Source organism: Schistocerca piceifrons, chromosome X (genome assembly GCF_021461385.2).
Source record: "Schistocerca piceifrons isolate TAMUIC-IGC-003096 chromosome X, iqSchPice1.1, whole genome shotgun sequence".
In the NCBI taxonomy this organism is placed as follows: domain Eukaryota; kingdom Metazoa; phylum Arthropoda; class Insecta; order Orthoptera; family Acrididae; genus Schistocerca; species Schistocerca piceifrons.
In genome coordinates, this window is record NC_060149.1 from 119,651,734 (window position 1) to 119,786,673 (window position 134,940).

The 134,940-nt window shown below is 40.6% G+C and overlaps 1 protein-coding gene across 2 annotated transcripts; it reads left to right on the plus strand.

Annotated features, from left to right (window-relative positions):
- Positions 1-22,842: 22,842 nt before the first annotated feature.
- LOC124721325 (glycylpeptide N-tetradecanoyltransferase 2-like) lies at positions 22,843-120,678 on the plus strand. Of its 2 annotated transcripts, XM_047246236.1 has the most exons (12): positions 22,843-23,275; positions 25,583-25,653; positions 31,237-31,360; positions 56,986-57,100; positions 59,708-59,924; positions 73,782-73,898; positions 75,664-75,834; positions 86,715-86,895; positions 97,431-97,548; positions 99,068-99,213; positions 107,811-107,948; positions 115,708-120,678. In XM_047246236.1, the coding sequence occupies exons 1-12, from the start codon at positions 23,231-23,233 to the stop codon at positions 115,726-115,728; spliced, it is 1,464 nt and encodes a 487-aa protein (XP_047102192.1). In that variant the 5' UTR covers positions 22,843-23,230; the 3' UTR covers positions 115,729-120,678. The 2 variants fall into 2 exon arrangements, with proteins under 2 accessions (XP_047102192.1, XP_047102193.1); XM_047246237.1 differs by lacking the exon at positions 31,237-31,360.
- The last annotated feature ends 14,262 nt before the right edge of the window (positions 120,679-134,940 follow it).

A 134,940-nucleotide genomic window follows, 5' to 3' on the forward strand; every position in this document is an offset into this window, starting at 1 on the left:
TCTGTAATACTATCACAATGTCCATAATTTCAATGAATACAATGGACCTATTTGTCAGCTTCCTGTTTGGGCAAGCATAGCTTGCATTCATTTTCTTCTGGATTTGTCCTACAAAGCATTGTCTATTTTGCTATATATTGGTATTTTAGCCTTAGGTAAAACAAGTGGCGTCATTAGCGGTTGCTACTTATTATCAAGTCATTAGCAGATGATCTGTTTAAAACGAAGAAAGCAGGGAAATACTAAAGCGCTATGAAACAAAATTACGAATAAAACTAACTTCTATGCACAACTATATATACTTGAATATGTTACATTGTAACTCGTCAGCTTAGGAGGCCTGGAGATATGTTGACAATTTAAATATATCTGGTTTCCATCTGACTACATAATAATATAAAGATGCTAACTTTTAAGTCACAGTTACAACTAAAAAAATATTTGCAATGTAAAATTAACTGTGAGAGAGAGTTTTCTCGAAATTTAAACCAGTAAAAATTTACTTAACTAGTGTAGTATGTAGTCTGTCTCTGTAGCTGAGTGTTCACTGCAGCTGCCTGGAACGCAGAGCTTGCGGGTTTGTTTCCCGATACTACCAGGAATTTTTTCTTGGTGACAGGACTGATGAGGAGTGACTCAGCTTCATGAACCCAATTGAGGCGCTACTCGGTCGATTAGTAGAGGTTCCAAGGTCAAGAAACCTGACAACGACCTGGAGAGCCATATGATGCCCACATGCTCCTCCATACCACATCAAAAGACGCATTTGGCAGAGGGTGACAGGCAGCTGGTCGAGGCAATTGCCCATCTAGGCTCGTAACGCCTAACTTTACATTTACCTTACTAGCGCAGATTAATCATTAGTACACTAAAAGCAATATAGATGGCGTCCAACTGCAGATGCGATGCACAAGTAGCAAAATCGTATTTGGCAGTTGCTGGTATACGCTAAGCAGCCAGTGTGAAAGAACTGATAAATCAAGCTACTATAAGAGAAGTGCATGCTGGCAGAAAAAGGAACGCCAACAAAGTAAATAGGCAAGGAAGAGGGAGAAGAGATATTATAACAGAGTAGAAAATAATTTGAAGGAGGTTTTTTACACAAATCTCTTTGTTCATTTAACATGTGATCTTGGTATTTTTTTAAATCAGTAAAAATTTCAAAACTCTTCAAATGTTTGTAAAGGGCATCGTTTAGGAACATGATGACACATACCAACTTGCTAATCGATGCATCCTACATTAGGTCCACATTTCTTTAATTGTGAACCAAATCAGTTTTATCGTTATCTATATCACACTGATTTCTAAAGTAAACACAAAATAAACTGCACATTTGGCCAATGTAAAATTTTGGTCATATGCCACATTTTATCTGATACACACTTTAAAGTGTCCGCTGTAGGTGGTCGAAAAGTAAAGGCCCAGGTATACAATGAACACCATAATTTTCAGTATGATAGGGTCTGCAGCTGCAATGAATTTTCTGAAAGATTTCATGATTATGAAATGTTTCAATGAACACCATGTTTACTTGAAGTAAGAAAACACAAACTTCCTTCCTGGAAACGAGTCTTGAAATTGTCATAAATTAAAAGTTCTTGGTACACTTGGTGCAGAAACAAGGTCCAGAAAGGACCACTTAGAGTCAAAGATCACAATGAGAAAAATTTCTAAGTCCAGTAAAACCAAATTAGAGAGAAACACAGAAATTTGACAAGTCCACAAATTTTCTATGTTAGTCACAGTCAATGACAGGAAAGAATTAACATAAATATAATCCAAAGGCAGAAGGCCTTTAGAACGAAAGCAAACACTGTTTGAAACTGTTATTAACTAGAAATTACACAAAGCGCTATGCTAAAAATGAAATTAAAGTACTGACAGGACAGTCACAGCAGTAACATTCCAGTATGCCAAACGGGGTAGCCGCACGGTCTCAGGCGACCAGTCACGGTTCATGCAGCTACCTCTGTTGGAGGTTGAAGTCCTCCCTCGTGTTTGGATGTGTGTGTTGTCCTTAGCGTAAGTTAGTTTAAGTTAAATTAAGCAGTGTGTAAGCTTAGGGACAGATGACCTCAGTAGTTTGCTCCCTTCAGATCTTACCACAAATTTCCAAAAAAAATTTTCCAGTATGGCGAAAACAGTTTCAGATCTGGGGTATCGCAAGTGAAGACAGTCTTGAATACCTACAAGTCCGTTTGCAGGAACAATGACACAAAGTGACTGGCCCAAGAAGCCCACGTGAAGTGAACTGCCTGCTCAGGTCCCTGATGTCGGCCTAATTACAGTCCCGCTGCCAGGATAGAGTTGGTCTTCCTTTCTGTCAACGACCATCGTAGACAAGATTTCCGTAACTTTGCTGTAATGGGTGTTGCTAGCAAATTATGGGTAGGCCCCTGATACAGCACACCTGACTTTTGAGTATTTATTGCGAACCACTGTTCCTTTGTGCTGTATTTTATCTCGAAGCTGACTGACAGTGCAGAAGATTACGCTCGTTTCATTCTTGTAGAAAGAACGAGCAGTCCTCTTAGATGTTTTTCTAATGTAAATCAGTACAATGGTTTTTTGTGTGTGCTATACTTTTATCATATACACAGCTCATCCACTCTGTTATTAATTTCTTATGCAAGTAACTTAAGTCCTTTACTTAACAACCATTAGTCACTACTACTTGTTTTGATATATCAATCTTTCATTGTTCTCGTCCTGATTTAGAGGTTCACTGCATAATCTGCATGCATTAAATAGCAAAACAGCGCCAGTTGGGCAGACCTATCTAAGGCATTTGACTATGTGAATTTGATAAACTGGAGTTTCACAGCATTGATTGTATAGTTGACAAATGGATAATGTGATATCTAACCAGATGAATGCAAAAAGTTGTGCTTAACGCTACCACTTACATAGTCTGGGAATATTATTTTGACTGGGGAAAATCACATATGTGGATATCCAAGGCTTGATCTTAGTTCTGTTAACATGCATCATATGTGTAACCAATCTTTTGTCTGATATGCAAGAAGTAGAATTATTTCTCTTTGCAGATTGCACTAGTATTGTAATCAGTCCAAGCATACAACACCAACAGGAGTAATCATAAACAATGCCCTTAAAAGTATGATTGACTGGTTTACTGTGAATGGACTTACCTTCAGTTTTAAAAAGACACAATCTACTCAGTTCTGCACATCTAGGTATACTACACCAATGTTAAGTATAATACATGGTGAGAAAATAATAAATATGGCAGAAACTTCAAAATTCTTAGTTGTCCATATTGATGAGAACTTAAACTAGAAAAAGTACATTTTAGAACTCGTAAAACAACATATTTCGGCCGCATTTGCACTTAAGATCATTATAAACCTTTTGGGGAGACATTTTTCATGTTTACAGTCAATAATGTCATATGGAATAATGTTTTGTGGTTATTCATTTTTAAGAAAGAACGTTTTCATTGCTCAAAAGCATACTGTAAGGATAATAGGTGATGCTCTCACCCATTATCATCTTTTAGACATCTGTTAAAGGAGAAGGGCATTATGACTACTGCTTCACAGTATATTTATTCCCTCACAAAGCTGGTGCAAATAATCCACTGCAGTTGAAAAGGAATAATGATCTACATAATTACAACACCAGAAGAAAGAAATTCATTAATTACTCCACATTAAAGCTGTTCTAAGTATGAATAGGGGTGCACAAAGCTATAACTTAAATTTTGGATTACTGAGCGAGGTGACACACTGGTTAGAACACTGGACTCACATTCTGGAGGACGACAGTTCAATCTCGTGTCCGGCCATCCTGATTTAGGTTTTCAATGATTTCCCTAAATCACTCAAGGCAAATGCTGGGTTGGTTCATTTGAAAGGGCACAGCCAACTTCCTTCCCCATCCTTACCTAATCTGATGAGACCAATGACCTTGCTGTTTGATCTCTTCCCCCAAACAACCCAACCCAACCTATAAAATTTTGGGTCACTTACCCAGGGACATAAAATGTCCTAGAGACAACAAAGTAAAATTTGAAAACACACTGAAGAAGTTTCTTTTTCAGAACTCCTTCTATTTTTCAGAAGAATTTCTATGACTGCAATGTGTAAAATGTTGTGGGTAAGAATTACTACCTCATGTCTGTGTATTTAATAATGATAATAACAATAATACAGACTTATAAATGTTCAACATGTAGCCATATTTACAAATTAATTTGAGATGTGAATGTAAAATTACTCATTTCCTGTCACTGAGATGTATCATGTAAATGATCCATGGAACATGAAGTTAACTAACTATGTGTATCATAGACTGGAAATATGCCCACTTGCATTGCAGCAGGTGTATTGGCTTCTGAGTAATGAAAGAATCTGAACAAGTCATCTTGCAGTAGACAGAAAACAAGATAATAAACACAGAAACGAAGAAATTCAGTTTATCTTCAGCCACATTCAAATTCTGTTACGTTCATTTAAAACTTAACATTTTTAAATGCAATCAATAATTTTTCTTATTGTGCCTTGTCAAATTCTTAGATGCTATCAATATGTTACCTTTATGTGCCACTGTTTTCATTAACATTGCTGTCCATCATGTTTGATGTAACATTTTGATGAAATTGTAACACCCCACCCATCACTTATCTGGTTTTAGTATGTGTTCACCCCAGGTAATTGACTAACAGATCAACAGAGAGGGCAAAACTACCACAATGTCAGATAATGCAAAGAAAGTAATAAGGCTCTGTGACTCCTGATTGAACTGCAGTGGTAGTGTTGACATTAATTGATTCAGAATTAATCCCTTTTAATTAAAAAGGGTGCACATTGATGTTATATTCAGCTATTGAACACCAGATGCAAATGTTGAACATAAAATTAATTAAGAAAGTGACTTGGGATTTCAGCTACTTGGTTGAAAACAGATGCAGTCGATTAGCACAGATTTGCTTATAGTGTCAACTTTGTCACACCGTGAAGCAATTATCTGTGTTCCAGCAAGTGACGGTTCAGTCGACGCAGTAATTACACCTTTCTCCTTTCCTGATGTCTGTGTAATGAGACGTTTTACCTCGTCCTCTGAATTTCTTTTTAATGTCTCCACCTCCTCTTTCAACATCTCGTTAGGCCCTATGTCCGGTTGCTCTTGTTGCTTTTCTTCGACACGTTTTATCCGGCTTTGTAGCCTTGATAACATGACCTTTCCTACTTTTGCCGTGCTTTGCGTGGAGTCCCGAGTTTCTCTCGCTATTTTCCTTGCACCTTTCGCAGTTAATTTGGCTTCAATTGCCGTTCGTTTGATGATGGCAATCTCTTTCTCTATTTTGACGCCGAGATTCTTTACCTCCTCTTTTACTTCCCTATGAACTTCTGTGAGCCTAGAGTTCAGCTCTGAATTCGCCTTTTTAATTTCGGCATTAAGGTTGGCGCTCTGCTCTTTCAGCTCCGAATTCGCCTTTTAAATTTCGGCATTAAGGTTGGCGCTCTGCTCTAAGTTCACCGTTTGCATCTGTTGCAACAGGTCAGTAATATTTTTGAGAGTCGACGCATTTAGATCCTCGTTCTTTTGTGGTTGAAAATGCGACTCTTCCCCTCTGTTCTGAGGAACCCTTCGATATCTAGACAAGTACCGTCTCCGCGCCCCCGTCGGATCACTTTTGAATGAATCGTTTGATAATGGTCGGACACCTTTTTGTTCCAACTCACTCTGGCTTCTTAGGCTGGATCTTCCATACTTATGGATTAATTCTGTACTCCCTGCGTCCTCCGAGCCCCCAGTATCACTGCCTGAATCAATGTCCTTGCTATTCAGCGGACTAAACCGGTTGTGAGACCCAATTTCACGAAGTTCCAACTCGCGCTCGTCACGCTCATCGGTAGAGCTTTCCCTACTATCACCCATGTTCCCCAAGTAACAATCTGATTATATTTTGCTGTTTTCTTGGCTTTTCTCCTCGTTATCATTTGCACTTTTATGTTACACGAAAACTCAAAACCCAAGTACCCCTTACACTGAATAATTAGATAACGCAAAACATATATCAGGACACAAATTGATACACTGGGTGTGAGCAGTAACCCGACAAATAGTTCATGAAGCATTCCCCCAAAAGGGCTAGTACCAATGATTTTGTTCTGTGTGCTCAGCATCGGCTGATTACGGCACTGCACATCATAAGTACTCCAACAAATCACAAATACAATGCACAGGCACCTATAAATGTCAATTTGAAAGGACAGCACATGAAGAAGATAATGTAACTTATTGTAACTAATACTACCTGTTTTTCAATTAAAAATGGCTAAGCAATGGATCACGTGGAAAAATTTCCTTTTTCAAGACTACTTCCCAGCAAATCCCGAAGTATCATATCCTGGCATGGGTCAGCCATATGTAACACCCCACCTGTCACTTATCTGGTTTTGGTGTGTGTTCACCCCAGGTAATTGACTAACAGATCAACAGAGAGCGTAAAATTGCCGCAATGTCGGATAACACAAAGGAAGTAATAAGGCCCTGTGACTCCTGATTCAACTGCGGTGGCAGTGTTGACATTAATTGATTCAGAATTGATCCCTTTTAATTAAAAAGGGGTGCACATTGATGTTATATTCAGCTATTGAACAGCAGATGCAAATGTTGAACATAAAATTAATTAAGAAAGTGACTTGGGATTTCAACTACTTGATTGAAGACAGATGCAGTCGATTAGCACAGATTTATTTTAACTCACGATCTTCAGTCACCACATCACATGACTCTCCTAACAGGCAGTGGTAATAAATTGCGTTTGCGTGGAATAAATCACGATAAATCAAAAGTAATTCCTATCGACTGAACCGGGCATAATGCGAAGTGCGAGAAGATTTCTACAATACATGGCCCATGAAACCCTCATGGAAACCTTGCCGACATGATCCAACAAATTAATCAGTGGCCGGAGCGGGCGCAATATCACCGAATTCAGCGTGGCAGCACGGCGTCGTTATGCGGACGTCAGCCGACCTCGTGGTGCTGCAAGGCTGCGCTCATCTATTCACTTCTAGCTACCTTACTCAGTACATAGCTGAATGAAAACTTTCTATCTCCAAGCTCAATCGCTCCGTTTGCTAAATCCTAAACTGCAGAGATGCTCACTCTCTCTCAGGCAAGCTGAGTAAAGAACGCCACGTAAGCACTGTAGTCAAGCTGCGAACAGAAGACCTCTACGGGGACTTTTCCCAGTCCGCTCTTCGCTTCGGTTTCCCCTCCAGCAAAATCACTTACGTCAATTGCAGCGCAAGTCGCGTTAATTATGTGTCGCTTCCCAGCGCCGACCAGTGCCTGCTCTGGGAAGTGAACAAATTCCCACAAAATTTCCCTTCCTCTCAACTTCTGCTATTTAGCTCCTCCCAGGCCACCCATCAAGGTTAGCGTCTGCACAAAACACCAATTTTTCCGGAATTCTGACTCCCAGGAGAGTACTTCAAATTCCTTGGTCCTATGTTCCGATCGGAGGCCGGCGTATTTCATTCTGTCGCTCTTCACCTGATTTACTTCAGACTCTGTGGACAGTGAATTCAGCGTGAAGTTGCTGTAGTCACGAACACGCATCTTTTGGCCTTTGTTGACCGCTCCACCGTAGCTTTGTGTGGCTTACTCGCATGTTTCACTGAAAACGGGACGACAGACATTTATCAACATGTGTACAAGTTCTCCGTCTGCTTCCCAGTACACCAGCATGGTGTCAACCACCCACTCACTATCACTCATCTTAAGGCAGCTGGAGGCCGCGCCCCGTTACCGCTTTCTCAGAGCTTGAGCCGCCCTAAGCTGCCTATTGTCACTTCCCTTCGCCGCTCCCCGGCCGGCCACGGTCAACTCTGTATACTTCCCTCGGATAAAGTAGCCTCCAGTAAATCGACACGTTTCCACGAAGTTTTTCATGTCGTGTGAATTACTTTAAAACCATAACCCGACATTAATTATTCCAATACGTCCATACTATGCCCTCTAGAAGAAGCATTGTGCCTTGTCAGTCATTTTTGTTCAGCCCTACTGTTCGCTCAACGTGAGTTAGGTGATCTTTAATGACTTCATGTAAGGGGCATAGTTCTTTCCATCTTACAAAATCAGGTGGTTTAATGGAACCAGATGGAAATCTACTCAGAGCATACAACATGTCTTTAAGCTGATGGCCATTACCTCCATAGACCTGGACTGTGTTCATGTGGCATAACAAATTTGTTAGTTGTTCTTACGTTTAATATGAGAAATACTGAGCCATCATTCTGTATCTCAATCATAACTGGATTACAATTATTACAAGAGCTGATTCAACAACATTTTTGCACACAAGTAGTTTATCATTTGGCACCCCCTCCCATTCCCTTGTACACTTTCAGCGGTGTCAGTTTTCACTGCTAATTGTGAAATACAGTGTATACAAATCTTGCACCTGGGCGCCCTTGGTGCCACTCACAATAGTGGCCCGAGTGGCCAGTACTGACAGAGATACATCATGTACAGAAAACTTACAGCTGTGGAGCCTCTCACGCCCTCTCAGTTTGGCACCCCAAGCAAGGGCTTTGCATCACTTGAGCCTTAAACCAACCCTGATCATTACTGTAAGACTGTAATCGACACAAAAGTTAAATTGAACACCTCTTTACTTTACTATACATGGTCTTAATAGAAGCAATAAGCCATTGCATTCTTCTGACCTCTGAACTGACTTTTCCACCCAGTTATAGAGTGACCTAAATGGGTCAATACTCATGATGTACCTCAGAATATTCACATTAACAAACACAGTCAGACGTGAAAGAAGTGAAAAATGACAAATAAAAATCCTAGATCAGACCAAGAACTGAACCTGTAAGTCTTTTGATATGTATAGTATCACACTTTTCCACTGAGCCTTGGAGCCATTACTTTTGCATCTGTTAATAATACCATGGCTTTCTACAAAATATCTCATTCTCTTCTGACAGAATGCAGTGGCATGTATTAAACAGACAAGAGGTAAACAATGCTTAGCCACGATAAACTGGAAACAATAGTGAAACTAATAGAAACATTAAACTTTAATAACATTCCTTACATAGATTAAAACTGCAATATTATACATTAGTTTTGGATTAGCACTGCAGTTATTTATGATTCTCAGCAAAATTCATAAGCTGGCACACATAATGCATTATAATCCAGGCAAGGACCAATGTTCTCTGAACAGGCTGTATAAGCAGCCTCTGTAGCTGCAGGAAGCGTGACTACTTGCTACCCCTATAACCACAGCCTGCAGTGAGGCAACTGTGGTCCTTAGGTGAGAAGAACTGAAAGTTGTAATTTCTTTTCTTGTGCTAACAGAAACGTACAGAAAATGACTAATTACAAATATGGAACATACTCTCAAGCTATCTCAACGCCATAAGCAGCCTTAACAGGTTGTAATAACCATCGCATATACATGGCGCTCTTTCAGGAAGGGCAAAAGAAGGCGCTCGCTGTGTAACACACCACTGAGTTGTGAAATCATGAAAATCCCAGCAAGATGGCGCCAGTGTGGATGTGGGACTCTGCGGCATAACATTGCTGCCCACAGTTCCCAGAAGGTGAAGAACGTAATACAACTGGGTAGACCCACAACTGAATTATGCATTATAACAACAATTCTTGAATACAATGCAACTTCACAAAATACACTCTTATGTATTCTCAGTGAATGTGAAGAAAAGCTAAAGCATCATTTAGAACATTTTTATGTCTCTACAGGAGTGTAAAATATAGTACAGAATCACGCTCATTCATAAAATTCGAAAGGAGATAATTGAATTTTGTGTCAGCTATTCTGGGTGAAGCAAATGATGTACACAATTGTTCACAAGTCCGCTCAGCACCTCACTGTGCCACAGTTGTTAGTCAAGGCCATGAAAGCTTTTTAAAATTCATGAGAATGCTACGATTTACGATGGAGCTTGAGTTGCTTATTTCATTGCATTGCAATCAGAGGTGGTAAACATGTCTTCTACTGCAATGTATATTCAGTATTTTGTTTGTTGACTAAATTCACTGCTATCATAAGCTGTGTCAAAGATTGTAAGATTGTTTTTAGTCAACCAAAAGAACGTGGGCTCATGGTGAGGAAGTGAAGAAACGACTGATATGGTTCTACATCTTATTTGGAAAAAAACTCTACATCACAGTAAACTGGTATTACTCTTCAAGAGGATAATACATCCAGATTAGAAGTGTTGCTCGTGTATTTGAAATCATCAGACAAGATGTCAGTTTTAATTTCAGCCTACATACTTCCCCACATATTTTTCCTCTCACTGAAGTCTTATTTCAGTGCAAGCCATTGTCTAACAAAAATGAATTAATTCCGAGATATGTTTAAAACAAAGAGTGCTGGATTTTAAAAAAATGTGGAACCACTTAATTGATGGCCAACATATGGATGAATCAGTAACTAAACATCCTACGCATAATGTTGCAGTCAATTTGAGAGAATCCACAGTAAAAAATTGGACACAGTGATGGAACAGTTACAAGATACATTTAGTAATTAGGACTCTGTGTTACTTATGGAACCTTTGAATGTCCATAGGATCACTATAGTGTTATTCTGAACTTCTATTGTAGTCGCTAAAAGACTGCTATAGATCTTTTTTTCATGTTTATGGTCACAGCTAATGGCTGTGTATATTGTTTATTCATTGAAGTTTTGTCAACAAATCGACTCCAGAGTGCATACTGTGAAACGCTAAAACCTTTTTAACTTGTCTCAACTTCTTTTGTACCCAGTTCCTTACTTGAGATAAGTTTAACAGTTCAAAAAGTTTAACAGTTCTAAAAAGGAAAAAATCTATGTATGTATTTCAAAAACTGAGGAATGGCTTACAAACTTAGTCCTATTAATAATCAAAAAGAATCTTCTGTGGCTGCTGAGTTCTGAATTTTATGTGCCAGTGGTCAACAAATTCGCCAAAAAGGAGAATTAAACTTTATTACATACAAGGGACCTTCATATTTAAAAATGATATTTTATTTTTTTCTAACTACCTATCTTAACAAGAATTTCAGAACAGACCACTGACAGAACATGTTTTATCTTTCCTCTCCATGTTTTGTACATTCTCTATTTTGGCTATCGTTCCTTCCCTCCTTATGGCTATATTTATAACTATAATCAACATATCCTCTTCGTTTATGTTTTTTCACTCTTTGTAGAGCTATTTTCTCTTTCAGTCTTTCATTTACAAGTGTCCTGATTACTTTCATCCTTGCACTATTCTGTTTCTCTTCTTGAATAGCACATTTTATAAAAAAAAATAACTTTTGTCTGAACTCTCCATCTTATCCTCTACTTTAGACTTTCAAACCCTATCACTCCTCTGTTACTTATCACCAATTCCAATAATCAGACCAATACATAAACCATCATGGTCACTATAAAGAAATGGTTTACACTGAAAATTGCATTAATGTCTCTTTCTTAATCATTTTCTTCTTTTCCATAATGGTTCTGTAACTTTCATGCAACACATAAACACTTCCAGAACATTTCTCATTTCTTTTATTTTCTCTTTCATGTCTTATGATAACCAAAATTGCCATTTTTCTGAATCACGTATAGCTATTATATTAACATAAGTCATGGTCTGATATATGTTTGCTCTTTCAAATTATGTTTCCACCTCCAGAAACTCTTGTATTATGTCTTTGCTGCATATTCCATAAAAGTTAGATCTAATGTTGCTTAGTTCATAACTATTCATGATTTAATACAACTGACACACCCTGCAAGTTTTTATGAAGGCATGCTGAAAAGTAATGCCTCCGAATTTTTATGTGAAAATTCTTAACGATTTTAGAATAAAACGTGCACTATTAACATTCCACATCTTTATTCTTCATGTCTGCATATTAATTTCTCAACATAGTTACGCTTGTGATGAACACATTTCTCCTAATGAGAGACCAGTTTTTTTTATATCACCACTGTGGAATGTTTGATTTTGTTGACAGAGCCGCAATATTAACTCTGGTTGCACCACTTCATCATTATCAGAGGGAAGTCCTGATGATATTGAACCCAAAGTGCTGTGCAGTTGCAGATGTTGCAGCACTCGTATGTGGTCTGGTATTGTCATGCTGAAGGAGATGACGCTGCATCTGTGGACGAACTCTTAGAATTTGAAACTTAGTTGCAGCATGCTGTTTCTCACACACTAACAAAATTACGAGGGCGGTTCAGAAAGTAGCCTCCGATTGGTCACAGTGCGGGTTGTGGGGGGAGTAGCGACGCCATCTGTGCGTTCACGCACTCAACAGGTCAGTCGGCATCAAGCCATGGTCGAGTGAACGTCGTACCTGCGCTAGTTTAGTTTTTGTGGCAGTTTGAAATGTGTGCTGCAATAGAAAACCCCGCCAAATGTGAAGTGCGTGCTGTCATAAGGTTTTTTACAGCCAAAGGATATTCTGCAGCAGCTATTCATCGTGAGCTTTGTGCCGTGTACGGACCAAGAGTTATGAGTGAAGGAGTTGTCCGTGAATGGGTACGTTTATTTAAAAGTGGACGAAAAAACGTTCATGATGAAGAGAGGAGTGGTAGACCATCATTGGTGACTGACGAACTCGTTCAGACAGTTGATGCAAAAGTTCGTGAAAATCGACGTTTCTCAATGTCGGAGTTGTCTACTGGTTTTCCACAGATTTCTAAGACTCTCTTGTACGAGATAGTGACAGCAAGATTGGGTTACCGTAAGTTCTGTGCACGATGGGTGCCCAAAATTCTTACCGACCACCACAAAACTCAAAGAATGGCCTCTGCATTAGACTTTCTGTCACGTTATGAGGACGAAGGAGAACCGTTGTTAAACAGAGTCGTGACCGGTGACGAAACCTGGATTAAGTACGTGAACCCTGAGACAAAAGAACAATCAAAGATGTGGGCACATTCAAATTTGCGTACCAAACCAAGAAAAGCCTCGCAAGATTTTTCTGCCAGAAAACTGATGGCAACGGTGTTTTGGGATGACAAAGGGGTGTTGTTGGTTGAATTCATGGAACGTGGTACGACCATTAATCAAGACGTGTACTGTGAAACAATAAAAAAGTTACGATGGGCTATACAGAACAAACGCCGTGGTATGCTGACTTCCGGTATCGTTTTTTTGCACGATAACGCCCGTCCTCACTCTGCTCACAGAACAACGGCCCTTCTTGAGTCCTTCAAGTGGGACGTTATCAACCATCCACCTTACAGCCCAGACCTGGCGCCAAGTGATTATCACCTCTTCATGCATTTGAAGAAATGGCTCGGGTCACAGCGGTTTGATGACGACGAAGAGCTCAAAGATGCGGTCGCAGGCTGGCTCCAGGCACAAGCGGGTGATTTTTATGCAGAAGGAATTTCAAAGCTTGTGAAGAGATACGATAAGTGCCTCAATCGCTATGGAGACTATGTAGAAAAATAGTGCAAAGATGTAGTTGTAAGATGTATATATTAAAATATTTTTATTTAACTTGGTGTATTTTTTTAAATCAACCGGTGGTTACTTTCTGAATGGCCCTCGTACATTACACACTGCCATTCTATATGGCTACACGCTAAGTTTCAGAATACTCTAGTGGCAGAAGGCTACAAATGTGTGGACTTGAAGAATAAATATTGAGAATGATTATCATATTCGTTTTATTTAAAAAGCTTTATGAGTTTTCACATAAAAAGTCGGAGATATTACTTTTCAACATGCCCTCAGATTTGAATTTTGTCGATCAGGAGTCTGTTATCTTTTACGAATGTTACTTTTTGTAATCCCTGGTGACATAACTGTTAGCAGTTGTTGTCAGCCTGTCTTTCATCTGGCAGACAAGTTTAGAAAATCACAACTGTGACACTACTGAGAATGTCTCCTAACAATCCATGGATCTGTACAATGATCTCTCAACAAAGAAAAGTCTTAGCACGACAATTAAAAATACTGAGATCAGAAAATCACATCAAACTAAAATTTTCATTTTTTAGGGGAAGAATGTAGTTGTTTTCAATTTCAATAAACTTCACTAAATTTGTAGCTTCACCCAGCACATCCTCTATCTTTTGGCTCCGTTATTTAATAAAAATCTGTCATTGAGTAATAATATTTACATGGGATAAATCACCATTCACTTGTCTGTAAAAGTCGTAGCTGCCAATCAGCTATCACTAAACCAAATCATCTGCTCTGAAATCACACACATCTGTGCTAAAGGACCACCGTTATCTATGATCCTCAAACCTACTGCTAACTTAAAATTCCAGTTCCATCAGGCATGCCACCACCCTCCACGAGAACCCATCACCGCCCACTTAAATTTCCTAAGTTCTGAGTAACTCGCAAAATACATTGAACACTAAAGTCATTTAACTAGTCAGTACTGTAACAGTGGAAAGACAAGCTTCTTTCTAACCCACAGGCATGATCACTAATTCAGCCCACTCTTCACCCAATAACCATTGCCCATCTAATGGTGTCATTTAACAGGCTCACTCATAACCTAATTTTGCAAAGTACTGAACAAAAAAATGTCTCATAAATTAATGAGAAACCCTGCCATCAAACAAGAAACCTTGCCATCAAGAAGGGCTAGCAAAATATTCAACTTGCATTGATGGCTTTCCTGAGTGGCTCAAAACGTTCGAATTCGGAGAAAAAGTCCCATATAATCATAAGGCTGCCAACAAAGAAAGCAGCTTAGGGCCTGTGTCCTCTATCATTTTTGGATGCATTTCCCACTTTAACACTACAATGTTTTGTACCTACCTCTTCAGATTCAAGATGCCTTTGATTCATAAATACCTTCACAGTTTCCAGTAGAAATTTCGTTAATCTCAGAAATAGTTTGCGATATATCAAGTTTTTTTCTGATTTCTCGAACTATATACAAAAGCACCTATTTTCAGTATTTATAACAAAATATTTGAGGTTTCTTCTGATCATTCTATTTCCATGAGTGCAGTCAACTGTCCCTGATGATGAAAGTGAGTTTCATGTCTTGGATTACGCTGTTGATACAAGCACACCAGACGATAAATAACTTACTTCCAGCAGGCATCACGCTAGTAAAATGTAACTGCCACCTCTAGCCTTGATAATGGCCTCAGTTCAGCTATGTAGAGACTTCACAGGTTTCTTCACCTATGATAAATAAATTCCTGTGTTCGTTATAAATATTTTAGCATGCAGCCACTAATATTAGGAACATAATCCATAGTAATAGGCTTCAGGAACCAAGATCCTGTCGAAGCTAATCCTACATAAAATGCACCTCAAAAGCACAAAAGGCAAAAATATAAAAACAAATAAAATTATTCATGTATGAAGCCCTTGTCTTACTTTAAAAATGACAACACCAGATTCTCTGCTCTGCTTGTTACTGCATATCCTCCAAACTGTTGCTCCTTTAAGATGATAAACACTGGTCACATCAGCTGCCTCTCCATGCACTGCTAGTTTGTTAACATATGCACAGCTCTGACAGACTGCACTGAACTATCAGCCATTCCATAATATTCCAAAGATGCTACAAAGGTCATGGAGAGACATCACACTAATGTTTATCTATGCCAAATCGTTCACAGTTATAGCCTTAACGCCAGCACTATAAGAGATCTCTATGCAGAAGAGTTTACAGGGAGAGATTACCAAATCATGCCACATGCCAAGGACTTGATAGCCATCTTCGTGAAACAGGATCCCTTAGACCAGATCAATGGGAAACTGGTAGACCTTTCAGTGTGTGAACTGTTTATTTTCACAAAGCTGTGTTTCAATCAGTAGAGGACACGCCTAGCACCAGTACATGATCCACAGAGAAAGAACTAAATACCTCCAACTCATGCACAAGATGCAAGTAGCATTGGATACAAGACCTGTCAGCTGATGACTTTCCACAGCAAGTGGAATTCTGCCGATGGTATCTAAACCAAGCTGTAAACAGCCCTGACTTCCAAACATGACTTTTGTTTACTGCTGAGATGGAAAATCTTAAGGCAATGCGTGTATTCCATCATCAACAGGGGTTTACCATAAATGTGTGGGTTAGCATTGTTTGCGACCATCTGATTGGGCTGCATATTCTGTCTAACATCCTCGGTGGAGGAAGTTACTGCAGGTTTTTTCGTAAAGTACTAACAGAAATGTCACAAAATCTCCCATCAGCAGTCATTTAAAAACAAACCTTTTTTAAAATGTACTAGCATGAGTAGGGCTAAAAAAATAATGTTATCATCAATGTTAATACTCGCCATGTATAAATATCCTGTTAACTGACTCGTTCCACATATTTCGATAAAATTACGTTCAAATTATCTATGGAACATGTAACTAACTAACTATCTAACTAATCAGCATACTGTGGTAAAAACACACTGCCATTTACACCATAGAACATTTACACAATGTTCACCCAACTTCACTCCTGTGGATTTCTTTCTGTGGGAGGAGATGATGTGTTTGGTATAATGAGACATTGGTAGATACTCCAAAAGAGCTGATTGCCCATATAGCTAAAAGTGCAGTCATTATTCATGAAACACATGGTTGTTTTCGGTGTGTTAGACAATTATTAGCTTCTTGCCGCCAGTTGTTTATTAATATTAATCGATGACATTTCCAACAACATCTCTGAAACAATATTCATCACACAGCTCTTCGACCACTGTCACTGAACATCACTAATATGGTGCACCTGTGACATTTTTGTCAAGAAAAAGAAGTGTTCCTTTTTATCTCATCTAAAAACTCTAAAATTTCCTGTACACAGCTTTTTTACACCCTGTGTAGTAAATATTTTGATAATACATGGCCTAAGGAGATCTATAAAATATTACAGGCATTGACATTATAATGTACCATAGAGGAGGCAAAATGGTATGTGAAAATTTCCAGATAAACAAAACTAGGATAGTCCTGAGATTTGTGGGGGAGAAAAAACTGTATAATAAGCTAATACGAGAAATCGAATGTAGGTTCTAATTAATCTAGCGTATTGTTTTCGACAATATTCTGAAAACTTCATGGTACCATGTACAAAACAGGTAAGGTTCTGATACAGTGGTGAAATAGTGCTGGAAAAGGTTGAGAAGGAATGAGGGGATTTGTTGGAGTTTAGTACATTCTGAATCAATGTGTTGTTGATGTGGTGGACAGACTGATTAGGGAAAGCCCACCAGATGCAACAGAAAGATAAAATAGTATCTCTAAAAAGTAAATGTTCCTGCAGCAAATAAATCAAAAGTTACATGTTGTGGCACAAAACATACAGGGTGTCCGAAAAGACTTTCCCTGGTTACCTAAATTGATAACTCAGGCTAGAAGTAAGATACAAATATGAAATTGTTTACAACTATCAAAGTTTTTTTCTGTTTTAGGTTCGCAGTACGTAAGTAGTGGATGAGGTGCAGTGCCCAAGAAGCCATGTTAATCAATCAGGAGAAGGCACAGTATGTCCTGTGGTACCATGAGACATGATCACAAACCACAGTGCAGAGACACTTCCAGACAACATTTGGAAGGAATCCACCTATATCAAGAGCATTAAAGCGTGGTATGAGGAGTTCAAGAACACAGGATCGGTAGCTGACCTTCCGAGGTCTGGTCGATCAAGAACCTCAGCAGACAGGGTGGAAGCTGTAAGGCAGTCTTTTCTGTGAAGTCCAAAGAAATCGGTGCGCAGGGCCTCACGTGAATTACAGATGCCAAAAAGTTCTCTCCATGACATTTTACACAAACGTTTTTTGTTTCGTGCATACAAAGTGCAAATCGTTCAGGCCTTGTTGCACAATGACAGTACACGTCGATATGACTTTGCGGTCGAAATGCTATCACGTATTGAGGACGGTGATGGTTATCTCAGACGAATTGCCTTTTCCGACGAAGCGACCTTTTTTGTCGGTGGAGCAGTGAATCGCCATAATGTGCGCATTTGGGGTTCACAACCCCCTGGCGAGGTCATGGAGTGCACCAGAGGCAGTCCAAAGGTGAATGTTTGGTGTGCGCTATTGCACGATCGAATTATCGGGCCATTCTTCTTCGCTGAGGCTATCATCACATCTGCAGTGTATCTGGACATGTTGCAACTGTATGCTGTGCCTCATCTGCTTCAGTATCACCGGTGCACCGCCTCATTGGGGTTTGGACGTCCGTTTTTCTTTAGGGCAGCCTCCAGCCAGCAAACCCACCACAGCCCTCTGCTGCCAGCCATCCTTCACTGAAGCCACTACATCACCTCTGGGCAGCTTCATTTGATCTCGACATTGGGATCTTCGACTCTGTCACCATATCATTTGGTGACAGCAGGAGGAGCGACATTACCTACAGCCACCATCTGTGAATGAAGAAGATTGCTCTACTACTGCAGGGTTGCAGTCTCATCAATATGAATTGGGGAGAGTGCAGTCTTTTCTTTCGTTTACATTTGACTGGAGTATCATGGCAAGCCTGTGAGGCTTTGTCCATATGTGTAATGCTATTTTTGGGCTTGATATGTGGCAGGTAAATGTTGATGATGTTCTGTGGATATGGAAATAAGAATGTTGAGTTTTTCAGTGGGTTTTGTCACGAGCTCATTGCGTAGTAGTATATAAGCTGTTAACCATTAGTAACGATTCAGGAGCTGATATTACATTTATTCATTGCTTCAGCGTATAAACAATAATTATGAGCAGCCAAATAGACAAGAATAGTTATGTTGTATTAAGAAGTAATATGATAGTATTACGGTTAAGTTTCCTCACAATTTGATTTCTTTTTGATGTTTTGCTATATTTATTTAATGAAGTTGTCATTATACCAAAGTCTGAGAATTGTATGGAATGTGTGGTAGTTCACGCTGTTTGGAACAGAAAAATATAGAGCAAGGAGTATGGTTCAGAATGTAAGCATGTGAAGTAGTGGGAAGTGTGGGATTGTAGTACATTTGAGCGTCCTTCTCGTTTGTGCGTGAAATTAAAAAAAAATAATGGTGTCGTGATTAGTATCACAGGAAGAGAAGTTTTTGTTCTCATGGAGGGCTACTTCACAGGAGGTGTTAAAAATTGTAAGAGCTGAAGTGAGTAAGGCACAAGGTAACAACACAGAGCTGTCTGACAGACTGGAAGCACTTCATGATAGGGAGAAGGAAACAGCATCTCGCAGTACTGTAAAATATGTAGAGGAGGTGCAAAGCAGACATGATGACTGGTGGATTGAAAATGGGCCTGAGGACATAAGGAATCGGGAGTTTCATTGGAGAGAATGGAAAAAGAGTATTAGAGGAAGCAGAGAGGACGGAGAAGAAGAAGATAGAAAGAGAGAGAGTCAGGCCTGTGAATAGTTTGCTTGTTCCTGTAATACCTCCAACTACCATTGATGTAGCTGACCCTGTCAATTCAGTATGGGGTAGAGCAAAATTTGATAGCTAGTGGAACAAATTGTTGAGTGGAAGGGTTTAGACAATTAGTAAAGAGAGTGGTTATGTTATGCAAATTCCTGAGAAATTACACACTGCACGGAATAATAGCGTTGTCCAGGTTGGGGAGAGTAACGTAGAAGTACCTGCTCTGATATGTGACTCTGTAGAGTTTGAGGTAGCAGAAATGAGTGTACACTGTACCAAACTGAATAAGTGTGTAGATAGCAACATGCGTGATGCAAGTGCTTGAGTGTTGTTTATAGACCATGGAGCCTGGGCAAGATTCACAGTGAGCTGCATGTGTCGATGATTTTTGCGGCCTGCATAATGTAACTGCAGACAATGTTGTTATCTTAGACACTACGAAAAGTGCACGAGAAGTTGTTGATAGATATATTGCAGATGTTTTGGAAGAAATGGTGAACACTCACAAATTTCGTTAGAAGCAGGTTTAGAGGTGGTGGTGGTGGTTAGTATTTAACGTCCCGTCGACAACGAGGTCATTAGAGACGGAGCGCAAGCTCGGGTTAGGGAAGGATTGGGAAGGAAATCGGCCGTGCCCTTTCAAAGGAACCATCCCGGCATTTGCCTGAAACGATTTAGGGAAATCATGGAAAACCTAAATCAGGATGGCCGAAGATGGGATTGAACCGCCGTCCTCCCGAATGCGAGTCCAGTGTCCTAACCACTGCGCCACCTCGCTCGGTCAGGTTTAGCATATGAAAAGGAAGAGGGGACAAGCTTATAAAGTTTGTGATCGGACCAGCAAGGTGGAGTCTGTTGAGGAGATGTGCAAGAGGATCGAAATGTAACAGTAGCTTGAGTACTGGGCTACAGGGTTGCAGAGCAAGTTGCTGACATCACTGTGAGATGTTTACAATGCAGCCACAGTCTGATATGCATGATGAGTATCAAGCAGGTTGAGGTGGGACAAACCTGAGAGTAAACATTCTGACCGAACATCATACCAACATTCACCTTCAGCGATGTGAAGCTGTTGCCAGTGGAGCTGTCGTAAAGTGCATCTATTGTGTGGGACACACCAGTTCAACTGCATACAAGTATTCTAAGTCTTCATTCGTATGTTTTAGTGCCACTAGGCACCAGGAAGTTGCTCTGGATTAGCAGGGGTACCAGGAAGCCAAGCATTTCTGGAGCAGTTCAGTCTGTGATGAGCACACACTGAAAAAAATAAGTGGTACTACCTGGTGCAGTATAGTGAGTGGTAGTATGGTGATGCATGTGTGAGAATAAGTTTGGAAATATGTTTTCTAAGAAAGCAGAAAGTGAACTGTTGTCACAAGGACGAGGTCCCAAATGATGTTCCAAAACAACATGCTAAGAACCCATCAGATAGACAAAACAGCATAATAGTTTAATTGAGCTAGACCATGTATTGTTAAAGGTGATATGTTAAGGATGAATTATTAAGAAAGAAAAAGTCCTCCAGGCTAATTTCTAGTTTTTAAGTGTGGAGTGGAGAGTTAGAAGTTGTGTGAACATAAACATGACAAGGTGTCTAGTGGTGAAATAGCTTTGAAAAAAGGAGCAGGGTATGGGACCCTTGAGACATGTTGCAAGATTGAGCAACATGAGGAGAGATGCCAAGGTGACAATAGCAGTAGCGACTATATATGTGGCATTGTAGTGTGAGTGTTGATGAGAAATATATTCCCTAGAGCTTAGTAGGACATGGGGCCTCAGAATAAGACATGAGGGCATAGAGAGAGATTTGTTAAGGTCACATGACTAGCAGAAAACGAAGTAAAGGCATGGTGTGACGTGTGATCTAAGAGAAATAATGGACTATTACGTGCAGTAGTAAATATGTAACCCAGCAGCATAAGAGTAAGTCTACTGAGTAAGCTTTGTAGGTTAAATGAGGTTTCTGAACCCTGCAGTGTAATCCAACAGATATTCCTGTAGTGGAATCCAGTTCTGTGATACGACTTTCACAAGTCTTGGGAATCTCTCATGTATATTGGTATAAATTGTGGCCCAGGGGGGTGGGGTGGGGGGGGGGAGAAGGGGGTTGGGTATTCCCTTAGAAGGAGTGGTGTAGCGCCGCTACACTCTTGCGGGAAAAACTGTGGGAGTATAACGGTAAAGCATTTCAGCAGCCACTGGCAGCTGGCAAGTATGAAGTGTTGGCAGTCCATTTTCAGTAACAAGGCTGTTTATTCATTGGGAGACGGGCCAGGCATGGCTCCGCAAAACCTGCCAATACACCAGTAAGATACAGGTCTTGCAGTATAGGCAAGGGGATTTCACCACCAAGAGGCTTCAGTGGTGCTATCAAGAATGTGACCAGAAGTGGCACATTGACATAACAAAGGTGCTGCTATCTAGTATAAACAGCTGTCATTTTGCAGCAGACTCATTCACAAACCAGCAGTACTACTAGGACATGGTGGCTACACCTGACAAGGGCATAACATGAACCTTCCAGCAGCAGTCATGGGTTCAGGCTTTTGTCACTGTATCTGCCTCCTGCACTAAGTCTACCTTCCAGACTTAGTGCCACAATATGGCAAGGCCATCCCAGGCCCACTCCCTCAGCGAGCTGGATCTCTGAAAGCAGTTGCAGTTTACTTTAAAGTCACTTACCAAAAGTAGCTGTAACGAGCACCCACCTCGAACAGTACCCACCTGCTGTTGATATTTTGTAATTAGCTTCTGTGAAAATCACACGTGTGTGAACTGTCACTGCTCCAGGTAAAGAACTACTCACAGGCAGTGAAGAAAAATATGAGTTGCCTTCTAAATAAGACATACAAAGGTTAAAGTTATAGTGCACGTAATTCTGATAATACATAGTGAAATATTCTCTAAAAAGGATCACAGTCAATGGATACGTAGAGATGTATTTTGGCCATTGTCACCTTGCTGAGTCCTGCAAATGGGAGCCTGTATCTACTAATACGTGTGGAGGATGTAGACTCTCAACAATATTTCTGGCTCTAAACAAAATGCATAAAAATAATTAGCGTTTTGTTAATGACAAGTACGAGAGTACTACATATTAAATTGCAACACCTATCCAGATGAAACATTTTCCTGTGGTAAGCCTGAAAAAAATTATTTACTTAACCAGATTTAGTATTCCGGACTATACAGAATAATTTAATTCCTCTGTACTTTGAAAAACAACTTAATAAATGTTTACCACAACAAATACTGATTCGTCAAGAGTAAAAGCAGTGCGTGATATGGATGACATCCAGCAAAAATAAATAAACAAATGCGTTCCTTCTCTATAAATGTAGAATTCGATGAATGTCATGAATGTATATGTGAAATCCGATTTCGAAAATATTGTCGTTTTTTCACAATGGATGAAAAGTTTGTTTGGAATCCTTACTTGCATTCTCTGTGCCTTGGCTTCGTATTTGTTTATATTCTTTGGTTATGGGAAAAAAAGGTATTTGGGAGAGTTGTATGAGGAGGGGAAGGTTGTACATACATACAAAATAACTGTAGTACACTCCGTTCTAAGTTTTAAAAAAATCCCTACTCCCCCCCATGAGTGAAAAAGTTCTGAAGTTGTAGATGGCAAATTCTTGTATAAATATTAAATTTGCACAGACATTCAGGTTATGATACCACTTCCGTTAATAGTTTGCAAATTTCATCCACCGCGCCGTTTTAGAATTAATGCGCCTAAGTTTAACATTTTTACGCCTAAGGTTAAATGAAACGCGCACTATTTATGTACAGAATATTCATCTGAATGCTGCAGTTTGTCTTCCCTCAGAAGTTTATTCCTGACACGTTTTCTGCTCGTTTATAACCACTTGTGTTGGTTATGGATCTTGAAGGCTCTGACAGCTCACAATCTGGAAGAAATAAGGTAAATAACACATTCTGATAGCTGCTTTTCATGTTTAATATAAGTTATGTGTTCTTACCCGTATTCGTTAACAGTCACGAACTTTCAAAACAGCTGTGTTAGAGCAGAAATCTTGACATACTCTCTCCTAGTGTGACACTTCCTTGATGTTAATACATTACGTTTCGAATAAATCCAGTCCACAAATACACAACTGTCGTCGTGATCAAAGTGTATATTAATCCGTAATAGAGCCGGCTCATTGAGAGTAAATGTAGCAGACAGCTTATTGTTTCTTATGATGTAGGTTCGAATAGATAAAGTTCAGTAAATGCTGTTGTTTCTTTAAACTTACTGGAGCCCTGGGATGAAAAAAGAAAACCTACGTCTGTACAAAATTTGAAAGGAATTGTCACAGTTGTAGAAACAAGTGTGACGGTTTTAGAAGGAAGTATTATTTTAACCATGTTGATGGACTGACTATATGTGTAGCACTAGAGAACCGTGCATGTAAGATTTTCGGGTATCGTCATATGTTTTTCAAGTAGCGTAACAGGGTATAAATGGGAGAGACACGCTGTTGGAACTTGTGCACAATTATTTTTTCGCCCAGCAAAAATTTGCAAGTAGTCTCAGAATAAATTGCTTGGCAATGTGGAACGAGATGGTTCATGCAGATTCCTTACAGCACCACAGAGTTTATTATTGCCTACAAAGTTTAGTGTAAAATATGTTATTGTGATTGATAATAGTTGCCATCTGATGAGAATTCATCTCTTATTTCCCCATTTTAAATAAGTTTTCTAAGTAGAAACTAGACAGATTTTAACTATCAGGCTGACATTGAGAATTGTTGTTATTGGAGACAGTTCTATGGTGTTAATCCAGAAGCTAGTTAGTTTTTACAGCTGTTTAACAGTGACAGCTCAATATATATAGAACTTCACCGTGAGAAAGATGATGAAAAAGAAAAGTCACTGTAAAAGCATCAGGAAAACCACACCATGTGGTTAAAAGCCATAAAATAAAAGCCCACTGATGATGATGCAACTGCAGTGAAACATGTTTGTGATAAAAAACAAACTTTTGTTTTGCTAAAGGAGGACCCCTTCAAAAAAGTGTTGTTAAAGCAAACACGGGCTAAAGAGTTTCAAACCTAAGATGATTACTTAGACAATTACCACGTGAAGATTGATTACATATAATTTGCTTTATCACCAGAAACTTCTTGTTAATGTGTAGGTCTTTGCTGATTAGTAATTCATTTATAGTAATATATAGTGGAACATTATCACTGAAATTTAGTTGGTTCCCACGTATTTTTGTTTTTAATTGCTTACTTTGCACTGTTTTTGGTAATACCATTAATCTGTAATTTGTATTTAAAATGTGAAAATTCGTGTGCTAGCTGTGCTCTCCTTAGTTTAGTTATAGTCTGATTATAAATACTGTCGAAAATGTAGTATTTTGATTAAATTTTCCACAATACATACGTAATTCCTCATCCATACAAGCTAATAGTTTCCATGTTAGAACTGAATGAAGCAACTTTATAGCTGGACTCGGGTTAAAGGGTGTGTTATGAATACCTGTGCAACCATCCATATTTAAATTTTTCTTTAATCAGTTCTGCTGCATCCTGGAACTGATACGTTCAGTATTGTAATCATTCGCATCTGTGGTCCTTGCTGAGTTCAGCTAGTCCTCCATTTGTAATGCCCTGTCGATGAGATATTAATGCCTTCTTTACTTATCTTCCCATTTTCCTTTCCAAATAACTTGAGGTAAATGCCAGGATGAATTTTTTGACAGACAAATGATTTCCTGTTCACTTTTTAGCTGATGTTATTCTCCTCTTGTAATGGCATTTATGTTGAGGCATTAAATGCTGACAATACTTTCTTATACATTCATAATTTGTGTTATTAGGTGAAGAAAGGGTTTTGTATCTGCACCACAGCCTAAGGTATAGGTTAGGTTGGAAGGTAACAATTTAGTTGAGAGTTGATCACTAGCGAAGCTAATGTTTTCTGTGCCATATTGAAAAGTGGAAGGGAGTTAAAATAAATAACTTTTGCCTGGAAATGAATATTTTTCTGTTCTATTGAAGTAGGTGATATATTTTACCTAAGTAGTGCTCTCCCCTCCCTTTCACAAAGGACAACAGTTGCAGTGTGACAATTCATGCTTTTCGTTAATTTTTTTTTTTTTTTTTTTTTTTCCTGTTGCTTTAGTGTTCGATAATGGCAGTATGTGTAATTATGTAACTGAAAATTGTAAATTACTGTGTGACAAATTACCATTATAACATATTAATTTTCTTTGCAGCTGACAAACAGTGGCACAGAAAATGACTCGTCAAATAAGGAGATATCAGATAAAGATGTCAGATCAAAGAGGTGAGATTAAAATACTCTTTCAATGCCTTGTTCTGATGACAGACACACACACACACACACACACACACACACACACACACACACACACACACACAATGGAAATCTACCTGTGTGGTGTTTAATGCAATTTAAAAAAAAATCACTTATACTGTACACTATAAAGCTAATTACTAGTTTGTAAAAGAAATGTACACTGAAACAAGCAAGGTTTTCAGATGAATAAGTTGTAACATCCCCTTTCCAGTGAATGGAGGTTGTGGAGTGATTTGTTTTGGTAAGGCGGAAAACCTAGTCATCTATTAGCAATCAAAAATCTGATATCAGTGTTTTAATGTGCCGACTCTCCTTAAATATTAGTTGTGATGACAGGTCAATTAGTAACGTAGCTCGAGGTCTGTGTTTGGTTGGAAAGTGACAATTTGGTTTATTTAAACTGCATACCAATACTGGTTTGCTTATGTTGTAATATAATCATAGCTTTGTGTTTTCAAGAAAGTGAGCATTATGGTGAATTCACTTGTGCACGTAATATAGTAGCCAAACAACATAGAATGACAGTGGTGGTTGTATGCTGCAGATAACACTATGCCTGTTATTTGAACATTCAAGTGTTAGTGTTGTACATACCTATATGTTGCTAACAAGAGTAACCAACATTATATTGACAACTGTAAACAGTTTAGGAATCGTTTTAAAGTTGTGTGGCATGTTAAAAATAGGAAAGGATTAATTTGTTTGCAAAGCAAGTGACATATTTATAATTTAGTTTGTCTTTGCAGATTTGGTGCAGATTCAGACTTTTCTGAGACTACTGTTTACTTATGTCTTCTATAGTTTTTCTCATCTGGGATAAATATGTAAAAATTATTTAATTTCCAAAAGATGCCAATATTAAAAATCACATAAGACAGATTTCCTTGTGGTTTGGTGATGTGGTTGACATTTATGTAGAACACATTTTTTTGGAACAGCTTGCCTGTATAATGTCCACATTTATTAACATTTTCTTCATTGAAAAGGTAGTTAAATAATAAACTAGAAGTAATTTGTCATTGGGGACATTGCTTTTTCTCAGTGTTATTCGGAAAAACTACTGTTTCCTTGCCATGTTATATGTAGTGGTGTCTCAAGACTTTTTGAAGACTTCCTCCCATCATAGTCATCGTTATTATCATTGTAAACTGACTGTTAAAAAAAAAAAAAAAAAAAAAAAAAAACAGCAGCTTAGGAAACAACAACATTCAGGAAATAGTAGCACCTGTAACTAACAGCTCCTGATAACAGGGGAAGTCATCAAATGCTTGAAATACCATTTGAATATAAGGCAAGAAAGCTGAGTGGATTTTATCCATCCTACACCTATGTTAATTTCTTACATTGAATTTCTCTAGCGACTAATTTCTTTGATACATCAGCCCATGAACTTTGTTACACCACCATATAGTGAGTAGGAATCAACAGGTACCCATAATTTATTTTATTTATGGTGATTATTATTATGATTAAGTATGATTCATTATAGTTCATCACATAAAGTTTCTCTTCACTTTTATAATGAGTGTTGTATTCTGTCACTCGTAACTGCTAAAATTCAAGAAATAGGTCCTTTGTCAGTTGTTACCAACAGCACTTCATACCTGTATAAATATATTGAGAGTTATTTGTATGAGGAGCCAGCCACTGATATAAAGGGTGAAATGAATCTGTTGATACCAGTTGTTTGCTTTGACACACGACTTAATGGTAATGTGGCAAGCAACGTCATATACATGCAGAGATATAGCAGAACACTAGCAATCTGTATTTCGCTTCTATTTTATTTTAGTTTTTGGACTGTAGGGTATGGTGATATGTGTAGAGTTGTCAAAGGTGTAGGTTGTGTTGAAGGGTGAATGTTTGGCTGTGAGCTGGCAAAGCCAATGAATGTGATGTCACGAGAACAATTATAATTCTTGTTATGGAATGTACTACACATATATTGGATGGTTGCACATGGCTTATGGTTACCATTTTGTTGACAATATCAGAGTGGTGATTCTTCTGGAAAACCTGGAATTTGCAGGCAATTACATTTTAGCTGGAAAAATCAGGGAAATCTTGGGGAATTTCAGGAATTTCACAAATTATCAGGGAATTTTTTGTTTTTAACTTAGCATTGAAACCGAATTTTATTTTTATAAATCACAAATTTTAATATACTTAAGATTTCTCAAATTGTGTTAATTATAGGAATATTATTCCATGTAAATTATCAACGTTTAAGAACTATGGTATTTGAGTAATTACGACTTGTTTTCATGTTTTATGGAATGCAATATGGTGACTTGGGATCAGTTTCAATTGTTGAGGTTGAGGACTTGTTAAGACTCAAATTTATTTTATTAGGAAATTGTAGTATTTTCAGATGTAGAATCACTTTCTAAACATTTGGGCCTATCGAGAAATATTATTTTACTCCTGAAAGCTTAGGTCCCATGTATCATTACAGTTTAATCTCCCACCTTACTGGTGTTCCCTGACCCGGTATCTTCAGCTTTCTCACACAATTTCCTAGTCCTCAAGGTTTTTGTAAACGTCCGTCAATATCGTCGTATTTTTGTTTTCCACATATACTTCGGTTTCTATGGGGATATTACAGAGTGGACCAAACAGAGGAAGGTAGCTTGTAGTAAAATCTGTAAATACAATTTTTTTGTACTTTTGCTCCATGTGTGAAGTGAGTAATTTCAGGTGTGCATATACATTTTGAATCAGTGAGTTCTCTGATTTGTGTAAGAGAATAACTCAACTCAGTAACATAAGATGTTGTATAAACGAATAAGATTCATTTGGAATTGCAGAAATCATTGGTGGAAACACTTTGTGGATTGTAACTACCCAGTGGCCCATAAGGTGTGCTGCAGTTCTGTTTAATGAAAATTTTGGTAGCTGAAGCTGTGGCCACCATTGATTTCTGGTGGTGGGATAGGGGACACGTGACAATGTTGTAAATATAGAAATAAGCAGGTCCAAAGTATGGAAGTTACATGAAGGGAGAATAAAAAATTGTAGTCAGATGTGGTGAGCTTTACAAAACACTTATAATTATGCAAAAGAAATTAAAAACAGTCAGAGATTCTGTTAGGTTACAAAATACAGTTGTTTGTGGCTTATAGTGAATGACTATTTGTATGACATGTTTTGGTTCTTTAGTTGTTAACATGAATTCCACAAATAATGGTTTTGCAAGACTTGGCTAATCAGTTTATCATTTGGAGCAAGAAGGCACTAAATATTAGTGCCCAACCACCACATACCATGACACCTACAAGGTGATTGATACTTTTCTGCTTTGTTTTCTAATGAGTATGTAAAGCTTGCGGATATTGAGGATCCAAGTTCCTGTCCAGCCATACAGATTAGAGTTTTCCATAGTTTCTCTAAAATTGATTCAGGCAAATAGACGGGATGGTCATTTGTAAATGACTCGGCAGGTATCCTTCCCCATGCTAGTCCAGTCAGGGCATGAACTTCATCTCTGATGACTTTATCACTGACAGAACACAACTCCAGTTGCATGCTCCCCCTCCCCTCCAACCTTCCACAATTTTTTAAACTTATTTTCTGGTACAGTCTGCATTTCAGCAAATAACATTTTCCTGCTGAAAAGATGTACCCAGTTTTTTTGACAGCACTAACTCCAATTCTGAAAATGATTGTTGTTGGGATTGTGTAACATATTTTACCTCACTAGTTTATTTCTGTAATATATTATTAAGATTGGAGTCGCAGCTTGGTGGCATTGGTGCATGATGCTGGTTCAAATTTCTCATTCTGAAACCAGTAGGTTGCAATATGCATGTGAAATGCAGCAGATGGCATTGTATTGATAGTATGTGGAACTGGAGGGCTTTTGATGTGAGTATGATTAATGTGGGAATTGCTAAGTTTTTTTATAAAACAGCTTCTGCTGAAAAGTTTTATGTGAGAAAGCGCCTTCTTAATTGTAAATATTCATTGAAGTTTCATGTGCTGTACTTAAGTAAAATATGGCGACCAGAATGTGTACGATTCATAACTGGAACAACTCAATTTTCTTGACTGAGTTGCCCTTTAGCAGTTGCAAATGTCAGCAGGCAATCTATTAGTGCTGACTGATAAACAAACGTGGCTGGAACACAGCACTGTAAATAGTTTGGATACATAATTAGTCAACAGTTAACCACAATAAGTCTGAACAGTTTTCTGCTTTTCATTTTTACATTGTCAGACAAGAACATATTTGATATATTGTGATCCCATGAAACTCGACTGGCTCTGTTCATCCATGGAATTCAGAGGGCAAGAGGTAGCAGTGCCCAGCTTGACACCCTATTTCGATGATGATAAAAAAAAATTGGTTGAAACAGTTTTACATTTAACACATCAGAAAAGAGTTATTTTGGGTGAGCAAGATAAGTGGAACACCGTGTATGTTATAAACATTTCAGTAAATCAGAATTCAGTGTCATTTATATAAATAAAAATTGTTGAAGTAATGCAGTAGCTCATAAGAGACATGTTAGCCACTTGGGTGTCCTTGTCTACCAAGTTCCCTATATTACCTATCTTGCCATGCCCTGTTTATAGGTCATTTTTGTGCAGTCTAAATCTGATGAACCTTGTGCAAGAAGTTGGATGTTCTCTTTGTTTATTAGCACAACTGCAGACACAATTTTTGATTAGTATGCCTCTCCCTCTATTTGTATATGATGAGAGATTATATTAATAATGAATATTTATGCACAAATTTAATAAAAGATATAATTTATAAAGAATCTCTCTCTCTCTCTCTCTCTCTCTCTCACTCTCTCACTCTCTCTCACACACACACACACACACACACACACACACACACACACAAACAAAATAGAGAGAGAGGGGGGGGGGGATTGCTGTATTCCAAATTGTAGTAAGTGTAGAGCAAGAATTAGAAATTCACTAAAGGCTGTTCATGTATTTACTTCATAGTGTACATTCATAACAGCTGCTGTTCCTGACGAGGGGTAATAAGGACAACAAACGAACAGTGGCTTCTCAGAAGCCAATGCTATAATGATATGATTTAGATCACAAAATAATGTTTGTGTAATGAAAGCAAAAGTGGTCGGATTGTAAACAAATAGTATTTTCAGGTTAAATCACATTGTTTGTTGCTCACAGTCAATTAAAGCATAGTATCACCTTCCATCCTAATGTACATCTCAGACAGAGCAGTCCGTCACCCCAACCAAAATTCTGTATTTCATAAGAAATCAGAAATATGAATATATGGAGTTAGTGAAAGGTTGACTAACAATACAATGTTAGCAGCGTATTAAGAGCTTGTCATTGGCTGTTCCAAAATATCCTGTTATTGCCTACCTCTAAGTTGACATGATAATGCATAACAAACATCCACTCTAAACTGTGCACAAACATTACACAGAAATGCAGATTAGTAAGGTAGAACTGATCTAGTAATACTGTTATGCCTGCACAAACACCACCACTTTTTCACATATGGTAATTGCATGAATTCTACTACATTTTTATCTTGACGTAATATTTTTGCTGCCTGCACAGTGCGAAGAAAAGAAATCGGAGGAAGAAAAATTCCATAATTACTACAGAATCAGAAGCTGATAAAAAGGCGTATGACTCTGCTATAGAAGAAGAAATTCAGGCAGGATGTAATATCTCTCTCCAGGTAATTGTGATGTGATTTGATTTTTGTTTGAAGGTTAACAGAAAGTAAGTTGTGAACTTAGTGAACAGACACCATCATTTACAATTTCCTAGGCACTTAGTAGCAATTTTTGTGCAAAATATACGTTGAAATGACAGTATGTGATACAGAGGAAAATATAAACTGTTAAGTATTTTTTGAAAGCATGTTGTATGTCAGTCCTTTGTTTGTATTTGATGAAGACAAACTGGAAGTGTTCTTAAGGTACGAGTGCTAGAACAACGTGAATCTGAATGGTGGTAAGTGATATTCATAGCTGTGCATGATTCAGGACTCCTGGTTCAGTGTGTTATATTTTCTGAGACTATGACATTCAAGATATCAACCCTATCTTATGAACAGTGCCATGATCCATAACTCTTGAATCATTTAGTTCAAAGTAAATAAAGTTGTCCAAAGCAAATTAGCAAGTCACTCTGGCTAAACTGATATCAAAATTTAATTCAGACACTACCACATATGTATGAAAGGACAGTAAGACACTCATCGGCTACCATTAAGTATGAATAAGTATAAACCCCATCCTAGTGCCTCTTTTAAGACCACAGCAGAGGCGACAGTTTCTGTGAGTTTGAATAGCCACTTTTTGGCTTGCACATGATCTGAAACAAGTAGCTTGATTAGAGTTATAGTGATGGTTTTGCAAGCTAACAGTGAAATGAGAATGTGACCTTCAGTACTTGATGCCATAAATCTTTATTGGCAACAATATACAGGGTGTTACAAAAAGGTACGGCCAAACTTTCAGGAAACATTCCTCACACACAAAGAAAGAAAATATGTTATGTGGACATGTGTCCGAAAACGCTTACTTTCCATGTTAGAGCTCATTTTATTACTTCTCTTCAAATCACATTAATCATGGAATGGAAACACACAGCAACAGAACATACCAGTGTGACTTCAAACACTTTGTTACAGGAAATGTTCAAAATGTCCTCCGTTAGCGAGGATACATGCATCCACCCTCCGTCGCATGGAATCCCTGATGCGCTGATGCAGCCCTGAAGAATGGCGTATTGTATCACAGCCGTCCACAATATGAGCATGAAGAGTCTCTACATTTGGTACCGGGGTTACGTAGACAAGAGCTTTCAAATGCCCGCATAAATGAAAGTCAAGAGGGTGAAGTCAGGAGAGCGTGGAGGCCATGGAATTGGTCCACCTCTACCAATCCATCGGTCACCAAATCTGTTGTTGAGAAGCGTACGAACACTTTGACTGAAATGTGCAGGAGCTCCATCGTGCATGAACCACATGTTGTCGTACTTGTAAAGGCACATGTTCTAGCAGCACAGGTAGAGTATCCCGTATGAAATCATGATAACGTGCTCCATTGAGCGTAGGTGGAAGAACATGAGGCACAATCAAGACATCACCAACAATGCCTGCCCAAACGTTCACAGAAAATCTGTGTTGATGACGTGATTGCACAATTGCGTGCGGATTCTTGTCAGCCCACACATGTTGATTGTGAAAATTTACAATTTGATCATGTTGGAATGAAGCCTCATCCATAAAGAGAACATTTGCACTGAAATGAGGATTGACACATTGTTGGATGAACCATTCGCATACCCGTGGAGGCCAATCAGCTGCTGATAGTGCCTGCACACACTGTACATGGTACGGAAACAACTGGTTCTCCTGTAGCACTCGCCATACAGTGACATGATCAACGTTACCGTGTACAGCAGCAACTTCTCTGACACTGACATTAGGGTTACTATCAACTGCACGAAGAATTGCCTCGTCCATTGCAGGTGTCCTCGTCGTTCTTGGCCTTCCCCATTCGCGAGTCATAGGCTGGAATGTTCCGTGCTCCCTAAGACGCCGATCAATTGCTTCGAACGTCTTCCTGTCGGAACACCTTCGTTCTGGAAATCTGTCTCGATACAAACGTACCGCGCCACGGCTATTGACCCGTGCTAATCCATACATTAAACGGGCATCTGCCAACTCCGCATTTGTAAACATTGCACTGACTGCAAAACCACGTTCTTGATTAACACTAACCTGTTGATGCTACGTACTGATGTGCTTGATGCTAGTACTGTAGAGCAATGAGTCGCATGTCAACACAAGCACCAAAGTCAACATTACCTTCTTTCAATTGGGCCAACTGGCGGTGAATCGAGGAAGTACAGTACATACTGACGAAACTAAAATGAGCTCTAACATGGAAATTAAGCATTTCCGGACACATGCCCACATAACGTGTTTTCTTTATTTGTGTGTGAGGAATGTTTCCTGAGAGTTTGGCCGTACCTTTTTGTAACACCCTGTATAGTTCAGGTTAGTAATAGGATTATGTAACAAGATATTTCATTCACTCACTTCAAAATAATATTAAAATATTTAATATTTTGGTGAGTTTTAAACACTACCTTGGCGGACACCTTTTCTCCGTATCAGCTCAAGCATTTATGAGATGTTGTATGAAGATCTGATCTTACTAGAGATCTTTTACCTCTAAGAGCTGGGATCCTCGTTGGAAATTATATTACTCAATTTTCTCCACATATATTTCTCTCACATATTGTCAACATCACATTGAAGCATTTCAGCCAGCTTGAGCTGAGGAGGGTGGTGGATACACAATATTAGGCACATATGCTGTGACTTACGTCTTGTCAATGCAGAATGATGACTTCCAGTGCTTAAATATCGATGAAGAGTTGCAATGATCTTTGTTTTTTCTCCATGCAAACAAGGCCACATACATGAAATACATTAGCGATGTGTCTATAAAGTTTGATGCACTGCAGATGATCTACAGTCTTATTAAATCAGAAAGCGTATTCACAAATTGCGAATGCAGACCTACCTAAACTATACAATTTACTGGAAACAAGTGAAAATTTGTACCAGACGAGGACTCAAGCCCTGATGTGATTCCCACACAGGCAGGGACTTAACTTAGTCTTCTCATCAGGTTCCCTGGGCTTTGGCAAGAAATACATTTGCGCCATGTCTGTCTTTCACAATGTGTACAAAGTTCGATGCAGTGTTCTTTAGCACATGCATGCTTGAGAAAATTTACCATGCACAACTTAAAAAAATCACAGAAAATATTGAGCTCCTCCCAGCAATTTGTGTTCCATAGGTCCACAGAAATCAGCATGAATCACTTCTCCAAGTTGTGTAGTACATTACTGTCATGACTGAAAACTGCTGTGATGCTGCTTCCCTATAACACGTGCTCTGCGAAATTATTCACCAACGTCCTCAACTTCAGCACCACATTGCTTCAAAAATTGCTGAACAAGGCATTTGATTTGGGACCCAATCATTCGTGAAAAATATGCAGGATCCTTTGATGTAAGATTTACCTCAGGATTATGAGATTGAATTTGTATTGTCACTCTGATGGCTTTAACAATGCCATTGTTTCAGAACTCGCCCTTGTGTTTTGATGAAATAAAGTCTAAACTATTGTTCATAGCATGTGATAACAGAAAGATGGTTTCTTCATCCTTCTGAAGTATACAAAACACTATCCATATGGCATAGCTCCACTCTCCATTGACAAAATCTTCAAAATAAATAGTTCCTTTTCCTAGTGCTTTCATAGTTCAATTACTGCCCATACGTATCTGCAGTGATTTTGCAAACTTAGAAAACAATACGTACCACTCAATTTTCTTAGTCATATGATTCGTTGCTCCACAATTGGTGATCCACAAGTTCTTGTCTAATTCTGTGCTCATTACTTCACCAATCAAAGCCTTGTCAGACAGTTCACTTTCATTTTGGTTACGGATACTTTCTTTTATTTTTTATTTAACAAGTGGAAACATTTTTATAATGTATAAACCCGCCACAACCAAAACATTTAAGCTTCTCTTTGTTGATTTTTTTTTTTTGTGTTCATTTGACAAAGTAACATTCCTGCCAGTAGTGTCTTCCGTATTTCTCGTTTGTTTAATATTTCCTTTGGTACGGAACAGTGTAACTAACTCATCCCATTTCTCCCTCTGATAAGCATGATGATTATAATCAGATGTTAACACATCCATTAAATGTTTTAGTATCTGTTGATCTTCAGATTGTGCCCACCATGACTGTCATAGGCTTTCATGAGTGTCAGGCAGTGTGTCAAGTATTCAAACCATTAGTGATTTATCAGGCTTCACGTTGGGTTGCTGCATGCGAAGTACCAAGTTTTCAAAATGAGCGAGATGTATCACCATGTCATCACTCGTAAACATATGAAAACTGATAAATTATGACCAAGGAGAATGTGGGGCTTGTTTTGTTTTCTGTTCAAACACCCCCCAGGGGGCTCATGGTTCTTTCGTGAGTTCGTGCGTGGTGCACATGGGTTGGTTCAAATGGCTCTGAGCACTATGGGACTTAACATCGGTGGTCATCAGTCCCCTAGAACTTAGAACTACTTAAACCTAACTAACCTAAGGACATCACACACATCCATGCCCGAGGCAGGATTTGAACCTGTGACCGCAGCGGTCACGCGGTTCCAGACTGAAGCGCCTAGAACCGCACGGCCACACTGGCCGGCGGTGCACATGGGGCCCCGAGCTATTGCAGCTCATTTTTCATTCCCTAGCTGCTTTTCCATCTCCCTGTCCCCTCCCTCCCTATCCCCACTCCTTCCTCGTTGCCTCCTCCTTCCCCTCTCTCCGTTCTGCTTTATGTCGACCTGGCTACTCCCGTGATTTCCTGTATTGGTTGCTATTTTGTTCCTTTTTGCCTATTCTTTCACCCTTTTGGTATTTCGGTCCGAGGCTTGACCTCCACTTCAAAATTTCCTGTTTTTAGGGTGAGCCATATGGGGAAGATTTCCCTCCCTAGCATCTACAGTGTGGATTCCTCTCCCCTCTCCCTTCCCGTCTCCATTCCCCACTGTAGCCCCCTTCACCCTGTGAGGTTGCCAGCACGTGTAGCCTGTCCGTGTGGTGGGACTGTTATGTACCCATAGGGCTGAGCCCCCTGACAACACAGGGATCACACTACTGATATGTGAGCTGTTCCCTCCCCGTGTGTGCCAAGGAGTGGTTGCTTGTCTTCTTGGAGCATTGGAACTCCCGGCAATGTCCGACGTGCCAGACGGCCCTTGCTGTGACTAGGTGGTGTCCCTGGTCGGATTGGGTGGTATCAGGGTGGATGCTTGGTGCATGAAGTGTATCAAGCTGCAAAACGCTGGGCATTCTCACATGGCCGTCTCTTCGAATGGTTATTTTATTTTATTTATCGTGTCAGAAGCAAACTAAAAACAATATTAGATACATTACTACATACATACATACATTATGGTTTATAAATTAAACTAGTCAAGAATGAAATAAATGATTGGACACAGATTGTGTTGTCAAACATAAGATAATTTTAATCTATACAGTGGATGCCCAAAAATTTGCAACATCCAGTGCACTTTGTGTAGCGTTTATGAGGTCCTCCATGGTGCACACAGTTGGAGGTAATGTGCATTGTAGTAGATGTCTGATGTCTGCACGGCAGCTGATGTTGATGTCTGCATGGCAGCTCCACAGTCACGTTGGAGAGAGTCCACCTGAAAGCCCCACCTCTCCAGATTACTCTTGGATCTTGTGACAGAAGAACACAGGCGGTTGAGTGATTTCCATGTGGACCATTTCTCCGTGTGGCCTGGGGGAAGAACTTGTTGCGGGATCAGCCACTCCTCCAGATGCTGGCATTGACCTGCCATCTCTTCCTCCGGTGTTGATGTGGAGTGTCAGCGAGTGGTTCTGTACTGTGAAGGAAGCTCTTTCTAGACACAAGTCTTTGCTGTGCCAGTTGGTGGCCATGTAGTGGGTGGGCTTCGGATGTTAATGCCTTCTTCATTTCACTCTGTGCTGCTGTATCTCTTCGGATGTCCGGGGGGGGGGGGGGGGGGTGGCTATGCCGGATAAGCAGTACAGTTTTTCCACAGGTGTGGCTCTTAGACAACCCGTAGTGATACGACATGTCTCATTCAGAGCAACATCAACTTTCTTTGTATGTGTAGATCTGCACCATACTGGGCAAGCGTACTCAGCTGCAGAGTAGCAGAGGGCTAATGCGGATGTGCGCACTGTGTCTGGCTGTGCTCCCCATGTTGTTCCAGTCAGCTTCCTAACCACATTGTTCCTGGCATCCACTTTTTGCTTTGTTTTTAAGCAGTGTTCTTTATATGTAAGAGCACGGTCCAGAGTGACTCCGAGGTATTTTGGAGTCTTGCAGTGTTCTAAAGAGGTTCCTTCCCAATCTATCTGCAAGGTTCTACTATCCTGTCTGTTTTGGAGGTGGAAAGCACAGGTCTGGGTCTTAGAAGGATTTGGTTTCAATTGATTGTCCCTGTAATGGGCAGTTAATTCTTTCAGAGCAAACAAACATGCGAGTAAATAAACGGTCTTTGAATGGTGAAGGATCCTTAAATGCTGTCTCGTATGACCCGGCAGACTTCCCCTGCCTGGCTACACCACGGGAGGAGGGCCAGGCTCGCTGTCTTGGGCTGAAACCTTTTCCCCATTACCTCCTCTGTACTAGGACAGGTGGGGAAACATTCACTGCCACAAAGCCATTGTTTTTTTGTGGAAAATATCGAGGACAAGTTTGGTGAAGTGGAGTCTATTAGTAATCAAAGCTTCTTCTGCCACCCAATCCGCAGCTCTTAGTGCCTGTGATCGTCTTGGCAGACTTCAAGTGTCAATCACTCCTCACCCATCTCTGAGTATGGTCCAGGGAGTCATTTTTCAAGGGGACCTCACCCTGCAAACTGATGAGGAACTCAGTGGAACTGCAACGGCTACTATCGTCACCTACCGGAAATCCAACGTCTTGTCTCCTCTTACTTTGCGTTCTGTCTTATTGTCCAAGAAACACATTTCCGTGACAACCACTCTCTCACTTTGCGTTGTTAACGTGCATTCTGTCACAACTGTGCTGGCCCTGGGATAGCATCTGGTGGGGTCTACACTTTGGTTCTCTTCCATGTCCTTAGTGACTGGATCCCCCTGCATACCACCTTGGAAGTGATAGCGGTTAGAGTGCAAACGACTCCAGCAATCACCATTTCCAATGTGTACCTTCCTCCAGGTAGGCCACTTGCTTATGCTGCACTATCTACCTTAATTCAGCAACTCCCGCCCACATTTCTCCTCCTTGGGGATTTCAATGCCCACCGTCCACTGTGGGGGAGTGTCACATCAACGGGTCGGGGTATCCTAATCGACCAACTTATCGTGGACTTCAATTTGTATCTCCTCGACGATTGTTCACCACCCACTTCAGTGCCGCTTATGGCACCTTCTCTGCTATCGATCTCGCGTTCTGCTCCTTTGCCCTCATGGCCTCCCTACATTGGTCATCCCATGATGAGCTTTGTGACAGTGTCCACTTCCCAGTGACATTATCCAGGCAAACAGGCCCCCATGTTGGGCATTCTGCAGGGCCAATTGGCCTTTATACATGTCTGCTGTCCGCTTTGACACCTCCCTCTCTAATTTCATTGATGTAGTCGTGCAAGGCATCTCTGTCATTCTTCTTCCTGCTGCTGGCACTGCTGTCCCCCTATCCACAGGGTCCCCTTGTCATCGGCCAGTACTGTGGTGGACCAAGGCTGTCACTTTCCAGGACCGCTGACGGGTGCCGCAGCGATTTAAGCGACACCCCTCCTAGACCAACCTCCTCACTTTTAAGCGTCTTCATACTAAGGCTCGTTACATTATCAAGCGGAATAAAAAGGAATGCTTTGAGTGCCATGTTTCCTTTCTGGGGACATATGCCTCTTTATCGCAGGTTTGGTCGAAGGTCTGTAGCGTTCTGGGCCGCCAGCAACAGTCAACTGTCCAGGGTCTGATCATCCAAGGATCTCTGTGCACTGATCCATTGGTCCCTACAGAACACCGTTTGACACACTTTGTGATGGTATCATTGTCCGCTTTCTACCCTCCTGCCCCTACAATGCTCCTTTCACTGAATGGGAATTGGTGCAGGCTCTTAGCTCTTCACGAGACACAGCCACAGGACCAGACTCCATTCACAGTCAGATGATTCAACACTTGGATGTTCCCCAGAGGCAACAGCTCCTCAGGGTCTTCAATCACATCTGGCTCACAGGTGCATTTCTGTCACAATGGCGATACAGTATAGTTATTCCTGTCCTTGAGCCTGGGAAAATCCCAACATTTCTAGACAGCTACCACCCCATTAGCCTTACAAATGTGCTTTATAAACTCCATGAAAGGATGGTCAACTCCAGATTATGTTGAGTACTCGAATCTCGGCGCCTTTTGTCACCATATCAGTGTGGCTTCAGGCAGGGCGATCTCAAACTGACCATTTACTCCGATTGGAATCAGCCATCCGACAGGCTTTTACCCACCGCCGGCACCTTGTCGCAGTGTTCTTTGACCTACATAAGGCGTATGACATGGCTTGGCGCCATTACATTTTAGTTACCCTCCATCACCGGTGTTTCCGTGCTCCCCTTCCGATTTTTATCCGCGACTTTTTGTCTTGCCGGCTCTTCCGGGTTCAAGTAGGCACTTCACTCACCCCCCTTATATTCAGGAGAATGGTATCCCACAGGGTTTTGTGCTAAGTATCATGCTCTTCCTTATTGCCATAAATGGGCTTGTAACCACTGTTGGGCCTCTGGTTACCCCGGCGTTGTGCGTTGACAATTTTTGCATCTGGTGCAGCTCCCACTCAATGGTGTGTGCTGAGTGCCAGCTCCAAGGCGCCATCAGACAGGCCTCTACGTGGGCCACCGCCCAAGGCTTCCAGTTTTCCTCCTGCTGACATGGCTGCCTCACATTCGCCATGTGTGCAGAAGCTTAATGCTATCTGCCTCCTGGCCCACACATCTTGGGGAGCAAACCATTGCACTCTTCATCATCTTTACTGTGCTGTGGTTTTGTCCAAATTCAATTATGGTAGTCAGGTTTATGGCTCAGCAGTGCCTTCCACTTTGAAGCTCCTTGACTCTGTCCATCATTGTGGGGTGCGTCTGGCTATTGGTGCCTTTCGCACTAGTCCTGTTGATAGTCTCCTCACAGAAGCAGGGATTCCCCCCCTACGCATCTGATGGAGCCAACTCATTGTTTCTTATGCAGTTGCCATTCGCCAATTCCCTGACCATCCTGTGCTCTTCGCCATTGGGGGATGTCTCCCTCCTAACACCTGTCCACGGGTGGGATTGCTGGTTGGCATGTGTCTCACTACCCTCTGCTGGGACCTCCATCTTCACTCACTGGACTGCACCCCATGTCTTTCCTCCCATACCCCCCCGCCCCCCTCCCTTGGATGGTGCCTAGACCATGGATAGGACCACTCTCTTCCTGGGTCTTTAGGTCTCTGTTGCTCCTATGGTTTACTGGCATCTTGTATGTGCCATCCTTGGAGAGTTCCAGGGTGCCACTGTCTTTTACATTGGTGGTTCTAAGATTACTGATAAGGTGGGATACACTTTCACATCTCCTACCAGCTTCGAGCACAATTTATTGCCAGGATGGTGTAGTGTATTTACAGCAGAGCTTCCAGCCATTTACAGGGCCCTCCTTTTTGTTTCTCAGGCCTCCCTCCACAGTGTTTTAATTTGTTCAGACTCCATGAGCAGCCTTCAGGCTATATATCGATGCTACTCTCGTCACCCCTTGGTCTCTGCCATCCATGACCTTCTCTCTGCCCTTGAACATGCCACCTGTTCAGTAGTCTTTCTCTGGGTCCCGAGTCATGTGGGAATCCCAGGGAATGAATTGGCTGACCGTTTGGCTAGAGCAGCAGATACTTACCCCCTTTTCCTTTCATGGTTCCAGCTGCGGATATGCGGATCTGTGTCAAGTCTCTCTTTGCCCAACAGTGGAATGCCATCTGGAGTGCTACTGCTCATAGTAATAAATTCCGCACAATCAAGGAGTCTACTGCAGTTTGGGGCACTTCTTTCCGCCTCTCTCAGGAGTCCGCCGTTTTAAGTCATTTACACATTGACCGTACCCGACTCGCCCATTGTTTCCTCCTACGTAACAACCCACCCTCACAGTGTAGTTGTGGTGCCAGACTGACGATATCTCACATATTGGTGGCATGTCCCCTTTTTTCGACACTTTGTGTTAAGTATAGTCTTCCAGCTTCCTTAAATTTAATATTAGCAGACGATCCACAGCTGATTGACCTGGTGGTCCTCAGTTTCCTCCGTGAAAGTGGTTTTTATTTCCAGACATAAGGTTCTCCTTTAGTTCTGGAGCAGGGGCCGTTTGGTTGTGATTAGGACTCTTTTTGCAGTCTCTACGGTCTGTGACCCCACGACTGCTGCCCCCCGCCACCCCCCCCCCCCCCCTTTTCCAGTGTCTAGATTTGGTCTCATCTTTTATGCTTATACTGTGTGTGTTTAACATTTTTAGCTGGCTTTCTTATGTAACCCCCTTTGGAAATCTGGGACTGATGACCTCATCGTTTGGTTCCATACTCTCTCAATTAACCAATCATCAGTCAATCTGTTCAAACACAGCATGTAGCTTGTTCCACATATCTCACGCAACCAACAATGCCATGACTCCTGCATCAACAGTTGTAATGATGATCTACCTGTCTGCATCATCAGCATTGTCCCATGTTTTTAGCACCCACTGGCAAAACTGCTGGTTTTTGCTCATCGCCAATAAACACCTGGCATTTGCCACCTGATGCACGTAATATGTTTCTGCTGAAAATGTCCATATGGTCCAATTTTCAATCCCACACAGTTTCTCAATGCTGTGGAAGTCCATTGTAGCCCTGTAAAACAGTTCAGATTTTCAGCTGCAAAAATTCCATATGAGAACATACTGGACAATTGTTAAAGTACAATACAAACTACGTAAATCATACAATGCACACAAATGCAGTTCTGGAGTCATGAGATGTGCAATAACAGTACCCAATTACTTACTTACAGCATGTTATTTAGGACAACAACAAAAGACATTACATACAGAGAGATGTTTCATAGCAACAAGGTTAATATAAGCATTTCACTTTAGCGTACAGGTGGGCTGATGTGGGAGTTGTGTCTGGTGAGGGGGTAAGGGGGCAGAGGGGGAGGGGGGAGACAGAGAGGGGGGGGGGATCAGAAAGACAGGGTGGGGGTGGGGTGAATAGTTAGTGGGTCAGAGGGAGGCTGCCCGTTTGCTGGCTAGGAATGCAGAATGGTGGGGTGGCAGATGCACAGGCTAAGCATGTAATACACTGGTGTTCAGAGCTAGTGGGGAACTGCACAAAATGAAAGTTATGCAGATACATGAACTGGAAGGGACTAACAGGACAGAGGGAGGGGAAACTGTTGGATACAGAGTGTGATGTCTGCGGGTTAACAGAGGTTGAGGCCAGGAAGATTACAAGAGCAAAGAAGGTACTGCAAGGAGCACAAAATGTTGGATTTAAATGGCTGCTTCCCAACCTGTTCCATCCAGATTTGTCCCTCTACCACTAGCTTTTCTGAACTATGCAGATGGAAGTTACCCTTGCAACACAGCCTTTGCTCTGGTAACATTCCTGGCTTCAATCTCCATTAACCCATTGCCCCCACCCCCAACAATTCTCTATTCCTCTGTCCTAACATCCCTTTCAATTCACATCTCCGCTTCACCTTCATTGTGTGCTGATCCCCACCAGCTCCAGCACATGTGCATCATGTGCCTAGCCTGTGCACCTGCCACCCGTCCCTCCCTGCATTCATAGATAGCAAAGCCAGCTGTCTCTCTCAAATCTGAAGCTGCCCACCCCAAACCCTCATCCTACCTCCCACCTCTCTCCTGCTCTACCCATGCCGCCCGACACAATCCCCATCCCATCAGTCCACTTGCAAAACTGCAATCCCTGCATTGTGCATCCAGCTGGTATGCTGTAGGGGCACAGGCGTACATGCACTTGTATCTTAGCTGGAGAAAGGTTTTACTTACAAAAACTAGTAAGTTTTCCTTCTCTTTTGTGAGTGTTAATTGATGACTCCAGGTTTTTGCTGTTCGGTGAGTGGTCTCTTTTACCTACAAATTATTTACAAAAGTAGTATCTGTTGTGGACTGGCAAGACAGCCAATCCACTATGACAGGAAGCCGAAAGGCACGCGTTTAAGCTCACGCAGGCTGGCGTGAGGTCTGGAACAGGCCAGGGATATGAGACTAGCAAAAATAGTACGTATCTGTTGGAATACTTAACTTTAATCCATAATTGGTGAACATCGCTCTTGACGGTACATGTTTTACAGCATCAATAGTAACTGGTAATGGCGCCTTGCTAGGTCGTAGCAAATGACGTAGCTGAAGGCTATGCTAACTATCGTCTCGGCAAATGAGAGCGTAATTTGTCAGTGAACCATCGCTAGCAAAGTTGGCTCTACAACTGGGGCGAGTGCTAGGAAGACACTCTAGACCTGCCGTGTGGCGGCACTCGGTCTGCAATCACTGATAGTGGCGACACGCGGGTCCGACGTATACTAACGGACCGCAGCCGATTTAAAGGCTACCACCTAGCAAGTATGGTGTCTGGCGGTGACACCACAGTATCCAGAAAGATATGCTGCACAGCAATGCTTTCATGTGGACTAAAGTTGTCTGATGACACTACCATTTTTTTAAGCTTTTTTTGTTTTTAATAGACGCATCAAATTTTACAGAACGGTTTTCTGTAAACGTGAAACTTCACACAGTCGTGTAGTCACTGTAGCAGATTTGTTTTCTCTTCTATTTGGATTACTTCCCAAGTGTCCAAGGCAGTAGTTGTCATCACAAGGCAGCTGGCGTAATATGCGGATCATATGGAGCACCAATGAGAACTGCCATTCCTGGATGAGTGACTACTTATATTAGGCACGTCAGCCAAGCGATACCACCAATTGATGCGGCAATTGCCTCGAGGGCATGGCTTACTTCTGGCATTTGTCTTGTAGCGGCCACTCACAGTGCCATGAGCAGAGCCAGCATCAAGTATGTATCAGTTTTGGACATTTGTGATAACTCCATGTTGCTGTCAGTCGGTTACATCAACACCCCCCCCCCTCCCCCTCTCCAGAGACAGTAGACAGGGGTGGGAGCAGCCCCTATGGTGTGGACTGAGATGAGGGATGGCGGGACAGCAGACAGTATGGGGTCTGGGAGTGGCCCTGGTGAGGCGTAGTCTGGGCCATGCTGCATATCAATGTCTAAAATCCTAGGACTGTCAGGAGCAAGCATGGCTGTGCACAGTGCATCCACTGGAGATGGGGGCTGCCCCTGCTCTAACTGAAATGGAGAAAGGCAGAGATCCCAGGATCCACTCCATTACCTCCGGGGCACCGAGGGCCTGGCCGGGGCAAAGCGGAGCTGATGGCTGGAGAGGCGAAGAGAGGGTGAGACAGCAAGGCATCCATGGCTGGGGACACCAGCTGCGGCTATCGAGGATGTAGCTGGTTGTGGTGGCACAGTCAAAGATGGCCCCAGCAGAGAAATTGTACATCTGGTGACAGAAACACAGGATGTACAATGACTGACTGATTTTGCCCACACCAGGACACTGAGCTGGAGGCAGCGATGGTCTGAGGCAGGGGGGGGGGGGGGGGGCGGAGCTGTGATTCTGGTGGAGACAGCAGTGTAAGGAGAGTCCACAGTGGCTGCTAATGTGGTAATTCAGCATGGCTCTTCTCAACATGGCCCTTTCTAGCAATGGGAGTGGCTTGATAGATGGCAAAAAATAGTGTGAGGGCCTCATCCGTGGAAGTAGTGTGTGCCATGGTCGACACCATCTTCTTGAAAGCCTGCACTGTACATTCTGCCTCCCTGTTTGATTGTGGGTGGAACAGGATAGTGAGCAGCTCTGTGATCCCTTGGAGCTCACAAAAATGGGCGAACAGTATGGTGATCAGCTCTGTGATTCCTTGGAGATCACAAAAACAGGCGAATAGTGTTGATGTAAACTAAGGGTCTCCTGTCAGCCATTTTCTTGGAAAATGGCCCCCATTGTTTGAGAAAATTGTCAACATGAGACCCTCAGTAGCAAAGATGTGAGAGGAGGCCGTAGTGACATTTGCTGATGTAGAGGCAAGTGGGATGTAAGGAAACTTGGAGAAAAAGTCAACCACTATGTAACATTTCCACTGCAAAAAAAGGGCCGGCAAAGTCAATGTGGAGACATTCCCAAAGGTCTGCCATGGGTCAGGGTGGAAAAACTTTGGAGGGGAGCTTGCTGCTGATGGGCACACGTGAACCATTGACTCAGTATCCCTTTTGACAGGCAGCCAATAACATGCTGACAGACCAGCTGCTTTAAACATGAAACACCTCAGTGACCATCATGTAGGAGATCAAGGACCTTGGACTGCAGAGCTGACAGAATAAGGACCTGAGGCCAATCTTGTTCCATTTGAAGGCAGGGGACTCTATCATGGAGAGAGTTGAGGCCAGAGGGTAAAGTATGTCTTCAGGCCACTGTGGGTGGTTGTGAGCAATCCCTGAGGCCAACCATCCTGAATCCACTGTTCAATGGAATGGAGTGTGCGGTTTGTTCATGTCAGCTGTGACAGCTGATGCATCGGGGGAACTCCTGAAGGATCAGTGACAAGTCGGAGGCTATTTGAAAAGTGATGACCTCCTGACCTTCAAACTTGAGATTGCGCCTGCCGGCAGACAATACAGACTGCTGACGTTTGCGTTGTGACTGGAAGGTTTGACGGCGATGTCATAGGTATATACAGACAGAAACAATGCCCAACACTGAAGCCTTTGTGTCGTTTTGTCTAGGAATCCAGGCTGAAAACCAAACAATGTGTGTAATGGCTTGTTGTTTGCCGTCAACTGAAACTACGCACTGTACAGATAGGTATGGAACTTTTCACTGTGTAGACAATAGCGAATGCCTTTTTCTGTATCTGCAAGTAGTTGGAGATGAAAGCAGATTAGTGTTTGGAGCCATGAGGGTCCTGGTGGGAGAACACTGTGTCAACTCCAGGGTGTTAGGCATCAGTGGCAAGGAGAAAGGGCTGTCCTGGCGAGTGCAGGATGAGGCATGGCGTCAATTGCAGAGCCAGCTTTAGTGCATGAAATGCTGCCTCACACACAGGTGACTACACATGAAATGAGCCCCCTATCTTAGTCAGAGCATTGAGTGGGGGGGGGGGGGGGTCGTGAGCTGAGCAACCTGTGGGGTAAAACAATCATAATAGCTAATCAGCTAATCTTCCATAGAAAGGACTGTAGTTCTTCCAGAGTTTGGGGCGGAACATGTTTTCGATTGCCCGCACGTGGTCTTGGTCAGACACATGCCTTGTTTATGGAGGAGGAAACCAAGGTACTCCACAGAGGGCTGGATAAATGTACACTTACTGAGGTTACATTTCAGGCCCTCAGCTGATACGCAAGATAACAAGGAGTGCAAATTCTGAAAGTACTGGGGCACTAACGATTCCAAATGGAAGTCGTTTGTACCTGTACAAGCCAAAGGGCATGTTAAGCACCAGCAGTTCACAGGAATCTGGATGTAACAGCAGCTGTAAATATGCGTCTGACCGATCAGTCTTTGCATAACAGTCTCCATTCTGTTGCCTGGAGAACAGGTCCTCTGGTCATAGAATTTGAAAAGAATCTGTGATAAACTGGTCATTCATAGCCTTAAAATTGCTGCACCATCTGAGAGAGCCATCCAGTTTTTTGACAGTGAAGGGAGGGGTGGGGGGAGGGGTGTGCACTGAGTGGAAGAAAATAAGAAACTGGCATGATCACATTGAGGGTGACCAACATGTCCAATTCTGTCTTCTCCACGCCATGGAGGACATGAGGAAGCAGGTGCACCCATGCAAAACATGGAGCTGAACCTGACTTCAAGTGAAGATGTACCTCGACAGATGCTGCCCAATCCAAACGTGGAGCGAACAATTCTGAAAAGGTAATCAAATCTCTAACGCTTTGGAACATAATAGCCAAAGATACTCAGATATTATTAGAAATGGAAAAACCAAATTCCTTGAAGGCATCTAACCCAGAAATGTATTTCACTGTGCTGGAAGAAACCACAAAAAATGAAAGCATGCAGGGCACATTTTTATGAGACCGCCATCAAAAACACACCCTAAACTGGAATTTCATGACCACTATATGCCGTGACCTCCTCCTGATGTAGATACACTGGAGGAGAGCCCAGCATCACATAGTTAGAACTATTGCTCGAAGAAGATGCACCAATACCCACCTGGAATGGTACTGCCGGACCCATCAGGTGCAGCGGGTTGTGAATACCAGTAGAAACAGGGAAGAATACACTGCCCATGTGCTTGCCAGACAGGGAAGGAGATGCAACCTTCAGAAAGGAACTATGACTGGGAACACTCGATGCGTTGCTAACCAAACAAATTGTTTACTCGGAATGCTGGGTTGTGCCCCAGTTTTCTTGGTGCATTCTTGCAGCGTGTGCACTGCTGGCCGATGTGGCAAAACAAGACTCCCCTCTACAGTCAGCCGCATGTGGCTTCAAAAGCCGTAGTGATCTTGAGAATTTTGTCCAAGAAAGGATCTGCATGGCTCATAGCTTGTGTGCACACTTACCTATCCAGTGCAAACTGAAGAAGAGAATCCTGGATCATGGAATATGCTTAAGATCTTCGACAAGTACTCACCGAGAAATTGAAAGCATGACGACTATAGCCGCAAAGTTCAGTGACCCATTCCATCTAAGATTCTGATGGCAGCTTCCACCACCAATAGAATTCCAATCTCGCACACGCCATCCGAGACTGCCGTCCACACCCCTAATTTGGTGACAAAGTGCAAATACTAGGAAATGACTAAGTATTGGGATTCACTGTAAGTGATAACTTGTGGAGCAAAACTAACACATCTTGAGAGGATCATGACAGAAAAAAGGATTGCTTACAATCGGTGTTGGTTATCTGGTATGCCACAAGATGATGGTTGAGGCATTGTTGTGAATACATGGCTCACTGGTCAACACTGTCCACAAAGGAAGGAAATGGAGGAAAATGTGTGATCATATGGAGCACCAACAAGAACTGTCATTCCCTGCAGAGCACCTGCTTATATCAGGCATGCCAGCCACAGGATTCTGCCAGGTGATACAGCGGTCACCTCAAGGGCATGGCCTCTTTCCAGCGTTTACCTTATGGCAGCCACTCGTAGCTTGCAGCACCATCAGCAGTGTGGGCATAAAGTATGTATTGATTTTGGACAGTTGTGTTTACTCCATCTTGCTGTCTGAGTTGGTTACATCAGAAGTGTCATGGATCATTACGTAAGCAGCTGCGGGCCAGTAGTGACGTGGGTGCCAGCGCATTGTGCAGTAAGGATAGCAGAGTTCAGTGGTAAACAGTGCTAGCCGTGAGGCACGGGGCTGGTGTCACCACACCAGGGCAAGTCTCTTGTTATGGCAACATCACTAGATGCCCGGTTTTAGTGAAAGAAATGGGCACTGGAGACATATAACTAAGTTTGGATTTTAAGAAAGTGATCATTCATCACCTGAAACCAACAGTATCTCCACAATGCCAGAATGATGTCAGACAGCAAGACGACTGGACTCCACCAGCAGCAACAGCGGGTTCGAGACCAGGCTGCACCTGCCATCTGCACTAAATCCTTCACAATACTTGGTGTCTATCCTTCCAATCTGCCACCTGCACCTGCTGACTCCAACTCTTGTGCCGAGTTGCTAGCAGGACCCAGTACCAGAACACCAACTGCCAGCTGATGTCTGTCAGAGGATGGCAGGTTGTACCAAGGCACAGCAGTCTCCTCACACCACTACCGCAGCCGTGTGTGGAGTCGAGGCACTATCTCTCTAGTGAGACGCCATAAGAGCATAATGCGACATGCTGCAGATGTCGACAGCCATGGCCTACAGAGGTTGCTGGCCTCAGCAGCATGAGATGCTGGCTGAGCAGCAGTGCCAGATAGGAGCTGCCACCTGTGCAACAGCCCCAGCCAGTGTCAACAAGAAGGGGCATGCCTGTCTCGCTATGTCATATGTATCAAGATCAGTAAAGCTCTCTTGAATTGTTAAGTGTTTGCCTGAGGCCACAGCTTGTAATCAGCGTTCATTCACCCACATCATGCCCGGCATGCCACACATGGATGTGTTGTTGTGCGATACTATCTTAAAGACTGAACAGCCGTATACGTATCAGGGTGTTCCGACTAGGCCGGCCGGAGTGGCCGAGCGGTTCTAGACGCTACAGTTTGGAACGGCGCGACCGCCACGGTCGCAGGTTCGAATCCTGCCTCAGGCATGGGTGTGTGTGATGTCCTTAGGTTAGTTAGGTTTAAGTAGTTCTAGGTTCTAGGGGACTGATAACCACAGCAGTTAAGTCCCATAGTGCTCAGAGCCATTTGTTCTGACTAGTAATCAGAAACAATGTTTCTTTTCGTTTCTGTTTGTCTTTGCTACTATTTAGCTTGTTGTCAGCAACTCGTGTAGTTTGACGTATATGTAAGGCTGTATCGTGTTGTAGTACTCATTTCATTTCTTCATCTACATCTATGAACTTATTCCACAATCCACTGTACAGTGCATGGCAGAGTGTAGCTTGTACCACTGCTAGTCATTTCCTTTCTTGTTCCACTCACAAATAGAATGAGAGAAAAATGGCTGTCTGTGCCTCCATATGTGCCCTAATTTTTCGTACCTTCACGGTTCTTGTATGAAATTATGTTGGCAGCAGCAGAATCATTCTAGTCACTTTTAAATATGCCGATCCATCCGAGGATTCCCATTAGAGTTCCCCAAGCATCTCTGTAATACTCTCATGTTGTTGTAACCTATCAGTACCAAGTCTAGCAACCCACCTGGGAATTGCTTCAATGTCTTCCTTCAATCTGACCTGGTGTGGATCACAAACACTCGAAAGTAATCAAGGATAAGTTGCACTCCAGTCTTATATATGTTCTCCTTTACAAATGAACCACATCTTCTGAAAATTGTCCATTTACCTTCCTTCTTACAATACTTACACGATTCTTCCATTTCATTTAGCTCTCCAATGTTATGCCTCGCTATTTAATCAGGGAGACTGGGTCATGCAGAACACTATTAGTGCTGTATTCAAACATAAGGGTTTTGTTTTTCCTACTCATCTGCATCAACTTAGGTTTTTCTACATTTAGAGCTAGCTGCCATTCACCTCAGCAACTATTAAATTTGATAAACGTCGTCTTTTATCCTCCTACAATCACTCAATGATGACATCTTCCCATGCACATCATCATCAGCAAACAGCAGTAAATTAATGCTTATCCTGTTCACCAGATCATTTATGTATATAGAAAATAACAGGTGCTCCGTCACTCTTTCCCAGACACTCCAGACGATACCCTTGTCTCTGATGCACTCACTGTCAAGGACAATGTACTGGGTTCTATTAACATAATGGGTTCTGTCAACATACTGGGTTCTGTTACCTAAGAAGTCTGATATATCTGGGAACCTTTTCCATATGCTAGTACTCTTGTTAACAATCTGCAAAGGGACAGCATGTCAAATGCTCTTTGGAAATCTAGGAATGTGGATTCTGCCTGTTGCGCTTCATCCATGGTTGGCGGGATATCATGTGAGAAAAGGGCATGCTCAGTTTCGCATGATTAATGGCTTCTAAAACCATGCTGGTTCATGGACAAGAGCTTTTTTTGTCTTGGGGAAAAGTCAGCTTTCCTTTTCCTCTTTTCTACTGCCATACGAGACTGGTCTACAAGTGACGTGATAGAAGCCTTAGACCTGCTTAGCAATTTTACTTAGGACAAGAATTTTCTTGGGTTCTCAGCAAGAGCTTTTGTTAAGGTATGATGGTAATATTAGTTGTGTGCGTACATCTTTTTACGAGTGCATAAATTTCTACTAATTTGGGCCTGCCATCATTTGTGTGTTCTCTTTTGATCTGAGAGTGCAACAGCCATTGATTCCACAACATTTTCTGAATTTTGCTGTTACCTTTCTTTATTCATGTATTTAACACACACTTCTCAAGAGCACGAGTTGCAGTCTGTTTAAACTTTGTCCATAATACCTCTACATCCATCATACTGGAACTAAGTGGTGTCAGTTCATCATCCAAGTGGGAAGCCAACAACTGCTTATCTGCTCTTGCTAGCAGAATACCCTCCTAGCTTCCTTGATGGCTTTATTAACTTTAGTGACCATCATCACCATGATACCATAACCACTAATCACTGTCTCTATACTGACACCATCGATAAGGTCACACCTGTTTGTAATTACAAGGTCTCAAGTATTTCCAGTGCTCATGGGCTGTTGAGCTAGATGCTCTGGCATGTTTTTGTGAAACATGTTAAAGAGCAGTTCGCAAGACTGTCTTCATCCCTTGCAGTAAATCATTAGACATCCCAGTCTATACTCAGTAAATATAAATCACTGATCTGGGGATTTCCATGCTACTGACTAGACTCCCTTGAACATCTCTAAAACTGTCCCATTGGAATCAGATGGCCAGTGAAAACATCCAACACTTAACTTGATTTCACCTAGACCTGTTATATGCAACCAGATACACTACGTCATCAAAAGTATCTGGACACCTGGCTGAAAATGACTTAAAAGTTCATGGTGCCCGCCGTTGGTAATGCTGGAATTGAATATGATATTGGCCCACCCTTAGCCTCGATGACGGCTTCGACTTTCACAGGTATTCGTTCAATCAGATACTGGAAGGTTTCTTGAGAAATGGCAGCCCATTCTTCACGGAGTGCTGCATCAGGAGAGGTATTGATGTCAGTCGGTGAGGCCTGGCACGAAGTCAGCATCCAAAACATCCCAAAGGTGTTCTGTAGGATTCAGGTCAGGACTCTGCGTAGGCCAGTCCATTACAGGGATGTTATTGTCATGTAACCACTCCGCCACAGGCTGTGCATTATGAACAGGTGCTCGATCATGTTGAAAGATGCCATTGCCATCCTCGAATTGCTCTTCAACAGTGAGAAGCAAGAAGTGCTTAAAACGTCAGTGTAGGCCTGTGCTGTGATAGTGCCACGCAAAACAAGGGGTGAAAGGGATCCCCCCCCCCCCAATGAAAATCACGACTACACCATAACACCATCACCTCCAAATTTTACTGTTGGCACTACACCCATTGGCAGATGACGTTCACCGGGCATTTGCCATACCCACACCCTGCCCTCAGATCGCCACATTGTGTACCGTGATTCATCACTCCACACAACGTTTTTCTACTGCTCCTTAAACCAAGCGAGGCATCGTTTGGCATTTACCGGCATGATGTGTGGCTTATGAACAGGTGCTCGAACATGAAATCAAAGTTTTCTCACCTCCCACCTAACTCTCATAGTACTTGCAATGGATCCTGATGCAGTTTGGTTTTCCTGTGTGGTGGTCTGGATAGATGTCTGCCTATTACTCATTACAGCCCTCTTCAACTGTTGGCAGTCTGTCAGTCAACAGATGAGATCAGCCTGTACCCTTTTGTCCTGTACATGTCCCTTCAGGTTTCCACTTCACTATCACATCAGAAACTTTGGACCTAGGGATGTTTAGGAGTGTGGAAATGTGGAAATCTTGCGTACAGACATATGACACAAGTGACACCCAGTCACCTGGCCATATTCGAAGTACGTGAGTTCCGCGGAGTGCCCCATTCTACTCTCTCACAATGTCTAATGACTACTGAGGTTGCTGATATGTAGTACCTGGCAGTAGGTGGCAGCACAATGCACCTAATGTGAAAAACGTATGTTTTTGGGGGTGTCCGGATACTTTCGATTACATATTTTAACTTCACTGTCACACTCAAATTTGACCTCAACACAGACAATATTTTTGTCAGCTGCCATGTACACTCCCCCCTACTGTAGCATCTAATCTGTCTTTTCGATACATGTTCTGTGGATCACTAAATATCAGAGATTTCTACTTCAGGTTTCAGCCAGCTCTCGATCCCAAGAATAGTTTGAGCATGAGAAATTTCCCGGAGGGCACTAAATTTGGAGACTTTGTTATGAATACTTTGACAGTTTACTAATAAAATTTTAATAGTCGAAGTATCGTTACTCTGAGTGCAGTCTGGTTTCACTATCTGCGTTTCATCTGGCAAGTGTTCACCAGAGTACTTCAAACTACCTCTTAGCGTAAAAAACCACCATGTGCACTCCACAAGTACTCTGCTAGCAAGTAACTGCTTCCTTTGTGTAGTGCACCCCTGACCTATCAAGAAGGGGTCCTACAATTCCGCAATGATAACACAGGTCTAGAAATCTGTAGCCAAGACTGTCACAGAGTCAATGAAAACTTTGGTTGAGACACTGCACTTGGCTCCAAACCAAAGGAGCCGATCAACTGTGGGAACAATGCTGCAAATTTCGAGCTCTGCTTGCACTCAATGTGCGAGACTAACCACCTCTACAAATTGAGAATGGCCTCAGAACCAAAGTGACAGGTGTGGTTGGTGCCAACATCACAACTTGCACTTAACTACACCCTGCACACTCAATAGCAGCAGGTAAGGCCGCCTCCACATCTTGGGTGAGGCCCCTCAGCTGACATACAAAGTGCACATTGGTTTTCTTCCCAGTTCTGAACCCTGTTATGGCCTCCATCACACACCTAGCATTTGAAGCTCCCAATAAATAGCAAATCTCAGCCTCCATGTGCCAGCTCGGACCCTGCAGAAGGAATAGCCACATGTTAACTCACAGGGTGAATAAGTGAGGCCAAATCGCCAGTCTCTAATTATGCCTTCTGCCCTCTGCTCTCTGCCTCGTGTGGTGCAAATGTGTTACCATCTACTACTGTTCCTGCTGCGAGGGCATGCACTGAATTTAAGAAATATACTGCTAAGAAAACATAGTAAAAGCTAAATATGTAACTTGCTGCTTGACAGTTGGGGCCTGACCAAATGTTGTAATTATCACAATTACTATTTTATAAAATAACTGAAATTCTTACCAGTTACGTGTAACTTCAAAAAGAGCACTGTTGATTTCCTTCCCTAATACAAGCTTGAGCTTACTTGTGAGATTTTGGTTGAGGGATGTTCAACCTTTCAATTTTCCTTCCTTTTTTCATTTATTTGTGTTCTTTTTTTTCTAAAAAAAAAAAAAAAAAAAAAAAAAAGTGATATGTAATGTGTGGTTTCTTTTGAATGACACTTCTTCTACATAATGTACATTGCATGTAGATAAGTTTTTAATTCCAGTATAGTTATTAGTGAATACATACACGTCTTGTATACAAGATTTACCTCCTACCGATTATGTTTCACTAATAGAAAGTACTGTCCTTCAGATGTTAAAGTATCTTTTCTGTGCCTGTGGACTAGTGTGCAGTTGAATCCTTGTTAATGAAAAATTTGTATCTAAGTTTTTAATTTGATGTAATAATTGCAGTCTTAGTGTGTGACAATACCTGTCCATAGAAACAGTAACAGGTGACATTGTGAATCAAGAGGCATGATATCTTTTAGTTGTATGACAAGTAGAAAATATTCTAGTGATCAGTGAAGTTTGGTTTGAAATTTCTGTGTAAATGTTGCAATAATCATGACTAATCCGGGATAATTTCACAGTGATGACTGACTGAACTAATTGTAACTCTTCATACCCATAGACTGCAACTCTGTCCTCACTTCTGTACCGTAATGTTAATAAAAACTACCATAGCTGTATTTTGTTATGCGAAAAGTTGTGTCTTTCTATAGAAAATCATCAGATGACGCTGAAAATTCACCAACAATCTCTGTAACTAACTCTCACAGAATTGTCCAATATCGTGACTCAAAAAGTCTACTTATCCCATATAACATGAAAATCTGCACAACCATGATATTGTCACAATTCTGTGAGAATTATTTACAAAGACTGCTGATGAATTTTCATTAGAACAAAACCTGTTAATTTTTATTAACACACGTCAGCTGTAGAGTACAAAATGATAAAGATTGTCTTCTGTACCTTTGTATGTCAGATTGCTGTTACTACTACTACTACTACTACTACTACTACTAATGATGATGATGATGATGATGATGATGATGATGATGATGATACACTGAAGTTCCAAAGAAACTGATACAGGCATGCATATTCAAATACAGAGATGTGTAAACAAGCAGAACATGGTGCTTCAGTCGGCAACTTCTATATAAGACAAGTGTCAGAGTGCACTGTGGATATCAGGAATCCGGTAAAACATCAAATTTCTTACATCGCTCGGCCAGAAAAAGATCCTACAAGAATAGGACGGACTAAAACTGAAGAGAATCGTTCAGTGTGACAGAATTGCAACCCTTCCCCAAATTGCTGCAGATTTCAGTGCTGGGCCATCAACAAGTGTCTGCGTGTGAACCATTCAACGAAACATCAGCGATATGGGCTTTCGGAGCCGAAGGTCCACTTGTGTACCCTTCATGACTGCATGACACAAAGCTTTATGCCTCACCTGAGCCCGTCAACACAGACATTGTACTGTTGATGACTGGTCGGGTGAATTATGGTATTGAGACATCATCATGAATCCATGGACCTTGCATGTCAGGAGGGGACTGTTCAAGCTGATGGAGGCTCTGTAATGGTGTGGAGTGTGTGCAGTTGGAGTCATATGGAACCCCTGATATGTCTAGATACGACTCTGACAGATGACATATACGTAAGCATCCTGTCTGATCACCTGCATCCATTCATGTCCATTGTGCATTCCGTCAGACTTGGGCAATTTCAGCAGGACTATGTGACACCCTACAAGTCCAGAATTGCTCCAGAAAAACTCTTCTAAGTTCAAACACTTCCACTGGCCACCAAACTCCCCATACATGAACATTATTCAGCACATCTGAGATGCCTAGCAATGTGCTGTTCAGACAAGATTTCCACCCCCTCATACTCTTATGGATTTATGGACAGCCCTGCAGGTTTCATGGTGTCAGTTCCCTCCAGCGCTACTTCAGACATGAGTCGAGTCCATGCCAGTTGTGTTGTGGCATTTCTGCGTACTCGTGGGGGCCCTATGTGATATTAGGCAGGTGTACCAGTTTCTATGGTTCTTCAGTGTAATAACAACAATAAAAAACTATAATGCTGAAGTAAAATATTGCTGTAAATAAAAAAAGAAATGTTGTAAACTTTTCTTACAATTGAATATGGCAGATGTTCTGCAATTTTCCCTATCATAGACTGAAATACAGTCCTGGTGGGAATGTTTAAACTGCTAAAAATCTTTGCTGTAAATCAGTGTACAATTTTTAATTCTGTCTTCTACAGTTGTTGGACCCTTATCTAGGTAATTACCCCATTGTATGAAGTGACTGCAGTGATTCCACAGATTTCACCAGATAATTTCGTTTGCAATGTCCTTTCTTACTGGTATTATGGAAATCAGTGACTGTTGTAAGTCCCTTGTCACTGTGGCACTGAGATCCCTTGCACCATTTGCTCCTCAGCACCTATAAAATGTTCGTAGCTCACCTACTTATTAGAGTAGTTTGCAATTGTACTGATAGTCAAAAAGCCTTTGACTATTATTTGTGTATGTAAGAGCGCTTTTAGAGTCATTGTCAGAGTACTTTGACATAATTGTGTTATTTTAAATTTAATAATATAATTTTTTCATGATGCAGTAATTCTGTATTGAATGGATGTGAACTTTTGTAGGATATTCGCAAAGCAATGGAAGTGCTGTCTTTCCAACAAAAGCCAGCTAAAACTACTGAAGAAGCATTACAAAAACAGTATCAGTTTTGGAACACGCAGCCAGTCCCAAAAATGGGTGAGTAGGGCTGATGGTCAGCCATAACTAATTCCCAGAACTTTTAAGCATGAGAACTAAACCCGCACAGTTATTCAGTAGTACATTTTTACAACTTTCAAAGAATTTTTGATAAAATAACTGTTTTTGTATGTGATGCAAGATTTTTTGATTATTAATTTTTGTTATCTCCATTATATTGTGATGTGCCTCAGTTTTGTGGTTGCTGCTGTAAAGTGACCAACAACTGGAACTGATTCTTTAAAAGCAGTCATAAGATGTTAGGCATTGGTCAATAATCAGGCTGCCTGATTCTCAGTACCCCATTCTCTCTCTCTCTCTCTCTCTCTCTCTCTCTCTCTCTCTCTCTCTCTCGCTCGCTCGCTCTGTATGTACTTTTACAAATACAATACTGATAGTGCGCTCACTCTACAAAAGTGCTGCCATTGACCCTTAATTCCATTATTGTACAGTTGTAAATACTCATTGACAAAAAAGACACACAATAAATGAATTATCCAAATGGGGCAGAAATTGGTAGATTTTATCTACATGTACAGACAAGCAAATGATTGAAATGATTGTAATTTCAGAAAAATTGGATGATTTATTCAAGAAAAAGAGCTTCACAAATTGAGTAATTCAGTAACACATTTGTCCTAGTCTGTCCCTTGTGCAAGCAGTTATTTGGCTTGACACTGATTTTAAAAAATGTTGGATGTCATCCAGAGGGATATTGTGCCAAATTCTGTCAAATTGGTGTATTAGATCAGAAATGTCCCAACGTGGTTAGAGGGCTCTGCCTATAGTGCTCCAAATGTGCTCAATAGGGAAGAGATCTAACGACCTTGCTGGCCAAGGTAGGGGTTTGGCAAGTACGAAGACAAGCAGTAGAAACTGTCACCATGTGTAGGCAGGCATTATCTTGCTGAAATGTAATGGCTTGTCATGAAGGCCAACAAAATGCTCTGTAGGATGTACCACTATGATGTAAGGGTGCCCTGAATTACAAACAAAGGGGGCCTGCTGTAGAAAGAAATGCCACCCCAGACCATCACTCCTAGTTGTACGGCTGCATGGCAAGAGGCAGGCAGGTTGGTGTGCCACAGCTGTCCAGGGTGTCACATTGGTAGAATTATCTTCATTGAAGAGTCCCACTTTGAAGTGAGGTGAGACATGGGATACCAACTTGACTTGCCCACCATATGGCCCGACAGACAGAAGTGATGGTGTGGGGTGCCATTTCTTTTCATAGAAGGACCCCTTTGGCTGTCATCAGTGGCACCTTTACAGCATAGTGGTAAATTGCTGATATTCTACACCCCATTTTGTTGCACTTCATGACAAGCCATTCTCTGCTTACATTTCAGGGAAATAATGCCCGTCTGCACAGTCGAGAGCCGGCCAGTGTGGCCGAGCGGTTCTAAGCACTACAGTCTGGAACCACGCGACTGCTACTGTCGCAGGTTTGAATCCTACCTCAGGCATGGATGTGTGTGATGTCCTTAGGTTAGTTAGGTTTAAGTAGTTCTAAGTTCTAGGGGACTGATGACCACAGCAGTTAAGTCCCATAGTGCTCAGAGCCATTTGAACCAGTTTTGCACAGTTGAGAGTTGTTTCTGCTGCTTGTCTTCAGGGTCGCCAAACCCTACTTTGGCCAGCAAGGTTGCCTGATCTCTCCCCAGTTGAGAACATTTGCAGCTTTAAGGGCAGGGCTCCTCCAGCCAGCTCGGGATATTGATGTTCTAACACACTAATTGGCTAGAATTTGGCCCCGTATCACTCAGGACGACATCCAACAACTTTTTCAATCAATGCCAAGCCAAATAACTGCTTGCATAAGTACCAGAGGTGGTCAAATGTGTTATTGATTTATTCAATTTGTGAAGCTCTCTATGTTGAACAAATCATTCAATTTTTCTGAAATTGTAATCATTTGCATGTCTATACATGTATGTCGTATCTACAGATTTCCATCCTCCTCAGATAATTCCTTCATGGTGTGTCTTTTTTATATTTTTAGTGTGTTTTGTTCCCTGTGTGTTGTTGTCTTTTCTCTGCTTCTTTTTGTGTTGTTAATTTCCTCAGTGATGAAATGCATGTCTCTATAGTCCAATGCCCCTACTATTTACATTTTGTCCAGTGATTGGTGTTTCAGTAAAATACTATAACTGCTGTGGCACTTTCTTGATTTATCCATGGGCACCGTACATCAAGCTACATACAAATTTTTGAATGTTATTTTCAACAAAATCAAGGCTGATTCAGTCTGATCTGTAGTATGTGACCTGCTGTTTGAGTACGTCTGAAATCCAATAATGTTTAATGTTGCCCTTGATTATCTATCATCTGAGAGAAGTATTGTTCTAACAAAAGTTTATTTTGAAGTTTCCAAAGCATTTATGATTTCCATAGTGTTCAGATTAACTTGCAGTGTTATAAAAAGAAAATTGTAGTAACCATACCAAAAACACAAACTATATGTGACAAACTTCCATATTTGGTGCTCCGGAAAAGTAAATATATAAAGATGTTTAAGAGGCAAGGAAAAGAGAAGTGTTTTGTAATCCTATTTTTTAAGATTCTGAACAAACTAGGGAATTTATGAACTTTCTATTTCTGTTTCAGATGAAAAAATTACTTGCAATGAGCCAATCGAACCAGATAAAAGTAAATCGGAAATCCGTCAAGTTCCCTATTCCCTTCCAGATGGTTTTAAATGGGATACCCTGAATCTGAATGAACCATTGGTCTTAAAGGAGCTGTATATGCTTCTTAATGAAAACTACGTAGAAGATGATGATTCAATGTTTAGATTTGATTATCCTCCAGAATTTTTGAAATGGTAAGATATGTCTGAATTATCTATTAAATCCCTTTTGGGTTGAAAAGTAATAGCTATTTTCGTGATAGTGTTAGGGGGATGGGGAGAGGGAGAGTTTTGTCATCTTGCTCACCATTCCTCCTCCCACCTCATTGCCCCTGTTGGCAATTCATCATGTAATTTTTCACTGTCAGAAGTGTCTTACATCTCTACGTTTAAATCTCACGTGAGTGCACAGCCTGTAGTTCAGGTCAGTGCATTAGAGTTTGAATATTTATTTCTTGCAAGTAGCTTTTGGGTGAGATTTTCTAGTAAAAAGTAACTGTTGATACATCCATTTTTAGTAGAGAAATTTCAGGCTGTAGTGAGAAGTCTGCAAAGTAGATTTTAGTATTTGTTTACTCTCCTCGTTATATTCTACGCATATTCCAAGCTCAGTAGTGCCACAGTCATGTAATTTACTCTTTTGTGGGGTCTGCTAGTACTTTGTAAGTAAATCTTGACTGCTTTGTATGTTTTGACACTGTATATCAAGTTTTTACACAGTACAATATGGATAGGGACTGTGCTTGTTGTGAATGGATGCAAGCAGAATTGGCTGCTGTCCGTAAACAGCTGGAAGATATGCAACACCTTTGGTGCAGTTCGAATTCCCTGGTGACATTGTTGTCATTGTATCTTCCGGTAAGAAACACCTGACCAGTCGTTCCTCACCTGAGTGTGTTTGGCAGACAGTGGTGCGTTTGGGTGTCACTTGGTGGAAGGTGAAAGAGTGAACAGGCCGCACAGCTGGTTCCTTACACGTTAGCAACAGGTAATAGTTGCTACTCAATGTTGATGAAACTTCTGAGTCAGTATGGGGTGCCTCTCCTGATAGGCAAGTGGCCAATTCTGTTGCCCATTTCGGGAGGGTGATTATGCTGGTTATTAGAAGCTCTAATGCTAGGCAGGTAATGGAGCCACTCAAGGAAATAGCATGCAGAATAGGAAAGAATGCCAGTTTGCAGTCAGTATGTTTGCTGAAGGGGAGGCCTCTTCCGTGACATGGAGGTGGCAACCGGCTGCAAATAGTGGCACATGTCTGCACAAAAGATGCATGGCGCTTGGGATCTGAGACTATCCTCCGATCCTGTTGGCAGATAGCTGGTTTGGTGAAGGCAACTAGCATTGCACACTGAGTGCTGGATAAGCTGTCTGCTTGTAGCATCGTATCCAGGATGAATCTTGGTTGTCTGGTTTCGAGCAGAATGGAAAGTCTAAACCAGAGGCTCAGACAACTCTGTGATGGTATTGGATCTGAATTTCTTGACCTTCAGTCTCAGTTGCAGAATTGTAGAGTTCCTCTTAATAGGTTAGATGTGCACTGTACCTAGGAAGCGACTGCTAGTGTAGCAGAGTACATGTTTTTTTTTAGGTTAAAGAAACACCCCCTTCCCCTTGAGATCAGAGATGAATTGCATACCAAAATCAAAGGTACACCAACCACAGTGTTCTCAGAGAATGCTCGTCCTCTCTGATTGGATATAGAAAAGGTTAATATGATATTAACAAACTGCAGGAGCATCTAACGAAAGGTCCAAGGACTGGTGTCATTTATTGAAGGTTATAATGCCCAAGTAGTGTTAGGAACAGAAAGTTGGTTGAAACCGGAACTGCATAGCAACAAAATCCTGAGTTGAGCTTGGAATATTTATCATAAGGAATAGGTTAGTTGCCAGTGGTGGTGGCATATTTATTCCAGTAAAGAACTCAGTAATATAGTGAGGTTATCAGGGACACTAAATGTGAATTAATTTGGGTGTAGTTAGGAGAGAACTTGCAGAATATAGTTAATAATTTTCCTGATCATACTATTGTAATTGGGGTGACTTCAACTTGCTAGGTATAGATTGAGAGAGTCCTACTATCAAAACTGGTGCCAAAGACAGGGATTTGTGTGACGTCCTTCTGAATGTCTTGCGTAAAAAATACTTTGAGCATATAGTTGGAGAACCAAGACTTTAAGGTAATATCTTAGACAACTTTGCAACACACAGGCCTGAGCTTATTGAATTGGTTAATGTAGAGGAAGGCATCAGTGATCATAAATTCATGATAGCAACTATGACTATAGGTTTTGCAAGGAATGTTAAGAACTGCAGAAAGATATTTTTGCTTAGGAAGAGTGACATAATACAAATTCCAGAGTATATGAGTAGTCAGCATCAAATATTCAGTGATGAGATGAAGATTTGGAGCACAAATGGAGGGGGGATCAAAAGCTTCGTTCAATATGTCAGAGATCGAAAAGACTCAGGGATGGAAAAGACTCACCATGATTTAATAGCTGTGTTAGAAAACTGCTCTGTAAACAGAGCTTTATCTCAAATCCAAGAGGTCAAAACCTAGCTACCAAAAAAGCTGAATTAACAAAAAATGAGCATAAAGGGAGCAATGAGAGAAGCATTCCATGACTTTGAAAATAAAATGTTGTCAACTGATCTGAGTAAAAAGCCAGAGAGATTTTCAACTTATGTAAAACCCATAAGCAGTTCGAAATCATCTTTTCATTCACTCTGAGACCTTGCTGGCATCAAAACAGAAGATGACAGATAAGGCTGGAATACATAATTCGGTCTTCAGATATTGTATCACCGCGGAAGATTTTAACACAGTCTCTCCTTTCAACCATCGTATGAATGTCGAAGTGGCAGATATAAAGATAACCAATTCAGAGTAGAAAAGCAACAATATCCACTTACTAGTGAAAAGGCATCATGACCAGATGAGATACCTATAAACTTATGCAGAACAACTTGCTCCCCTACTAGCAGCAGTTTATTGTAGTTTGCTGTGGCAATATAAGGTACCTAGTGACTGGAAAAAAGCACAGGTCATTCCCATTGTCAAGAAGGGCTGTGGAATGGCTGCATAGAACAAATAGTAGGAAATGCAGATACCAGACTGACATTATTAGGAAGAATCTTAAAGAACTGTAGCTCTTCCATGAAGAAAGCAGCATTCAAGGCTCTTGATTGATCGATTCTTGAGTGTCTTCCATCAGTATGAGATCCTTACCAGGTAGAATTGGTGTGTGTGTGTGTGTGTGTGTGTGTGTGTGTGTGTGTGTGTGTGTGTGAGAGAGAGAGAGAGAGAGAGAGAGAGAGAGAGAGAGAGAGATCCAATGAAGAGTGGAATGTTTGGTCACAGAATCATTTAGTCGGTGAAAGAGCATCACAGAAGTGCTCAACAATACAAGAGAGACATTGTGCATTACAGAGAGGTTTACTATTGAAATTTTGAGAGGGTACTTTCCAGAAAGACTGAGACAACATATTACTTCCTCCCACATACATCTCGCATAATGGACATGACAAGAAAATTAGAGCTGATACAAAGGCCTGCTGACAGCCATTCTTCCCACACTCGGTTTTTGAGTGAAATGTGTTAAGGGGGCATCAGTTAGCGGTGCCAGAAGTACCCTCCGCCAAAAAGCATGAGGAGGCTTGCAGAGTATAATGTTGATGTAGTTAAGTCACTTCAGCTACTTTTCTATGTGAGCCACCAATTCAGGTTGCTTCTGTGTCATGTTGGGAGTTGCATCGTAGGTTATATTGCATATTGTATCATCTCGATGAGAACCACACCTCATTGCCTAATTGTGAAACTTTCACGAATTCTTGGTGCTGTTGCACTGTAGTTTAATAAAAGGACAACTTGAGTTTCTGCAATTTCACTGCAATATTTTGTCAAATTAAAACTGTTTTGCTCTAACAGTATTTCTAAACTGGGAGCTTATGTGTAAATTTTGTAATTTTTGCATGTAAGTAGACCATATTCTGTCACATTCACTATACTCAAACTACTATACTCAAGCTACTTATATTTAGGAAGACTGTATGTCCAAATCTTATATCCAGACTTTTTTGTTCTGTTATTTATAGGTCATTCATAAATTTTGAGATACAAATAACTTAAAAATGGTCAACAACTTTCGTTGTTTGACTAGATGAATAATTTTCTTTCTCAAACACAGTTTCGTACACTTGAAATGTGAGTAACTTGTCATGCTCTTCCTTATGTGATTAAATTTACAAACAGTGCATTCCCAGAAATGAGAAGTAAAAATGTTGATTTTGTTTCTTATGAATTTTAAAAGCAGTAGAGACTGAACTTGAGGAGATATTAATGCTGCAGAAACCAGAAATTTGCTTTATCTCTGTTTTGTATCTTACTGAGTTTTTGCTGAAATTTATTTGTGAGTGTAAAGTAATGCATTGATGGATTTGTGTGGAAACAGCAACATTAGTATGTGAGAAATTATAAATGAGATTATTGTTAAATATTGTATAAGGTGTTACTACTAGAAATCACAGACATTATCTTTATTGTGACTCTCTCTGCAGCTGCAATGAATTTTTAAAATGATTTTGTGAGGCCTTCAGTTGATGTTTTCTTTATTTGATGTACAATTGTACAGTTTTGGTGTTACGCTATTTTCAAGTATCTAAACTGGAAGCATTATGCATTGAGTGCACTAGTATCACTCAGGAATTAAACTTAAGAACAAGTCATATCCCAAGATATACTAGGAGGATTATGGCCTAGCTAGTAGAAGATTCATTGAGGATACATAGTGCTCTATGTGTCTGGAAATATGTTTGTTCATTATTATGGGACCACAATACTTTTTGAGCTTTTGTGTGTGAGTGTGCGCGCGTGCTCGCCATTCAAGATTGTTCTCTGACACATGATTCGTTCTTACATTTAATTCATGAGTGATATAGTAATGAATTCAATGTCTAATGCTTCTGTTTTAGGTATGTGAAAATGGTGTTAGACTGAAATTGTAGAACCCTACATATAAATGAAGAAAAGTTACCTAAAGGCATCACAAAATCATTTGAAAAAAATTTCATACATTGTTTCATTTGGTAATTACTTTCCCTGCAAATTCAAGGGAAAATGTTCCATAGTGGCAAAATTTTGCAAAGTAAGCACATTTGCATCCTATCACTATTGTTCATCTGGGAAATAGTGAACACTTGTTTTACAACTCAAATGTTCTTGAACTATTAAATAGTGTGTGTTTCTTTTTATCCCTCATCCTCTCCATAGTGTTGCTCAGCATGATTCAGCTATGTTCCCATAAGTATTAGCAGTGCTGGAGAATGTGTTGCGTAAGGACTGTTTCTGTTTATGATGTTGTCTTAAAGAAGCAAACTCGGCAATGCTTCACAATTTCTAAATATGTATGGATATACATCATAATCTCCTCCTCCCCCTCTCTCTTTCCATTCCCTCCTTTCCCGTCTGTGTCCATTTCCTCCCCCGTCTCTCTGATCTTGAGCCTTGTTCATTGTTATTGCAAATTCATATTCCATTGTAGTTTTCTAATCATAAGCTGATAGTGAAGGGAGGAAACAAAACAGCACACTGTTGTGTACACAATTTTTGTTTAAAAATACATATAATGAGAGAGAATATATATGGGTAAAAATTTTTTTCTGATGGTTTAAATCCCCTGATATTGTAGTTAAAATTGACTGCAAGAAAGAAAAGAAACTAAACATTTTAACAGTAGAGCACAGCACGACATTTCCTTTTTTTTGAGTTAGTTCTAACAGAAAACCTGCACATTGCTCTTTAGAAATGTATATAGCCTATATTCATTTGAAAGTTTATTAGAATATAATGTCAAAATTTGAAGTAAATGCTGAAGTATGTTTTGAGATTTTTAGTGACAATGTTAAAGAGCCACGTTTCTTGGTATAGTAGTATAGATAATTATTACACAAAATTACTGTCCTCACTGTTTAGCACTTTTTATGTTCCCTATCACCCTTAATAATGATTTCAATAAGAATAGAGCTGTCATAAGTGCTATACCACAGAAACTAATATTAAATGTTTAACACCCGCAATATAAAGGAATCATGTGGTTTTGTTAAATGCATTGGGTAACACATCTCCCTCTTACTGACACACACACACACACACACACACACACACACACACACACACACACACACACACACACAGGTAGCATATCAGCAATGTAGGGAAAGAAAGATTGCAGATTGCTACCTACCGTAAAGAACACAAATTAAGTTGCAGACAGGCACAATTAAAATACTCACAGAAGAATGCTTTTGGCCACAGCCTTTGTAAGCAAAAGAAAGAAAGAAAACCATTCATATGCACAAGCAAGCACACCTCATGCGCACATGACCACCATCTCCAGCAGCTCGGGCTAGGCCTAGCTACTGGAGTTGACAGCTATGTCTGCACAAGGTGTGCTTTCTTGTGTGTATAAAGTGTGTGTGTTTCTCTTTTGCTGATGAAGGCTGTGGCCAAAAGCATTCTGTAAGTGTATTATGCATTCAGCTTTGCAAGAAAATCTGTTTTTGTTACATTTTACATTTCCAATCAAAACAAAACTGGTGCTCTGCAACTGTTAGGGACACAATGTTGGACAGTTTCTGCTCCTCCTTGTTGTGGGCATGGCTTGTCTCTCCGTCAGCATGTTTCTTGCAAATTGTGTCTTAAAGAAGGAAGTGGTCATAAGAACAAACTGACTTAACCACTTCTGCTGTGCTGTTTTGCTAAAATGTTGGACTCTGCATTAGACACAATTAAAAGAGAAGAATGATGGGGTTGAGTGGGGGTATGAAGCATAAAAAATAATTTCTGTGCTGAGAAAATGACTCTTAGAACTGATATACTGTCTTATTTCATCATAGGTGCCCAGGTCAGCCTAACATTCAGTTGAGAAACAGAAGTAGTCTTCTTTCTAGCAGACTAAACAGTTCAGTTGCAGCCTTTGGACCTCATTATCATCAAAGTCTGAAAGGTGAATAGCACTTATGCATTGTTTGGAAAACAGCACAATTATTGTCCCTACAAAGAGTAAATAAGTAAATGAATGTCTTTTATGCTGTGAATTACAATAAATAATATGGAAAGATGTGTCCAGCATTGTCAAAAATAAATTCAAGAAAGGTGTACAATGTAATGATGCTATAGTCAGTTACTAGGACCTGGGAACACACAGCTGAAAAGTGGTTCTGAACGTTTTTAATAACTGAAGGCAAGCCATCACACACATACATTGCAGTGCTTGAGAAGTGGATAGGGACATAAAACACTGAAATCAGTATTTAGTGGGTTATTAAAATTTTGTCTCCCCCCTCCCCCTTCCCCAGCTCCCACCCTAACTCTCTCCTGACTCCCCTCCCCCCGTATATACACATATGGAATGACCAAAACTTCTCATTACATCATAACAATATGTTTAGGAAGTTCTAGGAGAAGAGGTCCAAATTTCGGATGGTGGTCAAACTGTCATATGAAGCAAAAATGTTCATAGAGACATAGGCTTTATTTCAAATAGTTTCCAAAGTGAATATTTATAACCATTATGGAATGGTTTTATATTGTTAGTTTTTGGAGTTACTAATATATATTTGACAGTTCAAAGTAAATTTAAAAAACGTCCATCAACTTTAGTTTATTGTCATACTCTCTGGCAAATGGAAAATGTCATATTTCTTCCCTTAGTGTAGCTTCCATTTCTAAATGAAGCCAACAGTGTTCATTAGGCAACCTAGTAGTTAGTTTCATATCCAACTATCTTCTGTACATTTGTCCAAATCCCAAAATAAGGCTCTGCTTTGATTGTAGATACATTGGTGGCCAGATAATTCATAACTTACGTGAACAGGAGATGCAATGTTGGTGCACACATAAGGTAAAATATGAAGGATTTCCATCATGATAGAGGAACATTCTGTGCGGCCAGCAGAGCGTCGTCTAGTTGTTCAACTGATACATTCCCCCTCCCGCCTCCCAAGAAAAGTAATTTTATTTCCACTCATGTCTCCACAGTAAATGGACTGTGATCATATTACAGAACACACTACATCATGCACTGATATAGAAACAAACATGATAAAAAAAATTTCACTGTACTGTGTGGGTTTTCCTGTGGGCCCTGGTCATTATTGTATGTGCTACTGATTACATCCCATATAGATGTGCTTTCATCAGTAGATAGTATTAAACCAAGTATATCAGAATTGGTATTTAACTAGTGACAAAATTTAAATTGCTGAGGACTGTCTCACATGTGTAGATGTTGCACATGGTTTAGGTGAAATGGTTGAGGTTTCTACATACAATCTCACCACATGTGTTTATTCAACATGGACTTACAAAAAATCACTACACCTTAACTCACAGGGTTAAATTATGTTAATAGTGTGCTACTGTTCCCACACTTTTTGTTGAATGTTTCATCTGAGCAAAAATGTAAACTGAGCAGCCAAAATCATTCACAGTGCATGTTAAAAACTCTGGAAAAAATGTGACAACCCAGAATTTGACTTGTGACAGTGTCAATTATTTTTAAGCAGCAGTATTATTGCCATCACAGGAGTGGTAAATTTACACTATTTCTGCAGTATATTGCAGTAGTGTAAACGTGCCATTTTTAAAGATCATATATACCATGAAACAGATGTGACACTTCAGTCACTAAAGACTTTGTCATTTACAGAATATCTCTCCCTTCCTCCCTCCCTCCCTCCCTCCCTTCCTTCCTTCCTCAACTCTGCTGTATTTAAAATCCTAACAACACGCTTAAAGTTGCAATGGAGTGTGAATACAAAAGTGCAGTTGCATGGCAACAATAAGATATTGAGAGTGCAGGTTTTGATGATGTAAGAGGAGACAGGGACTCTATATAAACCTTGCACATGCAGCACTCAGACCATGTACATGAAACTCATTCTGTCCCAGAAAACATTTGGAATAAGATCTATGACAATGTAAATTTTACTTCAAATGACTGTTCATCGTTAACTGGGATATTGATTTCAATCTGTGTAGTGTATGATAATGAGGTACAGATCAGTATGTTGAGTAACAAAGAGACAGCAGGTTCAGTGATAGTATTAATCTTTGACATAATACAGTCATAATGTAATCTGTCTATTACTTTGTTCACATTTTCATCTACTTCTACATCTACATGATTACTCTGCAATTCACAATTAAGTTCCTGGCAGGGGGTTCATTGAACCATCTCCAAGCTATTTCTCTACCGTTCCACTCTCGAATGGCATGCAGGAAAATTAGCACCTAAATCTTTGTGTGGGCTCAGATTTCTCTTATTTTATCATCATCATGATTTCTCCTTATGCATATTTTTGCAATCGGAGGGAAAAGAGTTGGTGATCAAAATTTCATGAGAAGATCCTGGGAAAAAAAAGACAACTTAGTTTCAATGGTTGCCACCCCAACTCATGTACCATATGCATGGCATTCTTCCCTGTTTCATGATAATATGAATGAGGTAGCCTTCTTTGAACATCGTAGACATCCTCTGTCAGTCCCATCTGTTGCGGATTCCACACCGCACAGTAATATTTCAGAACGGGGTGGACGCTTGTGGTGTAAGCAGTCTCTTTAGTGGACCAGCTGAATTTTCTAAGAGTTCTACCAATAAGTTGCAGTATCTGGTTTGCTTTCCCCACAATATTATCTATGTGAATGTTCCAATTTAGTTATTCATATGATATATTGTGTAAGTGGAATTTGGTAAATTTCTTTTAGTACTCATGTGGATGACTTCCCACTTTCCATTATTTAGAGTCAATTTCAATTTTCATACTATACAGATATTATGTCTAAATCATTTTGCAATTTTTTTGATCGTCTGGTGACTTCACAAGATAGAAAATGACAGCATCATATGCAAACAATCTAAGACAGCTGTTCAAATTGTCTCCTGTGATGTTTATGTAGATCCGGAGCAGCAGAAGCCTATAATGCTTCCTTTGAGAATGCCAGGTATTACTTTTGTTTTACTTGATAAGTTTCTGTCAGTTACTACAAACGGTGAGCTTTCTGGCAGGAAATCAAGAATCATGTCATGCAACTGAGGTGATACTCCACAGGCACTTAGAAGTCGCTTGTGAGGAATGGTGTCAATAGCCTTTTGGAGCTCTAAAAATATGGAAACAATTTGACATTTCCTGTCGATACCACTGATTACTTTGTGGGAATAAAGAGCAGCTTCTGTTTCACAAGAATGATATTATCTGAATCTCTGAGTATTTGTCAATAAACCATTTTCTTAGAGGTAATTTGTAAGGTTCAAACACGATATATTTTCCAAAATCGTACTGTAAATCAGCATTAGTGATAAGAATTTGTAATTCAGTGGATGTCTCCAATTTCGTTTCTTGGGTATTGGTGTGACTTGTGCAACTTTCCAGTCTTCAGGTATGGGTCTTTCGACGAGCGAGGGGCTGTGCATGATTGCTAAGTATGGAGCTATCATAACAGCACGCTCTGAAAGGAACCTGACGTCTATACAATCTGGACTGGAGGTCTTGCTTTTGTTGAGTGATTTAAGCTGCTTTGCTACATCTAAGATGTCTACTTCTAAGTTACTCATGTTGGCACTTGTTCCAGATTTGAATTCTGGATTATTTACTTGGCCTTCTTTGGTGAAGGAGTTGCTGAAAACTGTGTTCAGTAATTCTGCATTAGTGGCACTGTCATCATTCGTTTCGTCTTGCCAATGGTGTACTTAACGTACAACCTGAATCTCCTTGGGTTTTGTGCCAGATTTCAAGACAACTCGCATTGAAGTTCATGCTAAATTTAGAGCTTCTGTAAAACTTAGACAGTCTTGGGATTTTGCATTCTCTTAAATTTGTCATGCCATTTTTATTGCTTCTGCAACTGTGTTCTGCCTTGTTCTGTGTACCATGGAGAATTAGTACCATCGCTTATTAATTTATTTGGTATATCTACCCCAATTGCTGTTGATACCATTTCTTTAAATTCAAACCCCATCTGGTCTAAAATTACTCAGTCAGATTGGAAGGAGAGGAGGAGACTGCCTCTTAGGAAGGCGTCAAGCAAATTTTTATGTGCTTCTTTTAAATACATGTACTGTATTTTTATTTTTGGTAGATTTGGATGTTGCAGTATCCAGTCTTGCTACAACAGCCTTGTGTTCACTAATCCCTGTATCCGTCATCATGCTCGCTATATGCTCAAGATTATTTGTTGGTAATAGGTCAAAATTGTTTTCACAACCATTTACACTTCAAGTAGTCTCCTGATCTAAGTGTTCAAAATAATTTTCTGAGAAAGCATTCAGTACAATTTAGGATGACATTTTATGCCTATCGCCAGCTTTAAATGTGTATTTTTGCCAACATATTGAATGTAAATTGAATTGGTCACCAACTATAATTGTGTGAGTGGGGTACCTATTTGAAATAACCCAAGTTTTCTTTGAACTGCTTGGCAGCTGTATCATAGTTAGGGAGCTAATTAATAATGTATTCCAATTGGCAAGTATAACCTCTGCCCATACTAACTCACAGAAACTATCTGCTTCAGTTCCATTACAAGGTAAACTACTTCTGAGAACAATAAATGTTCCACCACCAACTGTATTTAATCTGTCCTTTCTGAACACTGTTAGGTCATTTGTAAAAATTTCAGCTGAACTTATTTTTGGCTTTAGCCAACTTTCTGTGTGTATAAGAATTCTATCTTTGTTTTCTGTTGGCATGTGGAGTTCTGGTTCTTTTCCAACACAGCTACAATATTTTACAACTACAATACTGACTGTTGCTAAGTGTACCTTCGTGTGTTTGCCCTGCACGCTTTTATACTGATGCCCTTTCTGTAGTTCCTGGGACCCTATAACCTAAAAAAAAAAAAAAAAAAAAAAAAAAAAAAAAACACCAATTCGCCTCCTCCACTGTCTGTGTAGCTACATCCTGTGTGTAGTGGGCCTGTGACCTATTAAGCAGAACCCAGAAACCAGTCACCCAATGGCTCAATTCGAGGAATCTACAGCCAACAGTCGCACAACCACCAGAGCCTCTAATTCAGGACCCTCCACTCGGCTCTATTCGAAAGGACCACAGTTGGTACTGTTGACGATGCTACATGTGGTGAGCCCAGTTGGTACTGTTGACGATGCTACAGATGGTGAGCCCCTTCTTCTTCTCAGGAGAAAGACTGGCAGGTTTTATCACATCAGCTAGCTACCAGAAACCGGAATCTCTTCTGATACAAAGCAACATGCATCATTGGTACCAACATGAGCCACTACCTGCAGATGGCTGCACCATGCTCTTCACAGCGTCTGGAAGCATCCTATTCATATATGGAAAGACTCCTCCTGGTTTGCACACAGAGTGCACACTGGATTCCTTCTCCTCCTTGGCAGCCATATCCCTAAGAGGCCCCATTAATGCACCTAACATTGGAACTCCCAGCTACCAGTAAACCTGTCGTGCGTGAATGCCGAGACCTTGTGGGCCAAGAGGCTTTTCGTAGAACAGAGTGAGCAACCAATCTATCTCAGGGACATCAGCAGCAACAGATAGCACCCAAAACCTGTTCCTCCGAAGAACGGGGGAGGGGCCCTCCGATCAGCCACTCAGAAAGTCTGTCGATGCCTTCCACATCTTGGAATGAACTCCCACTTGACCATACGTGAGGGGTCAACCTCAGTAGACAGTAGCCAAAGTGGCCACAGTAGTGGACTGACCGTGCAACACATGGGATTTGCTGAATGCTCCTCGAATCTTCAAATCTGGCCCTCCACAGTGATGCCCAGTGGCAGCAGCTTCAAGCTGTGTGACTGAAGCCAACACCTCCTGGAGCTGTGAGTGAAGGGTCACCAACTCAGTTCACATCCAAACACAGCTGTCACAGTTATTATTAATACTGAAAACAGCAGAAACAAACATGTACAAAATTAATGAGCGATGTGCTGTTGTAGTAACAAAAGTGTGAGGCCTGTAGCTACTGCAATGGCTGTTCAAACACAAAACAAATGCCTGGCACAATGCAAACAGTGATAATATGTACTGCACAGTAAATAAAATCCAAAACTGTGCCTGATAAATAAACAGATAAACATGACATTAATGACTTTAAGCTAAAGAGCACAGACGGAATTTAAAAATAAGTTGCTTCTTATGAGAAGCTTGTCAAACATCACAGATGAAAACAGTGTCTTGTAATGTGGCTGCTGCAGTAACAAAAGCTAGCACTCGACTAAGGCCTGTAGCTGCCATCCATATTAGTTGGGGCATTTATGTGTATGGCCATGGCTTGGTATTCTCTAGCTTAAGAACTGTATCCTTTCTGGAAACAAACGTGAGAGGTGTGCTGCAGATATGGTAATACCTTCGCCACACAATATAGTGATGTTAAAGTGCTTAGAGACATGCTGCTTCCATTGTTCTACATTTTTGATTTGTAAAAGACCCAAAGGATGCCCTTATGAATGTGTGTATACTGTGTTTGCATAACAGCTTCTCAAGTCATGTTTTCATAAACACAGACATCATCACGAGAGACACAGTCAAATACTAACTTGAAATTTTTATCTATATTTGTAACTTTCCAGTAAATTATATACTTGGAGAGTAGAAAGAGTAGAACTGGACTAAAATTCATTTTGAATTTCTGCTGTTTTGATGTGGAATATAGATCACAGAGGGTTAACAATTAAATACTCAATATAATTGGGAGGAGCTGGATTGAAATTCTAACTTTCACTTATGTAGGTTTCCTGTAAATTTTCAAAATCACTGTGTGGCTAATTACATCCCTTCCTGCAAGCCTGCTGTTCATAATTGATCACCTGTTTGCTGACAGAAACCTCGTCCACCACTCGAGCAAAAGACAAACCACTTCCTCCTATTAATTGAATAATTATACTAAATTAATAAAATGATTATTATTATGTGATTTCTGTTTATTCAGATTTTAGTGCCTTGTCATAAAGGAGTAACTATTTTCTCTTTTTGGGTGTTGCAAATTCTTGTTCTTACACGTATCTTTTCTTCGCAGGGCGCTACAACCTCCTGGGTGGAAAAGAGAGTGGCACTGTGGTGTCCGTGTAATTAAGAGCAATCGTTTAGTAGGTTTTATAAGTGCAATTCCTGCTATGCTGAGGCTATATAATGAGTAAGTTGTATTAACGTATTCTAAAAATTATTATTAACATTTTAGTGAGAATGAACATTTTTGAAACTTACTGGCAGATTAAAACTTTGTGCCGGAACGAGATTTGAACTCGGGACCTTTGGCTTTCGCAGGCAAGTGCTGTACCAACCGAGCTACCCAAGCATGACTCACAACCTGCCCTCACATCTTCAATTCTACCAGTACCTCGTCTCATACCTTCCAAACTTCAAAGAAGCTCTTCTCCGAACCAGAAGAGCTGTGAAGTTTGGAAGGTAGGAGATGAGGTACTGGCAGAACTGAAGCTGTGAGGGCGGGTCATGAGTCGTGCTTGGGTTGCTCGGTTGGTAGAGCACTTGCCCGCGAAAGGCAAAGATTCTGAGTTCGGGTCTCTGTACAGTACACAGTTTTAATCTGCCAGAAAGTTTCACATCAGTGCACACTCTGCTGCAGAGCGAAAATCTCATTCGGGATGAAAATTTTTTGTTAAGTCAGCTTCACAGAGTTGGGGGAAAAAGGCTTGTGCTCATGATTGTGATGTTTAGGAATAATGATAGGAGAACAAAAAATGTTCATATGTGAATGGTGTGTAATTATGCTGAGTTGGATGTGTACAGTGTTAGTACATTAGCCAGATCACTGTTGTATAATAAACTTCGTTCTTCTTACATAGTGAATTTCCATGTTTCAATTTTTTTTATTACAGTGGTTTTCTGGTATAACCTGAATGTGATACTCAATAGGACCCAATTACTTGTTGCCCAAATTAGATCTTGGTGACTGTTGACATTTTTCATATTATGTGGTCAACTGGCAGCGAAAAATGCAGTTGGATTTTTGTATTGTAATTGAACTACTTCTGAATTGTTTCATTTGTTGGTGCAAGTCTAGTGAAATTTCCACTCGTTTGCATTCTTTATGTTATAGAATGTACCATTTATGCATAATAAGAAAACATGCAATGAGAAAAATACTAGTCCTTGAGATTTTCCTTTAGAGTACCTATGTAATTCGAATAATATCAAGCAATGAGCGTTAAATTTTTAACTCAATATATGAGTTATAGTATCTAATTATACTGATATTAAATGAAAAGTAACTAGACATAGCTAGAGGAATCTGCCTCCAGTATTTGAAAATACTTGGCACATCTGACTTTGCCATGTGGAAAATGTAGTAAAATTGTTTTCATAAACATCCAGATACAGCTGCAATCACATTTTAATGATATGGGTTTTAATGCTGTGCAGTCTGACCAAAGAGTCTGCTACAGTTGATGTGTCTGTTGTCAGGACCTGAGAAATTACTTCTAATTTTGGGTGGTGCCATTAGCATAGTGGCAAGAAGTGGTGTGCCCCTTTCCAACTATAATTCAGTTAAAAGTAACACCACAGTACTGCTAAGCCTGCCAAATTTATTGACACGTACTCGGCAATAAAAGCATTCATGTTATGGAATGGAACTTTTCACGCTTCTGTTTTGTGTGAAGTGTTTCCTTTTTCCCCATTGGAGAAGTAAAATGGTGTATGTTCTGTAGTTTCAAATTTATGAATATTTGATAGCTGGAGCCAGTCTTTGCATTGTCATGCCCAGTGACACTGACAGATGTATCCTGTTCGTCATTAAACTGTTTTTTTACAAATTGGAATATTTTTGTGTAATTAACACAGAAATGCATTTCATTGAGAAATTTTATAACTAAGTCAATTTACTAAAGTTCATTTTTCTTATCCCATGATTCACTTAGTTTCTGATGGTTTGTTTTTAGACAGCGGAAAATGGTTGAGATAAACTTCCTATGCGTACATAAAAAGCTGAGATCAAAAAGAGTTGCACCAGTTCTAATTCGTGAAATAACACGTCGTGTGAACCTGTGTGGAATTTTTCAAGCTGTATATACTGCAGGTGTTGTTTTGCCCAAACCTGTTGGAACATGCAGGTAAGCCTTATAACAAGTAGTAATCATTAAGTGTTGTCAGTTGTGAGGTTGATATTAAATAGTGGTAATTGTGAAACTGAATAATGAAGTATAAATGTTGTGAAATAGATTTTATGTTTGCACCACTTAAAACTTTTTTTTCCAAGAATTTAAAAGAACTGTAAATTGTTCTCTCTTTTTAATAATGTTATCTAGTAAATTAGCATTGTTATTTTCTTCTCCTCTTTCAGTCTGAAGTCTGGTTCGATGCACATCTACATGTCTCTGCAATATCCTTTCTTTCAGGAGTGCTAGTCTTGCAAGGTTCGCAGGAGAGCTTCTGTAAAGTTTGGAAGGTAGGAGATGAGGTACTGGCAGAAGTAAAGCTGTGAGGACAGGGCGTGAGTCGTGCTTGGGTAGCTCAGTTTGTAGAGCACTTGCCCAAGAAAGGCAAAGGTCTCGAGTTCGAGTCTCGGTCCAGCACGCAGTTTTAATCTGCCAGGAAGTTTCAGATCTACATGTTACTCTATCCTGTGCAAGTCTCAAGTCTCGTCATCTTCACTTTATTCCCCCCTACCCCCCTCCCTCACTAATACCACCACACCCCCTCTCACTAATACCACCTCTCCCTCCTCCCTCATGACCACCACCACAACTCCCACCCCCACCCCTTATTCTTCCTTCCAGTATGAAATTAATTGACAATTCCTTGATGCCTCAGAATGTGTCATATCAACTGATCCCTTGTTTTAGCAGGTATCTGACCCGGGAGACAATTGCAGGGAGGGGGGCGGGGGCAAATTCATATTCTTCAGGTGAAAAAACTTTGTTTCACAAAGCGCCTAGCATCCGGAGCACATTGGTTTATCAGTTAGTCATATAATTTTGAAACGCATCCCTGTTGGTTTTTGAACACACTCTTGAAAGTTGATTTCTGAATGAATCTAAGTTGATTTTTGAATGCGTGCATAGTGTACGTGATGTCTGTTGGGGGAATCCTCGTCGCATCTAGAAATAAACTTTCCTGCAGGCAAAAGGGGACTGGGCTATACGAGCTGAGTGGAGTAAAGCCGAACAAGTGAACGCCAATCGCTGTCTGATTATGTTGTTGATTGGGTTTGTGAATGATCAGCGTTGTTATAGTTACTAGGGAAATCCATAGAGTCCGACTACCAGAGTGTAAATAAACGACTAACAGAAAAAACAGGTAAGAAAGATTATGTATTATCTTCTTGGTGTATCTAAGAAAATGAAATTTTGTCAGAAAATTTTTGACCAGATCGCTACACTAGTAAGGGCCAGTTGTACAGCCCCCATCTAGCAGCCGCTTAAGTTCTGTTCTGGAAGTAGCGCGCAAAATGGTTTGTACAAAAATAACAACTCCTAACCGGAGAATAATCAGGGATAACTTAACCAGTGATTCTGGCAGAGTTAGTGAAGTTAATCAGCGTATAAGTTTTGACAAAGGCATTTAGTCATGACAAAATTGTCTGTTAGAACGAGGAAGGAGAAGAAACAGGGACATCAAACAAATTAGGGAAGAATATGACGATTCCAAATTTATATAAAAATCTGGTACTACTACTTTTCAACCTCATGCTCGAGAAACTGGAGCATATGAGTGAAATGTGAAACTATTTTCTAACATAAAGCTTTTTGCTCGTAATAGGCCTAACAGGCATTTTATGTTGGTCTTCGTCAATTATATTCTGTCATGTTATAAAAATGACCATTTGTACCAAAACAGTCTCGTTCATTTGGTGTGTGTTACAATTTCTGCAGTGTTAGAAAGGCTTATTTTGCTTTATCAAGCAGATAGTGACAAAACAGATGTAATCATATCGAGAAACCACACCAGTCTTGGGTACTATTTGTATTAACAGCTTACGCAGTATTAGACAACGATGTTTCGATTTTTCATGTAGCAAAATGTTTGACGAACTTTGATGACTTACTAAATTCTTTCACAGAAAGGAAAGCACGCCATGTAAAGCTGTAGCAAGATTAGAGAGAAAACAATGCTAGGAGCTAAGGATTGAAGAAATCTGTACTGTCTTGCTTGTCTCTTGTCTTTACTGGTTTTATGTATCCTATATTTAATTTTGTTACCCAAAACAGAAAGTTTTTAGCTAACAGGCAACAAAGAGTGCAAATTTTCTGAAGACATTTCAATTTCCACTGTCCTGATTATAGTTTGATTTCATCCAGTACAAAATATACACGTTTAAATTCCACGGAGCGAAATACAGTGACGTGTGATAGAAGAATGCTTGTGAAGAGGGGTGGCACTGCACTCTGGCACACTTAGGACCAAATAACGTGTCTTACATTTCCTCAAACATGTATGTTTTATGTATCAGACATCTTCAGAAAGATGTGCGTTAAAAAATGAACATATTTTTGAAAATTCTATTTTTTAAACTTTTGGCAACATATCTCAAATGCTCGAGGGAGGTGGTGGGGGGGGGGGGGGCACTGTCTTAGTATTGCCCAGGTTCGGAAATAGCATAGATCCAGGGCTGATGCACAGAGCAGTCTGAGTTATAGTGGGGAAGTGTGTCGTCTCCAGTGACCAGTGTTTACATTTAGTGATTTTGCTGTTTCTTCTTCGTTTACTGCTCTTACGTCAAATGAAAACAAAACGGATTTCTGTGGCCGGGAGCTATCAAGTGAATTAAAATACATTCACATAATTACGGAAGGCCAATAGATGTTATTAGTTTCAGATTTTATTTTATTTCCACTTTTCTGACAGTCATGCATTAATTGCCTTGTAGAACAATGAAGTTATTTTTGTCACTTTGCCAAACAAATTTGGTTTTTATTAACCTTTTATGCTGAGGCAGTCAATGTGTTTGAAACGAAGTGTTTAGTTCCATACTATTGGCTAATTTCAACTGCTCGCTGCATTTCAAGCACACTATTTCATCTTCTAGCACGTATGGCATTGTGCCATAATAAAGAATCAAAAATGAGTTAATACAGTACTGGTACTCCAAGAAAATTTACATCCTGAAACCCACACTGAAAAGCTTAATATCAGCTCGAGCACTACTGCATTGGGAATCTGGATATATGAATGTGCTCTTTAAGTATGCACTTTAAATGTGCCGTTTTAGTATGGTTCACGAAATTCTGATGCTCTTGGAGTATCCTCTGATGTCTTTTTGCTTTTATGACATAATGTAAGATCTTTTAATGTTTTACACGTATGAACATATGGGCGTCCTGCGTCATAGTAGCTGCCAAAGTGCGGTGGTGCCTGTTATCTGGCGCTCTCTGACAACTAGTGAAACAAACCTATTTCTAACATGTTGTGTGAAAATATTGCGAATGGTGGTTTGAAAAGTGTTACTTTGAAAGTAAATTTCCTTTTACGCAAGTTGAACTATGTACGATGAATTTCTTAAAGCTCTCTCTCCTCTGCTGTAGCGAATTTATTTGTGGAAAACTTTGAGCACAAGTCACTGGACTTTTACTGGCACATTAGTATGATATATCTTAAAGTGTAACACACGCAAAAAAGATCAGTATTATACGTGAAGGCTTTGCTTTTTTTGTAGCAATGCTATGTATATTAATTTAAAACATTAACTTTCCCTGTTTGTGTATCCGTGCTACTTCACAGTGATGTTGCTATTAGCTGACTACATCATGTGTCCTGGGGTCTGAATATCCACTGTCATCGGCTGGTGAGATCACATGACATGAGCAATGACTGGCTTACAAAAGCGCATTGCAATGGTTCGGAAAGGAACATGCGGTGTTTGATGGAATTTGAATTTATACTTTTGTAATAAGAAAATATGCAGCGTATATATTGCTGCACATCAAAAATCTTTCCAAAAGGGGTTTCTTCCCTGAGTTTTGTTTTATAAAGTGCTGGGAAATTCTATGCCCACATATAAAAACATAACCATTCAAAAGGATTGATAAGTTTTACAGTTCTGAGGGAAAATGACACGGAAAAAGGGTGTTTTCATCCGGGAGAAATTGTATTCTTAATCGGGAAATCTGGAATTTTTTTTCCTTGTCCACGTATACACCCTGGTAGAGCTCCCCCCCCCCCTCTCCACACACACAGAATTAATTAATTTCAGGCATAGCCATAACAATTTTCAAATCGTAATTTTGGCTTCAATAATTTGACTACCTTAAGGTGTAAGTGGTTGCAGGTGACAAACTGTGAAACAAAACAGTCACTATAGAAACATAATACATCAGGAAAACCACACCATGTGGTAAAAAGGTATGAATTCATGTTTTGTGTGTGTTTTCAGATATCTGTAATTACGATTTAAAAACTAATATTTACATGTATACAAATAGTAAAAGAACATTCTTTAACAGCCATAAAATAAAAGCCAACTGAAGGTGCTGCTAGTGCAGTGAAACATGTTTGGGTTAAAAAACAAAATTGTGTTTTGCTAAAGGCAGACCGTATCCAAAAGCATACATACTGCTGTATATTCTTTATATTTGAAAATGAAGTGTTGTACAGCATTTCATATCAGTGTCATAGCGATGCTACAAGCAGATTTTGTAAGGTCTGAACTTGTGTGAATGCTTTCATTCTAAATTCAGTACCTGTTTCTACAGTTTTACCGAGCGTTGATAATCTGTTGTTCTTCAGATATTTATTAGAGGATCAGTAAAATAATATTAATGTTTGTGTTTCTGACTCATTTGTCATTACTATGTAAGCATCCAACAACAATGAAGTGTTGTACAGCATTTCATATCAGTGTCATAGCGATGCTACAAGCAGATTTTGTAAGGTCTGAACTTGTGTGAATGCTTTCATTCTAAATTCAGTACCTGTTTCTACAGTTTTACAGAGCGTTGATAATCTGTTGTTCTTCAGATATTTATTAGAGGATCAGTAAAATAATATTAATGTTTGTGTTTCTGACTCATTTGTCATTACTATGTAAGCATCCAACAACTTGGGAAAATTTTACTGATGTTCAACTTTTTAATGGAATGACAGAAGTATCTTGTTCCTCAGTACATAATAAAATGCATTTACTTCGCATGAATGCCTACTACTACTACTACTACTTCAGTTGCAATTCTGTGCTGTTAGGTCATCCTATGCCCCATAGACAATTTTTGGTTTGTATGTAATGAGATTTAGGCTACGTATAGGCGATTTGTTTGTTTTTGTGTGTGTGTGTGTGTGTGTGTGTGTGTGTGTGTGTGTGGAGATACATGCTGGCCACCAATTGAACTAAAGCAGTGGATTATATATAATATTAGAGGAACAGGAAAGTAATGTCATTTCTGTCCATGTCTCTATTCAATATTCGTTTGTATGCCAAAGACATTTTACAATTAGTGACTTGTTTATTCAGCTCCTTCTTCTCCTTCTTCTTCAATTCATAATGAACTGGCTAGCCAAACACCAGAAAAGATACATATCCAGCATTATACAAGGGGTGCTCAATAAGTAATGAAACACATTTTTTCTCAGCAAATTTCAGCTTCTTTTGGCAGAAAACCAGTGCATCACAGATGTTCATAGGCACTCACAGGATGTCTTCAGGAGCCAGTAGTGAACAAAAGCACAGTGAGTCGTTGGGTGAGGCATTTGTCATCATTGCAACAAGGTGGGACAATCCTGTCCGATCTCCTGCATCCCGACCCACAGCACACAGCTGTAACTCCTGCATTGTTGGAACATGTGGACAAACTCATTCAAGGTGATCAACAGATCACAATCAAACGACTCGCTGCTCAACAAAACATGTCTGTTGGTAGTGCTGTTACACTCATCCACTAGTTGGGGTTCTTGAAGATGTGTGCTCGCTGGGTTATTCACCGCCTAACAGAAGACCGTAAAGAGCAATGAAAGACCATCTGTGCAGAACTGCTTTCATGTTACAAAGCTGATCATGACAATTTTTTCTTGAACATTGTCAGAGGTGATGGAATGTGGATTCACCATTTCAAACCGGAAGCAAAAGGGTAATCTGTGGAGTGGTATCACACTCTCTCTCCTGCAAATAAAAGTTCAAAGCCACACCCTCAGCCAGTAAAGCTATGGTGACAGTCTTCTGGGACTATGAAGGGGTTATTCTGTTTGATATCCTTCCTCGTGGTGCAACAATCAACTCTGAAGTGTACTGTGCTGCCCTTAGGAAACTGAGGAAATGACTTCAGCATGTTTGTCTCCATGACAGTGCAAGGCCTCACACAAGTCTGCACATCTGACAGGTCCTCACAAAACTTCATTGGACAGTTCTTCCTCATCCACCCTACAGTCCGTATTTCACAACTTTAGACTTCCATCTGTTTTACCCAATGATGTATGCACTCCACTGGAAGCATTATGTGGTTGATGGGGAGGTTATTCGTGCAGTAAGACATTGGCTCCAGCATCGACCAGTAGATTGGTACCATGTTGTCGTACAGGCCCTCCCAGTAAGGTGGCTTAAGGCTGTCACATATAACAGGGGTTATGTTGAAAAAGAGGGTTTTGTAGCCAGAAGAGTGGGGAATAACACTTCCCACCTTCATCTGTGTGATTATGCGGGTTTGGTTTTAAATTTGTTGTGGCTCAGCTACATCACTCTCCTGTATAACTCAAGATTGCTATGAGTGTAATAGTCCCCAGGTTCTGTTTGGCAGCTGTTTTGTTTACTATTGTGACCACCAGAGCACAACAGATCATTTCAAACTTTAATGAGTAGACAAAGCCATGCCTCACAAAGATAAACACATTTTCTTACATTTTGTTGGTTCAAGGCATTTCCTGAATCACTTTATACTGAAATGTTTAAGTTTACATATGTAAGGTGTCTAAACACATGATTCAAGTAGCAACTGGATTCTATACATGTGTGTGTTTTGAGTTGCAGGATTATGCTTTTCACTTCTTGAACAAACTGTCAGTATTTTTACGTGATTGTACAGAATTTTTGGAAGATGTGGTTCATCTGTAAGGGAGACCACTTATAAAACACTAATACTACCTATTCTTGAGTACTGCTTGAGCATTTGGGATCCCTATCAGGTCAGATTGAGGGAGGACATAGAAGCAATTCAGAGGCAGGCTGCTAGATTTGTTACTGGTAGATTTGATCATCACGCGAGTGTTATGGAAATGCTTCAGGAACTCAATTGGGAGTCTCTAGAGGAAAGGAGGCGTTCTTTTCGTGAATTGCTACTGAGGAAATTTAGAAAACCAGCATTTGAGGCTGGCTGCAGTACAATTTTACTGCCGCCAACTTACATTTCGCGGAAAGACCACAAAGATAAGATGAGAGACATTAGGGCTCGTAAAGAGGCATATAGGCAGTCATTTTTCCCTCGTTCTGTTTGGAAGTGGAACAGGGAGAGAAGATGCTAGTTGTATCTACCGTATGGTGGATTGCGGAGTATGGATGTAGATGTAGATCACAATGTATGGAAACTGGTATGTATCAGATAAAGGTTTAAGAAATTTTCACTCAGGGTGAAAAGAGATTATATAGTGTATTGGAATCCTGAATAAAACCAATCTGCTTTCAGGGGGCAAAAAAAAAAAAAAGGTAATTGTGTTACTTATTGAATGCTGGTCAAGTGCTTTTTGAGTTTTGAAAGGGTAGTAACACAACAGTTGCTACTAAAAACATTTTCAGTGTTATCCATGTGCATTAGCCATTTATAAATGCCAAAGCTAGTTTTCTAAGTTCTGATCTTTTCATTTTGATCTTTCTGACTCGTATTGATCAGGAACACCAACTACTTTAGACACGACATGTTAAGGGTGGAAGTGGAAGCAAATCCGTCTTGTTCAATCAAGGAACCATCAAACACTCTTAACCAACATTGGTTCGAATGAACATTTGCAGCAGATTGGTAAAGATAAACGAAGCTAACTGATCCACCATATACAACCTACTGCTTCAGTGGTACAATACAGAAGCATTTTTTGATTGCTTGATCACTGGAAATGAGAAATGAGTTCTCTGCGACAATAAAAAAATGCAAAAGACATTGGCTGTCTCTTGAATAAATTACCGTGAAGTACAGCTAAGCCAGGTTTGTTAGTGTGTTCACAAGGTTGTTCATTTTAAAGTGCTGAAAGCTGGACAAATGGTGAGTCATTTCCATTTATTCCAATTGCTGCAACATTTTCTAAGTGACAAAAAATTTGAAAATGTGGATGATGTCCAAAATGCCATCTCCAGATATTTTGCTCAAAACCCAATTGATTTTTATCGCGCCGGCACTGAAAATTTGCACACGATGGCATAAGATTGGTGGTAATGGGGGTGCTTACATTATTGATTAAAATAAAAACTCGTTAACAGTCTATCTGTTTGAATTTAATGTAAAAAAGGGCATTAATTTCCAGTACCCATAATTACAAAAAATCATAGTATTCTACCATTACTCTTGCTGTTTGTGAAACATAGATTGATGATCCAAAATGTATTGACCATCTGCTTTATAGCATAATGTCCATAATTGGAATGCAGTGCAGCTACAATTCTATATTATGTAGATTTGACAAGTCCTTAGTAGGTTTCCTGAGGCATGTGGCACCAAATGTCTATGTATGGGTTATGCAATCCCATAAATTGTGGGCCAGTGGCTTGTGGGTGCAAAGCTGGTGCCTTATAGCACCCCACATGTGGTCAATCAGGTTCCTGTAAGATCAATTTAGTGGCCAATACATAAACACAAGTTAACTGTCACGCCCCAAAAACCACTGGGATTCTAGCCTTATCACCTGGATAGCTATAGTGCTGGAAGATGCCATTGCTTTCAGGGAAACCATCAAGCATGAAGGGGTACAGGTGATCAGCAGTAATGTTAACATAATCCACAGTGTCACGGTGCCTTCAATTACTATCGTTAGATGCCATCAAAGCCCAGATGACTCTCTCTCATAGCATAATACTTACCCTAGCACCCTACCTCAATGGCATGATGCATGTTTTGAGCAACTGCTTGCTCTGAGATGGGGGATCTCGATAGGACCATTGACATCAACCTGATGTAACAGTAAATATTATCCATCTGACCAGGTGACACATTTCCATTGATCAATGTTCCAATCTCAATGATACTGTATCCCCTTAGATCACAACTTAAAACATCATTGGGTCAATGTCAGAATGAAGTTATGAAGAATTCTGCTGACAGCTGGTAAAATTATTACTTTGATACACAACCAGTTTTAGGTCTAAAGCCACATCATCAGGTGCAACAATATTAAAAGATCATAGGTGTGCCCATTGCTCCTAGTCAAGATATACTATTCAGTTAATATTGTCTACATTACATTAACGAATGAAGGTTCACAGAGATGAGATCCATTAATTTCCTAAAAATTGCTGGTGGGTGGCTCATGTTATTATAGACCCTTGTTTCAAAATTTGCCTGTGCTGTTCTGACGACAGGGCGACCCGGTGTTGGGAAGAGTAGAAGCGGCCCGCACATGCAACTAAGATGGTTATGTGTATCCTGCTTTATAGAGTCAGAAAGCCTCCAATCTGCACATTTGGTGATGTGTGGGTGTCCAACACCTTGTCTCCTATGCATGATTTCACTAACTTCAACCACTTTCCATAGATGTTCACTATAGTAGTACTTGAGGAGCTAACAAGCTTTGCTGTTTCTCAGATACTTGGGTTTCGGTGTCAGGCCATAGCAATCAGTCCTTTGTGAAAATTGCACATGTCAGTCGGTTTCCCCATTTGTAGCCATATTGCTGCTAGAATGGTTCATCTCTGCTCCACTTCTACACTTTCCTTACTGTGTCACACGCTTGCAACACCATGAGCGTGCATCCACTTGTGGTGGACGGTAGTCATTATGTTGTAACTTATCAGTGTATCTTCCTCCTTCCACCACATGTAAAAACTCAAAATAGCATTATTTCTACAGTTGCTTGGAAAAGACCATTTAATAAATCATGTACTTGTTCTTTCACTGATTGGTGAGGGCTGGATAACAAACCAGTATACTGTTCACAGGATTTGCTGTGCATAAATTATTTTCATTACACAAAACATTTCCACAGCCTATGTTTAAGCATTGAGCCTTAAGGAGTTTCGTGTGTGGTGTGGTGCGGTGCCTAAGATTTCTGTTCATAGATTTTTACCAGAAGAACTACTCTTGTAGATATATCACTAGATAGTTACGTATATGTAATTATGGAAGAGGGTATTTCCATTTAAATGTTTGTGTGTCTATGAATTGATAACTCTCTAAATAATGTTATGCCATGTTGCTTGATCATTTCAATTAACACAAGTGACCAAAACTATGGAGAAAAGCTGGTATTTAATGTGTAGACTGAAATAATATTGAAATTGGGGTAATGGACAACACCATAAATTCAAACAGATATCCTAGAAACCACATGAATGTCTTGGGGGAGCTCATCTACTTAGAAAACATTGCACACCTTAGGTGGTTTCGTGCCCTGAACTTGTCTAGGTTTTCTGATGTAGATACTCAGGTAGTCCATGATTTCTATCAAATTTCTCTCAACCATTTTCCTGTAAATATTGAAATGATTTTCTGAATAATGCCATTCTCTCTCTCTCTCTCTCTCTCTCTCTCTCTCTCTCTCTCTCTCTCTCTCTTCTCATAATATACACCCACCCTTTCCCTTCCTCTGACCCTCTCAAGCATTGTTACATCTGAACTGAGACTATAACAGCAATAATTTTATCAATGTGACGTCAAATCTTGGTGGAATTAATTTGATATTCTGTCTTGATATACAGTTGATAGATAGTGTGTGATGGAGTGCTTTTATATAGGTACAGTATATATGAAATATAAGTGTCTTATATTTGCAACAACTTATTAGGATTACATAAGACTGTCCTCCATATTTTTAAGATAATGTGTTACTAACTTGAGCATCTGAGTAACATTGTTTTTCTCGATTGTTGCAGATACTGGCATCGTTCACTCAATCCTAAAAAGCTCATTGAAGTGAAATTCTCACATTTAAGTAGAAATATGACAATGCAGAGAACACTGAAGCTTTACAAACTCCCAGATACAACTAAAACACCAGGTTTCAGGAAAATGACAGTTGCAGACTTACCACAAGCTCATGTCTTAGTTAATGAGGTATTCATAAGCATCTTTCTCAAATATTATGATCAGTTTCTGTGAAAGTGGTGTGAATAGTTCAATTTTGAATCCAGATACTCAAAATCTGACTGTCCTAGTTTCCTTAGATACAAATTCATTTTTGTCCCTAGTAGTTTGCTGGTTAATATGTGAGCTTGGATTTGCAGGATGGAAGTGAACATATAGTATAACTGTGTGTTTACTATGTGACATGTTCATAAGACAATGGGTTTTCAGTAACCACTACTTTTGATAGAGGAAAACTTCCTGTGCTGAGCCTGAAGTAACTTCCATGTTAATAGCAGCAGTACATTCCACAAAAGCTTATGTTTTAATGCTATAGAGGGACACATCAGTGTACTGAACAATATTAGAAATGAGACCAGCACTTCGTTTCAGTATTCTGCAAACATTAAAATGATCAGATTCACTTGTCAATGTATCTGTTTTGTGCAGCAACTAGAGTTTAGCTGTACTGCAGTGTAAAAATTTTACTGCAGTGTGAAAATATTTTAAAATGTATACTGGGTATTGACAATGAATTACATGCAGATCAGTTGGGGATATAATTCTGTACTCCAGATACTAGGAAGAAATTAAATTATTGTGAATTGAGAGAAAATATTGGTTAAAAGCATAGGCTTCATTGTATGAATGCCATTTCAAACTATGACCAACAAAATATATTCACTGTTTAAATGCTGAAAATGCAAGAGCCACCATTAAATACCACTGCACATTATTTGTAATTGGTGAAGAGTATGAGTGTGTTATCATGTTTCATACTTGCTTAATTGCAGTACAATAATGCTCTTTTGACTAATTTTGATGTTTATCTGCTTGAAACTTTGACTCACAAACAAGAAGAAAGGGAAATACATCTACATCTACATTTATACTCCGCAAGCCACCCAACGGTGTGTGGCGGAGGGCACTTTACGTGCCACTGTCATTACCTCCCTTTCCTGTTCCAGTCGCGTATGGTTCGCGGGAAGAACGACTGTCTGAAAGCCTCCGTGCACGCTCTAATCTCTCTAATTTTACATTCGTGATCTCCTCGGGAGGTATAAGTAGGGGGAAGCAATATATTCGATATCTCATCCAGAAACGCACCCTCTCGAAACCTGGCGAGCAATCTACACCGCGATGCAGAGCGCCTCTCATGCAGAGTCTGCCACTTGAGTTTATTAAACATCTCCGTAACGCTATCACGGTTACCAAATAACCCTGTGACGAAACGCGCCGCTCTTCTTTGGATCTTCTCTATCTCCTCCGTCCCCCCCCCCCCCCCCTGCGGGTTCGGGGGTAAGAATAGGCCCGTGGTATTCCTGCCTGTCGTAAGAGGCGACTAAAAGGAGTCTCAAACGTTTTGGCCTTCTGTGATGGTCCCCTCTTGGGTTTGACCTCCCTTTTTTTTTCCCAAATTTCCGTTGTTAGTGCGTGCCATTTGGGGAAGGACACCTTATGTGGTGTTTTTCTATTGGTCCATCATGCTCCACCATCTTGCATGTTACCTATTGTCGTGTGGGGGGGGGGGGGGGACTACGCCCAACATCTTCTGGGTTGTCTCCTTCTCGTCTTGTGCGCCCTCTTCTTCTTAGCGCCCACGACAACTGTGGACCCTTTCAACACCTAAAATCCAGCACGGTAGCCAGTCCGTTGTGGTGGGGTCGTCATGTAACCTCTTGGTGGTAGCCCCCTGACCACGCAGGGATCGCACTACAGATGCCAGAGCTGTTTCCTCCCCATGCATGCCAAGGAGTATGTGCCCATCTTGTCTGGGGCACGGGGACTCCGGGCAACGGGATATCGGCCAGGTACCTGTTGCTTTGGCTGGGTGGCGCCCTTGGGGAGAGCCCTCGTTCGGAGTAGGTGGCATCTGGGCAGATGTGATTTATTGCGCTTCATTGCGCCACACCAAGCTGGTGGTCGCACGGCCACCAGCGTCTCTAAGCGAGGTAGAGTAGACTTTGATGCTGCGCAGTATGACCCTCAGTCGTTCCCCTCGTTGGCTGCGCCATGGGAGGGACGCCGATCTAGTGCCAAGCGGGAGCCTTACGTACCGCGATTCCTTGTCTGCAGCAGGACTGATGGTGACTCCTTTCTTACGACGAAGCCTCTGTTTTTTATGGAACACCTGGAGGATAGGTTTGGGGAAGTGGCGGGGTTGTCTAAAATGAGGAATGGGTCCATCCTCCTCAAGACGTCCTCCCCAGCCCAGTCACGAGCGTTGCTCTTGTGTGATAAGCTGGGTGACGTCCCTGTTACCGTCACTCCCCACAGTAGCTTAAATTTGGTCCAGGGGATTATTTACCATCGTGACCTCTTGTTACAATCCGATGACGAGCTGAGAGCCGACTTGGAACGACGTGGTGTACATTTTGTCCGTCATGTACATAGAGGACCCAAGACTAACAGGGTGGCCACCGGTGCCTTTATCTTGGCCTTCGAGGGTGATGTCTTGCCCGAGAAGGTCAAGGTGATGGTTTACCTTTGCGACGTCAAGCCATACGTCCCTCCCCCGATGCGGTGCTTCCAGTGCTGGAAGTTTGGGCATATGTCCTCCCGTTGCCCATCCAGCGCTACATGTCGAGATTGTGGATGCCCCTCTCATCCCGATTCTCCATGTGCGCCTCCGCCCGTATGTGTCAACTGTGGGGAGCGCCACTCTCCATGCTCGCCGGATTGCCCCGTTCTTCATAAGGAGCAGAAGATCATGGAATTTAAGACTCTGGACCGGCTTACTTATCGAGAGGCAAAACTGAAATATGAAAGGTTGTATCCTGCTTCCATTCGACCATCTTATGCTGCAGCCACGTTATCGTCGCCCACGCGAGCGACGGTTGTCGCCTCATCTGTGCCGCCTTCGGTGGGCCCTCGGGGCCGTGTATCTCTGTCTGCCCCCCTCGTGCCTGGGGGCAAGCCTTCCTCTGTTGCCCCCTTAGCAGTTGGGGGCAAACCCTCTTCTGTCGCTCCCCCCACGCTTACTTCGGGAGTGACATCTCCTCCAAAACCGGGGGGCTCGATCCCTCCCCCTCCTTCTTTGCCGGCGTTGCCTCTGCCGGTTCCTCTCTCGCGGAAGGGGTCCCTCGGGGCTCTCCCTTCCTCCGTTTCTTCTCCTACCCAGCCGGATGTCAGCCAGTGGCTGAAGGTTCCGCCACCTGCTGGTCGTAGGGCTTCTGTGTCGTCGTCAGCCTCCGACGCTCCTTCAGAGAAGCTCTCCCAGCCCTCTCACCCTAAGGGCCGACGTGAGAAGAAGGAACGGAATGTGTCCAAGAAGAAGGACGTTCCGGCGGTTTCAGTACCACCTGCTGTACATAGTCTTGGCTCCGGGGATGAGGTGGAGATCCTCGCCTCTGCCGCGGATCTCGCCCTCACGGAACCCTTGGGGGACTCGGCTGACTCTCCCCCGGTGGCGGCAGTTGGCTCTGAGGCGCTGTCTGCCTCTTAGTCGCATTCACGCCCTCCCAGTCCCTTCCTGCTTCCATTCTCCATTGGAACTGCAGCGGTTATTTCCGCCACCTGCCTGAGCTCCGGATGCTTCTGAGTGTTTCCCCTGTTCTCTGCATTGCTCTGCAGGGAACTTGGTTTCCGGCAATGCGGACCCCCGCCCTTCGCGGTTATCGGGGATACTATAAGAACCGCGCTGCCTGTCAACGAGCGTCAGGTGGGATTTGTCTCTTTGTTCACCACTCTGTCTGTAGCTCACCAGTACCCCTTCTGACGCCTTTAGAGGCAGTCGCTGCCAGGGTTGAGCTCTCGCCGGCTATTACTGTTTGCTCTGTTTACATTCGTCCGAATGGGGAGCTCCCCCGACATGTCTTGGCTGCGCTGCTGGCTCAACTCCCGCCACCTTTGCTGCTTCTGGGCGATTTCAATGCCCACAACCCTCTCTGGGGTGGGACTGTCGCCGATGACCGCGGTCGGGCCGTGGAGCATGTGTTGGCTCAGCTCGACCTTAGCCTCTTGAACACCGGTGCTCCCACGCATTTCAGTGTGGCCCATGGCTCGTTCTCGGCCATCGATCTCTCTATTTGCAGCCCTGGACTTGTCCCCTCCCTCCACTGGAGAGTGCATCCAGACCTGTGTGGTAGTGACCATTTTCCCATCTATTTGTCACTGCCCCAGTGTCATTCTTCTGGGCGCCTGCCTCGCTGGGCTCTCCAGAGGGCTGACTGGCCGGCTTTTACTTCCGCTGCAACCATTGAGTCTCCCCCAAAGGGTGACATTGACGAGGTGGTCCTTGTTTTAACCACGTCCATCATTTCAGCGGCCGAGGCTGCCATCCCCCGTTCTTCTGGCCTCCCTCGGAGGAAGGCTGTGCCCTGGTGGTCGCCGGAGATTGCTGAGGCTATTCGCGACCGTCAGCGGGCTCTCCAGCGTCATAGGCCGTACCCGTCTCGAGAGACCCTCATCACCTTTAAGAGGCTCCGTGCCTTGGCCCGTCGTCTTATTGCATGGCGTAAGCAGGAGTGCTGGGAGACGTATGTCTCATCCTTGGGCTCCCATGTCTCCCCCTCGCTCGTGTGGTCCCGGATCCGGCAGATTTAAGGATACCAGACCCCTATGGGTGTCCCTGGGCTCTCCTTGGATGGCGCTGTCTGCACGGACGCTGCCGCCATTGCTGAACGGCTTGCAGAGCACTTTGCTAAGAGCTCTGCGACTGCCTCTTATCCCCCCGCCTTTCGCTCTCTAAAGGAGCGAGCCGAGCGGACGCCATTCTCATACCACACGCGTCGTTCTGAAAAATACAATGCTCCTTTCAGCGAGAGGGAATTCCTCGCTGCCCTCGCCGATTGCCCTGATACATCACCAGGACCAGACTGCATCCACGCGCAGATGCTGAAGCATCTCTCCAGGGACTGCCAGAGACACATTCTCGCGATATTTAATCGCATTTGGAGCGAAGGCGTGTTCCCGTCGCAATGGCGAGATGGTGTTATTGTCCCCATCTTGAAGCCCAGTGCGGACCCACTGGGGGTGGACAGCTATCGTCCCATTACCCTCACCAACGTTTTGTGCAAATTGCTCGAACGTATGGTGGGGCGGCGTTTGTGTTGGGTCCTTGAGTCGCGCGGTCTCCTCGCTCCATCCCAGGGTGGCTTCCGTCGGGGCCGGTCTGCAGCGGACAATTTGGTGCGGCTGGAATCTGCTGTCCGTACGGCCTTTGCCCGATGTCAGCATCTCGTTGCTGTATTTTTTGATCTGCGGAAGGCGTATGACACCACATGGAGGCATCACATCCTTGCTACGTTACATGACTGGGGTCTTCGTGGTCAGCTCCCGGCTTTTCTTCAAACCTTTTTATTGCGACGCTCTTTCCGGGTGCAAGTGGGTGCCGCCTTTAGTTAATCTTATATGCAGGAAAATGGGGTCCCGCAGGGCTCGGTGTTGAGCGTCTCCTTGTTTCTCGTGGCCATTAATGGTTTGGCTGCAGCCGTGGGGTCGTCGGTGTCTCCTTCTTTGTATGCCGACGACTTCTGCATCTCCTTTAGCTCCACAACTATGGGAGTCGCCGAACGCAGGCTGCAAGTAGCCGTTCGCAAGGCAGCGTCATGGGCTCTGACTCACAGTTTTCAGTTCTCTGCAGCCAAGACTCGAGTTATGCACTTCTGCAGGCGTCGGACAGTCCACCCTCATCCTGAACTTTGCCTCGACGGCCACCTGCTTGAAGTGGTGGACACTTGCCGCTTCTTAGGACTCGTGTTTGATGCCCGGCTCACATGGGTTCCCCATATTACTCAGCTGAAGCAAAAATGCTGGCGGCACCTCAACGCCCTCCGCTGCCTTAGCCACACGTCTTGGGGTGCAGATCGCTGCACGCTGCTGTGATTGTACAGAGCCCTTGTGCAGTCCCGGCTTGATTATGGGAGCCTGGCCTATGAGTCTGCATCACCCTCAGTGTTGAAGTTGTTAGACCCCATACACCACTGTGGGGTTCGGCTTGCAACTGGCGCTTTCCGTACGAGCCCCGTGGATAGTCTACTGGTGGAGGCCGGGGTTCCCCCACTGCGGATTCGCCGCCATCGACTGCTCGCTGACTATGCTGTCCACGTGCATTGCTCGCCTGGCCATCCCAATTATCGCCTGCTTTTCCCTGCCGTGGTCCTCCATCTGCCCGAACGGCGACCTAGGTCTGGGCTTTCCATAGCTGTCCGCGTCCAGTCCCTGCTGTCGGAACTGGGCTCATTTCCTCTTCTGCCTCCCTTCCGGGTCCGTGCACCTACGCCTCCCTGGTGTTTGCCCCGGCCGTCCGTCCGTCTGGACTTGGCACAGGGACCCAAGGACTCGGTTCCGCCTGTGGCCCTCCGTCGCCGTTTTCTTGCGCTCCTCGCCTCATTTCCGGGCTATGAGCCTGTCTACACTGATGGTTCCCTGGTTGATGGTCGTACTGCCTACGCTTTTGGTCACGCTGCCCATGTTGAACAGCGCTCCTTGCCGGCTGGCTGCAGTATTTTTACTGCAGAGCTGGTGGCCATATTGCGCGCTCTTGAGCATATGCGTTCCTGCTCAGGTACGTCCATCGTCATCTGCAGTGACTCCCTGAGCAGCCTCCAGGCCATCGACCGCTGCTATCCCTCTTCTCCTCTGGTGTCCTCTATTCGGGAGTCTGTTTCCACCATTACCCGCTCTGGTCGTTCGGTGGTCTTTGTTTGGACGTCAGGTCACGTTGGCATCCCGGGGAACGAACGTGTTGACAGGCTGGCCAAAGGGGTGATCAACGCCCCAGCTTTGGAGATCGGCCTTACGGCTCGCGATCAGCAGCTGGTGTTGCGCCGTAAGGTGCTTGGGATGTGGCCTGTTGAGTGGCGTGGCATGACAGCCCCGAATAAACTGCGGGCCGTCAAGGAGACGACCGATGTGTGGCGCCCCTCCCTGCGGCCTTCTCGCAGGGACTCTGTAATCTTGTGTCGGCTGCGCACTGGCCATACCTACCTGACGCACGGCCATCTTTTGCGTCAGGAGGATCCCCCCGTGTGTCGGTGTGGATCCCGGCTGACGGTCGCCCACATTTTATTGGAGTGTCCTCGACTGCGCACCCTCTGGCAGTCTTTTAATCTCCCGGGCACTTTGCCTTTGATTTTATGCGACGATGCCTCCATGGCTGACAATGTTTTACATTTTATCCGTGGTAGTCTTTTTTTAAGGTTCCATTTAGGGAGGTCCTGCTCCTTTCCCTTTGTGTGTCTCTTGTCCTTGAGTCTCTCATATTTGGTTGCAGATTTTAGTGTGTAGTCGGTAGGTTGACTCTTTTCCTTTTTTGTTGTCGTGGTCAGTCAACCAGTCTCTGGCCATCTTCTTTTCTTCTGTTTCCTTTTGTCTGGTGTTCGTCTGTACTCTTCGTGTCTGTAGTGTTAGTTACCGCATTTGTGTTCTTTTAGGGCCTGGGGGGGAGTCTCCTTCCCCTTGGAGTTTTACATGCTTCGTGCATTTATGTCTCGCCTGTTTTTGGAATGGGGGACTGATGACCTTAGCAGTTTAGTCCCCCTTAAACATCCCAACAACCACCACCACCACCACCACCACCACCACCACCACCACCACCTATCTCCTCCGTCAAACCGATCTGGTACGGATCCCACACTGATGAGCAATACTCAAGTATAGGTCGAACGAGTGTTTTGTAAGCCACCTCCTTTGTTGATGGACTACATTTTCTAAGCACTCTCCCAATGAATCTCAACCTGGTACCCGCCTTACCAACAATTAATTTTATATGATCATTCCACTTCAAATCGTTCCGCACGCATACTCCCAGATATTTTACAGAAGTAACTGCTACCAGTGTTTGTTCCGCTATCATATAATCGTACAATAAAGGATCCTTCTTTCTATGTATTCGCAATACATTACATTTGTCTATGTTAAGGAACAGTTGCCACTCCCTGCACCAAGTGCCTATCCGCTGCAGATCTTCCTGCATTTCGCTACAATTTTCTAATGCTGCAGCTTCTCTGTATACTACAGCATCATCCGCGAAAAGCCGCATGGAACTTCCGACACTATCTACTAGGTCATTTATATATATTGTGAAAAGCAATGGTCCCATAACACTCCCCTGTGGCACGCCAGAGGTTACTTTAACGTCTGTAGACGTCTCTCCATTGATAACAACATGCTGTGTTCTGTTTGCTAAAAACTCTTCAATCCAGCTACACAGCTGGTCTGATATTCCGTAGGCTCTTACTTTGTTTATCAGGCGACAGTGCGGAACTGTATCGAATGCCTTCCGGAAGTAAAGAAAAATAGCATCTACCTGGGAGCCTGTATCTAATATTTTCTGGGTCTCATGAACAAATAAAGCGAGTTGGGTCTCACACGATCGCTGTTTCCGGAATCCATGTTGATTCCTACATAGTAGATTCTGAGTTTCCAAAAACGACATGATACTCGAGCAAAAAACATGTTCTAAAATTCTACAACAGATCGACGTCAGAGATATAGGTCTATAGTTTTGCGCATCTGCTCGACGACCCTTCTTGAAGACTGGGGCTACCTGTGCTCTTTTCCAATCATTTGGAACCCTCCGTTCCTCTAGAGACTTGCGGTACACGGCTGTACTTTGTGTAGAATCGAATTGGTATCCCGTCAGGTCCAGTGGACTTTCCTCTATTGAGTGATTCCAGTTGCTTTTCTATTCCTTGGACACTTATTTCTATGTCAGCCATTTTTTCGTTTGTGCGAGGATTTAGAGAAGGAACTGCAGTGTGGTCTTCCTCTGTGAAACAGCTTTGGAAAAAGGTGTTTAGTATTTCAGCTTTACGCGTGTCATCCTCTGTTTCAATGCCATCATCATCCCGGAGTGTCTGGATATGCTGTTTCGAGCCACTTACTGATTTAACGTAAGACCAGAACTTCCTAGGATTTTCTGTCAAGTCGGTACATAGAATTTCACTTTCGAATTCACTGAACGCTTCACGCATAGCCCTCCTTACGCTAACTTTGACATCGTTTAGCTTCTGTTTGTCTGAGAGGTTTTGGCTGTGTTTAGACTTGGAGTGAAGCTCTCTTTGCTTTCGCAGTAGTTTCCTAACTTTGTTGTTGTACCACGGTGGGTTTTTCCCGTCCCTCACAGTTTTACTCGGCACGTACCTGTCTAAAACGCATTTTACGATTGCCTTGAACTTTTTCCATAAACACTCAACATTGTCAGTGTCGGAACAGAAATTTTCGTTTTGATCTGTTAGGTAGTCTGAAATCTGCCTTCTATTACTCTTGCTAAACAGATAAACCTTCCTCCCTTTTTTTATATTCCTATTAACTTCCATATTCAGGGATGCTGCAATGGACTTATGATCATCGAAAAGTTCGGGTCTGTTTATCAGTAGGTCCAAGATGTTATCTCCACGAGTCGGTTCTCTGTTTAATTGCTCGAGGTAATTTTCGGATAGTGCACTCAGTATAATGTCACTCGATGCTCTGTCCCTACCACCCGTCCTAAACATCTGAGTGTCCCAGTCTATATCTGGTAAATTGAAATCTCCACCTAAGACTATAACATGCTGAGAAAATTTATGTGAAATGTATTCCAAATTTTCTCTCAGTTGTTCTGCCACTAATGCTGCTGAGTCGGGATGTCGGTAAAAGGAGCCAATTATTAACCTAGTTCGGTTGTTGAGTGTAACCTCCACCCATAATAATTCACAGGAACTATCCACTTCTACTTCACTACAGGATAAACTACTACTAACAGCGACGAACACTCCACCACCGGTTGCATGCAATCTATCCTTTCTAAACACCGTACTCCTGTGGCTTAGCTACCAGTGATCACTGATTCCATAAATATTTTGTAGAATAGCTTTCTGAAACACAACTGTTACCTAAATTTTACATATATTTGGTAACATAACCCTGAATGAACCAACCACCAAAATAAATTTCTTTTCATGAAAATATTGCTTCAATTAGTATAGGAAAAAATAGTACTAGTGAAAATAACAATGCTGAAAAATAGTAATTCTTAGCAGCAATATTGTAGTCCTCTGCTAATGTCTGAAATTATCATCAGATTTTCTTCAGTCCTGTACATAGGCATCAACAAGGGTGCGTAGGAGTTGTCAAGAGGGGGCACTTGATCCCCCATTCCCCCCTCCCCCTGCAACCTGCAGTACAGAGTTAGAATTCATTACAGAATTCTCATACACGATGGGTAACCATCAGTTGTTTGGGATATGATGAGTTTTTTGGGTCATCTACAAAATTTACTTCTTGTGGAATGACACATTCCGAAATTGTCATTTATATCAAAAATGCTGTTTGAGTTTTACCCCCTTCCCCCTGGATAAATTTCTGTCTACGACCATGGACATTTATGACTACTGCATTTATTACAGGGTGTATTTTATAACAAGTGTAATTAGTTTTGCAATCACTGTTCGCAGTAGAGCAGAAGTTGATCAGGAAGTTTTGTGGCCATAATTAGCTGTGCATGTAAATTTCTGTTTTTACTGTTGATTGTGCATGAAGTTCTATTACTCTGTACTCTATTTAAGTTCATGCCTTATATTATCAAAATTTTTGTTTTTCAGTACCTAAAAAGATTTGACCTGGCACCAGTTTTCTCAGAGGAAGATTTTCGCCATTGGTTTCTACCCCAGCCTGGCATAATTGACAGTTTCGTAGTGGAAGAAAACAATAAAATAACAGGTAGTAACACACATTTCAGCTGCAAACCAAAGTAACAGCTGTGACTTTTTAATTGTAGATGCCGCATTTTTGAATTAATTGTATTAGTAGCAAGTTTATTACATTGTGATTCATCTGTTATTTTTATTTTTTTGCGATATTTATGTTGTGATGCAGATTACCTGAAATTGAAAGGTATGACTTGGTTTTGACTGAGGTCCAAACCATTTTCTCATGCAAACATTGAGGCATTCTACATGCCCATTACTTGTGACACTAAGAAGGAAATGAATGATAATTTATCACTTATGCACCTCGGTCAACATATTGGTAACATGATTACTCTCATGGTCATAAAGATGTCAGGAATTTGTATGAATTTTTCATAACAGGTCAGTTAGCGACTACTTTCTGCTGCTTGTTGCTTGTATGAAATAGCTTTCGCTGCCTTGTAGGTGGCTGCAGTTTTCCACATGTGCTGTATATGTTTATGAGAAATAGCAACAAGGTTTCATCTTCATAAATTATGCTGGACCACTTATTAGCTAATGGTTTTCTTGTTAACTGTTGATGGTCAAGCAAGCTGCCATAGTGTTCAAGATACTAGATTTGTATTTAGACACACACTTCCCTGTTTGACTAGCCTGATTTAGATTTTCTTGTATTTGCGTAAACCACTTCAGACAAATTCTGTAATGATTCCTTGAAAAAGGTCTTGACCGATTCTCTTCTCTATCCTTCCTGAAGCAAGCATGTATTCTGTCTGACCATACTGTACCAAGAGCTTCAATCTTTTAGCAGAGAAAAGGAAGAGTTTCTGTTGTAATCACCTTGCCACCAGTGGGACACTAATAATACTTCCTTTAAGTTAGTAAAGCTGTTATCAGCTCAAAGGTTGGTTTGAACACCACAGTACTTTGTGAGGCATGTTCATATTGTAGGTGGTATGCCATTGCCTTCCTCAGACCGTTGAACTGACGTAACCAGCTAATTATAGGGAGACCTACAGTTCAACATGGGCTCTGAACCATGGTGAAGTGAAAGAAATAGTCACACACAATCCTAAGACTGACTCAACGTTGAACTTTGGACCTTTAGAATTAGTAGTCCGAACTTAGCTGCCAAGCCACACCCACTTCCCCTTGCATTATTTTTTGTTAAATGTAATATTTGTCCTTTTTATCATATCATGATTTGACTTAATTTAGTAGATATTAATGCTATTGAATGCTGCAATTTATCTTGATTGGCTCAATTTGATACACAGTTATGCAGTGGAACAAGCGTATGTAGTTGTTAACCAGTCAATGAACATTATTATGGACAAATTAATTTTCAACACTCCACAATATTTAATTAGCATTAAGACTGTAATCTTGCAGCATGTGTGTATTCCTTGCCGTTTTTCATATCTACAATTGTATTGTGACTATCTTTAATATGTAAGTGTAATAAGTAGTAAATTCTCAACATTCTTTCAATTTACTTCCACTTACCTCTCAATAAAATTTTAACTTCATTTTTCTTTTCTTTTTTCAAGATTTTGTTAGCTTTTACACACTGCCGTCTACAGTGATGCATCATCCATTGCACAAAACTTTGAAAGCTGCATATTCTTTTTACAATGTTTCTACCAAGACTCCGTGGGTAGAGTTAATGGGAGATGCTCTGGTCTCAGCAAAGAATGTAAGTTAAATATTGTGTACCTAATTTTTATCTTATATAGATGCTAAGTAAATTAACTATTTGCAATAAATCAACAGCAAAGGTATTTCTTTGACTGATGCTCCAGATACTAAAATTTGGTCCATTTCTTATTGTTCTCATCAGTCTGGTTGGAATTTGTATAAGGTGGTAATAATGATACATAAATTCAAAACAGTGTGTTCAACATGATTATTTGTGCAGATGTGGCACTGGAAAGCCCTGTTTGGAATGCAAGAACGACAAGAAATAAAGGCACCCACTCCCCGTAATATTTTGTCGAGAATTGACATCGTGAGAGTGTTGCTGTGCAAAAACACAGGTTAATTCCTACAGTAAATTAAAATAAACAACAAAAAAAGGCTCTTTATCAAGAACAAATAGTGCCATTACTGGTACATAAATTTGACCATGTAAGAATTAACCTGTACTCCCCATAAAGTTGTGACATTGAGCAGTTGGCAGGCACATACGGAAAACTGAAACTGTTGCTGACCTTTTGGACAACATTATTCTTAAGAGCTAACTAAAATAAAACACACATCCATATAGGCATGTCTGCATTGTCAGTGCTGCAGCTACTTTGGTTTGAGGGCTTCTCAGGTACGCTGAGCTGAGAGGAAACAGGAGGCAAAGAGTGGAAAGAAGAGTGAAGGAATAGGGTATCTTATGACAGAGAGAAAGAGGCCACAAGGGAAAGGTATGAATGTGGCACCAGGTGGCTTGCACTGATGCAGGCAAAGACAATTGTGTGTGCTACATGAAGCAAAGGAGATGGTGGGGTTGGTGTAGGCTCTCCACAGGAATATTACTCGTGTGGCAGACCAGTGTATTTCATAGATTCAGTGAATGGCAGAATACCACTTTGAGAGGGGGTAACGATTGTGGGAAGGATGCTCCTCATTTCCAGGCATGATGATAGGTAGGTGAAGCCCTTGCAAAGAATGTGTTTCAGGGTGTTATTGGATAGTGAAAGAAGGGAGCTCATTTGCATCTGGTTTATGAGGATGATTTGAGGATTATGGGCATGTATTAGGAGATCAGTTTGTAGACTAGGTTTGGAAGTTGGTGCTTGTCTGTGAAGGCCGTGGATCTTCAGCATACTGGGCAAGAGATCAGTGATCACTGCAGATTTGTTGTCTAAGGGTGGTTAGACCATATTGGAGAGACGTTAGTGTGGAGCTATCAAAATGAAGGTACTGTGTCTGCTTGATCTTACAATGGGATCACTTCTCCCCCCCCCCCCCCCCCCTTCCACCCCCCTGCCAAACCCTCTAACCAAAAATCAACATTGAATGTTGCATTTCCCAGTTTGTATGCCTGTTCTTTCAGAACAATTGGCTAATTTCCCTTGAATTATTTCAGTTATTGCAAGAATTTAAATATGTTGGCTGAATTTTCTCGAAAAATTAAACTGTGCCACACCTAGATCTACATACATAATACTGAAAACTTGTAATTGTGGCAGTCCCATAAACAGTGTGACGTGTTCTGTTGTCCATGTTCAGCTGCCACAACTGTATTGTTACTTTTATGTATTATATGATGTATTACAGTAAATGTGCAAATGTGCTGTTAGTTCCAGTTCTTACAGCTGTTACTTTGATAAAAGGTGATACAATTATGGTGTCATGGGAAAATATGAGTGCAGATTAAATAGTAAATTATTGCACAAAATACTGTCCATAGGCAAGGTGTAAATGTTGACTGTACAGCTTGTGGGCACAGAAAACTGAATCATCATTGTAACTTGTGTGAAGTCAAACAACATGAAGTTGAAATGCCCTCACAGATCAGAACTGTGTGCCATACCAAGACTCAACGCCAGTATCAAATCTCGCTCCATTGCACAGTTTTAAGCTACCACGAAGTTTCAAAATGGCACATTGTCGGATGTGAAAGGAAAGATTCATTCTTGAAGCTGCTGTTAAAAATGAATTGTTAAGGCTTTGATAACTATGAATTGGTGAGAAGAGTTATAGATGTGAAAGAGAAACTAGCAAGGGAAGTAGCTATGTGGGTGTACCACACTTTGTTGCACAACTAAGTGTTTTAGGCTTATGGATTGTTGCTCTGATATATTTGAAAAGTTATTCAGGCAGAAGTTTTTATGCTCTCAACAACAACAACAAAACCAGTTATCACAAATGTAATTATGTTATTCTGTATGGAACAATGAATCAGTGGTTTTATAAAAGCACAATTTATTTCAGTAATCATCAATCCATTCAGCCATGTGGATTTCAAGCCGGTGCGTGAACGACTTTATCCAGATAAAGATGTCACAGCTGCCTCTCTTCTTCACACTCACACCCCTTTCTCCTTTCTACCATCCCCTCCAACCCCCAAATTCAAATTTAAAAACGATGTTTTTAGTATTTATGGCTCAGATTTATCTGAAATTGCTTTATCAGAAGTAGATGCACAAAAGGGAATTAGTGTGTCAACAGTTACTGAAGGTGGAAAGGCTTACATTTCAGTTACTAACACTATGCTGTGCACAGTAACAGACTGATCAAGAAAACATTCCTTCTGATTTATGTGATCTTAATTTTGACTAATGTGTTTCAGTTACTGAAGCCCAGAATTATAAAAGAAAGGATTTTAACAATGGAAACATTGATGATTTCATCTTCTCTCTTCATGTGTTGCCTAAAAACACTTTTTTAAATGTTTAATGACTGGCATATTCTAATTGGATTCAACTTCATCAGGACATTTATCTGAACTTGTGCTTACCTTACTTCTGTATAACAAATCTACTCCCAAATTTTCCAGTAGTAGATACTACAGTGATTTTTAATTTCTGACATTAATTTAAAGGCCTTACATTTGGGCTTCTTCCTAGTTTGCAATGGTTTCGTGCTCAATGTGTGTGCTTCTCCAGTAGCTTGTGTTTTTATTTTTCTGAGAGTGTTTAGTATTATTGTCATCTAAAGGACACAAGGAATTGTTTTTATTTTCTTGTTTTAATGACGTGCAGTTCATAATTTTGCTAGTGTAGGTTTGTGGTGCATGCGACACTACAGTTGTGCATTTCAAGCAGCAGTCTTGTCAAAGTCACCTCACTCTTTGCTTGCATGAAATTCCGAAGGTGTATGGCGCCTAGTTCGATGTTGTATTCCTAGATTTTCAGAAGGCAATTTTTAAAATAGGAAGAATTAATGTAAGAGATTGAGATGATGCAAAGGTTGCCATGGGGTTTAATGCTCACTGCATCTATGTCATTTGATAAACCATATGTGCCTCCTGGTTCTTACAATCATCAGGGAATCACCATGTATATGCATACTTTTACAGGCACTGGAATCATAACTTTGGTGCTCTGTAGCACTGTTGCATGACATTTCCAGTCATGGGTTCTTATTCAAAGTATTATGTACTCACTCCCCTATACAAATCCTAGAATTTTTAATGATAATTTCTGAACACCCTGTGTACTGAGGGAGGTTATTCCAGAGTCTGGTTCCTGCTATTGAGAAGAATTTCAAGAAGGTGGCTGAACAATGGAGTGGGACTGAAAGGATTTTGCTCTCATGAGAACAGGTGTTTCTGCCATGTTGTTCAGACAAGAATGTTATGGTTGAGGAGAAAGATGGGGGCAGTGTATGTTGATAGGACAGTAGAGTAGACAGAGGGCACGGAAATCTCTGTGCTTGTCTACACACAGCCAAGATAGCTATTCATAATACAATCAGCTGAACATTGCATAAGTAACAAACACAGGCATTCATAGCCAATTCCAGGCACATTGAGCCTTCATGAGAAAGGCCTCACATGAGAATATAACTGTAATCAATAATCAGAAGTATAAATATTTCTGAAAGTTTTCCTTTTTTTTCCTCAGGCGAAGAGGGAAGAGCTTTTAGTATATTTGTTGGGCATGGAGAGATGCTGATGTCTTCTTGCACATTGCAGCTATGTGCTCAGTTCAATTTAGATTTTTATCTATTACTCCTAGATATTCTTTGTTGAAGGAGAGGTTGATATTTGTCTCATTTGGGGTTAAAGATTTTAGGGATTACCAATCATTCGGGCTAATGAGCCTTGAATGGCTAACCAGTACTGCTTGGGTTTTGGTTGGGTTGAACTTTAACCTATGTCTTGTGCCCATTTTGATAGTGCAAACACATTGGCATTGAGATTGTTGATAACTATCATCATGTTTATTGGTTTCACTCAGAGATACAACTGGAGGCCACAAGCGTACATACAGTATTTGTAGTAGGACAAAATTAATGTCACATTGACACAGTTAAGGGTATAGAACCCAATACTGAACTCTGTGGGACACCTGATACTATTTGCATACATTGCTACTTTATGGTGCCAGACATGACACACTGCTGGTGAGACATCAAGTATGAGCAAAATCATTGAACTGAACTTGACAAGAAACTTAGGCTGTTAAGTTGGGCAAGTAAAATGTGGAAGTGAAGAGTGTCACAAGCTTTGCTGAAATCTAAGAAACACATGATAGTAGCCTCTTGTACATCTGCTGCAAGCTTCAGATCATCTGTTATCTTTATTAAGGGGGGATGTTAATGAAAAACACACACTATTTCAAAAATGAACCAAATCCACAATTTTTGAGATATGGCAATTAAATTTTGCACCACATTTTACATGAAAGTAACACATTTACATATAAAATCCTTTGATTATATATATTCAACTTTTTTTAATGAAATTTTAAGTTTTATTTTCAAAAAATAATGTATGTTCCTTTTTCTCAGAAAGTATTAGAGATTTCTACAAAAATTTCTCTGTTTCATCTCTTTATATGTTTAAGCTTCTCTCATGAGGTTTTTGGAATAGGTCGAATAGGAGAATTTTCATAATTTTTTAATTATAATTCCACAAGTACAATTTTAAATTCATGCAAAATTCCAAGCACTTTGCCCTATATCTCAGCTTGCAATCAGAATTTCAAAATTTGCTCTTGAGACAACGTTTATTAGATTTACAGAAATATGTGTACAAAACTTCATAATTCTAGCATTCATAGAATCCGAGGAAAAGTTACGTAAAAAACAAACTTTTCAGGAAACGCAATATAAAGTTAAAAGTAACTTTTTTCCCTTATGTCACTTCTTCAAAAGGCACCACATTTGTGCTCTAGGTTGTATTTCCCTTCAGGGCTTCGTTTCTGGTTCCTTGTTTATCTTCTTTCCTGTACCAGGTCTTCAACTTTTCAGCTGCAGAGATGTGCTGTAAATCTATTTTTCTCAGGATGTCGTGAGTAAAATTTCCTATCTTGAAGCCCATTCTTTCTAATACATTCATCCTCCGACGTTCCCATCATTAAATACAATAACTGCACCATAAGTTGCAATTTTGACAACTGTAGCAGATGTAACTGTGTTTTTAGGGCATCATTTCCATATGAGTGAATTTAGAGACTCATTTGGATTTTGCCTTGAATACACTTTTTGAGAAGTGCAGGATCAGCCAAAGATGATTTATAAAACCGAAGAGTATGTATCACAGCCTTCTAGATGTATCCCGCACACGTTTGGTTGAAAGTCATACACAGAATCATTGTTCGCTGAGCTGGTATTGAAGTGCTGCTTCAAAATGTGGGCGTGGCAGGGAGGCTGCGTCACACTTTTAATTAATTTTCAGGCACTTCGGATGCGATTTCAACATTGAAACTTTTGGGAACTTATTGTCCATGAATTACACTAACAAATAAAAAATAAATCAAAAATTGGCATTTTTGGTCAATTTCATCAATGTCCCCCCTTAAGGCAGAGATTGTGCTGCATTGTTTATGGAAACCTAATTGGTATTAGTCCAGTGGGTTGTTTGTGGTTATGTGGTTTGCTAGCTGTCCAAGGCCTTGGGCAGTGCAGGAAAAATGCAAATAGGTTGGTATTCAGTGGGTGCTTTGGCTCCGTCCCACTTAAGTAGTGCCTTAACTAGTCCCTGCTTCCAGTGCTCAGGGAAAACAGTTAAAGGGTCAGGGGAAAAAACCAGGGAAAGTAGTTTTTAGGAAACTTGGGGAAAAAGCAATTTTAATGTGTGAACTGTGATTCCATCAGTATATAAGTACATATAACAATGTTTATTTCATAAATTAAACATATTGGCTGCATTGAATGTGGAAGTAGCATTATTGGCTTCTATTGTGTTAACAGACTGAAATTATTTCTCAAAATGCAATCAGATGTCGCTCTGTAAGGGAAAAGAAACAGGTAACTCAAGTGAAATAGTTGCAATAATTCCATAAAATTCACAACTAAATGAATTTCTGATTGTGGTAATTCAGTAGTTGTCATATCATGTATATTTAGCTATGGGGCAACTGACTGAATAACTTCGCAGAACTAGGATAGTAAAATCTTGTTTGTATGCTTGATATGCAGCGTCTCTGAGATTCCTGAGCTGTTTTAGTCCTTCAGTTAGCCAAGGTGCGCGTTTCTATGTGACTACACTGCAATTCACAATTACTTGCCAGGAAGAGGGTTCACTGGACCACCTTAAAGCTATTTCTCTACTATTGCACTCTCGAACAGCATGCAGGAAAAGTGGACACACAAATCTTCCTGTGTGAGGTCTGATTACTTTCTTACAATGAACATTTCAGCCTATGTAGGTGGACACCAACAAAATACTTTCACCAGCAATATATTTTTGTATTCAGAGGAAAAAGTTGATAATTGAAATTTTGTGGAAAGGATCCTATCGCAACAAGGAGCATCTTTGTTTTAACAGTTACCAGCCCAACTCCGTATTCTATCCATGACACACACTCCAGTATTTCATAGTAATACAAAACGAGCTGCTCTTATTTGAGCTCTATAAATGGTCTACACCAACCCTGTTTGATGTGGATTCCATACCACATAGCAATACTCCAGAAGAAGACGGGCAATTGCAGTGTAGACAGTCACTTTAGTAAACCAGTTGCATCTTGTGTGTGTGTGTGTGTGTGTGTGTGTGTGTGTGTGTGTGTGTGAGAATGCTCTTTCCTGGTATGTGTTTCTGTGCTCCAGGCATCAATCTGCTATGAGTTAGTGGTAGCCTTTCATTTATTTTATGTTTAGCTGCAATTTAAGGTAAAGGAAATTCTTAGATTTTAGTTCAATTGACAGCCTTTAGATTTGTGTGATTCATCGTGTATCCAAAATTTGGTGGATTCTTTTTATAATCGCATGGATCACTTCACGCTTCTCATTATTTATAGTCAGTTGCCACTTTTTGCACTATACATGTCTTGCCTAAATTATTATTTAATTGGTTTCTTATTCTGACGACTTGAAGAGACAGTAAATGACAGCATCAGTTCCTGGCCATCTGAGAACACTCCTCAGGTTGTCCCATAAATCGTTTATATAGATTAGGAATGGCTTCATTGAGATACGCCAGATATCAGTTCCGTTTTACATGATGGCTTTCCATCTACTACTATGAATTACTGTGTGATTGGAAATTGTGAATCCAGTGACACAACTGAGATACTTCATAGGGATGCAATGTGATTAGAAGTTGCTTGTGAGGAGCAGTGTCAAAAGCCTTCTGGAGATATAGAAATATGGAGTCACTTTGAGACCATCCCATGTTGATAGAACTTATTACATCATATGAATTAAGAACTATTTATGTTTCACAAGAAAGATGTTATCTGAACATTTGCTGACTGTTTGTCAATAGATTGTTTTCTTCAAGATAATTTGTAATGTTTGAACACAGTGTGTGTTCCAAAATCCTACTGCAAAGTGATGTCAGTAATGTGGGTCTGTAATTCAGCGGATTACGGGATTAACCTGATGCAGGTGGAAGTACTGAGCATTAGGGGCATTGAAATTTGTGCAAGGGATCCAGTAAGCCCATTCAACAAATCTTTTATGTCACAACATCCTCACCCTGGTCAGAAGATACAGGCAAAAAAAGTAAAAGACCACATGGATAAGATAGCTCCCATTGGGTGGTAGAATGTAAATGGGTTCATTGCACATATGAAGTCAGACCTCTAGTACAGGGCGTACCTCTGTTCATGTGTTTGCAAGTAACACATTTTAAATTAGTTGATGTCCCCTTTGTTAATAGATAGCCTCTGAGAAAAGGATGACCTAAATGTGGAAAGAACTAAAGGAGAGTAGTTGTTCTCTTAGATGCTACATACCTTTTCCTGTCAACTTGAGCCTGCGACCACTTAAAATTACAATGTACGAAAGAGAAATATTATGCTGGTTCTTGAAATAAGTTTTGCCACACCATAAGGTGACTTAGAGTGTAGATTTAGATGAATGCCTCACAGATACAAATATTTGTTTGAGCAGTGAAGATTTCATGGGTGGTGAGGTTCTGTATTATGGTGTAAAATATATTGAGCAATTATTCATGGCACTATTATGTTTGACAGATTGTGCAGCTACTGTCTACTCTATTTTTTTGTGCTATGACCGTATAATTGTGCCTAAGAACTAGCAGATTCCTTAGACATTTTGGAATGTGTAAACCCAAGTGAACAACTGTGTCCCATTATAACTATGAGGCTCATTAAATATTACAGATTGCTAATTTATTGGAAGTCTATTAATGAAATTGGACAATTTTTTTTTTTTTTTCCTCAGGGAGGTTTTGATGTCTTCAATGCTCTAAATTTAATGGAAAACAAGGAATTCCTGGAAGCTCTGAAGTTTGGAATTGGGGATGGAAACCTACAATATTATTTGTACAATTGGCGCTGTCCGCCAATGGAACCAAACAAGGTATAATTTCAAAATACATAGTTAATAGGCATGGTTTGGTTAAGTAATTATTTTGTAATGTTCACATAATTTAGGAAATTGGATATACAGTATTCATTGAAGAAATAGTGCAAGATTTAAAAAAATCAGTTTAAAGAGGCATTTGATATGAGGGAATTAAGTTTCATGATGCATTTTAATTTCCAGTAGAATTTGATGCAGGGATTGTTTCACTAAGTATGTTAACAGCACAGAAATCTTTCTTGTGCATACACAATTTGGTGTTTTTAAGAACTACTTTTATTCTTGAGAAAGAGCAGAAGCATTTTAGTTATAATAGTTTATGTTGTAGACTTTTGAATAAATACAATCAAGTACATTTTCCCACTTAAACCCTCTGCTCAAAATAATTCCAACTTTTTTCTAGTAAATCATGACTATATATACACAATGAGAAAATATTTTTGCGTTTATTCTTTATATAATCAGTGAGCTTATTTTTAATGTAACTAAACTTTACAAGCAAACTCTCATTTCTCTTCTAAGAACTGTTAAAATAACAGTTATTCATTTTAAGAGTAACTTAATCTTATATTTAACTTATTTAAAGTGTTTAGTTGCACATTGTCTTTAAAGTTAACTATTATTGTGGAAAATCCCAGGGACAAGGCTAAAAACTTCTGTAAGAACAGACCACCACTTACTGTACAGAACTGGCACTGACCAGTAGAGAAATATATAAAAATTGGGCAAATATCATGTGGCTATAGATACAGTCATGACACCTCAGTTGTGTTTTGATATTATTCCTCCTTTCATGTGATGATTTCCTCACTTATTTTTGTATACACTTGTCCAGGCCAGCTCATTATTTTCAGCCTCTCGCAGTATGAAGTTTTTACGCAAAGACTGACCTTCTCTGTTCTGCCATTTATGGCCCTTTCTTCCACCTACTATGTGAATATTCACATTTTTTTGGTATTTCCTTCATTTAATTTTTAATTGGGTATAAATGCTTTGGAAACATTGTGCTGTGTATTGTTTGCCTTCAGACATATTATATGGAGTCATAAGATTTACTGGAGACTCTGGAGACCCCAAAGACAAGGCTTCATGAGATTAAGAAACCTTGTGGGATGCTGTGGTACCCAGTGGTGCAGCACTGTGTGAAACAGGAAAGTATGGAATAAGTCTTCAGTCGGCAGTGGAGGGATAGCACCTGCAGAAGAAAGGATGCTGGCTGGATGAGTGTGCTGGAAGGACAGTTCTCACCTGCCCAATGTTACTTTCTCTACATTGAGAATTCCATGCAACACTTGCCAAGATGATGGCAGAAATTGACATAGCTGTCAGTGAAGTTGATCAAATCTTTGTTAAAGGTCGTATTGCTGAAGTTTCATAGACCATCAAATTCTGGATGATACTGATTTTTTGTGAGAAAGATCTGTCTATGCAATAACTGACCATTTCCCTGCACCACTTTTGTGACAGGTTGACATATTGATGTTGGATTAAGATTCAAACTTGGTTCACGGTGAGGCATTTACTCACACATCACATACCAGCTGATGAATGATCAACCCAGTAAGTATCCCAGCAGTGTGCAGGAAAATATGTTCTTATTCAGCACAACTGTGAGTGCTTTGCAAACAGTCCAGAAAGTATCTCTGCAGAGAAAGAAGACTGAACGCTATATAGGTTAGCTTTTCCAGAGTAGAACAATAAAGTGCTGTTATACACTGCTAATGGTGAAGTTACTGATATAACAGCTGTGCATGTGCATTGCACGTCTTCACACCACTTGCACAGTTATTCCAAGGTCTTCAGATTCATGTTTAAAGGAACCCTACCCCTTGGTAGACCTGACCAGGGGGCTCGCCACTCTTTGGCGAGTTCATGCTTGGCTACCACGAGCCCCCAGCCTTTGCAGCATTTTTTACCTTCCGTGTTGCATGTCAATCCTCTTGCTCTTCTATTTTCCCTCCCTTGGGGAACCTGTCTGGGATGTTACTGGGAATGTTCTGCATTTTCTGTCACTGACGTAACAACAGTCTCACCTTAGTTTTTTGCTCCCTTTTCCTTTCTTTGTTTCCTTTCTCCTCTCATTCCTCTATTTCAGCGTTTGAGGTTCCTCTTTTTCTCCTTTTTCCCTGTGCACTCCTGAAGGCCAGCCCACGCATCTGGCATGTAACAGATGACGGGGTAATGCTTAAAGTGTAATTCCCAGCCCCGGGTCAACAGGTAGGGTTCGCACGTACCCCCTGGTACAGGCCAGGCCGAGGGAGGGGTGATTGCCTGAGCTGCAACCTTCCCAAATTGCCAATTTGTCCCCGTCAGGTGTTCAGGAAGTGTGACCTGAGTTGTGAACAATCACCTAAGACGAGTGCACGCCCTTGTCAAGGGAGCCCTCAGTTTGAAGGAGCATGGCATCAGAGATGCTGGCAGTCGTGGGGGATTTTCTTGCAATGAGTCAATCATCCTCCCAATCAATGTCTACAAAACGTAAACGTAATGGGGCTAATGATTCAAAGATCCTTCCTGTTGCACCATGGTTCCTCCTGGTCTCGCATACTGAAGATGGTCAGTCCTTCACCATGGTCAATCCATTTATTATTCAGAAAGGTGTTGATGCAGTTGCTGGCCCTGTGAAATCCTGCTCATGTTTAGGAATGGCACTTTGCTTTTGGAGACTGCTTCTGATTCTCAAGCACAACTACTGCTTGCTGCCTCACTTCTTCACGGCTACCTTGTTTGTGTCGAGGTCCATAGAACTTCGAATTCTTCCTGTGGTGTGATTTACACTAGGCTGCTCAATGGTCTAACTGAGGCTGAAATACAATCTTACCTCTCTGATCAGGGTGTCATTGCCATCCTTTGTCACGAAAAATGTATATTCCTCCTCACCTTTGATAGAGTGGTGCTGCCGTCGAGGATCAAAGCAGGCTATGAAATTCACAGTCCAACCGTACATTCCGAACCTGGTGTACTGTTAACAGTGTTATTGTTTCAATCACACTAGAACATCTTGTCGACACCCAGCCAAATGTGTAACCTGTGGTAGGATGTGCATGAGGGCGATAGTCCGTCTCCTTCTCCCTGCTGTATCAACTGAAATGGTGCCCATGCTGCCTCCTCCCGGGATTGTCCCATGTATCTTGATGAGCGGGCTGTCCAAGAGATCCGGGAGAAGGAAAAAGTGCCTTACCCAGTCACTCACAAGTTACTGGCTAGTCGCAAACCCTGTGTTTTCCAGTGTGGCACCTATAGTTGTGTTCTTGTTACCTTTGCTCCATGAAGGACATGACGATGCAGACATGCGACCTGAAATTCAGGTCTGAGGTTGTGAAACCACCCAGTGTCAAGGTAGCATTGCCATCCCCCCATCCAGCTGTGCAAAAAACCCTCAAAGTCTCACCTCAAGGGGCGAAGCCACCAGCTTCGCAACCAGTAGCCTGGAAAGGACAGGAGTAGTACTCCCATGTAGACTTCCTCCGTCTCTCCAGCCAAACAACACCCGAGTCTTCCTCTGACCGGAAAGGCTCGAAAAGGTCTACCAAAGGCAAACGATCTTCTCCTTCGCCAACTCGAAGATCCTCTTCGGTGGTGTCATCACGTGGTACCTTGGCCCGGTCGTCCTCCATTTCACCGGTGCACACCACCAACCGTTTTGAGATGTTGCATCACCTTTCTCCTGCAGGCAAGCACTTTCTGCTTAATATGTACAACAACATCTGGGCAGAGGGCACATTTCCTGGACGCTGACGTGAAGCCACCATCGCACTCACACCTAAGCCCGGTAAGGACAAAAACATTCCTTCTAGCTACCGCCCCATCTCTCTTGCCAGCTGCATTTGCAAGGTGATGCAACGTATGATTCATGCCTGGCTGGTATGGTGGATGGAGTCCCACCATTTACTGATGAATGCACAGTGTGGATTTAGAGCGTGGCGTTATGAAGTTGACCATCTCATCACTTTGTCCACCCATGTCATGAATGGTTTTCTGCAGAAATCCCAGACTGTGGTCATGTTTTTCGATTTGGAGAAGGTCTAAGACACCTGCTGGAGAACGGGTATCCTCCATACTCTTTACACGTGATGCTTCTGTGGCCACCTGCCCTGTTTCTTTCAGGCATTTTTAAAAGATTGAGTTTTCAAGGTGTGTGTGGGTCCTGCCTTGTCGGACACCCTTATCCAGGAAAACGGTGTGCCTCAGGGTTCCATCCTGAGTGTCGCCCTCTTTGCTGTCGCCACTAACACTGTAATGGCCTGTCTCCTGCTGGGCCTCTCCAGCTCCCTTTTTGTTGACAATTTTGCCATCTGTTGCAATTCTCCGTGGACCTGTCTCACTGAGCAGTGTCTTCAGCAATGTCTTTGATCGTCTTCACTCCTGAAGCATCGACAATGACTTTCGCTTTTCCACTGACAAAACCGTCTGCATTAATTTCTGGTCACGCAAGTGGTTTCTCACACCATCTTCACATTTTGGGCTTGTTGCCCTTCTGTTCGTTGAAACTACGAAATTCCTGGGGCTCAAGCTTTATAGGAAATGCTCTTGGTCCTCCCATGTGTCTTACCTGGCAGCCCGCTGTACACGTTCCCTCAGTGTCCTACATGTCATCAGTGTCCTACATGTCCTCAGTAGTACTTCCTGGGTGCAGATCGAACCACCCTCCTCAGTTTGCACTGGTCCCTTGTCCATTCGAAATAGACTACGGGTGCTTTGTTTATGCATCTGAACGTCTGTCCCTCTTATGCCGTCACAACACTATCCACCATCGTGGCATCTGTTTGGCCTCTGGTGCCTTTTACACTAACTCATTTGAGAGTCTGTATGCCAAAGCTGCTGAACTACTCCTGTCCTACCTCCATGATTTTCTCCTCAGCTGGTATGCATACCGTTTGTCTGCCATGCATGGCCACCCACCCTATGCCACCTTCTTTGGTGATTCCTTTGATCGTCAGTAGGGGTCGTGTCCCTCTTCTCTGTTACCCCTTGGAGTCTGCTTTCAGCACTTGCTACGGTGGCGTAACTGTACACCACCTGAAACTTTCCTGGTGGGTGTGAACCCTTCACCACCTTGGCTTTGTGAAGCGACCCATGTTAACGTTGGCCTTCATTCGCTTCCTAAAGACACTACTCCAGCCTCTGTGTATGACCTTCAGTTTCACGACCTTTACATGGAACTCGGCGATAGTACACTACTGGCCATTAAAATTGCTACACCATGAAGATGACGTGCTACAGACGCGAAATTTAACCGACAGAAAGAAGATGCTGTGATACTCAAATTATTAGCTTTTCAGAGCATTCACACAAGGTTGGCACTGGTGGCAACACCTACAATGTGCTGACATGATGAAAGTTTCCAACCGATTTCTCATACGCAAACAGCAGTTGACCGGCATTGCCTGGTGAAACGTTGTTGCGATGGCTCGTATGAGGAGGAGAAATGCGTATCATCACGTTTCTGACTTTGATAAAGGTCGGATTGTAGCCTATCACGATTGCAGTTTTCGTATCGCGACACTGCTGCTCATGTTGGTCGAGATCCAATGACTGTTAGCAGAATATGGAATTGGTGGGTTCAGGAGGGTAATACGGAACACCGTGCTGGATCCCAACGGCCTCGTATCACTAGCAGTCGAGATGACAGGCATCTTATCCCCATGGCTGTAACGGATCGTGCAGCCACGTCTCGATCTCTGAGTCAACAGATGGGGACATTTGAAAGACAACAACCATCTGCATGAACACTTGGACGACGTTTGCAGTAGCATGGACTATCAGCTCGAAGACCATGGCTGCAGTTACCCTTGACCCTGCATCACAGACAGGAGTGCCTGAGATGGTGCACTCAACGACAAACCTGGGTGCACGAATGGCAAAACATAATTTTTTCGCGTGAATCCAGGTTCTGTTTACAGCATCATGATGGTCGCGTCCATATTTGGTGACATAGCGGTGAACGCACATTGAAAGCGTGTATTTGTCATCGCCCTACTGGCGTATCACCCGGCGCGATGGTATGGGGTGCCATTGGTTACATGTCTCGGTCACCTCTTGTTCGCATTGACGGCACTTTGAACAGTGGACGCTACATTTCAGATGTGTTACGACCCATGGCTCTACCCTCCATTCGATCCCTGCATAACCCTACATTTCAGGAGTATAATGCACGACCGCATGTTGCAGGTCCTGTACGGGTCTTTCTGGGTACAGAAAATGTTCGACTGCTGCCCTGGCCAGCACATTCTCTAGATCTCTCACCAACTGAAAACTTCTGGTCAATGGTGGCCGAGCAACTGGCTCGTCGCAATATGCCAGTCACTACTCTTGATGAACTGTGGTATCGTGTTGAAGCTGCATTGGCAGCTGTACATGTACACGCCATGCAAGCTCTGTTTGACTCAATGCCCAGGCGTATCAAGGCCGTTATTACGGCCAGAGGTGGTTGTTCTGGGTACTGATTTCTCAGGATCTATGCACCCAAATTGCGTGAAAATGTAATCACATGTAAGTTCTGGTACAATATATTTGTCTAATTAATACCCATTTATCATCTCTTTTTCTTCTTGGTGTAGCAATTTTAATGGCCAATAGTGTATTTGTGTATACACTGTTGGCTCTCGGACTGGCTGTGGGGTGGGGTATGCCTTTGTCATTGGCACCCTTGTCTTCCGATATTAGCTTCCGGCACACTGCTTAGTATTTACAGCCAAGCTCCTCGCCTCATATTGGGCCATGGAGTACATTCAGTGTGTCCTCTTCCCAGACTCGTTCAGCACCCTTCAAAGTCTATGTGTACTGTACTCCACCCATCCCTTAGTGTAGTAGGTCCAGGAAAACTGTCACTTGCTCAGTCTTGGTGCGGCCAGTGTGATGTTTCTGTGGGTTCCTGGTCAGGTCTGTCTGCCAGGAAATGAGGCGGCTGCCAAGGCTGCAGTCCTGATGCCTCAGCCTGTGAGTCCCTTCACGGGAATAAGCTCCGGCTTATTAAGCCTCTCCCAGTGGCTGGGACGACCTCCTCTAGGCCCTCCCGCCAGGAGTAGGTCATTTTAACTAGGATGTGTATTGGTCACTGCCTTTTTAACCTTCCTCATTTGCTAAGTGGCGCTACTCCCAACACTTTCTACACATTGCACCCAAGTAACAACTGTCTGCCACTTTCAGATGGAATGCCTATTTCTTAACCATTTACGTTCCCGCTGGGGTTTGCCATCTGATTTATCAGCTGTTTTAGCAAATGACTCGTGGGCTGTTGACTGTGTTTTGCTTTTTATCCGCCAAAGCAATATGGTGAAGGTCATTTAATTTTTAGTTTTGGACCTCCATTTCTGTATGTTTTTTTTTTTTTTTTTTTAAGCCCATTTTCAACGTACCTGTTTTTAGCGGGAAAGGAATGAGACCTCACAGAGAGAAAAGAAAGTAAGTTTCATGAATGTGGGCTCAGGGTGCATTCCTGTTCATCAATCAACATATTTCGTCTTTCCTGTTTCTCCCAATAAATATCTCGTACTTCGTCACAAGTGCCTGAATTGATATCTTGGGGTCCTGTCTTATTTGCATTGCTTCACCAGTTGTTTTCTTTAATATTATTATTCATTCTTTCCTCCTTCTTCATAATTTCAATAGAAAATTTTATTGTTCTTGTCCTTCATGTTAGTTTACATAGTTAATATAATTAAGTATATGTTGTGTGGGATTATTACCAGATGTATCTTACATGTGATGTAGTGTGCACTGCTGTGTAACGTGTTCTTCCTTTTGTCTTTTACAGATTGGTTTAGTGTTACAATAGTTAACAAGTGCAATCAGCAGCTTGGCAGAGACAGATCAGACTGCAGTCATGCTACCAGGAGTCTGAAATGTCTATCTTATGGCATAAGAAATTTTATAATGGTGATAAATATCTATTTTTCTGATCTTTCGAGTCATTTGCTGATATAACTTAAAGGACAATACAGGCATATAATTTTTAATTTATGTTTCTTCATGCATAGAGTACAAAGGTCAATATTCATTAAATCACTCATTCTTTCATTATATTGTGATTGCTTTATGCATAAGCTGAGTGAAATAGCGTAAGCTGTGATGAATCTTCTGATGCACTGCCATTAGTGCATATTTGTGAACAAAAAAAGTAAATGGCAGTCCACAAAAGTCCTATATTAGCTATTAAGACTGTTATTAAGCTGTGGCACTTCAGTATTTTGCAGAGAGCTTAGCATGTCTGTCTGATGATTTTCATTTTTTGAAAGCTGTAAACCAATAGAGTGGAAATGATTTAGTGTCGTGGAGAGAATTGTATAGTTCCAGAAATGTAATTATTAATCCAGCCAGTTGTTGACTGCATTAGTAGTAACGGGTAAAGAATTCTAAGCTTTGTATTCACAGGTTCTAATGTGGTATACAATACAAAATATGATAATTTGGAATGCGTGACCTGTTTGCTATTGACACTTCAAAATTATTGTTGAAATGGGTGTGGTAGATAGTTAAATAATTTACTTGTTATTTGTTACTATATAAAATATCTTAAATGTTTCATGTGTGAGTTAAGTTTGCTCATCTACCTACACTTTTCCAGATTTCTCAATCACTTCTTGTAATGTTATCATTCTCATACAGAAAATTGTTTCTGAATTGCTTCAGTAATATTAGCTTATTTACTTATCACCATTCTTTAAGTGAACTTTCAGCTTTTAACAGTTGACCATTTGTATGGTGCTAAAATGTACGTGAAGAGTTTCAGGATTTGTCAATTGTGCACTATCAAAAATTAAGCATAAATGTTTGTAAATCTCCAAGAAATTTTTGACTGTTATAACTAGGGCTTAACATTTCATTATAAACATTAATTATGAAATCTGAATGATTATCAAAATCAGAGTGTCATAAAAATAAAGATGATAGAATTTTGGCCATAAAGAGAGAATATGGTGGCAGAGCTAACAGGAACTCTAAGAAGTTAGTTTTGAATCAATTGCCCATGTATGCGCGGGTGTGTGAGAGCATGCGCGGGCGCATGCGTTTACATCAATTAAAAGTTTATATACTGTTCATAGAACAGTGGCCAGCTAGAGTTGCGTGTTTTATCTTGATGGTGTGTGTTTCGTATTGAGTGTAAGAGTGTATGGAAAAGTGATTTGAAAAACAAATTATTTCAACATAAAAATTAGTATCCAACATCTCAGTTTGTGCAGTATGAAGAAAACTTTCCATGTTGTTGCTACATTATCATTACCACATTCACTGTAATATTTATGGGTTCACACATGACATTAAAATTGTGCTTGAGGTAGAAGTTGTATAGTACTGGAGTGGTACCTCAACATTCTGTGGTCAATAACTTTTCGGTCTGTTCAAACTGTGCTTGCCTTTTGTGAACATTGGCTACCCCATTTCCTTTAGACATAATGTACCTGCTTCTCGCCATTTTTATACATAGAAGGCAAGAAATTCTTTCTCATACGAACTTTCATGTGTGCGCAGAATTTGTTGAAAGTTTTTCATGCGAAGGTCATACGCCTTCCTCAAATACATCAACATATATTCTACCCAGAGTTGCTATGTAGGTAGAACAAAACTTACCAACAATTGTTTAGCACTTTACACTTATGTGTAGTCCTCAGGCAACTGAACTTCATACAAATTCCTTAAATTTCAGTAACAATGAAGAGTAATCAAAGATTTTTTTAAATTTGAGTTACATTCTTTGCCTTCTAGAATTCACAATCTTTTACCTGTATGCAGTTGCACTCCTAAATGAAACGTTAACCAAATATTACAAAAAACCTTATACTTCCCGAATAGTAACCATTGTTAATATTCATTTATGGTCTCAAATGTCTCTTGTACCATGGGGATATGGCCAGTTTTACTCATTAATTACTGAGCAAGTTCATTTCTATGTTACAGACTTTCTGCTGATGCTTTGTTAGTAGAGATTTCTGACTTCAGTTGATGGCAGTTTCCATGATGTAGTAAAATTTTAAAATACCTATGAAAAGTTTTGAACTACCAACATATCAGCTGTGTGAACATTATTAATAAGCAACTTTTTCACACTTTTTGGAAGTACATGACAGTTTTTATTGCCACGCGTACATATTAATTAACTGGTATGTAGAGTGAAATAATGAACAATGCTTGTATTGTTCAGTCGCAAAGTAACTTCCCATGTGGGCATAATTTGCTCATAGTAAAAGTGCTATCCAAGTAATGAAAACACACAATTTTACTGTATATAGTTGTGTATTCAGCTTTCGTGATATTTTATGAAAAGTGTGGTGTTAAAATAATTGATTCCTAATCTCTAGTTTTGTTCATGGAAACTGAGCAAGATGGCACATTGGTCTACTACAGGAACACACACTGGAGATAACTCAGGGTGCATATCTGCATCCAATCATCCAGTCATTGAGAGATAATCTCAGGATAGGTGAATAGGTAGGGTTTCTGTGATTCCATTGAGTACTTAACGCAAATGCTTGTATGGTTCATTTGCATAAACCATGGAAAAATTTCCTTTTCTGTTCTGAGCTAGTGCTAGGATGATAGTGCCAAGTGACTTATTATCTTAATTTCAAAGGGGCACTGAACTTTGATGTTCCCTCCGTCTCTTTCTCGGAATTAATCAATCACATAATAGATGTGTTTCTGACTTCTGTGCCATGCATTGCATATGACATCTTATGACTGTCGTTTGTATCAGCAGATAGTCTCTTTTACACAGTGCTATATTTTATCTTTACCGCTTATTTTCAAACTTGTGATATTGTGCAGAGTGACATATCGATTTCTTATTGAACCTGGTACCTCTGCAACCTTTCCATATTTGCCTTCCCATTTTTCCTGTTTTAATGTTTAAATTGGAAATGTTGGATGCAAAACTTGTAATTCAATAATGAGCATATTTCTGTTCACCCAGTCACAATCTTCTGTGTTTACAAATAAGTAAATTTTTGTGTCATCATTTGTTTTTATCTGTGAAATCATAAAAAAAATGTGGCAATATTAAGCACTTCATTTGCAAATTTAATGAATTTTGTATGTGAAACATAAGTGAGCATGCAGAGAATTTATAAATTATGTGTGCTCTTTTTGCCATTGTGGTAGATATGTGCCTTAGGAGGGTTTCTGTCTGAAATCAAATGCAAAATTACCTGCTCTTGGTTACCATTCAGTACCCATACAGTGTTCATCATGCAAAATTATAAACGAAGTGACCTATACAGTACTAGTTCAGCTATAAAGTTTATTGAATTTTTCTACGAAAATGTGCAACCATAATTTTTGTTGTGTTTTCTCAAATGTGATACCTCATTCGGTACTCTGTATGCAGCTTTGTACATACAATCAACTTTTCACACCTTTTGGATGTATGCAATATATTTTTATTGCTACACTTGCATAATAATCAACGTGTAGAATGAAATGATTAATAACATTTGTATTATCCAATTGAAAAGTTACTTGCTATGTGGGCATAATTTACTCGTAGTAAAAGCTCTATCCAGATACTGAAAACTTGCAATGTTCCTGTGTATAGTTGTGCATTCAACTTTTGTGATAATTTATGAAAAATGTGGTGTTCAAATAAGTGATCCTTAATCTTTAGTTTTGGCCATGGAAACGGAGCAAAATGGCACATTAGTCAGCTACAGGAACACACATTGGAGAGAAGTGATATTGCAAATCTCCATCCAATCATTGTGATATAATTTTGCGATAGATGAATAAATATGATTTCTGTGATTTCATTAAATACTTAAAGACAAGTGCTTGGATGGCTCATTGGCATAAATCATGGAAACGTTTCCCACTTTATTCTTGTCAAAGTAAGCTAGTGCTCAGTGTCTCATCACCTCTGTTTCATTGGGGCATTGAACTCTGATGTTCCCTTTGTCCCTCTCTCTTCTTCAGAATTAATTAATCACATAATATGTGTGTTTGACTTTTGGCATCTCTTGACTGCTACTCTGTGTCACCAGATAGTCTCTTACACTTTACTTTATCTTCACCAGAGTCTTTTCATTACTTGTGATATTGTGCAGAGTAACTTATGGGTTTCTTATTGAAGAACCTGGTCCCTTTGCAATATTTCCATGTTTACCTTCCCATTTTTCCTTTTTTAGTGTTGAAGTAGGAGACTTTGAATGCAAAAACTTGTAATTAATCAATGAATGTGTTTCTGTTACCCAGTCACAATTGTATCTGTTAACAAATAAGTGAATTTTGGTGTCTTTTATTTGTGTTTATTGTAAAATCATAATGTGGAAATATTAAGCATTTCATTTGCAAATTTAATGAATTTTGTGTGTGAAACATATCAGTCAGCATGCAGAGAATTTATAAATTTTCTGTGCTCTTTTTGCCATTGTGGTAGATATGTGCCTTAGAAGGGTTTCTCTGTGGAATCCAGTGCAAAATTATCTGCTCTCGGTTATCATTCAATATCCATATGTTGTTTGTCATACAAAATTATAAGCAAAGTGACCTATACTAGTTTTGCTATAAAGTTAGTTGAATTTTTCTATGAAAATGTGCAGCCATAATTTTTGTTGTTATTGTTGTTGTTTTTTTAAATGTGATACCTCGTTTGGGACTCTGTATGCAGCTTTTGTACATATTGTGTGCATAGAGGACAGCAGTATGGTCTGTATATTTACTAAAGACACTAAATAATTGAATGTAAGGTACATTGGAATAAAAAAGTGAACTGAGAGAGTTGTCATCTTAACCAAAATTGGGTTTTTCTGTTGATATTAAAACATTCCAAAGAAATTGTCCATCATTTGACTTATGGAACCTGTTGCTTCACCTTGGAAGTTAAAAACTGAACCATGATAATGTGTTTGTTTGTATAATAATTGTATACCACCCAGGAGATCCGGGAAAAACCCGGGAATTTTTTTAGAATTCCAGGAATTTTTCATTGTTTCAGTTTTCTTTTAAATTTTCGTAATTTTGACTGGTAAGAACCGATACTCTAACAAAGGATATTACTGTATCCTGCTACTGCAGAATAATCCTTCAACAATAAAGTGTAATGAGAGAAAAAACAAAAATAACTTAAATTGCAAAGGAAATGCGCCATATACAGCAACGACACACGGTGCTCATGCAAGTGTCTGCCAACAGCAAAATGTGTCCAAGGCTTTAGAAAGACGATGCAATGCCTCAGAACAACAAATTGCCCCCAATGAGCGTGAAGTCACAACTCTAATGTAAACATTCATTTTAGCAGTTACGAGTGGGCTCATGCGCATGCATAGTTGAATCACATTTGAGTAGTAGATTCTCCCACTCCTGGCTACAGGAATGTGGCTGTTGGCTGTGCAAGCAGTCGCAGCAAGCAACTAGATGCTACCGGGAAAAGGGTGCGCCAAATTCATATTCTTGACGAAAAAAAACCTGTTTCACAAAGTGCCTAGCATCCAGCGCGCACTGGTCTATCGATTATTCGTATGATTTGAAATGCATCCCTGTTGGTTTTTGAACACATTTTAAATAGATTTCTGACTGAATCATAAGTTGATTTTTGAATGCGTGCATAGTGTACGTGATGTCTCTGTCAGGGGAATCCTTGTCTCATCTAGAAATAAACTTTCCGCAGACAAAAGGGGACGGGGCTATACGAGCTGAGCGGAGTAAAACCGAACGGATGAATGCCAATCACTGTCTGATTATGTGGCTGATTGGGTTTGTGAATGAGCAGCATTGTTATAATTACTAGCAAAATCCATAGATTCAGGCTACCAGAATAAACAACTGACAGGAATAACAGGCGAGAAAGATTACATATTATCTTCTCAGTATATCCAAGAAAATGAAATTTTGACAGAAAATTTTTGGCCAGATTGCTGCACTAGTAAGGACCAGTTGTACAGTCCCTGGCAAGCAGCCGCTTAAGTTCTATGATGGAAGTAATGCGGAAAAAATGTTGTACGAACATGTAAGAATGCCTAACCGGAGAATAATTGTGGGATAACTAAACCTGTGATTCTGGCAGGGTTAGTGAGGTTAATCGGCAAATAAATTTTAACAGTGTCAGGAATAGCTACAGAATTGGTGATGGCAAGACTGTATGTTAGAACGAGGAAGGAGAAGAATTTTCGATCTCTTGCTTGAGAAACTGGTGCGTGTGAATGAAATGAGGAACTGCTTCCAAATATAAAGCTTTCTGCTTGTAGTAGGCCAAATAGGCATCTGATATTGGTACTTTGTGAATTATATTCTGACGTGTTATAAAAATGACCATTTGTGCTAAAACGGTCTCGTTTATTTGGTGTGTGTTACAAAATTGCCTCAATATTAGAAAGGCCTATTTTGTTTTATCTAGCAGACAGTGACAAAAAAGATGTAATCAGATCAAGAGACCATGCCAGTCTTGGGTATTATTTGTATTAAAAACTTGTTAGTATTAGATAACGACATTTCGATTTTTCATGTAACAAAACGTTTGACGAACTTTGATGAGGTAATAGATTCTTTTGCAGAAAGGAAAGCATGCCATGTAAAGCTGTAGCAAGATTAGAGAGAAAAAATGCTAGGAGCTAAGGACTGAAGAAATGTGTACTTTCTTGCTTGTCCCTTGTCTTTATTAGTTTTATGTATCCTATATTTAATTTTATGTCACACAAAACAGCAAGTTATTAGCTAATAGGCAATAAAGAGTGCAAATTTTCTGAAGAGTTCTTGTTCGCCTGATTACAAATGATCCCATCTGCTATTAATTGAGAGATTTTTTTTAAAGAGGGGCAGGCTGTCAAACTGGCAGACTGGGAGCAGGAGAAGCACCACAGGACATTTCAATTTCCACTGTCCTGAATATAGTTTGATGGTATCTATTACAAAATATATACGTTTAAATTCCACAGAGCAAAATACAGTGACGTGCGATAGAAGAATGCTGTATGAAGAGGCGTGGCACTCCACTTTGGCGCACGTAAGACCAAATAACCTGTCTTACATTTCCTCGAACACATATCTTTTATGTTTCAGACTTTTCAGAAATATGTGTGGTACAAGATGAACATATTTTTGAAAATTTCAATTTTTTAGTATTGACCCGGTTAGCAAATATCGTAGATCCGGGGCTGATGCGCAGAGCAGTCTGAGTTTTAGTGGATAGTCTCCATGCGACCCGTGTTTACATTTAGTGATTTTGCTGTTTCCCCTTAGTTTACTCTCACGTCAAATGAAAACAAAGCGGATATCTGTGGCCGGGAGCTATCAAGTGAATTAAAATACATTCACATAATTACGGAAGGCTAACATATGTTTTTAGTTTCAGATTTTATGTTATTTCCACTTTTCTGACAGTCAAGCATTAACTGCCTTGCAGAATAATGAAGTTATTTTTTTCTGTTTGCTAAAGAAATTTTCCGCCGAAGCAGTCAATGTATTTGAAACGAAATGTGGAATTCCGCAATGTTTCAACTGTTCGCTGCATTTCAAGCGCACGTTTTCATCTTCTGGCATGTATGGCATTATGCCATAATAAAGAACCAAACACGATATAATACAGTGCTGGTGCTCCAAGAAAATTCACATCCCAAAACCCACACTGAAAAGCTTAATATCAGGTCGAGGTCTACTTCAAGGAGAATCTGGACATATGAATGTGCACTTTAAGTATGCACTTTAAATGTGCACATTTTAGTAGATTCCACAAAATTCTGATGCTCTTGGAGTATCCTCTGATGTCTTGTTTCTTTTATGACATAATGTATGGTCTTTCAATGTTTTACACGTACGTACATATGGGCTTCCTACGTCATGGTAGCTGCGCAAGTGCGGTGGTGCCTGTTACCTGCACTCTCTGGCAACTTCTGAAACGAATCTCTTTCTAACAGGGCGCGGGAAAATATTGCGAATGGTGGTTTGAAAAGTGTTACTTTCAAAGTAAATATCCTTTAACGTAAGTTGAACTATGTGCGAGAATGTACCATGAATTTCTTAACTCACAGAGTGTTTGACTCATTTAAAAATCAACTCTTTCATGACAAGCTATTTAGAAGATTTTCAAACCCTGAAGATCAGACATTTATGTCATTATTAAAAATTTCACTGGCAGATTTGTGTGATATATCTTAAAGTGCAGCACGTGCAAAAAAGATCAACATTATATGTGAAAGCTTAGCTACTCTTACAGCTTACTAACCTTAGAGACCAGTATTATATGTGAAAGCTTTGCTTTTCTTGTAGCAACACTATGTATATTAATTTAAACTATTAACATTCCTTGCTTGTGTGTTCACGCTATTTCGGTGACGTTGCTGTTGGCTGACTACATAATGTGTCCTATGCTCTGAATATCGGTTAGCGAGATCATGTGACATGAGCTATGACTGGCTTACAAAAGGGCATCACAATCTCGATTTCAATTATTCGGAAAGTAACATGCGGTTTTTCCAATGTATACCTTCGTGATATGAAAATACACAGCGTACATGTTGCTGCACATCAAAGATATTTCCAAAACATGTCTCTTTTCCAGAGTTTTGTTTTCTAAAGTGCCGGGAAATTCTAAGCCTATGTATAAGAATAAGAATCTTTATCAGCCGTTCAGTATTTTCTATACAATGGGCTTTGTCAATAAGTTCAATTACAGTTTAAAGATGTTTATATTCTCATAACAATGTTAGTACAATAGCACACATTTGGAATTTTATATATTGTTAATTTTACAATAAAAAAAGAAAACATTATACAAATTTATATTAAGCGGGGAGTATTCATGTGATGACATTATGTCATTATCATATACATAGTACTATGTTGTTATCCTAAGATATTGATACAAATATAGAGCACTTGTAATAGGTTTATTATGCCTATATGTTAGATATTGTTTTTCCAAATTTAGGTCCTACTATAGGCAGAGGTACCTTTCTATATGTTAAAACAGCAAATCTGCCATATTACAATCTTTATATTCATCAACTGAGTAAAATGCTAAAACCATAATCATTCAAAGGATTGACAAGTTTTGCAGTTCCGAGGGAAAATATACTGTCACTTAACACAAAAAAAGTGTTTCACCCAGAAGAAAGTTTATTTTTTAACTGGGAAATCAGGGAAAATCCGAATAACAATAATAATGCCAAAATGATAAAATATATTCATCACCAAAATAAAAGAAGAAATAAATATAAGCAATAAAGGAATAGTAGCACACTTGGCATACCCGTAGCTGAGTGCATGCTGCAGTTACAGAAGTGTTGATGAAAACAGTAATTCAAATATCAATTTTTGGAGAAAATTGTTGTAAACCATTCTTTGTAAGAATTAAGTGCAAAACCAGAGGTAAAAAATATATGCAAATTATACTAGTGACAATTACAACCAGTGTTAATGGCAAAAGGATTCTAATAAAGATGTGGCATGCTTTTGATTTGATTACTAAGATCTTGCTTGATTGGTGTGTAAGGTCACTGTATTTTGAGAGTCTTTGTAATCAAAGTATTGTTTCTCTCCAAGCATTAGCTGAATCAGTACATTTTTTGAGAAGACAGAGAAAGTGTTTCTCCTTTTATGAATAATTTCAGGAAGGTATATCTTTTCAGCAGTCATAGTTCTATGTAAGTGAGCATGAAGACTTTTATGCTCATAGACAGATGCCCCATCTTGATCTGTTTCAGTGCCTAACAGAAATCTTGTCTTAGTTCAATAATCATAATGTCCACGACAGGTGAAGACTGTTCACTGAATCTGAATTCCGGCCTAGACACCTGTCTTGTATGAACTATGTTCTTTCAGGTGACTAATGCTAATGACAGGAAGTTGAAATTCCTGTCTGAAATACAGTTTTAACTCCGTATGAAATTAATAGTGATGTTGTTAGATGTTATAAAGTGTCACTGGTTCCCCTTCCCATCAAAGAACATCATGTAAGGCTGCAGTTATAGTGGAGTGGTGCGGCACGACCAGAGCCATGCGGCAGCATTGGGCTGTTGTTGTGGATAGTAGAGTTAGTACTGTTACTGGCACTTGTTTCTTTTGCTGTACTGTGGAGAAAATGGCATCAGCAGAAGCTTTCGATCGCAGCTGTTTTTGCTGAGCGTCCTTTATGGGGCAAGTGAAACCACCATCATCATCAACTGATTCATTTTGGAAAAGTTATGTGATGAGGTGACAGCAGAATTACAGACTATAAGCACAGAATACATTTCATTAATCTCTTATTTCTTTCACTTTCCTAGAATGAGAGGTGATAATATAGTTGAAGTAGCATAGCTGAGAAACACACGAAAATTGTGTTTTATATGAGAAAGTTTTCAAAACCATCTCATTTGGAGGACTATTGAAGTTTCATCCTCTATGATAAATGCCTTGCATAAAACGCTCGGTGCGTACTGTGTGTTGTACACTAGTATTCAGAGATCTCTATAGGTTAATGGTGGGGATGTGAGAACCTGTACATTTCACAATATTGTCAGTAAATTCTGGTCAAGTTTCTATTGGCTTCCAAAATATGCCCAACATAGTGCTCATTATTCCAGAAGCGCATTCAGTTAATCATTGTGGTCTGGAAAAGTGTTTGTTGAAATGTTCATTTCACACATCTAAAACCCTATGACTGTAAGATTTCATAAAGTGCTCAACTGTGGTTATTCCTCATATCCAGTTAATGCAAAAAGCAAGACAACTGATATCTTTAGTAGTGGAGAGTCTAGCTTCATGTTGAGCTCCCTTTCTTGCATCAAGCATGCACTAGAAGAATGAACTCTACCACCATTGTTTTCGCTCCCATAGCCTGCAACATCAGCTATAATGAAGTTCCCCTAAGGATCTGCAACTGCTTGTAGTAGAACTGAATGAAAATTTTTGTAACTATAAAACATTGTACTGAATTTTCAGAGAATTTTAGATAAATGTGTTCTCTGTCAACATAAGTGACTGCATTTGGAAAGTTCTTTATGTTATATAGCTGTATTTAGAAAAAGGCACTCATATGTGGAGTGCCTGGAGGCAATCTCACAACATTTCGATTGTTGACTTCACAATTCTTATGACGTTTGTGAATCCTGTTGTGAATGTCAGAGCCATGTCTGAAAAACTGCTCCTGGTTTATAGGAACCTATAACAGTTCTTTTTATCAGCTATCATTGGCCCTTAAAATGACATCATTTCACTGAAAAAATCTGTAGTTTCATGAATATCAGTTGGATATGGAAGTTATGCGTATTAATCATGTGGCAAAATATTCTTCTATGCGCTTACTATCATGTACCAAAATCTTATTTCAGCATCTCAAACCATTTATGAGACAGGAGGAATGCTGCAAGTATTTCATTCTGGCTTTTTCGCTGGTGTGAGAGTTTGGGACAAATCGCTTTACGTATGATCCATTTTCTCAAGATTGGTGATAGATATTAATAGCCTTCTTAGTTCAAAGAATAATTCAGTATGTAGCTACATTTCATATGTTGAAACATATGACCTAACATGAACCAAACGCAAATTCATAGTGACCTCTATGTTTCAATGCTAGCTGCTCGAATGTCTTGCAGCAGTTTAATCAATCCTGAAATTTCACAATAACTATGATGATTAATGAAATGATATGCAGTTCATCGTGAAGCTGACAAGTAAAGTTATGAGATGCGTGACACTTTAATCTTTTTACCGAGTACTTTCTTTAGTCATTTGAGAACGACTGCATATTGGCCAGCTTGCACATTTGCCATTCACACAGTGTAGCGAGCCTGCCCCATTATACATGGATGCGAAGCAGCACTACAGCAGCTGACTTAGGCACAGCTCCACTCTCTTCAGTTGTGTCGCTCCACAGTAATCCGGGACTAAGGAAAATCATTGTTTAATAATAACTATTACTACTAATGTGTTACATATCTGCTCTTGTGTGTAATGTTGGGTAGGTAGTGTACATACCTTAGTATCCTTGCATAAAAATGTCTGTCACTTAATCAATTGATGGTCTCCACAACAGGTCACTGTTAGTTTGATGTGTCTTTCCACACATTTCTTTGAAAACTTGTACGTCAAACCTTAATGGATGACACATCTTTAGCAGTCACTGAAGTGCTGTATGATATATTACATATTAGGCACCTTTTGTGCCGAACCACGTGTGTTTACATTGTTTCCATCATTTATTGTATGCCTCAGTAGTTAATTGGAGGAACAATGCCTGCTACCTACTTCGTCTGTCTTTGCTCACTGCTACACTACATAAGCACCCCAACACAAATTTGCAGTTGGGATGACTAAGTTCCAAATAGCTCTAAAGAAAAGAATAAAAGGAAATAACACTGTCCTTTAAAAGAGGTTTTATGTTGCCGAGGCCTTGCAAAATGAACTGATGATTATGAAGAGGGCAATATTGTCCAAACAGGGGTCTTTAGGCATCTGTCAAACCAGATTTCAGTTTGAACTAGTGTTGACATCCAAGGAAGCTTATGCACCAGATTGTTAACTTATAACATGGCTGTTGCTCTACTCATGCGGATAACAGTTCATATAATTCAATTGGTTCTTATGTTACTCCATAAATCTGAATTATGCAAAGAATTATACACACGGTTTTAGTGACCATACTGTATTCCATAACAGGGATATTATTCCAAAATATTGTCCAAATTCACACTTACCACTATTTTGGTGTGATTTAATGACAACATGGGACAATTCACTGTTTTCCTAGTCATACAAAATTGCCAAACACTGTGTATTTTACAGTGTTGTTAATAAAGTTTATGAATATACAATTCATGATTGACATGCATCTATTCCAGAATGAATCACAGCTGCATGGGAAGTTAAAGATGTTTTGATGATCTGATAAATATGGTAATCAGTTTTGATTATTTTGATAACCAGCTATTCATTCATACCTCCAACTTTCCAAATTCACAATACAAGCATAGATACCCACATGACTCCCTGTTTTACTTCAAATAATGCTTCTAAATTCCTCCTGAACAGGCCATGGAGGCCCAATGATGGCAACTGGCTGCTGTGTCATCCTCAGCCGATAGGTGTCACTGAGGTGCAAGTGGTCAGTAAAACATTCTCCCGGCCAAATGTCAGTTTCTGAGACAGCAAGTAATCCTTCCTATCTGACAAAAATTTCATATCACTCACCTGGGCCACATTTCTTGTTGACATCCATATGTGTCTGCTCATGGAAAATATATTTTGTTTGTTTCTTCCCTTTTCCCAAATAAATGGAACCTTGTCATGTCTTGTTTGTTACATCCCTTATTTCACAGTGAATTAAGTTTTCTGTGATTTACTAAAGACAGGTGGCCAGACACTTCCTCAAAAAGAGGACAAAGTGATTGTCCTGTCCCATGACTGTGGCTTGGGCTCTGTATTTAATGACACCATCATCAGCAGGACATTAAACCCTTGAGAGAGAGAGAGAGAGAGAGAGAGAGAGAGAGAGAGAGAGAGAGAGAGAGAGAGAGAGAGAGAGGTGGGGAGGGGGGGGGGGGGAGAATCCATTGCTGTTGACCCTCGTGTACTTATTATATGTACTTCATTGCTCTGTTCTGTTTGGGGATACAGATCTTAATGTTTATGTTTATTGACAATTTTGTCTGCATGCATGTATGCGTTAGTACTGAGCATTAAAAAAAATTACCTGGTCTTGGCAGGATCACTGACCTCCACATTACAATGTGCTACCAACACAATTGTTATGTTGGCATTACTCTCTATATCAGCAATTTTGACCTACTGTTTTTGATAACTAGTTACAATCTTCACCTCCAGTGGTAAGCAGGCTGACTTCAGTGTAAAACTAATCATCATCTTTGCAGAATTCCACAGCCAGTAGAAAACTTAATTACATTAACCTTCCATCTGTGGGCAATGGGAAGTTGTTTGTTCAGCACTTTCTGGACATTTTCACGGGCCCTATGATTAATGCATTGGACCTAACTTCTGGGCTGTTTGTGTGTCCAAAGCTGCTATTTTCACATCAACCCTTCCTCTGTTACTCTGAAACATTGGCAGTTTTACTTTACACGTTCTCTTGTTTTAACTGCTGATGGAAATGGACCAGTTTCATTGTATCCACACAATTGTAAGCAACAAATTGTTGCTAATAGTTTATGATAATATTATCAAATTTACATCTCAACAGCAAGAAAAATTCTTTGAGCAAATAGAAAAGATCTATTGACTGTGTTTGAAGCCATAAAACTTAAAAAGAGAGAAATCAGGGTTTCCCAAAGAGACAGTCATGGTGCTAAAATGGCAAGACAAAAAGCAATTTTCTCTTCAAGCACTATATGCAACCCATAATCGCTTATAACAGAAACAAAAAGGGGTGATGAAATAAGTAACCCCAACTAACTCTAGAGTATAATGATAAAATAGGTGGCATTGACAGCTCGTAAAAGAAAACTTTCTTATTATGACACCACAAGGAAACAGCAAAAGACATATTACAAAAATATATTTCAGCATCTTATTAATCTGTATCTATTCAACATATTTATTATACTGCAAAAAGATCCAAACAACACAAAGAAAACATTTTTGGAATTTAGATGGGAAGTAATTGAAGTGATTTTTGAGAAATGAATATGTGCATTACCTTGACATGTACAAGCAACTTACAGTATAAAGTAGACTGAGAGAAAGACACTTCATATCCCACATACAGTGTGTGATTAAAAGTAACAAAAATTTTTTGTTTCTTAAATAGTCTTATATTTAATCATAAACATGTCCCCTTCAAAGTAATCCCCCTCAGGTATAATACACTTGTGTCAGCGCTTTTTTCCCCATCTTAGAAGCACTGCTGGAATTCTCTTTTCATTGTGGTATTCAGCTCCTTCAGCGAGTCTGTTTTTATCTTATCAGTGGTAGCAAAATGACATCCTTTCATGGTTCCCTTTAGCCTTGGGAGTAGAAAGAAGTTGCAGGGGCTTTCCTGTGAATACGGCGGCTGAGGCAATATAACAGGTGTTTTTTTTTTTAAAAAAACAGTCATGAATAAGCATTGAGGTATGCGTAGAAGCTTTATTGTGATGGAATTTCCATGTGTGGTTTTGCCCCAGTTCGGGTCTTTTCTTCGGATTGCTTCGTGCTAACAGCACATAACTGCTAGGTAACTCCTTATTAATTGTAAAACCATAAGGCAGGAACTCGTGAGGCACTGTCCCATTGTAATCGAAGAAAACGATGAGAAGCACCTTCAAATGTGGTTGGGCCAGTCGGATAGATAGTATTGATGTTTCTGAGGACATTTCAGCAAGGAAGGGTCTTTCAAGTCGGTAAGTGATTGCCTGTAACTCGTGTAAGATGCACGGTGATACTATGACATAACCAGTAACTGATAGTCGACATTACAGTGTAAATATTCAGCTTGCTTATGCAGTGTCATGTACTGGAAGGGGAAGGAGACTTTGGGATTACGGAAGTGTCCTATTCCACCCATCTGCTTTGACCCATGACATCATCATTAAGGCAGAAATGGTTATTCTAAGTGTCTCGAATATGGTGCCTATGATGTCACTACGTACACATGGCAACAAACACTGAAATACGTATAAATAAGGCAACAACATCTCCCTCCAAAAATACAATCAAACTATTGGGACAACCGCGGGAAATTGGGGGTTTTAGGAAGGGGACAAGCTAAATATAACAGTAAAAGAAAACACGCCATGATCCCAAAACACACACATAAAAAAATTTTTTTAAAAAAATTGCAAGATAGGAAGCGAGGAATCAGACACCTCCCTTGACCTATATAGGTTAACTGCAGCTGACGATACCAAAAGACAGAAGCCTACGCTAAAAACTATGAAAATTGGAATCGGACATTTCCCTTGACCACAGCTGATGATACCAAAACACTAATACCTACATATAAAACTACGAAAATTGGAATCGGTCATTTCCCTTGACCTATATAGGTCAACCATAACTATTAATACGACAAAAACCAACACTACAACACCTCAAAAATTCAAAAGTCAAACATACCTATGTAAATTAAAACACATTCAGTAGGTCGGCCATCTCTCTCTCTCTCTCTCTCTCTCTCTCTCTCTCTCTCTCTCTCTCTCTCTCTCTCACACACACACACACACACACACACACACACACACACACACCATCAAACACAATAAGACAACATCTACAAACCAACTCATAAACTCCCTGCCGTACTGACATCACACACCACAACACGAGCAAACGGGTGGAATTGGATGCTTCTGTTGACCTCAGACTTTTTGTGTAGTGATAGATCTGCCTCCACCTCCACTGAGGTTTGACAGATACAGTAAATTAATACATAATGCTTTATGTGGTGTAAGTGAACATTCAGTAAAAAGAGTAGCAGAAGAAGCAGTGGCCTTGTCTGAGAATACAGCATTGTAGCAGCATTTGATGGATCTTGGCAGAAGAGGGGCAATACTTCTCTGAATGGGGTTGGAACTGCCACATTTTTTGAAACTGGTAAGGTACTAGATTATGAATATTTAACAAAGCACTGCCAGGGTTGTTCAAGTAAATTTATTGGCACCCATGTTTGCGTAAAGAACTCTGATGGCCCACGTGGAAACATGGAAACGAAAGGAGTTCTAAACATTTTTAGAAGATCAGTGGTCAGTCATAGTGTGAGGTATGTAGACTGCCTTGGGGATGGAGACTGTAAAGGACACACTACTGTTGTTAATGACAGATCATATGGGGACACACTGATAAAAAAGCTTGAATGCGTTGGGCATGTACAAAAAAGAATGGGAGCTCAGCTGAGAACATTATCTAAAGACTTCAGTGGAAAAAAATTGTCAGACAGAAAACACATAGGTGGTGCAGGTTGTGAAATTGATTCTTTGACTCAATATTATGGACTAGCAATAAGGAGAAATGTAGGAGTTTTGGAGAACATGAGACGAGCTGTTTGGGCAACATGGTTTCACAGAGTGTCAACGGATGAAACCCCAAAGCATGGTTTGTGTCCAAAAAGGTGAAGATTCATGGTGCAAGTACTGGTTGAGCGATGCTACAGGCATACGATATACCCACAAGCATTCCTTAACACTTGCTGTAATGGAGGCAATTAGGCCTATATATAAGGATCTGGCAAATAAAAATGTGCTTAGGAAATGGATGCATGGTCTCTCGCAGAATGCAAATGAAAGCTTCAACAGCTGTATATGTGAGAGAATACCCTAAAGTGTATTTGTTGGGCTGACAGTGCTGAAGATTGGTGTAATGGATGCAATAACATTTAATGATTGTGCAATTTCAAGGATCAATGTTGTGAAGAAATTGAACATCCAGACGGGAAGGAATATGGCTTCAGCTCTAACTGCTATTGATAAGTGGCGGGTAACTGAAGCAGAGAGACCTACAGAAGCTGCTACCAATGAGTCAAGGATAAAGAAAAGAATGAAGAGAAAGGAAGCAGAAGGACAACTGGAGTATGCAGCTCGAATGTTCTAAACGAACATAGTGGAAAGTTAATAAATCTGTAAATCTTTTTTTGCAATTTACCGAAAACTTGAATTTTCATCATTCAGGTACAGCTTTCTCCTAAACGACTGAAGTTAAACTCACAAAAATCGGTACAGATATTTTGAATGACTTGATCTACCTCCCTTGCCTACTATTTCCTGAAAAATTTGTAACATGAAGATGATGTCAGTGATATTTGAGCTAAATTTTTAAATATTTTTGTTGTAGTAAAATAAATTACTTGTCTTTTTAACAGATCAGCATCATGGAAGGAAATTGGAGGCATAAAACACTTATGTGAATGTTGTCTGTAGTCTGACTCTCTCTTTTTATACAAGCTGTGCAGTCAGTGGTTCCAAAGAAAATGGTACCGCAGTGAAATAGTGTTCCGTTTTTTATACTATTAAAATATTGTTGTAAGTACCAAAGTATAATAAGTATCTCAATTACTTTTTGGGAAATGCTTTGACTAATGACCCTAATTGTGTGTAAGAATTTAGAGCTATCTCTCATTTATAGTTCAGTTGCACTATGAGGGTGAAGATAATGCTAAAAATACAGCCCGTTCAGGGGCACGTCCCCTTAATGTCAATTATTATAAATTCAGTTTCTGGTTTTCTTGTTACTTTCCTTTAATACTATCCTCACAACTATTGTAATTATTGTATAAAAATGCACTGTGATTCAGGAAAATCAGAAAGTTACCCTTGGTTAGAGGGCTAAGTTATGGGCACAACATTTCAGCAAGGGTAGTGGAATCAACTATGCTGTGAGCCTCTAACAGATCTCTATGTTTGTTACATGTCCACACCTTCTCCCTGCATGTACATATTTTTCTTGGAAGGTCGCTCATTTTCAAGATTCCCCTCAGTAAACTGTTGGCATGGTGAATCATATAACCCTTCAACTCTGCCATTGGTAATATGATGGTACCCACTGTGAGGTGGTTTAACTGTATTAGGTTAACACTACACTGTTGAAAGTTTGTAATTTCTTCAATTCTTGTCGGCTGTAGGTGATACTTGGTCTTGTTACAGGGAGTTTCACAACAGCTTTCCTGTTCCATTGGCCTCATTCGACGTCAGTATATTTGCTGTACTACAGTTCAGTGTCTCTTTTTAAACGTTTTCTGATAGCAATAATACGAGTTGCCCAACTGGACATGCAATATTAGTTATTTGCATATCTGAAAGAACAGACCTTGCTGACCTTCTTAATAATATAAGACAGTGGTAATCGACCAGGTCCCTATTGCCTGCTAGTTGGTGTTCCATGTTTCACAGTGGGCAGGAAACGATATGGATTTTAAAAATATTTTTGTTGGGTTTTCTTAAAATTTTAACGTGACGGGTTTGGTAAGTAATTATTATTATGTGCTTTAACTTGCTGTAACTCTGCCTTATAAATTTTATAAACTTAACTTCCGCACTTTATAAACCAACTTTAATGTGGAACCAGTGGGCGGTTAGAAAATTTTACTCTAACAGAGATACAAACGTGGGTGGAAGGCAAAAAAGGTTGACTACTCCTGACATAGATGATTAATACACTGGGC

Excerpts from the sequence above, each read along its gene's own strand:
- LOC124721325 (XM_047246236.1), top strand. The coding sequence starts at position 23,231 with ATGGATCTTGAAGGCTCTGACAGCTCACAATCTGGAAGAAATAAG. Across the intron at positions 25,654-31,236 it reads AAAGATGTCAGATCAAAGAG|TGCGAAGAAAAGAAATCGGA; the intron begins GTGAGATTAAAA and ends CTGCCTGCACAG. Across the intron at positions 99,214-107,810 it reads CTCTGGTCTCAGCAAAGAAT|GGAGGTTTTGATGTCTTCAA; the intron begins GTAAGTTAAATA and ends TTTTTTCCTCAG.